General features: G+C 36.0%; 5 protein-coding genes across 10 annotated transcripts; 3 read left to right on the plus strand and 2 right to left on the minus strand.

The window, feature by feature from the left end:
- The first annotated feature begins 26771 nt into the window (after positions 1-26771).
- Positions 26772-34951, plus strand: LOC106069027 (neuronal acetylcholine receptor subunit alpha-7-like). Its single transcript, XM_056026134.1, has 4 exons — positions 26772-26994; positions 27906-28534; positions 32580-32709; positions 34652-34951. Exons 1-4 carry the CDS (start codon positions 26773-26775, stop codon positions 34940-34942), a joined length of 1272 nt encoding a protein of 423 aa, XP_055882109.1. The 5' UTR covers position 26772; the 3' UTR covers positions 34943-34951.
- Positions 34952-36182: 1231 nt separating this feature from the next.
- On the minus strand, positions 36183-44565 carry LOC106069026 (B-cell receptor-associated protein 31-like). The gene is made up of 7 exons (XM_056026135.1): positions 44475-44565; positions 43531-43646; positions 41343-41443; positions 40250-40397; positions 39282-39426; positions 38944-39129; positions 36183-38477 (listed from the first exon to the last, which is right to left on the minus strand). The coding sequence occupies exons 2-7, from the start codon at positions 43620-43622 to the stop codon at positions 38424-38426; spliced, it is 726 nt and encodes a 241-aa protein (XP_055882110.1). The 5' UTR covers positions 43623-43646; positions 44475-44565; the 3' UTR covers positions 36183-38423.
- A 15-nt stretch (positions 44566-44580) lies between these two features.
- LOC106069025 (dynein regulatory complex protein 11-like) lies at positions 44581-65201 on the plus strand. Its single transcript, XM_056026137.1, has 19 exons — positions 44581-44719; positions 46798-46888; positions 48052-48288; positions 48592-48711; positions 48884-49075; positions 49246-49317; positions 50759-50967; positions 52673-52781; positions 54350-54481; positions 54915-54990; positions 55803-55951; positions 56586-56722; positions 58373-58563; positions 59942-60141; positions 60503-60586; positions 62005-62182; positions 62888-63009; positions 63145-63261; positions 64580-65201. Exons 1-19 carry the CDS (start codon positions 44709-44711, stop codon positions 64736-64738), a joined length of 2586 nt encoding a protein of 861 aa, XP_055882112.1. The 5' UTR covers positions 44581-44708; the 3' UTR covers positions 64739-65201.
- Positions 65202-69513: 4312 nt separating this feature from the next.
- On the plus strand, positions 69514-104339 carry LOC106077438 (uncharacterized). 6 transcript variants are annotated; one of them, XM_056027091.1, is made up of 13 exons: positions 69514-69660; positions 78146-78349; positions 80962-81080; positions 81526-81615; positions 81876-82037; positions 82291-82407; positions 82517-82721; positions 86102-86305; positions 87640-87762; positions 90236-90409; positions 93901-94134; positions 95304-95442; positions 97081-98073. In XM_056027091.1, exons 2-13 carry the CDS (start codon positions 78239-78241, stop codon positions 97119-97121), a joined length of 1719 nt encoding a protein of 572 aa, XP_055883066.1. In that variant the 5' UTR covers positions 69514-69660; positions 78146-78238; the 3' UTR covers positions 97122-98073. The 6 variants fall into 6 exon arrangements, with proteins under 6 accessions (XP_055883066.1, XP_055883067.1, XP_055883069.1 ...); XM_056027092.1 differs by lacking the exon at positions 69514-69660 and adding an exon at positions 69718-69874; XM_056027094.1 differs by lacking the exon at positions 69514-69660 and adding an exon at positions 73826-73966.
- Positions 104340-112347: 8008 nt separating this feature from the next.
- On the minus strand, positions 112348-119360 carry LOC106061253 (neuronal acetylcholine receptor subunit alpha-7-like). The gene is made up of 4 exons (XM_056025457.1): positions 119060-119360; positions 114387-115012; positions 113768-113900; positions 112348-112692 (listed from the first exon to the last, which is right to left on the minus strand). The coding sequence occupies exons 1-4, from the start codon at positions 119291-119293 to the stop codon at positions 112420-112422; spliced, it is 1266 nt and encodes a 421-aa protein (XP_055881432.1). The 5' UTR covers positions 119294-119360; the 3' UTR covers positions 112348-112419.
- Between the last annotated feature and the right edge of the window lie 4032 nt (positions 119361-123392).

Here is a 123392-nt window from a genome sequence, read left to right on the forward strand (position 1 = left end):
TTCAAATATTTGTAAGTTATGGTTCAAGGTTTGATGAGTTATTACTACTATAATATTTAGACTTCTGTCCTAAAGTGTCTTTAAGTTTAGTAATTTTTACCAATAGTGTTACTTTAGTCAAAAGGATTATTCATGATTTATCTTCTATTTAGGAAAAGAAGAGCTTGAAGAGCATCAGAGCATTCAGCCGTGTCCATGCCATCCCAGTTTCGAACGTAAATGTGGACCCTAAAATCGGCACACCAAATCGAGCCCCAGATAGAGCCTCAGATTTTCTTCAGCCTAATGACGCTGCTAATTTTGCTGCCAACTCCAAAACTGTGAACTGTGACTTGAGCTCAGATCGACTTGATGTAATTCTGTTTGTTGTTTTCACCACCGCACAGATATTGTTTCTAGTAATTATGTTTGGTTCGATTGACTGGATTTAGCTTAAATGTGGATTGAAATAGTGAAAAATTAGAGCGAGGTGGCGCACCGAACAAGACATTGATGGTAACAGGAAATCTAACGTAACAAGTTTTAAAATAGAGTAATACTACAGAATAGCTAAACAGTTATTGCCAACACTTCGCGGCTAACAACATCGCCATTTGCTGAAGTTCCAAAGAAGTGAAGAGAGGTCTTGTAAGGCAAGCAAACATTATATAGATATTTTACACGTTTTAAAATGTTGATTGATGTTGTTTGCTGAAGTAAAAACAAAGTAAAGTTCCCTTTCTGATCTTGTGATTTATAGAGCAGATGATGTTAAGATCATCTGTTTATTTGGCCAACGGTTAACGAGCAGGGTGTTATGTGGCCAGCACAATGATCAACCGCCTTTACTTTCCCCAACTAACGTCAGGTACCCATTAGAGTTGGGTGGACTCAGAGGCGCCCAAAAAATCCCGGATTTAAAATCAGTCTTCACCGAGATTCGAACCCAGGACCCCAGGTTCGGAAGCATAGCGCTTAACCACTCAGCCACCGCGCCACCGGTTTGATGAGGTGGTGATGGATATAAGCTGCCCGCTACCTATACACTGCTTCCAATGGCATGTGGCTCAAATAGTCTCTGACCAGCCTGTCCAACTCCTGGCATTCACATGTGTCTCAAATAGTCTCTGACCAGCCTGTCCAACTCCTGGCCTTCACGTGTGTCTCAAATAGTCTCTGACCAGCCTGTCCAACTCCTGGCATTCACATGTGGCTCAAATAGTCTCTGACCAGCCTGTCCAACTCCTGGCCTTCACGTGTGTCTCAAATAGTCTCTGACCAGCCTGTCCAACTCCTGGCCTTCACGTGTGTCTCAAATAGTCTCTGACCAGCCTGTCCAACTCCTGGCCTTCACGTGTGTCTCAAATAGTCTCTGACCAGCCTGTCCAACTCCTGGCATTCACATGTGGCTCAAATAGTCTCTGACCAGCCTGTCCAACTCCTGGCCTTCACGTGTGTCTCAAATAGTCTCTGACCAGCCTGTCCAACTCCTGGCCTTCACGTGTGTCTCAAATAGTCTCTGACCAGCCTGTCCAACTCCTGGCCTTCACGTGTGTCTCAAATAGTCTCTGACCTGCCTGTCCAACTCCTGGCCTTCACGTGTGTCTCAAATAGTCTCTGACCAGCCTGTCCAACTCCTGGCATTCACATGTGTCTCAAATAGTCTCTGACCAGCCTGTCCAACTTCTGGCATTCACATGTTTCTCAAATAGTCTCTGACCAGCCTGTCCAACTCCTGGCATTCACGTGTGTCTCAAATAGTGGATGCGGTGAAATTGTTTCCACTAACAGGAGAGTGAGCAGAGGGCGAGTCACTGGTGCCTAAACCAGTAAGCTTCGAGCAGGAGTGTCTCACAGTGCTACACCATGGTAGAGCCTGCGACGCCGCTGATCCCAAACTGTATTTTCACATGCAGCTCCTTTAGAAACATCAGCGGCGTGGAGAAAGAACTGCTATATAGACGAGAGCGTACCGACAGTAGCTAATGCCCAAGGCATTCATCAAATTTTCATGAGATTGTCCGTAGTCGATTCACGACTGAAGGAGGCTATATATGATACTTGATAAGGTAGCTTAGACATTTTACAAAAAAATGATTTAAATTCTGTGAGATTTGTGGTTATATAATTTTCATAGTGATAAAATATTGAAATCTACTTAAGTCTATCAAATTCGGTTCGATGTGTTTTATTGTCATTATAATAATTATTATTATTATTTATTACAATTATAATAATTATTATTCAAACGGTGTGCCAAAAAAGGTTTCCTAGGTGTTTTACACAGCTGGTAGCATGACAGTTCCACGTGAATTGCTTTATGGTCTTAAAACCAAAAAGACACTAAAAACAACCCATACCTTTATCCATTATAAAACCCAGACATGTCGCTGCTTGGATTTACCCTGTTAATGAACGTGAGTCTATGTTTAACTAAATCGATCCTTTGGTAAGCACTTTCATTGGTCAAAGTCAATCACGTGTGTCTGTCGCTATTTACACATTTAACGGGCATTTAAAACCACAAACAAGGTTGAACATGTGGATGTTTAACAAGCAGTACAAAATGTTTGATTGGCGCACATTATTAATCATCATATGTATTTATTATTAGTTACCTGTCTTGCAATAAAATTTAAAAATCTATAACCAGTGCTATATTGTTACGTCTATGGAAATATCTAATTAATAGTTCTTATGTTTTTTAACCTAAATAGTAAGGCATAGCCTATAACACTCAAATCAGAATGATGCGCTTTCTGGTCACGGCCACATTGTTAAATGCAAGCGAATCTTGGACGCTGACTGCAGATCTCGAGAAGAGGATGAGAGAGATGGACAGAGAGAGAGAGAGAGAGAGAATATTAAAGTAGTAATAGTAAAATAAAAATAGTATGAAATGGATTCAAACAATTGAAACGTAAAATTAAGAAAGCAAAGTCTAGTACCTGTACTTTAGACACAAAAACATTTACTGTATTTAGAAAAGAGTTTTTAGAGATATTTTAGAGATATTTCTCTTAAAGTGTCTTCACGAAAGTGCTACTTCTAGCTTTTTATTCATAATCTTATCTTCTTTCTTATATAATACAGACGTTACTTCTAAAAAGAAGATGATTACGTCCTATGCGTCATGCATTTAGTCATGCATGTGCAATGACTTAAACTCTGCCAAGTCACTGGTTTTCCTTGCTAGCTCAGGCAACCCACCCCATGCTCTAATAGCACTAGGGAAGAAAGAGCATTTGAATAGGATGAATATTTGAACATAATGTTAGAATATCTTCGGTAAAAAGATTTTTTCAGGTAGCTCAGAAACTGGATTTGGCGCCACCAACTGGTCCGCGAGTTCCTTCCAGGCATAGGTGTACCCCAGGGTATGATGGGGTGATTCAGAGTCTGAACATGACCATCGGGTGGGTGGGTGTGTGTGTGTGTGAGAGAGAGAGAGAGAGAGAGAGAGAGAGAGAGAAAATAGCGTCATTATATCTTGTCATTGAAATGATCTGACTGGGTGAGCATATTTAAAATACCGAAGATAAATACAAAAAATGACGTCATTGAAAGCGCCGTGAATTAATTAACCAAACAATTTTATGCTAAGTACGTCTGAAACAAGAACTGTTGAAATTGCGGCAAGTTTTAATTCTTCTTTTTTTTTTTCAATAAAAATTTCTATTTCTCTTCCTATTTTGTGGATTTCTATGTTGGCCTATATTTCTGAACCTAAAAGAAAAAGGAAAAAATTCAGTTTAACATTTGTTGATCTTTACTATTCACTCGAACGACTGATCGAAAACCTAACCCTCTCTCCCTAATAACGACTGGCAAGCGTATGTGTAATGTTCATTGTTACTTTAAACATCAAAGACCATATTTTTAAAGCAGAAGTTAACATTTTATATTCTTATTTTTATATACTTATTTCTATATTCTTATTTTTATATACTTATTTCTATATTCTTATTTTTATATACTTATTTCTATATTCTTATTTTTATATACTTATTTTCATTTCTAATCATTGCTAAAATAGGTGCCATAGCATAATTCGGATTCTTTTCGGTTACATATCATTATGGAAAACTGGTACGTGTTTGTTATCTTAATGAATGGGTTCATTAGCGAGGTGTGTGGTTCTGAGAACTCTTCAATGTTTCAAGATTATGAAAGGCTCAAAACTAATATTCTACAACGACCTGTTATTATCTACAAAGTACCCGCAAGAATTGGCAGCTCGACCTCTGACCCGTTTGAAATCTTCGTCAATATGTTTCTCAAGGAGGTGGTCGATATTGATCAGATCGAACAGGTAAATAAAAACATGTAAAATTATTTAATTATTAATTTACACATTTTAGAATTAGGAGAAAAAATGGTTGCTTGGTTATTACAAGAAATATACACTTATGTACACAAGAATCAGTTATACACTGATGTACACAAGAATCAGTTATATACTGATGTACACACGAAACAGTTATACACTGATTGTAACAACATTTTGCTGGTATGATGTGTTGTTATGCCGGGGATTTTACTTGAATTCAATAGTTAACAAAAATGACGATCTAGAATCACAATTGACGATTCTTTGATAAAACAAAACTCTGGAACTTTATTTAAATACAACGTAAGTACAGTTTATGTACAAATTACAAATCAATGAGCATGAAACATATTACAAAGGCTTTTCAAACAGAGCTCTTAGAAACGTGACTGTCTACAAGGACATTATTTTATCGACCCCCTTTACTTTCTTACTACCGCCAATTCTCTGGCGCTAACTCTTTTCAAAAATGTCTTTGTTTAAATTCAAATCAACCAATAGATTTTAAACATACTAATTACGTCCCTTGGTTAAATCCTGACTTGAATGTCAAGTGTCTAAATTTGAGGGGTAAATCCCGAGACTCATGTCGAGGGCTTATATTTCTTTCAAATGTGAAATGTACACACAATTCTATAATGTAATCTGTGACACTGATGTACACAGGAAACAGTTACACACTGATGAACACACGAAACAGTTATACACTGATGTACACACAAAACAGTTATATACTGATGTACACAAGAATCAGTTATACACTGATGTACACAAGAATCAGTTATACACTGATGTACACAAGAATCAGTTATATACTGATGTACACAAGAATCAGTTACAAACTGATGTACACACGAAACAGTTATACACTGATGTACACAAGAATCAGTTATACACTGATGTACACAAGAATCAGTTATACCCTGATGTACACAAGAATCAGTTATACCCTGATGTACACAAGAATCAGTTATATACTAATGTACACAAGAATCAGTTATATACTGATGTACACAAGAATCAGTTATATAATGATGTACACAAGAAACAGTTATATACTGATGTACACAAGAAACAGTTATATACTGATGTACACAAGAAACAGTTATACACTGATGTACACAAGAATCAGTTATACACTGATGTACACAAGAATCAATTATACACTGATGTACATACGAAACAGTTATACACTGATGTATACACGAAACAGTTATACACTGATGTACACAAGAATCAGTTATACACTGATGTACACACGAAACAGTTATATACTGATGTACACAAGAATCAGTTATATACTGATGTACACAAGAATCAGTTATATACTGATGTACACAAGAATCAGTTATACACTGATGTACACACGAATCAGTTATACACTGATGCACACAAGAATCAGTTATATACTGATGTACACAAGAAACAGATATATACTGATGTACACAAGAAACAGTTATATACTGATGTACACAAGAATCAGTTATACACTGATGTACACACGAAACAGTTATACACTGATGTAAACACGAAACAGTTATACACTGATTTACACACGTAAATGTTATACACTGATGTACACACGAAACAGTTATATACTGATGTACACAAGAATCAGTTATACACTGATGTACACACGAAACAGTTATACACTGATGTACACACGAAACAGTTATATACTGATGTACACAAGAATCAGTTATACACTGATGTACACACGAAACAGTTATACACTGATGTACACACGAAACAGTTATACACTGATGTACACACGAAACAGTTATATACTGATGTACACACGAAACATTTATACACTGATGTACACACGAAACAGTTATACACTGATGTACACACGAAACAGTTATACAATGATGTACACAAGAAACAGTTATACACTGATGTACACATGAAACAGTTATACACTGATGTACACAAGAATCAGTTATATACTGATGTACACACGAAACAGTTATACACTGATGTACACACGAAACAGTTATATACTGATGTACACAAGAATAAGTTATACACTGATGTACACCAGAATCAGTTATACACTGATGTACACAAGAATCAGTTATACACTCATGTACACAAGAATCAGTTATACACTGATGTACACAAGAATCAGTTATACACTGATGTACACACAATTCAGTTATACACTGATGTACACACGAATCAGTTATACACTGATGCACACAAGAATCAGTTATACACTGATGTACACAAGAATCAGTTACAAACTGATGTACACACGAAACAGTTATACACTGATGTACACAAGAATCAGTTATACACTGATGTACACAAGAATCAGTTATACCCTGATGTACACAAGAATCAGTTATACCCTGATGTACACAAGAATCAGTTATATACTAATGTACACAAGAATCAGTTATATACTGATGTACACAAGAATCAGTTATATAATGATGTACACAAGAAACAGTTATATACTGATGTACACAAGAAACAGTTATACACTGATGTACACACGAATCGGTTTACATCTTCTGATGGCTCGTTCGGAAAGTCAGAAGTGGGCCTAAATCGAGAAAGCCGACAATGTCCACTGGAAAAAACCCAAAAGAGATACTGGTCAAAAAACATCCCATTAAAAAAACTAACTGCAGGAAGAGCTGCCTGATCTGAAGTTCATAGCACAGTTCATACCAGGACTAAGTTATTTGAACCCTTCAACATGATAATGAGAACAATGTCTATTTCATTCTATTTATCTTATTGTATCATTTAAATTTCAGACGTTAATTCCAAAGAAAATATAATTACGCACCAGACGTTTCATGTATCGATATAGTCATGCATGTTTGTCAATGACTTAAACTCTGCCAAGTTGTTCATTTTCCTGGCTGATTCAGGCAAACCAATTCTGTGTATATTGAGTAATGGCTTCTAAGATAATTTCCCGATCTTACTTATTAAATAAAGAACATATATGCTTGAATCACTTGACTATATTCATCAGATTTTAGCTTACTCGATGGCTAACTCTTTTCTGTTTTTAGTGACATTATGTTATAGCATGTACATTTAATTATATATATTTATGTATTAGTCCCTATACATTCTTCTTGTTTACTTCATTGTCCTGAGACCATTCTGAACAAAATTCTAGAAATTTAAATTTTCACATTCATCCAAATATCAATTTCTTTTAAGTAATCAAATTAAACAAAAAACATTTTTTAAACTTACAATGATTATGATGGTGTACATTAATTTCAGGTGATGACCGTCGTATGTGCCCTACACATGAGGTGGAGACATAAAGGTCTGACCTGGGATCCTGACAGCTATGGGGGACTCAATTCTCTGTTTATAGACGCTAGTGACATGTGGATTCCTGAGGTAACTTTATGGATAGGCAATAAGGAATCAGTGAGTTTCCCATTTCCAGACACTCTGACCATTAACTCTAGTGGACACGTCCACAGTGGAGTCTTAACCTACGTCTCGTTCCGGTGTTCCATAGACGTGGGGAGTTTCCCTTTCGATGAGCAAAGGTGCCACTTTGGATTCATTCATCAAGACACAAAACTGAATCTTGGATGGACAATTTTTCACCTCAAAAATTCAACAAATTTAGAGGTTGGTGATAAAAATGATCCTTACGGAATACATGGCGAGTGGTCGCTGGTCAACTTTACTGTAGGGTGTAAGACTTTCGAGGTATTGGATGATTTCTGTTATTTTGAACTGACGGTCAGACGTCAGAGATTGTACTACGTCATCGTGGTTATCTTCCCCTTGGTGCTGACGTCAGTCATGATCCCCCTTGTTTTTCTCATCAAGTCAGGGGAAAAAATTTCATACATGGTGACCATCTTCACATCCACGGCCATCTTCCTAAGTTACATCAGGTTAGTAGAATCAATAGATCAGTTCAACGTTAGAATAACCATTGGAGAGTTGTAGGCTATCTATGGCGGATAGTTAAAATAGCTATAATTTTAGTTTTTTCTTTGGGTGCAGACAAGGGCGGACTGGGTATCAAAATCGGCCCGGGCATCACCATATAAACCGGCCCACAAATGGCATGTCATATATTTTCGGGGGGGGGGGGTTGAACCCCCGCCGCAATATATATATATATTAGTGTGTGTATATGTAATTAATCTTCATCACATTCTTATCTTTCATTCTTTTAAACGTTTTTTCTACTCTAGAATACTCTCTTCCTATAATTAGTGAAAGGTAGTACACACCGCCAAGGGACAGCTACAGCTAGGAAGTCTGGGGGAGCGCCGTAAGCTCATTCGCCCCGGATCCGAGCATTATTTCCATTATTTTAAGCTTTAAAAAATGCATATTCTGAGGTATCTACAGTGCAATTAGCCTGCTACTCTTCCGCTAAAAAAATCAAAAACTATATCTTCTATTCACTGGAGTACAGCGACTGGTAGAAAATGGTAAAATGCTTTAGTTTTGTATTGGAAAAGGGGGGGGGGAACCACAAAACCATTTTTGGCTACGCTCATGAAATTTGGTGACTCTTTTTTGCTTAAGTTGGCTGCACTGGGGCAGTAAGTAAAGTTTCCCTTTTAGACAATAAGATCTGAGGCCAGTGATGGTTTGAATTCCTCCCCTCTCGACTACGCCCATTTATTTTATCATAGGTGTAAGCCTAATTCTATTCAAAATATATAAAGTTTGATAACGCATCGAAAACTGGATGTATGCTTTCGTAGGCTTACATAATGTATTCTATTTATAGATCTACATGTATGTAGTCTGAAAACTATAAACACTACAATAATGAGTTTCAAACTTTTTGGTATTACTTATAAATTACAGACGTTTCTTCAAAAAAATAAAATAGCTAGGTCCTATGCATTTCACGTGTCAATCTAGTCATGCATGTTGATCTGTGACTTAAAATATGCTAAATCATTGGTTTTCCTGCCTGACAACCCATTCCTTTAAAGTGGTATTACCACAAATACAAAACTAGGGGTCTATCGAGCCGTCATCCTCCTCCACATTGCTCTATGCCTCAGAAACATGGATAGTGTACAGTTAACATGCAAAGAAACTGAATCACTTCCACATGACATGTCTGTGAAAAATACTGAATGTCAAATGGCAAGACAAAATGCCAGATACTGAAATCCTTCAAAGAGCGGGTCTGCAAAGCATCCACACACCCTGATGCAGTCCCAGCTGCGATGGGCAGGACACGTATGCAGAATGGAAGACCACAGCATCCCTAAACGACTTGTATGGCCAACTAAACGAAGGAAAGCGCTCTTAAGGTGGTCAAAGAAAACGCTTCAGGGACACCCTCAAAGCTTCTCTGAAGGCGTTCAGCATAGAACCATCCACCTGGGCGACAGAGGCACATGACAGAGCATCATGACGTCGCGCTGTGAAAACCGGCGCACAGGTTGCTGAGGAAAAGAGAACAAAGCTGGCAGAAGAAAAAACGCCAGAGAAGAAAAGCAAGGCCAATGGCACTAGCTCCAGCTGGAATAACCTGCCTAGTGTGCGGCCGAACATTCCGGGCTCACATAGGTCTCACCAGCCACACGAGGAGACATAAAACCCCAGTGCAAAGCCCTCAGCCCAAAGTGGTCATAATCGAACTACGATGGACGAACTATAGGCCTATATATTCCTTTAAAAGATAAGAGAAAGCAGAACGGTTAAAGAGGTACTTCTAAATGTGAAAAGCTCTTGCTTCGTCCTAGTACATTCTCAAAAACGAGATTTGAATATGAATATATTATTTAAAATATAAATGATTCTAAATCTCCTTTCATTAAATATCGGATGTGACAGCGCTATATAATAGAATATAAAGTATTGTAATTATTGTAATAATTTTCATCATCAATGACTTCATACTATGCATAAGTTTGCCGTTAATCACAGCGGTACAAAATTGATTTAGATCTAGATTTATGTTTTAATTAAATAATATATATTTTTTTGTAAGCCTTAAGTGTAGTATTTTTTAGATCTATGTTATTACAAAGAAACAACAAGAAGATTACTTTTTCTTTTCAAATCTCAGATAGTAGAACTTTATACCCATATTGAGCTATGAATAAGTTGGGTGGTTTGCAATTTCGTGGCTGTGTGCTTGTGTTTTGTTAAAGAGCTAATTGTCTCCCCTTTTGCCGCGTTATATCAATGTTTTCTAACTTAACCTCTTCCATCCCTCTTTCTCGTTAACTTTCATGGAACCATCAAAAGACGGGTGAGGGAAGGAGCAAAACAAAAATAGGCGGGCCATCAAAGGCCCATGCCGACCAGAAATGATTAGGCCAAACACAGTCTCGAAGACATCAAAGTAGTGTTGAAGGCCATGCCGCTCGTGCATAGCAGAAAGTACGGACTAACGTTTTACAAATGATAATACGTACAGTGTATAGTGTAATTCTTAATTAAATTATATTCTTGTTGAATTTCAAACAAAATTAATTGTAATAATAATTAAAAAAAAAAAAACAATAACAAGAAAACGTGTTCGGGCCTTTGTGTCTTGTTGCTGTCACTTTTTTAAAAAGTTGTCTGCATTGATTTTTTTTCTTTGGTCGCTACCAGACCGGCCCATTTGGTACCGGCCCACCGGGCATTTGCCCGTTTGCCCATATAGCCAGTCCGCCCCTGGGTGCAGAGAATGTAGGAATGTTGATAAGCTATGCATTTTTTTTAAAAAAGGTCTATTATTATTTATTGAACGTTTCATAACAATATAAAATCTCATTTCTAAACTGCTTCGCTTAGAGCACAAATTAATTTTTACAAAGCTTATATCAACTCACTCGGTCTGTCTGACTGGTAAAAAAATTTGTTATTTCTCCCACACCCAATCACGGAACTAGTTGAAAGTTTGCTAATGTTTTCTTGTACCTGACAAAACAAAAATCAATATAAAAAATATAATAACAAATAAGTTAATTAATTATTGGTAATGCATTATTTTGTTTGGCATAGAACAATGGAATGTTATTGTTCTTGACAATAAATACTTGATAATAAATGAAAAACTGTCTTGGAATCCACATATTGATGAAACTATAAAAAAAAATCAAACAAAGCATTAGTGTTTATTAAAAGAAATTTCTATAAATCAAACAGGAACATAAAACTAAAATGTTATTTAACCTTGGTTGGGCCAGTAATAGAATATGCATCCTCCGTTTGGGACCCCTCAACTCAAGAAAACATTAGAGCAGTGAGATTCATAACAAACGAATATTCACATTTGACTAGAGTAACACCTTTAGTAAAATCACTAAACTTAGAAAGCCTTCAGGACAGAAGACTCAAAAGTAAAGTAGCAATTATACATAAAACACTGAACCATAATCTTCAAATACAAAAACAAAATTTAATAAAATACTCTGAAAGACACAAAGATAAAGGCACATTCCTCGTCCCATATGCTAGGACAAATTTGTACAAATACTCCTTCTTCCCTAGTGCTATTAGAGCATGGAATGGGTTTCCTGAGCTAGCTAGGAAAACCAGTGACTTGACAGAATTTAAGTCATTGGTTAACATGCATGACTTAATGCATGACGCGTACGACGTAATCTTCTTCTTTTTTGAAGTAACGTCTGTATTATATAAGATAAGAAAGATCAGATAAGACTGATTTGACGGTACAAGCTGAATTAATCCCATTTATTCTTTGTGTAGACAATTAGGTCATCGCTTCATAGTTTGAAGCTAACAATAAATGGCTAGGAAACTTTCTTTTTTCATAAACACATAAACACTTCGCTAGCACATAGGTTAGAGCAGTGACTCCCAAAGTGGTCTATATAGACCCCCAGGGGTCTACGAGACAAAAAGTTTGGGAACCACTGGGTTAGATAATTGGATTGATGCGGCTTGAGGCCTTGAGTTTAAATTCAAGACGTACTCCTTTAAATAAAAAATATATTTAATTTTCAACAGTGAAATTTCAACAAAGTGATCTTGACATTTTATAATATTTCTAAATATTTCCCAATCTTCTATTTTTTTCCCTCTTACGTTTTTTCTTTGTTTTTTTTTAATCATAATCGACCCACACATTTCGCCATACCTCTTTCTCTTCATTATCTATGTTACTGTTTTCTTTAGTTTAACTAGATGTAAACAAAACAAACAAAACATTAAATGTATTTAAAACTTTGGTAATGAATGACTTTGAAACAAAAAAAAAAAAGATTTTTTTGATACTCTTAAACTAGTCTACTATTGAACTATTCTACTCGATACTATTAAACTATTATTATCAATCGTCCTACTATTAAAGTCAATACTATCGAACTATCTACATAGCTCAGTATAATGACATTTTAATATGTATACCTATCACGTTTACTGAAAAACGAAACTCTTTAGAGTTTGATTGTGGAATGGTAAGATACTAGACTTTCAAAATAGAGGTCTTGAGTTCGAGTCCCGATGAATGATTTTTTTCCAATATCTATGATTTTTTAAACGCACGATTTTAAGTACCTTCAAAGACATATTGGGAACTTTTTGTGTAATCGTATTGAAATAAAATGATATTGTAAAATTGTAAAATTTTATCTTTAAATCACTGCATTTCTTCTAGTTTTCTAATGTTTTTTTGTAAAAGTATCTAAAGGATCTGCACAATACATCTCTATGTATTTATCTTTCTCAAAATATGTGTGCATGTATATTGAGTAACGGCTTCTAAGAAAATCTTCCGAACTAACTACTAAAATACAAAAAATATTTAGCGATAAAGAAATACATGAATCACTTGAGTATATGCCTGATTGGCTAACTCATTTCTGATTTTAGCGACGTCATGCCTAAAGGTCTTTCTAGTACTCCGTACCTGGCCATTCTTCTGACAGAAGTGTTTATTGAAGGATTCTGTGCCACTTTGGCTGCTCTCTGGGTTTTATCAAAACATGAGGACAAGAACATTGTGAGTATAGTGAGACTAATGTCAAATTGTACGTAGTGATAAAAGGTTAGTAAAAAAAAAGTAAAAAAATATAAAAACAATGATAAAATATGTTTCCCTTTTTTCAATTCCAAAACGCTAATAATAATACCCTCTAATTTTAGGATTAAATATATTATAATTTGAGAAAAGCGACATAGATTTTTTTTATTTTTTTTTACAATACCTCTATTGTTACTCATTCATGGAGGGTGGAACCTGAGTAGGTGGAGCCTGGACACGAATCTGAAAAACATCCCTAACGATTTTCCTTGAAATTCTACAGTTGATGTATGTTGCTGCTGAGAAAAGAATGACTAGCTCGTTGACCACACTGGAAAAACTCTAGTTTGACCGTTATAATAAAAAAAAATTAAATTTGGCTACAAAAGTAGTCTGGTTATAGATCCAAAATTCGTGCAAATGTATTTATTATTATTTTTTTCCCTTTTGAGCGCAGCAGAATAAATTAGCAATAAGGAATAAAACATCTAAAAATGAAATTTAAAACAAATGGGCAACAAATTAGCGGTAACGAGGCAGAGTTGATACTCTAAGAAATATTTATTTTTCAACAATGATGTTTCCATTTGGCCACCTTGTACAAAGCCTGTCTGGTCAAAGCCTGTCTCAAAGCCTATCTGGTCAAAGTCTATCTATTCAAAGCCTATCTGGTCAAAGCCTATTTCAAAGCCTATCTCAAAGCCTGTCTGGTCAAAGCCTATCTGGTCAAAGCCTGTCTGGTCAAAGCTTAGTTTGTTTACTGATTTCATTACCTCTCCCAAACGTCCTCATTTGTTTATTGGTATATTTTTTTTTTGCTTCCATTTTATTGGTCTTTACATTTCTCCACATCTCTTTCTATTCTTCTTTTCCCACATGCTACTTTATGTAAGTTTCTTGAAGAGTCATAGTTAACTCTTAACAATCAAAATCTAAATAATGAACAGATTACTGTGATTTATTTACATCTTGAAAATACCATTCACTTTTACTTTTTTTGTTGCCATACGTTTGAAATGTAATTTATACACAAAACTTTTCTAGATGATCAAACAAAGGGATTCATCAGAGATTACTTGTCAGACATTCCACGGCCAAGATGTCGTCTCCGACAAAACAATGGAAGTTGAAAAAAGGGTACTGGAAACTCCCGGGAAGAGTCATACAAAATCGTATGATGTCAACCTAGGAATTCGTTTGACTAGATGTCAACTAGATTTCACCTTTTTTTGTTTCTTCATGACTTCTCAACTAGTTTTCTTGGCTTGCTTGCTGTTTGGAACTGATTGGATTGACTGAGAGGACATTGCAAGTAACAAAATAATATTTTGTGTTAGTCTTAATTCAAAGTTCAATTGATTATTTGTGAGCATTACACATTGTAAGCTATATATTGATTGTATCATCAAATGTTTCTGCCTAATGTCATTTAGTACTTATAAGTATTAGGCACTTGGTTAGAAGCACTTTGGCAATAGAAGTGATATTATGCAAATTATATTTTCAGCACAATCTGTAGTCGCTTACGTCAGGATGATACTGTATTGTTTAGTCTGCGTTCAAGTGCACAGTTTACTGGTTTATGATGACACAGTTAACTGGATTATGATGACACAGTTAACTGGTTTATGATGACACAGTTTACTGGTTTATGATCACACATTTTACTGGTTTATGATGACACAGTTTACTGGTTTATGATGACACAGTTTACTGGTTTATGATCACACAATTTGCTGGTTTATGATGACACAGTTTACTGGCTTATGATGACACAGTTTACTGGTTTATGATGACACAGTTTACTGGTTTATGATCACACAGTTTACTGGTTTATGATCACACAGTTTACTGGTTTATGTTGACACAGTTTACTGGTTTATGATCACACAGTTTACTGGTTTATGATCACACAGTTTACTGGTTTATGATGACACAGTTTACTGGTTTATGATCACACAGTTTACTGGTTTATGATGACATAGTTTACTGGTTTATGATCACACAGTTTACTGGTTTATGATCACACAGTTTACTGGTTTATGTTGACACAGTTTACTGGTTTATGATGACACAGTTTACTGGTTTATGATCACACAGTTTACTGGTTTATGATCACACAGTTAACTGGTTTATGATCACACAGTTTGCTGGTTTATGATGACACAGTTTACTGGCTTATGTTTACACTATTTACTGGTTTATGATGAACATAGAATTTGTATTTTTTTTTAAATAATAAATAATTAAAAAAATAAAATTAATGTACAAAATATCTTGATTTTATGTTTATTCTATATTACTTTCTGAAGTTAAAATTCTTTATTTTGTGGATTTTTCATGTTACTCTCTGTCTGTAATTGTCATTCTTCTCTCTGTACCTCTCTCTCTCTCTCTCTCTCTCTGTCTCTCTCAAGACAGACAAAAAAAAGTAGAACTAATAAAGGCCTACAAAACACAGAATACAGAACTAGTCCTTGTAGTAAACTCACTACACTAGAATTTGTTACTGAAGTTCTTTAAATGCACTACTTCAAAGTTCACATAGGACTTCAAATATATTACTTTAGAATTCATTTAGCACTTCAAATATACTACGACAGAATTAATTATTGTACTTTAAGCACACAAGTAGAAGAAAGTTAATGCTAAACTGTATCAGAAATAGTTTGCCAAAACAATAATTAATTTAAAAAAATAAGCAATTAGTTAATTAACAATTGGTGATTAATTTTTTTTTTGGTATCGAACAAGGGAAACAAATTGTACTTGACAGATGGGGTATAAGTTGAATTAGTTCCCTTGAGTTTGAATTCAAGTCATACACCTTTTTTTGTATGATAAAAAGTGATCACGGTAACATTGACACAGATAGCCAATTGTTCCCCCTACCCTTTCCCAACTGGTCCAGACAAGTGATAGGATCATAGCGCATTGAGACAAGTGATAGAATCATAGCGCATTGAAAAAGCTAAAAGCATGAAATTGCGCTAAACAAAAATAGTTGGTGAAATTATTTGTAATCGCACAGAATTATTCATGATAATCTATATCTATTTCAAATCTAATTACTTGACTGATCCAAACTAATTGATACAATTACACTTAACATACGCTTTTTTTTAAAAGCATTTTTTTTCTATATTGTTTAGGATGTCTTTAAGCACCACCAACTAGTCAGGCGAGTTCCGATCAACCGTACACGTACCCCGAGTTAAGATGGGCTCATTTAGAGTTCAAACAGGACCACTGATTGTGTGTTTGTGCGTGCGTGTTGTGTGTGTGTGTTTAAATGGCGCTGAACTTCCGCCAGTATGTCCTGCCATTGAAACACCAAACACAAATACACAAAAATGACATGATGGAGTCTGCCACGAATTAACCAAACAATTTTATGCAAACTACGTCTGAATTAAAAAAAAATATTCAAACTACTCGATGTTTTAATGCCACTTATAAGGCCAAAATATTGAGTGATTTCTATGTAGATTTTTGTTACAGTTTTTTATTAATTACATAAAAAATGAGAAAATACTTAAATTTTTGTATTGCGTAACAATTTCATCCAACGACAAAACCAAAAGAACATTTCACTAATGAGGAACAGCAAGCGCGTGTGCGGTGGATTCATTAACATTTGGCATCGTTTCTTTTTAACAGCAAAGACCAAAGTTGTAACGCTAAAGCTTACCTATTGTATTCATATTTGTATTTACCTATTTCTTTTAGTATCATAGCCAATATAGTTGCTAGAGTGGATAGTAAAACGGCTTCTAATTAAATTACATAACATGGAAAACTGGTACGTGTTAGTTATCTTAATGAATGGGTTCGTTAGCGAGGAAATGGTGTGCGGTTCTGAGAACTTTTCAATGTTTCGAGATTATGAAAGGCTCAAAGGTGATATGCTGCATCGGCCTGTCATTGTCTACAAAGTACCCGCCTTCCTTGGCAGCTCGACCTCTGACCCCTTTGAAATATTCGTCCATATGTTTCTTAAAGAGGTGGTCGATATTGATCAGATTCAACAGGTAAACAAACATTAGTTAATTTAATTAAAGAGTTCAACTTTATTAAATCTTTGGCTGGCGACCCGTTAATAGTTGTACTAGTACTTATATGTGATTGTCCTAGCATATGGCATTAGAAAGATGCATTTGTCTACTTCTAATTTATTCGCTTTTTTTATAGTGTGTTATTATATTGTTGTTCGAATGATCATATATATGGTAAACGTAAAGTTCCCTTTTCAGACCTTGATATCTATAGGACAGTTGATGTTAAGATCTTCTGTTTCAGGGTGTTATATGGTCAGCACAACGATCAACCGCATTTTACTTTCCCCCAACTAAAGTCAGGTACCTATTTGAGTTGGGTGAACTCAGGAGCGCCCTAGAAATCCCGAAACTCAAAATCCCAGCTTAACCTGCATCCAAAGCCTTAACCTGCATCCAAAGCCTTAAACCCCCATGTTCGGAAGTCAAGCGCTTAACCACTCAGCCACCGCGCCCCCACCCTCATGATGCCCTCATCTAAATTGGGTCAGATGAAAAAAAATACTTAAAACGAATTTAAAGCAAGAAAAATGACTAAAATATTTTTTTTTTAAACTAGATAAATTTATAAGAAATCTTTTGCATTCCTATAAATCACTTTCACTATGTTTGTTCAACGTTCTAGACTCCCCCCCCCCTTCCCCCAACCAGACTCTATAACGCTGAACAAATTTTCTTCAATTCATTTTAAAATATCTCCGAATCTGTCTCATTTTATGTTACCACCATTCATTATAGGCTCTATTATATCATTACCACATTTCTTCGTATCGCCTTTTCTTCTTTTTTTCTCTTCAACTGAGTTTTATAGCTTAAAGAGCTTCAGCGAGATCTTAAAAATCAAAGTCTAAACAATGTACAGATTTACTGTGAAAATCAACAATATTCGGGAAGAATGTTTAAACTTTAATCTTCTATGATCTTCTGATAAAACCACGCCATCAAATTTAGCGGCTTTTCAAGTTATCATTAGCAAAACAAATCAAACGGTTTCCACTGTTAGGTATTACAATTGCACATATCTTTAAAAACATTTTTTGTGTAACTTTTGAAGACTATGACCATGTTTATTATTTGTAGTTGATGACTATCGTTTGTGCGTTTGACATGAGGTGGAGACATGGAGGTCTGACCTGGGATCCTGACAGCTATGGGGGACTCAATTCTCTGGTCATGGACGCTAGCGACATGTGGATTCCTCAGATGACTTTGTGGATTGGCAATAAGGAATTAGTGAGTTTCCCATTACCTGACACTATGATCCTCAACTCCAGTGGATACGTCCAATGTGGAGTCTTAACCTACGTCTCGTTCCGGTGTTACATAGACGTCCAGAAGTTCCCCTTCGATAAGCAAAGGTGCCACTTTGGATTTATACACCAAGACACCAAACTGACTCTAGGGCTGACAATTTTTCACCTCACTACTTCGACAGATTTAGGGATTGGCGAGAAAAATGACCCTTACAGTATTCACGGAGAGTGGTCGCTGGTCAACTTTACAGCAGGTTGTAACAACCTCGAGAACAGGGAAGAGTTCAGTTTTTATGAACTGACGGTCAAACGTCAGAGATTGTACTACGTCATCGTGGTTATCTTTCCCTTGGTGCTGACGTCAATCATGATCCCCCTTGTTTTTCTTATCCCGGAGAAGTCAGGGGAAAAAATTTCATACATGGTGACGATCTTTACATCCACGGCCATCTTCCTAAGTTTCATCAGGTTAGTAGAATCAATAGATCAGTTAAACGTATGATTTGAATAACTATATCTATATACATAATTCTCTTCTTCGCTCAAGAGTTTGAACGAGAAGAAGAAGTAAAGGAAAGATCACTCTTTTATTTCTGAATGTTCGAAGTAGTGGTGATGGAATGGTAAAACGCTAGGCTTCTGAACAGAAGGTCTTCAATTCAAATTCCAGACCAAAAAAAATTAACTTCTAGTATTTACAAACAACTGATTCCAACTATATTTTATGAAATTTTTTCATTTTTACTGGGAGGGTGTCATAATGGTTAATTACAGTATTAGCACGATAAAGCTCTCTATTACTCTAATGTCCATTTCTTATCTGCTTGTAAGATGCTATTTTCAGCCAAGTGAGTCCTTACAAATAAACTAAAGAACTTATTGTTAGGCATAGAAATTCTTCGATCACTATAATAATAGTTAACTCACTACTATTCAGTAACGTGATGCCCAAAGGTCTATCCAGTACTCCGTACCTGGCCATTCTTCTAACGGAAGTCTTCATTGAAGGATTCTGTGCCACTTTGGCTGTTCTCTGGGTTCTGACCAAGTATGAGGACAATTGCATGGTATGTATAGGAAGAAACATAGTGAAGTAAAAAGTTTTACGGACTTACTGGTAAATGACTATTGAAAGAAATATAATAAAAACAAAACTATGATCACTTTTTTCCCTTATTTAAAATCCAGGGTTTTTTTTAATAGACATTAACAAATTTTGGGAATAGATATATTGAAATAAGTCAAATACCATAAAACTATTCATTTTTTACAAAGCTAATATCAACTTACTCTGTCTATCTGTCCGTCTGTCTAGACATAATTTGTACACGTTTTTATTTTGACACCCAATCTTGGATCCAGCTGAAATTTATCAGAATAATTTATTTTACCTAACAACACAAGAATTAATAAAAAAAAATGAAACAATTAGTTAATTAATTATTGGTAGTAAATTACTTTGTTTGATATCTCAAAAGAAGGAAAGAAATGGTACTTGACTGAAGTGTTAGTATAAATTGAATTAGTCCCCTTTATATTAGGCTGCCGTCTAAGGCTTAGTGAACACAAACATGAAATAGAAATATAGATAACTTATTCAATCTTCCATGTTCATAGACTCTTCGCTAGCAGAGTGGTTACCGCGTTAGCTTGAGAAGGTTTTAGCCCATAAGTTCGAAGTTCAGGTCGTTCCATTAAAAAAAAATACATTTAAAAAGCGATCACCCAGATACCCCGTTATTTCTCCCCCTTTCCAACTGGTCCAGACAAGTGATAGGATCATAACGTATTGAGGACGCTAAAAGCATTTCGCTAAATAAAAACAATTTGTACAAAAAATACTTCTAATCGCATAGATTTATTATTTAGTCTAGATCTATTACAAATTAAATAACATGACTGATTCAAACTAATTGATACACATTTATATATATATTGTTTTTCTAAACAAAAAGTTGTTGTTTTTTATTTTATTTTATTTTGTATATACATATAGTTCATTTTCATACTCTTTAAATGTATTTTGTATACTCACTAATCTAGATGATCAAACAAAAACTTGAAAGAGGTTCAACAGAGATTACTAGATTGACTGTTTGTGACGAGCAAGGTGTCACTTCCGACAACAAAAAAATGGAAGTTGAAAAAATGGCACAGGAAACTCCAAAACCAAGTTATAACAAATCTAATGATGATGTAAACTTCGGAATTTGTTTGACTCGATGTCAACTGGACTTCACCTTTTTATGTTCCTTCATGACTGGTCAAATTGTCTTTTTAACCTGTTTACTGTTTGGCACAGATTGGATTGACTGAGAAGACATTGTAAATAACACAGTAATATTGTTTAAGTCTTGATTCAAATCTCCATTGATGTTAGTGAGCAATTTACATGAACTCATAACGCAAAATGGTTTTGAGTATTGTAAGTAAATATTCAGAATTATTTGGCACTTTGTTGAACAAAAAATAATATGGAAAATATGAAGCGTTACATGTACATTAAAAATTATCTTAAAATAAAATTTTAAAATGTGTTGTTGTTTTTTTTTTTTTTATTACGAATGTGCACCACTTGTTAGTGTTGGCTGAGATCTAGGACATGGTTTATGATGAACACATGGAAATACACATTTTTTAAAGACTTTTCTTCCGGACAAAAAATATAAACAGAAAATATAAACAAGAGGCACATCTTGATTTTTGTGATGCACTTATTCTTTATTTTATATTTTATTTTCTGTCTGTCTCTCTCTTTGTTTTTTTCACTTTCTTTTGTTTTTTTTTCTTCTCTATTTCTCTCTTTTATACTATCGCATTCACTGTTTCCCCTCCTCAGGTTTCTTTCTTTTTGTTTCTAATTTCTCTCTCTCTCTTTCTCTCTCTCTCTCTCTCTCTCTCTCTCTCTCTCTCTATATATATATATATATATATATATATATATATATATATATATATATATGTATATATATATTTTTCTCCATATGATCACAATATACACTCTGGACTGTGGCCTTAAAAATGCCCGGCTTCGAACCCTGTCCACAGCCCCCCCCCCCCACCGTCCTGCCGGAGGCCTGGTCTAGGATATAACTATCTCCGATTCTGAAGGAACACCCAATACATGTAAAACACAAAAACTACTAGGTGACAATCCAGAGCGCAAACGAAACGACCAGGGAGCCAACCATAATTACTTTCTAGCAATCTTGTCAAATCTCTTCGCTATGAAATGTCTAAAATTGTAAGAAGAATATTATCCCATTGCACACTGACATCAGTCTTAGACTTTCTAGCATGACAACAAGATTGTCATCTAGAATCTAGACCTAAAGAGTGAAAGAGGAAAAGCCGTTTAATTCCCCAAAACACGAAACTATAAAAACATGTGGCCCACTTCCTAAATTAATTAACCTGGGGCGAAGGCCATCCAGGTCTGAACACACGATGACATTGAGTCGTTGTCTCCCCTTTTCAGTCTGCGGAGAGAGAAATAAAAGTACTATATGTCTACAAATGTCAGATAAACCACTCACCAATGAACTGTAAGATAACATTGCACACAAAGCGCAATTGCATTTTTTATTAGCGCTTCTGCTAGAAAGAATATGAGCACCTCGTCGGCGTGGGTTTTAAAAGCTTGTGATTGATTATAAAAGTGAGTTGAAATTATATACAAAAAAAGTCTAGTCAAACAAACGATATCTGTTTGTACCACATATGACTACCAGTCCCACGAATATAACCTATATGGGTATCAGAATGTGAAAAGACATGCTTTTTGACTGAAAATAATTATTTTAATAGGTACAGCGAGACCAATTGTTATAATAGGCCTCAACACCGACCTACGACGTCGCAGCATGTGGGCAGTCTCGTTAGCTCGTTGTCATGTCATACAGACCAGTGCCGTGGCAACGAGCTATTGGTCTTCACTGTGACGTTGCAGATCAGTGTTCAGGCCTTATATGTTGATTCGCCTCGGTACACGACGGCGAGGCTACACTACCAATAGTTGCTCTAGTGAGTGCTGGTGTTGACAGTGTACAGGTACAGCTTACTGCTTGGCAGCCTCGTCGGGCGGAGTTTCTTTTCAGACGACCGAATGCCGAAGGCTATCTTTTTGGGGGGTAGCAGGATAACGGAGGTGCCCCCGGAAACACTTAATTGCCTAACTGGCGTCTGGCAACTAATGAATTCCAATGAGACAGCTGTTGGTCACTTACTAAGGTCGCAGGAAGCACATTTAAGACCGAAAGACAGTTGCTGAATACAGACGTAGGATGTCAAAATAGAACGTACATGTCATAACAGCGTTATTGTCTACGTTTGGGTGTAGTAAAATATGTAGGTCAACGCTAGAACTCAATAGCCACGTAAAATACGTTACGTGCAAGACTGCACTCAGCTTAACCCCTTAAAGACAAACCTTTATATATATATATATATATATATATATATATATATATATATATAGAGAGAGAGAGAGAGAGAGAGAGAGAGACTATATATATATATATATATATATATATATATATATATATATATATATATATATATATATATATATATATATATATATATATATATAGAGAGAGAGAGAGAGAGAGAGAGAGAGAGAGAGAGACATATAATGTTTAATAGAACAAACATATGCATTTAATGCTGCAACTGATACAAGGCCTAGCTTTGTTTGTATAGTAACTAGGGTGTTACCATGACATCAGTAATGGTTTGGGAAGCAAACGAACACTTCGATAAAATGTTCAAACAGCTAACATCTACAACAAGTGTTTGAAGTGTCACTAAAGTGCTTTTAACTCAGAGACAATAAAGAGATAAAGAGTGGTCCTCATACTTTTGTGCATAGCTTATTTGTTATATTTCTGTTATAAAACACCTGACTAATGCTTTGTACTAATGTGTTCATAGTTGATGGTTATTACGTACAGATTATCCCAAAACGAAAGAGAAGCAGAATTCCTTTGAAAGTACATGATTTTTTTTTTCATTTTCAACTAATGTCATAATTATGTCAGATACTAGTAAGGAGTGACCCGTAAAAATTGTGGGTTTTATTCATTAAAAAAATTGAACAGTTTTAGCTGTCCTTATAATTATCTCAATATCCGGAACAATAAATGAATAGATCAATGAACGAATGAACCAATGTGCTAATGAATCAATGTGTGAAGGAATAAATATGTAAATGAACCAATGAACGAATGAAACAACATGCGAATGAATCAATGGGTAAAAGAGGCGGTGTGCGGATGAATCAATATGGTAATTATTCTTAAAGCGAATAAATTAATAAACGAAATAATCAATACGAAAATAAATCATTATCTCTCTCTCTCTCTCTTCTCTCTCTGTATAATGAATCAGTGTGTGAATAGATAGATGAATCTATGTAAAATGAATTAGTCAGAAAACATTAATAATTTAAAATAAGAAGCCTTGTTACTTCTACAAATCCGGTAGGATCAGTCCTTGAGAGACTAGAGTGGTCATTGTTCACAGGTAAAGCAAAGATGGTGTAAAAGTAAAGTTCCCCTTTCAGACCTTGCGATCTATGGGGCAGATGATGTTAAATATGATGTAAATATTTGCATAAGTTCAAACAAGTGCTCACCTTCTCATAGAAATCAGGACAGTTGTGCATGAAATAAAACATCGACTGCTACTAATTGACATGTTCTGTTTACCAAACAATATTGGCGTTAGTGTGGATCAAAGTCTGATGGATAACTGGCTTTTTTTTTTTGGCTAAAGAACATACTTTAAAAATGTATAAATGATTCTTCCATTTAAGACATCTTACCAATTATTTTGACTTCTTCTAAAATAAACCTCTGGCTGTGTTCGTAGTTTTAACAGTTCTAAATGATTCGCCAAAAAAATAAATAAACATTTTAGGCTAATTGTGAAACAAAGTTTAATAGACTATTTAGCAATTTGTAACATTTTATGTCAAGTTTATTATGTGACAAATATATTTCTGTGTTAAATTATGTAAGTATACATGTGATAAAAATTTAAAACTCTATTTTATATTAGTATAATTTGTTTCTTTTATGTTCAATTAAATTGATTTTTTTTCTTTGCGATATTTTATTACACAAAATAAATGAATATTTCTTGCGAATCTTACAAACAAGCGGTCTCTAATTGTGTAAGTCTGTCACATTTATTTCTATCACACAAAGTAACTTTTTAATATTTAATTAGACCTGGAATACCCTTTGTTCGAGTAGCTATTTTAATCGCAAGAAAACGTTGGTATGAATAGAGAGCCCAATGTTAAATGACCATGGTTCTTCATAGTTTTGATTCTCGTGCAGGCTTAGGAGGCTACGATGTTCGATATTCGACGTTCTTTTTTTTTTTTCAAAAGAGGATAAAAAGCTTCCACAAAATACTGCGCAGAGCCTCCACTTCTTCTTCTTCGTTCTCATTGTTATGTTGGAGCGTTCAGATGACTAGACCAATATATGAGATGAACTGCGCAGTGGTTTCCAAATCAGGAAGATCTCCATATAGTTTTCTTTGTATTTAGGGTGTTTTGGGGCCAGTGTCTTATACGGGCCTCTTGGTAAAGAGAGCAGTTTTGGAAGACGTGGTCGGCATTCTCTGGTGATACTCCACATGGGCAGATTTCACTGGTTCCAATTTTGAGCTTCCGGTACATGTGTTGTCGCATTCTGTTGTGTCCGGTGCTGAGTCGAAAGATTAGACGTTGGTCTTGTCGGGATAGCTTATAGTAAGCATAATATTTCTTGTGATTTGGATGAGAGCTCGTCCATTTCTCATTTATTTTATTTACAATTAATTTCTTCAATTTTTCTGGATAGAGTGCAGAGTTTATTTGTGAGTTTGTTCTCCCACTCTTGACGAGTGTGTCAGACTTCTCATTTCCTTCTAGTTGTATATGAGCTGGTATTCATTGAATAACAGTTTTTTTGCTGTTGTTGTTGAGCTTTGTAAGTGCTGTTCTGAGGTTTTTAATATAAGAAGAATCAGAGTTTTGCAAGCTTTGGAGGGTTGTTTTCGCATTGGTTAGAAAGACAATCTGACTGTGTGGGATGATTTGCTAGCATGGTAGCAGCTAGTGCTAGTGAGCCTCCACTAAATCTAGCAATGTATAGTAGCCTAACAAATTATATACTTTACCAAGTTGAAACATCTCTTAAATGTCCTAGTGACATCTCTTACATAAATACACATAGTAACATCTCTTCGTGAATTAGGCCTATAAGTTGTAACATATATATATATATATATATATATATATATAGCCTATATATAAATACACGTGGTAATATCTCATCTAATAATACACCTAGAAATATAAATACATCTAGTAACATATCTTCAAGAAATATAGGTAGTGAAATCTATTGTTTAAATAGTGAAATCTTTTTTATAAATAGTGAAATCTTTTTTATAAATAGTGAAATCTATTGCATTAATAGTGAAATCTATTGTATAAATAGTGAAATCTATTGTTTAAATAGTGAAATCTATTGTATAAATAGTGAAATCTATTGTATAAATAGTGAAATCTATTGTGTAAATAGTGAAATCTATTGTATAAATGCACGTAGTAACGTTCAATAAATACAAATAATAACATCTTTTGTATAAATACATCTAGTTACAAATCATAATGAAATACAGTTAATAACAGCTCATGTATGAATATACGCAGTAACATCTCTTCAAGTAATAGGCTACACGAATTAATCTCATGTATAAATGCCCGTAAACATATCTTCTGTAAATACACCTAGTAACATCTCTTGTAGAAATACACCTAGTAACATCTCTTATATAAATACACCTAGTAACATCTCTTATATAAATACACCTAGTAACATCTCTTATATTAATACACCTAATGACATCTCCTATATAAATACACCTGGTAACATCTCTTATATAAATACACCTGATGACATCTCTTATATAAATACACCTGGTGACATCTCTTATATAAATACACCTGGTAACATCTGTTATATAAATACACCTAGTAACATCTCTTATATAAATACACCTAGTAACATATGTTATATAAATAGGCTACACCTAGTAACATATGTTATATAAATAGGCTACACCTAGTAACAACACTTCCAGCATCACAAGTGTAAACTTTTGTTTTTCCTTTAGTGAAACTCAAGGATGCAGTGTACCCAGACCATGCAGTGCTCATGTGCAGCTGTGGCTCTTTTAATGCTTTTCAGTCTGGTTAGGGTATCACGGTCTCAGATCGAGGCATACGGACGTTTGCGAAACGATCTGCTCAACAGGTCAGTCGCCGTGCACAAGATACCTCCATATCTGGACAATCGCAACAATACAAACTATTTCGATATATTGATAGTTCCTGTTGACATCCTTAGCATTGACGACATCGGACAGGTAACAGCTAAACAATTTATCATATTGAATAAGGTTATAGTTGATTTTGGCCAGGTAACAGCCAAACAATGTATCATATTTAATAAGGTTATAGTTGATCTTGGCCAGGTAACAGCTAAACAATTTATCATTTTTAATAAGGTTATAGTTGATCTTGGCCAGGTAACAGCCAAACAATGTATCATATTTAATAAGGTTATAGTTGATCTTGGCCAGGTAACAGCCAAACAATGTATCATATTTAATAAGGTTATAATTGATATTTACCAGGTAGCACCTAAGCAAAGTAAACCAAAATATGCTTATTATCTATTTAACAGTGTCTCACGTGACTATGCAGACTCAGTTGCGACCTGCATATTTTCCCGCATCTCAAGCTGGCGATCTATTTCATTTTTGTTTCCTTCCTCTATACCTGCCTTCAATAATGGGTTTTCTTTGAGTCTCAAATGTTTGCCTCACAGCCTTTGTGAGAGCTCTCAAACTGTCTCTTTCAGAAATCATCTGCTGCCAGATACTTTCCTCTATACCAGTAAGAGCAAAATGGCGCCTGAGCTGATCTTTATAGAGCTTACGGCAGGGGGGGGGGACTTTTCTGTTACGCCGTCCTCCTTTAACCTCGCCTTTGGTATGAGGCCTTCTCCCATGCGGAATAAGTGTCCGACCCAGCGCAGCTTCTATGTTGTCCACACCGATCTCCAGCAGAAAATAGTTATTTTAATGTGGTCTTGACAGCGTATGCCCATTATGAAGCGACGGCACCTTTGACGGAAGCGTTCGAGGAGACTTAAATGCCTTCGATAGAGCACCCAGGTCTCAGAGCCACACATTAGCATTATTTAATGTAGAAAGTTTTATTTTTTTTTAAATACAATCCTACATGTATAAAGCCATCTTTTATTTCACGGTAGTCCTTGACAGTTACGCTGTATGTACAATTTAACTGGAGTCAACCCGACCTGGCCTGGAACGCATCCAACTATGAAAATCTAAAAGTTGTCCTGATGGATACGAACTCATTATGGAAACCACTTGTATACGCCATTATAGGGATTGGAGATAGTTTGGAAATGGACCTACCTGAGACACTAGATTTAGAATCCCAGGGAAATTTGATGTCAAGAAAGCAGTACCAACTGACTTTCAGGTGCAAGATCGACTTTAAGAAATATCCTTTTGACACCCAACAATGTCTTCTTGGGTTCCATGTCATGGTGAACTCAGGCTTTGGCCTGGACATACGCATGCAGTTGTTTTTGGAACGCTTTACTAAATTGTTCAAAGTCGGCGGTGAGTGGGGGCTTGACACCATTAAAACAATCACCGTCCCTGCGCAGGGTGTCATCGTCCGCGATTATCCGGCCCTTTCGTTCACCTTGAGAAGGAACCACCTGTACTACGTCATCACCATCATCTTCCCGCTTGTGCTGACGTCACTGATGATCCCGTTAGTGTTCCTGATCCCGGCCTCAACAGGGGAGAAAATCTCGTACCTGGTGGCTATCTTCACGTCAACGGCCATCTTTTTGAACTTCATATGGTATGTACACGTTCGTGTTTCTCTTTAACAGAGTTTTGAATATTATATAAGCCCTCTATCAGTTTCTATTATTGTAGTAAGTGAAGCTTATGAAGAATCGTAATTTCATATTTCATTCTAATCAGTGACGTAGCTAGGAATTTGAGGGCACGGGAGGCTTGATCTCTTTAGGGCCCCTGTAATTCGACATTCAACATCATGACACAAATAATGGCATACTATTTAATGTAAAAACATATTTCGGACACTAATTGCCCCCCCCTCAAATGGAGGCATTGGGGGGGGGGGGTCAAATTGGGTTCTCCCTCTACCCGGCCTTGCTACGCCGATGATTCTAATGGCAATATTTGCCCTCTGTGTTCTATACCAGTGTTTTCGGGGAACATAGTTTGGCAAACATTGCTCTATACTTTCAATTGAGCTACTTATAAAAAGAAATATGACAGCACCAAACTCATTTCAGTTTTATTAATGGACTTTACATTTACCGAATATATTGCAAGGTCTAAAAGGGGAACTTTACTTTTTACTGTTCTTTAAGTAGGCGTCCAAAATGCCAACATTTTTTTAGCGTTTTTATCCTATAATGAGACTGTGGTTGAAATCAGTCATTTTATGTTCGGCCCATGCCTTGTCTTCCAGCAATAGTTGAAATAACCGGAAAGAAAAAGAAAATGACTAAGACTATATAAATATATACAGTGATCTTTTGTGACGGAAAACTTGTCTTCGAGTCCGAAGATTAATGAGGAATGCAGTATAACACAAAAAAGACAACATATACCATATTCTCACTGTCAACAAAACAACAAACAATAAAATTAACATTAGATAAGGAAGCTTTAGAAAAAAAATGACAGCCCTACTTATCTTGGAGTCACCTATGACCCGAGACTAACCTGGAAAAACCAAATAGATAAAACACAGAGTAAAGGCATCCAGAGACTATCCCTCTTGAAAAAAATAGCTGGCACAGATTGGGGAGCAAATCACAACATCCTGAAAAAGACCTATACCAGTTATGTAAGACCTGTACTAGAATATGGTGCCACAGCATGGGGCTCAGCAGCCCAAACCAACCTTAGAAAAATAGACAAGGTTCAAAATATTGGTCTAAGGATAATGACAGGAGCAATCAAAACAACACCCATAAGAGCTATGGAGGAAACCGCTGCCCTGATCTCTCTGGATGAAAGAAGAGAAATAAAAATCCTTTCCCAATTCACAAAATTGGAAACCTTGGAGAGGCACCCACTCAGAACAAAAATCCACAAAACTGGCTCAAAAAACCGTCTCAAAAGGACCAATTTCATACAGGAATCTCTAAACCTAAAAAAGAAACACCAACTTGAAAAATTACTCTGGAATCCTCGATACACTATAATGAATCTCCACCCTGGGACGAAAGCCCTCTTCCTACTATAAGGGACCATATTGAAAACATAAAAAGAAAATCTGATTACAGACCAACAGAGCTCAAGGAAATAGTGAACTGTTTTCTACATACCAATTACCCTAGCAATCAGTGGATCAGAGTTTACACGGATGGCTCATCCCATAAAGCCACCACAAATGGAGGAGCTGGAATACTTATCGAATGGCCAGATGGAGGAAAACTAGAAAAATCCTTTGCAACTGGAGAGCTCTCTGACAGTCACAGAGCAGAAAGGGAAGCACTAGCACTAGCTGCTACCATGCTAGCAAATCATCCAAGTTCCCCTCACAGTCAGATTGTCTTTCTAACAGACGCAAAAACAACCCTCCAAAGCCTGCAAAACTCTGATTCCCCTTATATTAAAAACCTCAGAACAGCACTCACAAAGCTCAACCACAACAGCAAAAAAACTGTCATTCAATGGATACCAGCTCACATACAACTCGCCAAGAGTGGGAGAACAAACTCACAAGTAAACTCTGCTCTCTATCCAGAAGAAATGAAGAAATTAATTGTAGATAAAATAAATGAGAAATGGACGAGCTCCCATCCAAATCACAAGAAAGATGATGCTTACTATAAGCTATCCCGACAAGACCAACGTCTAATCTTTCGACTCAGGACCGGACACAACAGAATGCGACAACACATGTTCCGGAAGCTCAAAATTGGAACCAGTGAAATCTGCCCATGTGGAGTATCACCAGAAAATGCCGACCACGTCCTCCAAAACTGCTCTCTCTACCAAGAGGCCCGTATAAGACATTGGCCCCAAATCACCCCAATAGAAAGAAAACTATATGGAGAGCTCCCTGATTTGGAAACCACTGCGCAGTTCATCTCATGTATTGGTCTAGTCATATGAACACTCCAACATAACAATGAGAACGATGAAGAAGAAGAAGTCATTTTATGTTCGGCCCATGCCTTGTCTTCCAGCAATAGTTGAAATAACCGGAAAGAAAAAGAAAATGACTAAGACTATATAAATATATACAGTGATCTTTTGTGACGGAAAACTTGTCTTCGAGTCCGAAGATTAATGAGGAATGCAGTATTTTCTGTGGCTACGCAGTCCCAGATGTGACCTACATATTTGGCCACATCCACTGCAAGCATAATCATTATCCGCCTGTGGTGTCGATTAAGATTTTCTTTTCGCCGTCTGCGTCTGTCAACTTATAGAGCGATTGTTTTTCTCTTAATGAACGGATGTTAGATTAAAAAGCAATGGAACATTATTTACCACTTCCCCTCGAGAAAGAATATTGGTTAAGCGAACCCGGGTACGCTATTCTGCCTCAACGTGGCAATCGGGTGGAAACGATATCTTGAGGAAGTAATTAGGCTAAATGAATAGCAAATCAAAACTCCTGTGGGAGTGTCCAAGGGACTGCGAGCGCTTTCCCATTGCACGGTGCGGAATTGAAAGAGAGCTTCCACGTCCATGTCGATAATCCATGCGCCGTTCCTCAAGGGACCGTTACAATAATGGCGAGTCCTGCACGGTTAGCTTTGTACAACATAGGAAAATGGCGGGGGGTCCCGTGTACTCGGCCTTCGGCCATGCATTCTAGTCCATGAGCCCGGAGTGCCAGATACAACGGAAATAGCAAGGCTTTACATAGTCATTGACTTGGACCTCTTCCAGACAGAACGGTTCAAGCCTAGAGCTCGAAGAGCCTTGTTCAGCTCTTTTGACTATCAAATGGTTAAGCGAATGTAATGATCTACTACACTCCAATGATAGATCTTTGGATCTAGACTAAATAGACAATGTGAAAAATTTCCCTGAACATTAATTAATCAAACTCAATGAATGCGGAAATGCCCGAAGACTTATAGTCCGTTCAAGATAAATAGTTTCTAGTTCTTTTGCTAAATTTATATTTCTTTTTTTTTTTTTTTAACTTTAAAAAAAATGTTACGGTCAAACTATAGTTTTTTTCAGTGTGGCCAACACGCTTGTAATTCTTTTCTCAACGATATATGCCTACATCAACTGTTAAATTTCTAGGAAAATCGTTAGAGCCGTTTTCGAGATTCGAATCCAGGTTTTACCCTCCACACAGGTTTTCACGAAGCTCTGACTGGAATAGAGGTATTGTAAAAAAAAACTCCTATAGACTATGGAAATCAGGGACAGGTAGATCTATTTGTGAGGTGTGAGCACTCACTGAAAGTAGCCTATAGGAGAACTTTTGTAACAAACTACGCGCGACGTGGATAGTCAGCTCTCAATGATCTTGGTATCATAGTGCTAATATTATATGTTACAGCTGGGGCTGCGCAGCCACGGGAAATACCGCAGTCCTCATTGATCTTTGGACTCGAAGACAAGCTTTACATATACATATCCTGTTTAATCTTTAACTCTCCATATGATCTCAATACAAAACGTAACAAAAAAGGGATTTAAATAAACATGTATTCTTTTCTTGTGTCAGCTAAACTGTAGGCCTACAATTCGCTGAGAACACACTAAATTGCTATACACACGTAGTACAACTAAAGTGTTAAATATACAATGGCACGTCTCAAAGTAAATGAGGAAAGATATTCAGAAGCAAGTTTATATATTTAATTTGCATCCCAATTTGTTTGTTACAGTGACGTTATGCCAAGAGGGCTCTACGAGGTCCCATACTTGGCTGTGCTTTTGATCGAAGTCCTGGCCGAAGGTTGGTTTGCCATGTTGGCCTCACTAGTAGTTGTAAATCGATTTCACAGCGAAGAAAAGGTCAGTGTAATAAATTCTAAATTAAACGCCTATATAAACTATATAATGATAGGGGTTGACTCCCGAGTTAAAAAATCAAGGCGGAAAGCAGTATTTCACGTGGCGCTGTGAAGACCTAGTAGTGAACTACATATTTTGCCATATTTAACGCAGACTAAACCATTGTCTGACAGTGACAAACTACTCTCTTCATGGATCATCAGTGATAGATGTCTTTTTGGTCTCAAATGTGTTGTTTGTTTATTTTTTTGCTGCTACCTCACAAACTGTCCTTATTCCCCGGATATCTCTGACTCCATCAGATTCAAATTTGTCTTTTACCTTTACGCGCAGACAATTCCCTGTTAGATTAGCCTTTGCCATGACAATTAATAAAGCCCAAGGTCATACGTTCAAAAAGACACGCCTGTATCTTCCAAAACCTGTTTTCAGTCAAGGTTGTTGCTCTCTCCAGAGTTCCTTCTTTTCATTCACTCACATTCGTTTGCCCAAACCCACCCCATTAGGACAACTGTGTCTTTCAGAAAGTGTTCTTTAAAAGAGCTATCCAGCTGTCACTTTCGGAAGCTGTTTGCTGCCAGGTGTTCTCTCTGCAAGTGAAGGCAAGCTGGCACCTGGGCTATCTATTTAGGCCTTTCCGGTGATGGGGGCAGGATACCTGTTACGCCGTCTCCCTTTAAGCTCACCAAAGAAACATTTGGCTTCTCAAATGTGTTCACCAAAAGAGCAATCTCTTCATCATGGGCCGATGGCAAGACCTATAGAGTATAGTGGCATCATTTTTAGGGCACTATTGAGTCCAACAAACTCTAATGGGTACCTGACTTCAGTTGGGGAAAGTAAAGGCTGTTGGTCGCTGTGCTGGCCACATGACATGCTGCTCGTTAACACCGTTGTTCTAAGAAACAGATGACCTTAACATCATCTGCCCTATAGACTGCATGGTCTGAAAAAGGAACTTTACTATTTACTTGATTAGCATAACCATAAATCAATAAATGTATAGGCTATATATATATAGTTCGTCGTTTGTGGTTCGATGATGACAACTTTTATCATATAAAAGGCTGAGGGCTTTGTGCCTCCTCATGTGGCTGGTGAGACCTGTGTGAGTCCGGAATGTTCGGCTGCACACTGGCCAGGTTATTCCTGGAGCTAGTGGTCATTGGCCTTGCTTTTTTCTTTCTCTGACGCTTTCTTCTGCTAGCACTGTTCTCTTGACTTTCTGCAATTTGTGCGCCAGTTTTCACCGTGCGACTCCATGATGCTCAATCATTTGTTTCCGTCTCCAGGTGGCTGGGTCAATGCTGAAGGCTTTCAGAGAAGCTTTGAGGGTGTTCTTGAAGAGCAGACCTGCCTACCGTTACGCAAAATGTCCCAAAAAATGACCGCCAGCACGCAAATACGAATTTAACCCGTCGCGTTACGCATTTCGTAACCTTTTTTTTTTTTTTGTTCTCCCTCTCTTGACTAGCTAACGAGTGGTCACGGAGGCCAATCTAAGCTGCCCTACAGGGAAAAAACACAACAGAAAAGGTGGGGGGTGAACACATTACGCCAAGAGCTATACGTTGATTGGTTCTAGGTAGCAATGAGATTTAGTCTAGGTCTAGAAATGAAGAACGCGAGAGTGGTAGTGCGACGGGTTGGTACCGTTCAGTTAGCGTTTCAATCCCCTTATTTACTGCCATAGAGCTAAATTTTCATGTTTCCAGATAGTGTGAATAGCTAAATACCTCCCCTCCCCCCCCCTCTCTCTTTTTTCACTTAACTTAAAAATTAATAAGTAATTCATGAGAATATCAAACACTATTTCCTGTTGCCACTCGCCTTTTGTGTCAAGATGCAAAGCATTACATCTTCAAGTTTTGTCATTTGCAAGGGAACAAAAATTTTTTTTCTGACAGAGCATTCACATTTTTTTTGTTCAACACTTCTTTAGGGTTATAAGAGTGTGAAGAGAAATCCTTCCAAGTCAACCAGCTCTGTTAGAAAAGTCCAAGTCTGCCCAGCACCTGACATGGCAAGCACAGCAGCAAGAGACAAAGAGAATCTAGCAGACACAGACAAGAACATGTTTGAAGCTCCTACTGTCTTGACAGCAAGTTCCAGAACTAACTGGTCAACATTCAATGTCAGTTCAACCCAACTGGACCATGTATTTTTTATCCTTTTCTCTGCGGTTCAAATATTTTTTCTTCTTATAATTTTCTGTGTGCTGGACTGGCTTTAAGTTAACTTGTTTAAACAAAAAAAAAAAAATTTTAATACTTCTTTTTTTAAAAAAACAAAGCTTATAATCAGTTTGGATCAGTCATGTAATTAAATTTGTAATAAATCTAGACTAACAATAATAAATCTGTGCAATTAGAAATATTTTTACCAATTGTTTTTGTACTTTTAGCTTTCTCACTACGCTATGATCCTATCCCTTGTCTGGACCAGTTGGGAAAAGGAAAGGGGGTACCTGGATGAATGTTGCCACAAGCGCTTTTTAAATGCGTTAAAAAAAAAAAGCTGTACCACTTGAATTCATATATGTAACCCTGCAGTTTTTGTATTTTCTATAGTCGTTTTACCCCTGCAGCAGTAAATCTTTGTTTTCAAGCACTTTAATTCAAAGTCAAGGGGACTAATTCAATTTATACCACCACATCTGTCAAGTACAATTTCTTTCCCTTGTTCAATAACAACCGAAATATTTAATTACTTTTACTATAAGTTAATTTAACTAATGGGTTACTTTTTTTAAACAGATTCTTGTTTTGTCAGATACAAGAAATAATTGTGCACAATTTCAACTTGATCCTAGATTGGGTGTGGGAGAGATAATGTGTACAAACCTTTTATTTTATTTGTAAAAAAAAATCTAGTGAAATATCCAAAGACTTGTTGACTGCTCCTACCCACATAATGACAATACAACATCCAAGACCTACCTAATAAGCAATATATTCAAGCTTGAGCCAATAATAACTTAATTACATCACAATAAAGCAATAACAAGTTTTCAGATCAACATCTTGCCATCTTAAATTAATTAATTTACATCCATAAATAAAACAAAGTTAATATAATAATCTTCATTTTTAGTTGTTTTTTTTTAGGAAAACTTGAAAAACTTTTCTGTTTAATGTTATTACAAAAAAAAAATATTTTTTTTTTAATAATTTCTGCTTATAACTCTAATTCCTTAAAAAGAAAAAAAGCAATGTTTGAATAACTTATGTGTAAAATGTGTTAAACTGTTTCCCTGACAATGTCATTGATTTTAATATCAAATGTTCTTTAATTCTATTCCATTGTTAAACAAATGCACATATTATGTATTACTGAAGTGTGTGACCTAATGATAGCTTCAATTCATGTACTATGAATGCATTTTAGTGCAACTGTAAAAAAAACTTATTTTGTGAAGTCAAACATCAATGCACTTTGCTTAGGATTAATCAAGACACAATTAAACAGAAAACTTTGTTTCATCTTTTGTTGAAAACTTTATTATTATTCACACAATTGCAGCAGAAATGCAGTTAAATGGAACAAGTTTGTACAACACAGCACTTGGGTGTGTCTATGGTATGTCAACATTATTAGCATGGATATAGGACTTAGCAAGACAAAGAAGTCTCCAAGTTATCAGACACCAAACAGATTTAACAACACTTGACATTCTTCACCCCCCTATTTATACAATTCTGCAGTGAAGCTTTTCCCTTTTGATATGGAGCAAAGTAGGAAGAGACCAAGTAAGAGAAAAAATCCCAATTTTATGTACATGTATCAGACCTGCCTACCAAAAAAAGTCCAAATGCGTAACGCTGATGGTCAAAATGCGTATTTTGGCACCACAATGCGTAACACTTACGCGAACCACTATTTTGTCATATATATATATATATATATATATATATATATATATATATATATATATTATATATAATATTAGATCTAGATGTCATGATTAGATCTACAATCTAAATCAATACGACAATAGAGATGATATATAGACTAGATTTGGATCTATGTCTATATAATGAATATAATCTACTCTAGATCTGGGCTCAAGAGTGTTACCGATGCCGTGAATCCGCTACAAACGTAGGTCTACTCCAAACTTTCGTAAGCCTACCTTCATCCTTGATCTATTCTATACTATGACTAAGAATTTAATCTGGACTAGATCTAGACTAGATGGTAGTAGATGTTATCGACCTAGATCTAGTCAATCTAAATCATACTAATACTGCAACTAAATTGGATCTACATTGTAGAGTAATGTAGAGACTCATGACATAGCGTAATCATCAATCGTAATGTCGTAATGTCTAGCTAGATCTATTCCTGTATAACAAGTTATCTAGATTCTAGATCTAGAATCCAGATCTAGATCTAGACTAGATATCTACAATGTCACCCAATGTGTTTTGATAGCACTTCGATATTTTTTTCTATACAAATGAATACGGGAATCAGGGATTCTACTAATGAACTTACAAAAAAAAAAAAAGTCACGTTGGTGTATCAGCTAACTTACGGTACCAACCCGCCACTCCCTCACTCTCGCGTTCTTCATTTCTAGACTAAATCTAATTGCTTTTAAGAACCAATCAACGTATAGATCTGGACACAATGTGTTCCCCCACCTTTTCTTCCCCCCCCCCCGACCAACAAAACAAAACGGCTTAGCGTGACCTCCGTGACCGCTCGTAAGCTAGTCAAGAGAGGGAGGAAAAAAAGATACGAAAAGCGTAACGCGACGGGTTCAATGCGTATTTGCGTACTGACGGTCATTTTTGGGAGATTTTGCGTAACGAATACGCATTTTGCGTAACGGTAGGCAGGTCTGATGTATGTAAAGAAATGCCATACATCATTTACAACAAGAGAATCATAGAAAAACCTATAAACTAGAGGGCTAGAGTAACTTCATTCTACTACTACTACATCCTCAATGCAATCTGGTCTTATCCCATATCTAGAAAAATAAATACAAAAAAAAAGGGAGGGACAGGAAGTACCTTTCTTTCCTTGTGAAAAACAAATTAACTGCGGACTGAACCTGAAAATCCTAATATTCAAGCTTCCGACATGATATGGGCCTAAGAACCAGTAGTTAACTAGCTAAATGGTTTATGCCATTCAGTTACATGCCTCATCATAATTAAAGCAATCTAAATTTCCATACGGACAATAAAGATTATTATTATTATTATTATTATTAGATTTGATTGTACATAACAAACAGTACAATGAAGACCATGTCTCAATCATTCAACAAGCTTCACAAATATTCGCGGACACATTGACAAAATTATTTTATAAAAAGGTGCTATAATTAAAAACTATTAAATGTACAATGCTAACTTCAGGTAAAATTTTATGAACCAAAAAAAAAATTAAATTAAGAAACATAAATTGTTAGAAATGATCTAATAAATATGATCGTAGTGCACAACTCCAGACACTTCTCCTTCTCACCCTATGATTTAAGAAGGATCAGACAGTTTTGAAAAGTGTGTGTACAAAAATATTAAATGCTTGAGAGTACAGCTCATGACATTTCAATATTGGCCTCATGAACCACGAACAAAAAGTAACTAAATCAAACCTTAATTTTGTGCTGGTAAAAATATTTTTACATGAGTCCAGAATACACAGCACAAGAATTGAAGTCATCACAGATTTACATTTTTATAGCAGACATGAATAAATTACTTCCCTTTCTTTGCCTCCGTTTCTGTACCTTCCAAAATGGCAAGTTTTTTCTGAAAGAAATCAAGAAGCTATTTATTAAAAAAATATGGAACAAGGGTAATTACTGATCAACTGAACTTTTATGTTTCATCACTGGATCAACATCAGTTTCCCCCCTTATAAATGATTACTTTAAACAACTAGTAACTTAAGTGCTTTGTTTGTTTATTTATTTATTTGATTTGGCTTATACTCCAACCCTGTCTGAATCAAAGGAACATATATTAGAAATGTTTACAACTAGGAAACTTATTATGGAAGGTATTAGGGGGCAATTCAGTGGTAAAATTAAATCACCCATATAGGAGCAAATGTTACAATGTACCAGGGCATTATTACTTATTACATCTTGCCATGGACAATATGGTCATGTTTATTATTTGTCATTGATTCTATCCAGTTAAAACAATCCTAAAGCTTATCAACCTCAAATTTGGCATGTTCATCTAAAAAAAAATAATAATAAAACAACCTAACCTCAAGTTTGGCATGTTCATCTAACAGTCTGTCATATTCTTGATTTGTACTCTCTGCCTGCTTCTTCATGGAGGAGAGATCCAGTCTTGTTTTATAGAGTTCCTCCTGAGTCCTCTCCAGGTCCGCTTTCACCTCGTTTAGTTCTTTCTCCACATGACTGAAATCTTTCTCTTCGGTGGCACTATTCTAAATAGCACAAAGCACAAACTTTTTAATGGACAGAAGATAACACTGCATTGCAAAACTTAACTGACCCTTAAGACAATTTAAAAACAAAAAAACTCTCACATCAGTCACATAAAACATTCATAGTACTGTGGAGACTAGCCAATACTCACCAATTTATTTTCGTCTGTAATCACCTTTTCTTCCATAAACATCTTGGCAGCTTGTGTAGCACTCTGTGCCTGCTTCAAACTAGCCTCACTCTCTGCCATCAGGTTGGCTTCCGTGGCTATGAGTGTTACAAGTCTTCTCAGAACTCTGTAAAATATAGTAACATTAAACTTTTTTTTTATTTTTCCATGTAAAAAATTGGCATCCAGAATGCATATTAACATTATTATTCAAGATTTCTTTACCGGTATAATATTCATTTGCAAAATACCAAGTGTAAGAATGACTTCACTGCCAACCTCATTTGCACTGCATAGTGGGCCCCTCGTTAGAAAATATTTGACCAAGGACTGGGCTGCATTATCCCAGACAGATGGAAATTCATCATGAGGATCTGCCCTTTCTAATGAGTGAAACACTATATAGGGATCAGGATCCAAGAAATGCTGGATGTATCATTGGCTTACCCCCTCAGTAAGCTCCTTTACTTTAAGTTTAAAAAAAAAACAACTTCCTCTTGAAATGACAGGATTATTTTAAAAGCCTATGGATCCCACACACACACAAACAAGCTTACACATAAAACATGTATAGAAGACACAAGACACTATATAGCAAAATATACATACTTTAAAAAATCTTGTTTTAAAAATGATGTAAAAAAAACAAACAAAAAAAAACTTAAAATAGTTAATTAACAAAAAGGGTTTGCATTCAGAAAACAAAAAAGTAACAGTTCAATTAAAAATGTCTACCATGAAGCATTTCTTCAAACTCAAAACATGCAACTGTGTGTCATCTACACCCTATATCTAGAATGGCTACAATAAAATACTAGAAAAAAAGCTACTAAAAAAAAAAGTTTATGTATTTTTATAAACACTTAAAAAAGCTGTAACTTTTTATTAAATTGTGTGCAACAGGGGAAAAAACAACAAAGAGACAAAAAGAAAAAAAAAAAAAAACTTACACCCAAAGAAACAATGCAAATCCTGCTATGTACATGTTCCTCTGAGCACGAAACAATTTCATGTGTAAGACATTCTCAGCCTCCGGAAACTTTCTCATCTGCTCAGCTTCCATAGGTGAAGAATATTTCCAAGCCTCACGGATAGATTCTGTCAGAAAATGTACATTGTGCAAAAACAAAAGAAAACCATGCAACAATCTACAGCTTGGGTGCACAACAAAATGTTACTCACAACCATAGAAAGAGAGCAAGGCCAGAAATGTAATAATTTCTCTGAGCCCGGAAAAGTCTCATACGATGCTCAGTGTCCACCGATGTGGGAACCTGGGACGATTCATTCATGACATCCACGTACTTGGTCATTTCACGGAGAGATTCTGACAAAGGGGCGGACATCATACTTACATTGGTTAATTATTAGGGACATTTAAGCCTAAGTCTTTCTTTTATTGCTATAACTGATCTTGACGAAATGCAACAAAAATATAGTTTACTAACAATAATAATAATAAAAAAAGATAGATTTTCTAATTATTGTCACTCAGATTTAAGCCTAAGTCTTTCTTTTATTGCTATAATTGATCTTGACGAAATGCAACAAAAATATAGTTTACTAACAATAATAATAAAAAAAAAGATAGATTTTAGATTTTCTAATTATTGTCACTCAGATATGTAACTGATGTTTTTTTTTCCTATTATTATTGTTGCTTTTGTATTGGTCAGTGCACACTGGTCACATCTATTTTGAAAGGGGGTGGGGGATATCTAGAAGGTGTTCAACTCAAGTCAAGCCAAATCTTGAATTAAAAAAATACATATCTATATACATAGTTTACATCAGTTTATTCTATGAAACAGAGACCCATCAGTTCACCATGTTATGTATATCCCTTAAACTCAACTTGTAGTGCAATAAAAATATCTACATACAAAGACATAAAAATTCAAAGTCAACTTTAGACCCTTTCTACTAGAGAGATAACTTTGAAGTTTTCAAATCATGTTGGTGAAAATTGATAATAATAAAAATAAAATAAATAAATGTACCAGATTGTCAAAATTATTTTGTATCACAAAAATTTTCACTCACCCAGAAACAACATGACTAAAACAGCAATGAAGATTTTGAAATAGATGAATGAGTATGCAGACAGTGCACTGGCAATACGACTACGGAACACTTTCTGCCACCTGGAACAAAAGAGTGAAGCACAATTCAAGTTCAACTAACTTTAAAACTTCCAAACCAAAAGTGTAATAAAATATTTTACTTGGACATAAGGTCTCAGCAAGCCATTCTAGTCACCTGAAGTAGCAAATGCCAGAGACATTGAAACAAAACACACAAATACAACACTATATCTGCAAGTGCTTACTGAGCAAAACAGACAAGTACTTTTATTGTCTAAGCTAGTGGACACTGCAAGTTTAATGTATTACATATGGAAACTGGGTGTTGACTTCATACACACAGCTTGAACACAGTAACAAGGTGTAAAATATAACACAAGGACAACTGGCATTTGCACTCCTCAGACCTTTTACCATTCATCATTGACCTGTGATAGATACTAATGTATGATAAATCAATACAAGGTAAACATTCTACAAAACAAGAAGTAGACACAATGTAAGCATTTCTCAAACTTTTACCAGTGATATTCCCTCTAAACAAAAACAAATTTTGTTCATGCTGTAAGCTCCCACCCGTTGGGGGGTCGAGGAGAGTTTTAAAGATGTGATGAAACAAAGAAATGGGATTCATCAACCTGGAATCTAAAATGTCAATAAAAGGTTGTATAAAAAGGCATAAAGGTGTAACACAGACAAATAGACATAATAGGAGAACTGGGACGAATTCAACAGTTCAGACATCTAGGCTAGAAGCAAGTTAAAGTATGGAAATGTCATCAATAAGCTCTGAGTCAAAATGTTGCATACATTATTAAAAGTCCTACTAATAAGATGAAACAACATTCCTTACATAATATATATAAATATTTGAAATGCTATCATTTTAAATGATTAATATTCAAACCAGGATCTATAACTGTCAATAACTACAATAAAAAAAAAATTGTTTTGACCCTTGAATGTAATAAACATTACTAAAACAGCTATCTATGAAGATTTTTGACAGAAATGTGTATCATATTTAAAACAAGGCACTATTAATACCACTACGGAACACTTTCTGCCACCTGGAACAAAAGAGTGAAGCACAATTCAAGTTCAACTAACTTTAAAACTTCCAAACCAAAAGTGTAATAAAATATATTTCACTTGGACATAAGGTCTCAGCAAGCCATTCTAGTCACCTGAAGTAGCAAATGCCAGAGACATTGAAACAAAACACACAAATACAACACTATATCTGCAAGTGCTTACTGAGCAAAACAGACAAGTACTTTTATTGTCTAAGCTAGTGGACACTGCAAGTTTAATGTATTACATATGGAAACTGGGTGTTGACTTCATACACTCAGCTTGAACATGGTAATGAAATGTAAAATAAACAAAAAAAAAAAACAACACAAGGACAACTGGCATTTGCACTCCTCAGACCTTTTACCATTCATCATTGACCTTTGATACAGACTAGGTATGTATGATAAATCAATCGTAGGTAAAAATTCTTCAAAACAATTAGTAGACTCAAGGTAAGTCACTGTTTCTCAAACTTTTACCGGTGGCACTTGCCCAAACCAAAACTAATTCCATTCAGCCCATACACCAAACCAGCTTTGTTTGTGCTGTAAGCTCCCACAGTGGGGTACAGGAGGGTTTTTAGTTCAAGCGTGCAATGAAAAAAGAAATAAAATTTATCTTACTGGTTTTAGTTCAAGCGTGCAATGAAAAAAGAAATAAAATTTATCTTACTGGCATCTATAATGCACTTTTTCACACAGTAAATAAAGGTTTAAGTATTAAAAAAGGGTGATATGAACCAGTACATTCAATAGGAGACGTGGAAGAAATTCAAACATTGAACATAGGCTTTAGAAGCAAATCAAGCTATTGACATGTCATTTTCAAAAAGCTTTGAGTCAATATTTTTGCACATACCTCTCTCAAAAATGTTGTATAGATTTTTAAAGGTCCTACTTAGAAGAAGAAACAACATCTTACTTAATATATGAAATAAATATTTGAAACACTGACATCTTTTCTGTTCATAGTAAATAAAACCTCACACTCCCCAGCTTGAGTAACGCTGATGTGGGTGATAATACAAACATTTTAACGAACCTAAAAGAAAACAATAAAAAAATACTCACGTTTTTGGAGAAATGATTGGAATCAGTAAGACTGCAATTGCTATGATCTCAGCATAAAGAACAGTAGCTACAAACGTCCATTGGAGTGTCATTGTGAAATAGGAACTTTGTCAAAACTGTCAAAAGGAAAGAAAAAAATTAGTGTACAAGCCTAAATAAAAAAAAAAATTATTAAAACTTGCAAAACTGACATCAGCACAACAGAAATATTCTCTCATAGAATACTAGATCTAGAAAGTAGAATCTAGATTATAAAAACTATTAGTAATTAGACAAATATTTATTTTTTATTAGATTAACAATGAAACATTTAGGTCTACATATTTTAAAATATTTACATTATTATGACGATTAGGTTCTTTGTATCAATTATTTAGATTATTTTAGATTTAGAATCACTAAGAATCTAGATCTAGACTTTCTAGTCACTATAACTTAGTTGTAGACCTATAACAGTATTATAACTATTTATCAATTTATCAGTATAAGTATAACTAGATCTAGATCTATAGTCAAGACAATAGTGTCTATAGTCTAGTTATAATAGTAGACCTAAAAAATTAAAAATAGAAATAGATTTCATTATTAGACTAATATAGAAAGTTACAAATAAAACGAAGAATTGGAATAATAATAATAGAGACAGTTACAGTAGTACTGTCAGAAGTGAGTAAGAGTAGAGACTAGACTAGACAGTGACTGACAGTCTAGTCTAGAGTAGAGTAGAAGGCAGAATCAGAATCTCAGTGAATCTGAGAATGTCACAATCACAATGAATTTGTACGCTGGGAATTACTTTAAATGGTTAGAGTTTAGTTCTAATTATATAGACTAGATTATCTAGATCGAGAAGAATAAGCGCAAAAATGAAAAGACACGTCAGTTTATCATAATTGCATCATGCAAAAACAACTTTTAGCTATTTAAAGTATTTTAGTATTTACTCAAATGTTGATTGTGACGATGACGCACACCTCGAACCAGTAAACCACTGATTAGGAAGTAAACTTCCGGAACTGATCAATCTCGTCTTTTTTTTTTCTCGCGCGATTATGTTACTGTGGAAACAATGGCGTCCAAGTAGCATAGTGGCTTTTAATTTGGCACAATAAATTGGTTATAGATATATTGATCTAGAATCTAGATCTAGATTATATCTCTATGATAAAATATTGAATATGTCTCACAGGTAAATTTATATTTAATATTCTTAACATGTTTAAAACTAAATTTACATTTGTTAGACTTACGCAAGTGATCTTTTTTAACTTTTTAGGCGTAGAAATAGAGTAAATAGACTCATAGAGGTAGTTATATTACATATAGACTATATATTATATAGACTCTAATACTCTATTACTCTATAATTAATCAGTCTATACTAGTCTATAGACTATACTATAGTATAATAGTAGTCTATAGTCATAGTAGGCCTACTATCATTGGTAGACTAGAACTACTAGAAGTGAGGTAATTAGTATAAGTATAAGTCAAGTCACCAGAAGTAGGCTAGTCTTACTATAATTAGTATAATTATATATACCTTATACTTATACGGATGAATCTGTAACTAGATCTAACTCTTTTACTATTACTAATATTTTATTATTATTATTATATTACTATAGACTATAATATAGACCAGATTATCCTTATAGTTAATAAGATATGGATCTGGATTCTGGATAAGATTGGTCATAGGGTAGGCTTAAAGTACTTAAACTGTAGAACTATTTTTAAAATTTAATATTAATAATATTAATATTGCAAAAAATTATTAGGCCTATAATATTACTATATTACAAACAAATGATATATGAATCTAGATACATATATATGATGAAATGTTATTATTGTTATTGTTTTTAGCTATAAATAGGAATAATTGATGTTCCCTTGAAGCCAGAATCAGAAGTGGTCTTTGGACTTTAAATTACAAGCCTCATGACCAGTTGCAGGTCTGAAATTCATGAACACATACATCCGATCACTATACAAGCCAGATTACACTTTTGAGAGATTTACATTAGTAACTAGTACCCCTGTAGAAGTGTGGCTTGAAGTCCAGCCCCCTAATTAAGATTTACTACCAAGTAAACAAACTCAGTTCCCTCATAAGGTGTGACCTCTAGCGAGTGTCAATATGCTAACACTGTGGTCACCTATCAATAAGCTCAATGAATGTTATGGACTAAACAAATAAAAGGGGGTGGGAGTTGTTCATCTCTACCTCTGGAGATATACAACCCACACAGCTAGACAGACTTCTGGTTAGCGTGACATAGTCAAGGAGGATAACATCTTAACATGTTAACTAACCTATGCAAAGGTCAATACAAAATGAAAAAAATGTACCAGCTATTGCTGCTCTGTATGTAACGCGCATTTATAATGAACAAGTTTCATTTCTATTTATATTAACATGCCTTGTCTTTATAATAAAAGATGTTTGGAGCATATTCATATAGGTCCTATTTTTAAGCACATTGTTATGTTTTAAATATAAACATTAATACATTCTATAACAGACATTAATGGAATGAGGTCCATTTTATGCATATTAAATAGATACAAGGTGTACTTTTTACTATTCTGCCAAATATCTGGCGGTGATATTCGACCGGAGCCGAATATGGACGATTAGTGAAAAAAGGCAGACTATTCGTCAGAAACCAGAGCCGGAGCTACTATCCAGTGCACCTCTACTTATATTGGCTTAAAGGTTTCCATGTTTTACATATTTTGGATATTAAATTCCTTCACGCTTCATAGTCTAAGATAATCTACTTCTTGCCCAAGCCTCCAGGACAACAGCTAGGTGATTGAAGCTAAATAGTGGGCAGGATAATGAACTAAGGACCATGAAGATGACAGCTAACACAGTCTAGCATGCATATGGCATGACCAGGCAGCCATCTGGAACCACCTGGAAATAGGACCTCTTCATTCAATGTCTTAAATTTTGACCTGCAGTAGATTTTAGCCTGGTTGCATGATATGCATATTAATTGAACTGTCATCACAATTTAATTGGTCTCCAGTTTGAACCTGTGCACTGCCATTTAGGAGGTTTGGGCTAGGACTTGATGAGCTTCATTTCTAAAGGACTGTCCAATGTGTCAAAAACAAAACAGATAATGAAATACTGAAACTTTCAAAGACATTAAATACTTTCATATGTTATTTTCAACTTAAGCCACAATTTATTTAAGTATCTTAAACTGAAAATTATTTGCTATAATTGAAGACTGTTTTTTTTTTTCACAGCTACTATAATAAACAATGGCAAGAAGCTCAGGCTGCTTTGGTGGACCTAATTCAACAAGAGAATCCTCCAGAGCCACCAAAACCAGAGAGGGTTAGTAAATATAACTCTATATCAAATTAAGGTATATTTAGCATATCTTTGCTGCTTGTACATGAGTTATGATCGTAAACTTCTGATAGCTATATTGGCTATAATAAATTATTTTTTTTAAAGCATAATTTGAAGTTAAGCTATTAATTTAAGGACACCATTAGCAAAATTTAAAAACAAAAAGAGAGAATATTAACTATAGGTGGTACATAAAGGAGGGACTAAAAGTCCCAATTTTTGGATGGTTTATACACATTTAGAATAAATTGATTCTTGTCAAACTTCACATCTTGCAAATTTAACATCCAGACAACAAATAGAGAAAATAAAATAAACTTGTATCTCTTTTTTTGGCTATAAATGTTTATATTTAATCCAACATATTTGTGGAATGATGTTTAATTATGTGTATGTTACTAGTATGTAGAATTTTTTCCCTTGGCCAAGAGAGCTCATATTATATTGTTGTGTGTAATCTGTGTTGTGTGAGAGTGTGTTATTAAAGTGTCTGATGTTACATAATGTATCTAGCATCTAGTGTTGGCATGTGCTTATTGAGTTCAGTGTTCTTTAGTGTAATATTTAGCTTATAAGTATATCATTATTTAAGCCAACAGGTGGTAGCTGAGTGTGGTTTGTAGTAAACAGACAAGTTTCCTCTTCCTCCTCTACTACTTTGACCTTCTTTATCAGGTTTTACCAACTGTCTTGACATTTAGACCCCAACTTTTTCAATACTGTCTGCCAGGTCATCTTTGGCCAAGTTCTTGTCAAGCAAATTCAACAGATTCTCGAAGCCTTCCTAACTTTTGAGCTTCGACTAATCTAATTGCTCAAAAACCTTCTCTCTTATCCTTGATTCACTGCTTTGTGGTAACGAAAAGGCTACAGCTATCGCTCTTGTCTCTTTCTTTAGGTTCCATTATTTCATTCCACACAAGCAGTTCTTTCTTATATTGCTGTTAAGGCATTTCTTTCAAAAAGGATGGGATCTCAATTCTTGTAGCCATTATTACTTCAAATAGGATTAATAAAGTAAATACTTTCACTCACACACTCTGCTACCTCTTCTGCTTATAGGTTTTTAAATATTTCCTTTTTATTATAAATTTTTAGCTTTTCAATCTAGGCTTATTTCTAATAGATGCAAATTTTTCTTTTAGGATCGCTTGGCAGCATTTCAGCTTCTGGCCACTATGTACATAAAGTATATTCAAATATTTCGCAAGTTGGAACAATCTTATGATCAGCTGGTTCATCCTCAGAAGCGTCGGGTTGTGCGGCATTGCCTGGACGGTGTTATGGGCCGGATAGTGGAGTTGAAACATGAAATGATGAACTTGGAATTCTCTGAGTATCATTATTTTGATGATGTACTCTCTGACTTGAAATTAACACCAGTAAGGCATTAAACTCTAAAACTACTTAAATTAGATGTTTGTGTGAATAATAAACCCATTCATTTCAAAACCATGGCAGTATACACATTAACCTTTATCTGAACTTTTTCACTCATTACTTCTAAATATCTCTGTAGAGTAAATTGTTCAGTAATGAAAATATTACTGTGTGTTTTTACTTTTTAAGCATACTTTTTGTTTTATATTATAACATTATGATGACATAATAACATGATTTGAAAACATTTTTCCTTAATTTATTTTTCTTTTCTCCTTCTATTTTAAAATATTTTTTTCTTTCAGAATGATGTTGAGATTCCTATTCCAAAATATTTTATAAATGAAAGGCTTAAAAATTTAAAAGAGAGAGAAAAACTATTAGGTCAGGTATTAGCCAGGATTGGACCCCCAGATCAAGACAGAGTAAGCCCAACAACAAATATTTTCAATATTATTTTTCAAATTAAGAATTTCAAGTTCAGTAAGAAATAATATACTTCAACTTTTAGACAAACAAAAACAAACGCTAAACTTATTTTAAATGTAGAGCATTTGCTATTTTCTGTGTTTATAGAAGTTAAATCTGTTTATTTAGGATAAGGAAGAGATGCGGATGCCTTGGGAGCAGGCTATCAGAATAATACAAATTCATGAGAGAGCTAGACAGGGTCGCCTCCGTGCAAAGTTCATGCGGGAAATAAGGCAGCAGGAAAACAGGGAGAAACAAGCTCAATCCCAGGGTGCACCAACTCTTGACCCTGATGTTGCAGCAACAAGAATTCAGAAGGTTCGGATATTTTAGGCCTTGTAAAATGAATGAGATGATATTTTAGGCCTTGTAAAATGAATGAGATGATATTTTTCTTTTACAAAAAATTTGTTGCATGGATTAGCAATATCTTAGAAATAATGCAATTTTATTTTCTCATTGTTAAAAATAAAATGTTCTTCTTTAAGGTTTGGAAAGGCTTTGCTCAGCGTAGAAGAACAAAGAAAGAAAGAGAAGATGAGATGATTTTCATTGGCATGGTAAGCTGGAGCAGTTAAGTAATTGAAAATGTAGTTATCAGAAATTTATTGATCTGAGACAAAAAGTATATTCATTGTGTACAAGGTATATAGAATATTGTTAAAAAATTAGCATGAATTTATTAAACACTTAACATATAGTTAGCTACATTGAAAACATTCTGAATTACATAAAGTAATTTTTTTTTGGCTTACGTTTTATTTATTTTTATAGAACTAGCTTTTTCAAATATTTCTTAGTTAACTTTTCATTTCAAAATAACCCACACTTTCCAATCATCAGTCACAAATATGAAACACATAAATATTTTTTAAAAATCTTTACAATCTTTATAAGTGTTATAAGCATTTAACTCTAAATTGTCTAGTGAATAGATGAGCCCATTCATTTTTGACCAGTAGTTATAAGAGGATTTCATATGGCCATTCTACTTTTATTTTCTGTCATTCACAGACATTCATATCACATAAACATTGCAAGCTCAGCAGAGTCAGCCTAAAAGTCTTAAAATTTGAAATTAAAGTTAAAACCATCACTTGGATTCAAACTCAAAACCTTCGGTTCAAAGGCAAATGCTTATACCATTCTTTCACCATGCCATGTTAATGAAATTAATATTGAAGATAGGTAAATTCTAGCTTGCAGGGGATGAGAAAAAATATTGAGCATTAAATAGAATTCACATCTACACATATAAGGAAGGTTTAAGTAATTATTATTATTATTATTATAGCTTTTATATAGCGCTACCTTCATGCTTATAGCATGCTCAGAGCGCTTTTTGGTCCAATCTCATTTGTGGACCAGTGGGGGGAAGGGGGTATCTAGGAGTTGGTTTTCCGTGCTACCTTTAGGCGCTCAGTAAACACAACTCTGCCCGAGTCGGGTGTCGAACCTCGAGCCCCCTTCTAGGTAGCCAAGCCAAGCCAAGTTCAAGCGCACTTAGCCTCTCGACCATTAAATTATTAGTCTGGCTCAAAGATGTTTCTTGTAGTGAGAGAATCAAATTCTAATTTTAATCTGTAGCTTACTTGACCTACTATCAATCTCAAAGGTAGAGGATTGTTCTTAATCTTAGAAGCTTTTTTTTTAATGTGTTTTCTTTTTCTTTTACCCTTTTTTACCTCCTACTTTAAAGCACGTGGAGATTTACTTACAGAATTGTATTCACTCTTTCTTATCCACTATAATTTAAGTATTTGAATTCATGTTGCACAATAGCATCAATTAACTACTTATGTTAGTTTCCTTTCTTTATTACTGTTGCATCATTGAGTCAAGAACTGGTACATAAAAAATATAAAAAGTATACACTTATAGATGATTTTCTCCTATACACTTATAGATGATTTTCTCCTCAATAAAAATTTTTTCTTTTGAATCTCAAAGAAATAATCTCTTCATTTTTAATATTTGTTATTTGTTGACTATTTGTTTCAGGCCCCACCTCCTTTGCCAACCAACGTGAAAAATCTGCCACAAACATTTGCTTTCAAAACAGAGGAGCAGCGTCGCAAGACCCAAGATGTCCATGAACATGAGTTTCAGCAGGCGTTGGTCCACATTAGAGAAAACCTAATACAGAATGAAGGGCCAGATATGAAAGAAAATATGATGGACCAGATCCGACAGTGGTTCATAGAATGCAGGTTTCTGCCACATAAGTTTTTTTAAATTAACTTCCTTGATGTTAGAGTTCTTACTATTTAACTACCATAAGCAGTGCTTTAAAAAGATAGGTAAAAAAAAAGATGTGCAGGGAAAAGAATTCATCTCTAACTCCAGTGTACGCTGGAATAAAGACTTTCAGAAAAAGTTACTTGCCATTTGTTGAGGAAAGTATAGCTATAGCCATTGGGCTGGCCACATGAGATCATACTAAATCTTAACTACAAAATCAGGTGATCTTATCTTCAACTGTGGTCTACTAGATGTCAGCGGAAACTTATTTTTGTTTATAAGCACTCCACAACCTATAAAATGCTTCCAGGCCCTTGATTCTCACGTAGTCTCACACAATTAGACCAACGAGGTACCAAGCCTGGTAGAACTGCTAACACTTACAGTAGAAGTAGCAAAGCTGATTCGAGTAACTGGCATCTAATCCAAAAGCTTCAAGCTGGATTGGTTTCATAGCTTGATTATATACCTACTTAGGAGAAGGAAAACTCTGAATTTAATCCTCTGTTGTTGTTTGTTTGTTTGTTTAAAATGTTTTACATGTTTTGGATGTTCCTTCAGAGTTGAAGATAGTTTACTTCCTAGTCCAAACCTCCCGCAGGATGACGGGAGCAGGCAGGATTTAAACCCTCGACCATCGATAAATCCGAATGACAGTCCAGTGCGCAAATCGCGTGACCAGGCAGCCATCCTGTTGCCTTACAACTACAACCTTACAAAAGGCTTCTCAAGCTAGTGATCCTATGAGCACTTTGTAACATACAGCTACTTTTATGGCAGATGTTATGACACAGCTGATCTCAAAATATCATTTATTTACATTTCCTTTGGACCCAACAGTTGCATGGAGAGGGAGAACTGCTGTATCACAGCTAATCCCCATTGTCATTTTTTGACTAAAAGCTGCCAATAATCTTAAACTTTACTGAAGTTAGCCATATATACAAATATTCATGAACAGAATTTAATATTTTTAAAAAGTTGTTATTGTGGCATTCTGTTTGAGAGCTGATAGTGAATAGCAGTACATGGGTTCATAAATGAATGACATTGAATGAAATTCTATCCAAGGCAAAAGACAGACAGGAATGGAGAAATACCATCAACAGATCTTGTGTAGTGCCCCAACAGCTCAACAGATTAAGGGATAGGTGAAAGATTCATAAAAGTTACATATTGAAATGGAAGCAGTGATAACTTAACATTAAATATTTCATTCTTTCTAACTGAATTCACATAAAAACAACAATAAATCCCTATTTGAAAGAAAGTAATATTAAAGTATTACAGCACAGACTGAATGAGAGTTGAACTGGTAGAATATGACTGCAAACAACTGGCAAGTCATTTGAATTTAGACACTGATCTTATTATAAGCACTCATCTCCCTTTTATAGTAATTATGGAGACTAATCTAGAGGTCACAGTGACATTAACTTTTTTTTTTGTTCACATATGGATAAGTCAAGAATGTTTATTGAATTATCTCTAGTACTCAAATAGCATATTTTTGTTTTCCAAACATTGGAAACGTTACCACACTTATCAGAGTGGGAGTGCGCAGTCAAGCAAAGCTGTTATATATATAAATATTGATATAGAATATATAATACAAATTTGTTTCTATGTTATATAGCATAGCCTTGTTTTTTAGATTTCTTTTTTTTTTATTAGAGATGCTACAGGAAAATTTCCTGACTACCCAGATGCTGATGATGGGGGATCAGCCATGATATTCAAAGAAAAAGATCCAATAGAGCTACAAAAAGAAATGGCTGAAAAGGTAAAAAATATATTTAAAAAAAAACATCTATATTCTTAATTTGCTTAATAGTAAGCCTTTTGAAAAAAAGAGATAGAATTATTGCTTTTGAGGGGGATTGTATAATTCAATTGAAGTGTTTAGACCTACATATTTTTTAAACTGCCATCAGCTTTTTTATTCTAGCAATATGCTGATGATGAGTGACAGCTTGGTGGGACAGACAGATAATTGCTTCGATAATTAATTTTTAGTATTACAGAAATTCAATAATATATTAAATCTGACATCTATTTACTAACTATGAAGTTTAAAACAAGTAAATGTTCCTTCTTCACTTTTTAAATATATATTTTTAATCAAACCATTTTTGTAACAAAAAAAAGTAAAGTATGTGGTATACATAATCAATTTTTGCTTTCAACTGTCGTTTTCAGTAAATTAAAACAATATTACGGGTAATTGAAGAAATTTCTTTCCTGTTCTTTTTATTTCTTAAATTTATCAATTAAGATTCTAAATTGTTCAGTTATAATTTCATTTCAATATATAAGAAATAAATGGGGCCTGGTGGCTGAGTATTAAAGCAATTGGCTTCTAAACTAAGAGGTCTAGGATTGGAATATCAGTGATGACTGAGACTTCAAACTTTTGGACTTTTTGGATGTCACTGAGCCCACTCAACTTTATTTGGTACCTGACATTAGTTGGGAAAAACAGAGTTTGTTTGTGAATGTTCTGGCCACATGATACTCTTTTTAACCATTGGCCATTGAAACAGATGAACTTTACATCACCTGCCCCATAGATGTAAAAAAGATCTGAATGGGGGCACTTTTTTTTTAATTTCTGGTTTTGAAACTTGTTATTGTTGATTTCATGATTGTTTGGCTTAAAGTAAGTTTTTTAAACAGTTATCAGTTATTTGATATAGCAGTATAGTTAACTTTAGAAGGAATAAAAATAAGTTTATTGACATATAAGATTAAATAGAATTTAGATTCTGCATAATTAGTTTTTAATATTCATACAAGTTATTGTTTGTTAGATACTAGTTTATCTTTGCTGTTATTTTGTGATTTTTTTTTATAAAGCTATCAAATGTGTTATCTTTTTTTTTTTTTAATTTTGTTTTTTGCTTCTAAAGGGACATGTAAGTTTATCATTTTAACATTTTTGTGAAGCAAAATGTAATCAAGTTGTCAAATGTCCCACATATAGATTTATGATTGTTAAACACCCAAAAGTTGTTAAATCTAGGGGACTCATAATTCTAAAGCTTAATGAATTGTTTATATTGAATGTTAATTTCCATTTAGACTTTGCAAAATTTCTATTTCTTGCTGTTGAAAAAAAAAATTCACAGGTTTCTTAAATAAATAAAGTCATATTAGATCCACTCATTTAAATCATATCTTAATGTAAACATTAATAAAATTGTTATATTTAAATAGGTTTTGTGGAGACAGGATTATCTGCTCTTCTTGTTTGCAACACTTTATATGTTTAGTGATAAGTATTCCTCTGAAGCATAATACTTTTTTGAAAGTCATGACCTCATTATAAAAATGATTTTGATTTATTTTTAGGAAGAAGGTGGAGGTGGTAAAGGAAAGAAAGGCAAAAAGGGCAAAAAAGGAAAGAAAGGCAAAAAAGGCAAAAAGGGCAAAAAAGGAAAGAAGGGCAAAAAAGGCAAAAAGGGCAAGAAAGGAGACGATGAGGTAACTTTTTTCACTTGTTTATTTTTTAATTTTTTTTAATAATTACTTCACTCATCACACCACTATGGTTAATTGTATAGATCTTGTGGCTATGTTTTGATCAACCTGTTTAACTTGCCAATGAATATAAATATTAAATTTCTTTCATTAGAAATATATTCAGTAATTGTACTCACTATTTATTTGTTAAATACTTAATGAACTCAAGAATTCTATTTATTTAAAAAGAACCCTTTCTATTCAAGATTTCCAAGCCTCTGAGTGTATTAATTCACTTGATAAAAATGTTTCACTGCTGTTTTAGTTTAAATTATTATTTGATACTAATGGATAGTGTTAAACTTTTTTGATTTCATGATTGTTTTGCTATAAGCATGAAAGTAGCGCTATATAAAAGCTATAATTTATTTATTTATACATTTTTGTTTTGTAGGATGAAGAAGAAGGTTGGAAAATGGCTCCATCCAGTTTTGTTCCAGCAGTGAATGAAGCATCTGAAACATATAAAAGTATGCCCATTTTCTCTTAACATTGTACTTATGTTTCTCTTTACAGTCTCAGATTTACATGTATAAACACCAGATCAAAAGTCACTTGATTAACGCACATTGAATATGCACCAAAATTTTGTGCAAAACAACATATCTCGAATTTTCAGTTTGCATTGAAAGCTTGAATTTTTCTATTATAAGATAGGTTTTTATTTTTACTAATTTTGTCAAAACATGTGGTTGAGTGGTTAAGGATTTGGCTTCCGAACTTGGAGTCCTGGAATCAAATCATGGTGAAAACAGGGATTTTGAATTTCAGGATTTTTAGGTCAGATTTGAGTCCACCCAACTCTAATGGGTACCTGACTTAAGTTGGGGAAAGTAAAGGCGGTTGGTCGTTGTGCTGGCCATATCACATCCTACTCATTAACCATTGGCCAAAGAAACAGATGACCGTAACATCATCCCCCCCATAGAATGCAAGGTCTGAAACGGAAACTTTACTTTTTTTTATATGGTGGGCCAGATTAAACCTTTCTGTAGGCTGGAGTTGGCCCATGGTCCATAGTTGGCCATCAGTGTACTAAACTTTATTTTTTTATGATAGGCCTTTAGATTTAGACTTAGAAGAAGGTGTTCCTGAACATTAATGTATTAAACCCTTGAAGAATAGGGCCTACATGCCGAAATACCCAAGATTAATATTTTCTAGTTCCTTTTCCTTAAAGCAAACAAATATTACCTTGTTAGTTTAATTTGCCCAAACACGCATGAATGTTTTAACATTAAGGATCATCAGTGTAATAATTAATAATGTTATTGTTTCTCAGCTGTCTGGGCAACTAGAGATGAATGCGACAACTTTGTTCAGAAGCACGACTCAGAACTGATCAAAGAGGAGAAGAGAAAAGAGGTTGAGACAGAGATTAGAGTTCAGGTGGATGAACTCATGAGGACTGAGCTTGCTAATTTGAAGGCTGTAAGTTTTGTCAGAGTTATATTTATTAGTTTTGCCTTTTCAGTTCTTAAAAAAAATGCTTACTTTTCTAGGTTTGTCCAAAATGCTTTATTCATAATGCAATAAATGGACAAGATTAAAGTAGGTCATGCTGGTCGCGTAGTTTGCGCGCTGAACTGTCGTTTGGACTTATCAATAGTCCCGGGCACAAACCTTGCCCGCTTCCATCCCCATCCATCCTGCAGGAGGTTTGGACTAGGAAGTAAATTATCTTCATCTCTGAATGAACATCCAAAACATGCAAAGCATTTAACAAACAAACAAACATGAAATAAAAATTCTTGTTTGTATTTTTTACTTGTTAATTATACTTTATACTTCAAACATAAAATTTTGGACAAAGCTTCATGCTGGATATCATTGAAGACCCATATTTTAAAAATAATTTCCTTTTTTTTTTTTTCGCTCCATATCATTCTGTTTGGTTGATTAGAGCTAGTACACTCTTTGGAGAGTGAGATGTGATTTGCTTAGCTGGTATAGACAGTATTTAAATTTGTTGAGAAGAAAAAGTAATGTTAAGACAATTTCATGACAAAAAAATGTAGATGACTTGGTTCATGATCATTACTTCTATATTGTTTTTTTTTTCCAGGCTGTTGACAGAGACAAGAAGGGAAAGAAAGGGAAAAAGTCTGGTAAAAAGAAAAAGAAAAAAGGTAAAAAATCTGGGAAAAAGGGCAAAAAAGGAAAGAAAGGCAAAAAGAAGGAAAAAGACTTAACACCTGACAGGTTAGAAAAGTAACTTCCTTCATTCACCTTGTTATTTCTTATTGCATCACATTAGTGACATAACATGAAGCTACAATAAGAAACATTGAGATACTAGTAAAACTTAGTTTAACTATAAGTCCTTGGTTTTAAATACCATACAGCATTGTCTTGATAATTTGAAAATACCAACGCTTATATATATATATATATATAAGCGTGGTCGAGAGGCCAGTTGCGCTTGAACTTGGCTTGGCTTGGCTACCTAGAAGGGGGCTCGAGGTTCGACACCCGACTCGGGCAGAATTGTGTTTACTGAGTGCCTAAAGGCAGCACGGAAAACCAACTCCTAGATACCCTCTCCCTCCCACTGGTCCACAAATGAGATTGGACCAAAAGCGCTCTGAGCATGCTATAAGCATGAAAGTAGTGCTATATAAAGTTATAATAATAATGATAATAATAATATATAGGCTTGTCTTCGAGTCCGAATATTAGTGAGAAATAAAGTATTTCCCATGGCTGCGCAGCCCCAGCTGTGACCTACATATTTTGCCACATCCAGGGCCAGCATAACCATTGTCCCCTCGACAGCAGATTTTCTTTTGGTCTCAAATGTGTATCCCGCTGCCTTCGTGAGTGACCTCCAGCTGTCATGTTCCAACGCCGCATGCAGCCAGTTGCTCTCTTCTATGTCAGCCAAGGAAAGTTGATGCCTAAGCTGATCTTTGAAGCGTTTCCGTGGGGCGCCTCTAGCTGTTACTTCGACCACCTTTTAGCTCACCAAAAAAGACTGCCTTTGGCATACGTTCATCTCCCATATGAGATACGTGCCCTGCCCATAACAATGTATCATTTGTTAGAGTTATGGACAAGTTTTACTTATGTGCATTAGTTTGTTAGCAGAATCATAAAAATTACTATTGTCTCCATAATTACATGCATAACATAGGCAAGTTCATAGGTGCCTCTATTCTTCTAATTTAACACACTGAAGAAACACAGTGTAGAATATATTTTCTTTGAGTTTAATGCTTTCAAATTCAGTTCAATAAAACTAGTAATCCAGTGATGAATAAATTTACATAAAATATATATCACTTGTACAAATAGAATAATAACTTGACTGACATATAGTATTATTCTTGAAACAAATAAATCACATTGATGACATTGAAGAAACTGACAATCAATAACTGTCCATCACAGAAATATTGACCACTGCTTTGTTTTGCTTATAAAGCTTTCTTAAGGGACTTTTCTGTATTGTTACTTATTCTTAGTCCTCTAATACCTTCTATCCTAACCTTCTTTCTTTAAGTATTTCTAAATTATGTTGTTTACATCTATTCTGAAGGCCTTGAAGACTTTTCAGTCAAACAATAAACACATTTTTTCTTACCTATACGTGATGTATCCTAATAACCTTGTCAGCTCTTGTATGCCAAGCTAGCAGCATTGTGTACGGTCTGGTGTGACAACCATAAATAACCAGGGGACATCACATTTGAATCAATGAGTCTGGCTGTCATTTCATAAGAACTCTAAGTCTTCTGCAACTATAATGATGTCATTAAATGTTTTTGACTCCATCCTATCAGATGATTACAGTGATGGATGACTCATCTTGTCCTTATAGTTTTTTATTACAATACTTTTTTATATTGGCAGGACCATGGATGACCTTTATGAGGAGTTGGTCACTCAAGGAATCATTGTCAGATGCCCCAGTGTTAAACTTAGTGACTATGAGGGTGAATACAGTTACTTAGGCACCACACTCAGACAGGCAAATATTGAGCCAATGCCATCACTGTCAGATGTCAGGAGGCTCTTAACAGAGTTTGGAATTCTCCCATTAGGTAAGCCTTATTTTCATATCTCAGTTGCTTTAAGGTCTTTTTTTTTAAAGCTTGGTTAAATATTCATTTGAAATTCTCTTGTATATGTAACAGCACATTCTCAATGGTCAACTTTTCAGTTATATATGTTAGGGCCAAACAAGAATTGTGGTCATATCATGAACTGGCCAGCCATTTCATCAAATGGTAGAGGGGTATAGTCAGTACCCGATGTAAAGCAAAGTCAAGTAAAGTTCCCTTTCAGACCTTGTGTTCTATAGGGCAGATGATGTAAAGGTCATCTGTTTCTGTGGCCAATGGTTAACGAGGGTGTCATGTGGCAAACAATGACCAACTGCCTTTACTTTTCCCCAACTAATATATATATATATATTAGGTACCCATTAGAGCTGGGTGGACTCAGAGGCGCCCAAAGATATCGAAATTAAAAATCCCAGTCTTCACCAGGATTTGAACACTGGACCCCGGTTCAGAAGCCAAGCGCTTTACCACTCAGCCACTGCACCTCCAGTACCCAATGTACTTGAAATTAATAGTCTTTATTCTACTTTGACTGGCCACTTCACCAAATGCCAGGATAACCCTGGCCAATATCCAATGAGCTGATGCAAGGCTGTACAGCTGTAGATTTCTGTGTAACATTGGTTGGAATAAATTGTTGCAAAAATTTTCAGTTTGATGCTTTTTTTTAAGAGAATTTCCTGACTCTTGACACCTCTGTGACTTTTGTATTATTATGACTGTGAGTATTATTAATCATCTCAAGCAAAGCAGAAAGTTTTGGGGCTAAATGTTTTAGACACATTATACATGTTCAGATATTGTGTCTTTTTGTCTTTTTAAAAATGATATTTGTGTTAGTGTTAAAACTTTGTTTGGTTGATGTAGTACAAAGTACTACTGACTTTGGCCAATCATCCCTGGCCATTTCTTGAACTGGCTGCCAAATGGTGAATTGGCCGGCCATCTTAAGGGCATCTTTGAGTCAACCCAGTTCTAATTGATACCTGACATTAGTTCGAGAAAAGTAAAGGCGGTTAGTCATTGTGCTGGCTACATGACAACCTCATAAACCTTGGGCTACAGAAACAGATGACCTTTACATCATCTGCTCTATAGACCACATGGTTTGAAAGAGAACTTTTAGGAAGCAGACTACTGGACTTTTCATTTCTAATCATTAAATAACAATCTATTAAGACAATGTTACTCATAATTGATAACATGAAATTTTGTTGTGACATTGTATTGTAAATAAGGTTTATTTTCCTAATTCTCATATTTTACCTAATTATATAACTACAAAGTCTGGCCATAATAAAGTTAGTTATAATTGATCTATTCAATAACAACAATTGAAATGCATTATCTTTTTTAGGTTCAATTGCTGTTCACCAAAATGCTCCACTAACCAAATCGATCATGCTGGCTGGACCCCGAGGGACTGGGAAAAAAATGCTTGTCCATGCCCTGTGCACTGAATTAGGAGCCAACCTGTTTGACCTTTCACCTGCAAATCTTGTGGGCAAATATCCTGGCAAAGATGGTCTTAAGATGCTTATGCATCTCATTTTCAAAGTAAGATAACAAACTCTAAAATTGTATTGGTTGAAAATATTGTCTCTAGAAAGAATCATTGATAGAATATTTGCCATCCTTGCAAACAATTATGTTAGAAGATTGTACAGATACAGTTTAAGAAATGTATTTATTCCAAATCAATTGGGAAATTAAAAAAAAAATAACATATAGGATGCTCCTTTAAGATTATTTGTCTTTTACCTGTAAATGAGCTTTGTTATTTAGGCCTACTGTATAATTTTGCAAGCCATCATCATTTTTTTTTTAAATCCACAATCCCTAGAAAAATTGTGCCCCATACCCTTGAGCAGACATTTTTTTTCTTAACCTTTAATTTTAATTTGTTTGTATCTGCCAGGTTGGAAAAGCCTTACAGCCGTCTGTGTTTTTTATTGGAGACTGTGAAAAAATGTTTAAGAAGAAAATTCCTAAAACTGACCCTGTAAGTGAATGGCACATTAAAATACGAGTCTGTGAAGTTCTTTAGATATCAAGCATTCAGAAGTTCTATTCAATTATTATAACTTTTTCTTTCTTATTTACTCTCTGTAGTTAGCAATATATTGCATATACTGAACAAAAATAAAACTAAATGTTTTGTTACTTTTTTTTTGTTGGAATTATCAAATATAGTTGCAGTGACTTATTTTACAATTTGGTTGTGATATAATCCAATACACTAGCCAAGCTCAAACATCGTCTGGTTAACTTAAACTAAATAATTCTCAAAACTTCCTTGTCTTACAAAAACAAGCTTTATTCACTATAGGCAAAATATGTCCTTCATGCCTTCTGTTAGTGATCTATGAAAAGGTCATCATGTGTTTAAATGGCTGATAGTTCCACAATGATCAACTGCTTTACTTTTCCCCAACTAATTCAGGTACCCTCTAGAGTTGGGTAGAGCCTGAGGTGCCCTAAAGATGCAAAATTCAAAATCCTATTCGTCAAGGAAATTTCCAACCCAAGACGCCTTTGTTTAGAATCCATCCACTTTATCACTCAGCCATCATGCCCCAATGGAAAGGGTACTTTACTTTTACTTTTGTCTCCTATTCAGTAGTAAACTTCTATCTAATCTCTAACCCTAAATCCTTAGACATCAATTTCTGTCTTCAATATTCCACTTTGGTTCTAGATTAATACACAATACGTAATCTATTATTGTACTAGAAATTTGCTCGGACAATTTTCCCCTAAAATAATCAAGCAGCTATGTTCTATAATTCAAAGCACTAGCAAGCTCAACAGCTGCTTGATCACTAAACATAAATAATTTCTAAAGATCAGTTGATAAAATCAATATCCAAGAGTGAGTCTCAACCATAAATTAATTCTTTAATTGTTCTCAAATACATGGTTTATTGTGTACATGGAAAATATGTCCTTGTTATCTGTTAACAAGCAACCCTCTACTTGTCTGCAATATCACACTTTGGTTCTAAATTAATACCCAATCCATTGATGTATCTTAATTGTAATAGCAATATACCGTAATTATTTGTGATTGACATTTACACTGGTTGTTGTTTTTCTTCATTTTCATATTTACTGATCTTTCAATCTTATCTCAGATTTATTTAAAGCTTCAAAAACACAATAAATTGGCATAATATAATTTGAGACAAAAACTAAAATTTAGAATTAATTATCTGATATTATTTAATTAATGTGTTTATATTCAGTCTATATACATTTAGAATATCTATTATGTTTCCCTACTTTTGAAACCTTCTTGTATTTTGGTCACTTTGAAAAAAATGCTTTGCTTCCTGAATTATCCCCCCTTCAGAACACGTCTGCTCCATAAACAAACTTTTGTTGTAAAAAATGTGTAAAGATGTTGATCTCCTCCTATAGACTGACCCAAAGAGACTAAAGAAGGAACTTCCCAAAGCACTCAAGTCAATCAAGGCTGAGGACAGATTGCTTTTAGTTGGCACCACCAGGTGTCCATTTGAAGCAGACATGAAACCACTAATGAGCTGTTATCAGAGGGTCATTTTGATACCTAGGCCAGACTATGCCTCTAGACATTGTAAGTCAATGTGCTACTATAACTGTTATGAGCACATGATAGAATTAAAATAATAACCTGCTGCCCATGATGTAAGCATTAAAGATTTTAGCATTCATTTTATAACAGGTTGTTTAACTGGATATTGGCCAGTAGGTGCATATTTATTTTCCAGTCTCCTTATAAATTAAGCTATATGACATATCTTGCCAGAACACTAGCCTACTTCTGTGCTAGTTCTGTTTTCATCTCATATGAAGCTCATCTCAGTTTAACTTTTATATAACTGAAGTCTGGTACTGAGAACGTTTTAAGAATGCTTCAGTGCAGCATGGGTATAAAGCAGTGTTCCCCAAACGTTTTCCTTAACAGAACACTTTGCACTTTCTGAGTATTTAGCGGAACACTTTGCTTATTTTTTTCAAGAGATTAATCTATGTGGTGGTTTACTAGTTAAATTATTTAAGTGGTTCATAGAATGCCTATTCAGCCCTCACTGAACATTAGCATTCCGCAGAACACAGTTTGGGAAAACACTGGTATAAAGAATAAACAAGGACATGATTGTTTTACTTTTTATAATTCTGTTTCTACTAATAAATTGGAGTGGATATATAATATAATAAAGATTATAATAATAATATTTTCTTTTTAAACTAGATCTTTTTCAAAGATGTAAAATGCTGCAGAGAGACACACTCATTGATTGTCTGTTGTTTTTTTCAGTACTATGGAGAAAACTAATATTGAAATTTGGAGGTCAGTTGTCTAATAGCCTAGACGTCAGCTCCCTGTCCAAGGTGACTGATGGTTTCTCACCTGGTCACATGGTCACTGCTATACAACAGGTAATGTTAAGTCATTTAAGATTATACTAATTGAATCTAAAAAATATTGTTTTATTGTTAGATTTATTTTACATTTTGTATTATCAAGTTGATATTACACAGAAATTTTTATTATGGATCTCTTTCATTATTCAGGTTTTAACAGAGAGACGTATTCAACAGTTAGCCAAAAGACCCTTGCAGGCCATTGAGTTTCTGGCACCACTTGCCAGACAGGATCCCATCTATAAGGAAGAAGAAGAGGCATTTAAGGTATCAGACTGTTGAAATGAACATATCTCACTCTACCTTATCTTATCTCTCTAGATTTTAAATCATACCTATAAATGTGTTCAAACAGAAGAATGTTTCCTGGATGAGGGTTAATATATGACTTAAACTCTTATATTGTCTGCATCAAATTTATATTTTTATAGCCAACAAAAACTTACATTCATTTTTTCTTTGTGTTGACTTGAGTAAAAAATGTTTTCCCTCATATGGCAGTTGGAGGAAGAGTTTAATATATTTTAGAATATGATTTTTTATCTCTAGATTTTTTATTCAGAAGGCTGAAAGAAATGCTCTTGTAAATAGGAGAATCTCAATGTAGCTTAGTGTTTAGGACATTGTTATATTTGTAGTCTCAAATCCATTATATAGAACTCCATTGTAACATGGTTACAAATAATAACTACTTACTTCATTCATGGTAAACCAGTCACACAAACTAAAAACTCAAAATATCTAGGTGTAATAATAAATGAAAAGTTATCACGGAATCCCCATATTGATGAAATTATTAAAAAATCAAGCAAAACATTAAGGTTCATTAAAAGAAAGTGTAACAAATCAAACAAAAACAATAAATTAAAATGCTAGTTAGCTTTTGTGTGGCCAATATTAGAAAATGCATAAAGAAACTAGAACAAATACAAAATAGAGCAGTTAGATTTATAGCAAATAAATATTCTAATTTGGCTAGAGTAACACCATTAATAAAATCACTAAACTTAGAGACAGGACAGAAGAATAAAAAGTAAAGTAGCTATAATACATAAAACACTAAACCATAATTTATAATAGAAAAACAAAACCTAATGAAATACTCAGTAAGACACAAAGATAAAGGCACATTTTTTATTCCATACACTAGAACAAACTTGTACAAGTGCTTCTTCTTCCCTAGTACCAGTAGAGAATGGAATGGGTTGCCTGAATCAGCTAGGAAAACCAACTTAGTAGAGTTTAAGTTATTGATTAACTTGCATGACTAGATTGACACATGCAATGTGTAGGACATAATTATCTTCTTTTTGAAGTACCATCTGCGACATATGGTTATTAAGCTTTCAAAACCTGCAGCAGAAGCTTGTAATCAGTCCTTTTAATGATGTTGCAAATCATGGTCTGGGAGTCACTTGATTCTATGAATGCTTTGGTTGTTTTGTTTTTAAATTCTATGTACCTAAGTAGCTCTTAACCAAAAACAATCTTTTTGAATGCTAAAGAAAACTATTTTTTTGTTTACCTATGAACACATCATGGCATATATTCAAGTTTCCCTTTATTTTGTTTATTTGTGTTTCAGAGTTGGTATAGCAAGACACCCATGGGTAAGAAACGTGCAAAAGCTGCTCAGGCAGATGAGGAAGATGCAAGTGGAGGAAAAGATAAGAAGGGAAAGAAAGGTGGAAAGAAAGGAAAGAAAGGTGGCAAAAAAGGAAAGAAAGGCAAAAAGAAAAAGTAAAAAGAATAATATTTCTGTTAGTTCAATTTTTCCATCCCATTCAAACTGTTTCACTGAGTCCTGTGATAGAACAATAAATATCCAAATTATAACTTTTTATGACTTTGTAAAGGATTTGAAATATAAGTTAAGAAATCATGAACTAAAAAAAAAATCACTGAAGATAATTGTAACATTCTTGTTAATGTTCATAATGAACATTTTGAATTTCAGAAAAATGTTAATTTATTTTACTTCAATTAGTTTAGTTTTTAACAAATGTTGACTCTGTAAGTTGCATGAGTTTCGTTCTTCTGTAACTATGTCTTGGCAGTTTTGGCTCCTTTGTATAATGAACAAAACTTTGGTGTGAACAAAATATGAACTGTGATATATTTGTATTGTATATATTAATTATTTTGTAAGATTAAAATAAAAAATTGTATATTTATCTATGAAATAAATGTTATGAAATACACTTTTATGCCAGTATTTTTTTTTACTTTAAGTTTTATTTTTTTTTTAAACTTTTAATTAAACTTGTTCTTCATAAAATTTGGAAAATATTCCAAAGTATGGTATACATTCTAGTTATCATAAAAATCCCCCTCTTATGAAAAACTTTATTTTTATAAGATAAGATATTTTTTTATTGATCCAATCAAATGGAAATTCAGTTTGACTACAATTGACCTCAGCGTAACTACTGTACAATAACAATATAGATGCAAATACGAACAACATTCACACACGAAAACACATACACACTCATAACCCGCGCTTTATAAATTAGACTTCTAAGTACTTCTCGATGGCGACAAATGATCTTGTAACACTCTGACCGAAAGTGGGGTGAAGGAGTTTTTAAATCTTTCTATTTTAGTTCTAATGGAACGCCCTAAAAAGTTTGTGTTAATACCAAGAAATGTTTCTAGGAAAATCGTTAGAGCCATTTTTGAGATCAGCTGCCGCACAACCTACACGAAGGAGTCACTTAAATAGAGGTATTGTAAAAAAAATAATTCAACCGCAACACTTGAAATAAAAAATACTAAAACACCATGGTCGTGTCTGTACAATGGTCCCGAGTTCAAACCCTGCTCGCATCCAGCCTCTTGCCTACCAGCAGAAGGTTTAGACTAGGACGTAATAACCTTCATTTCTGTTGAAAAATGTAATCCAACAAAACGATTGTCAGCCCCTTTCTCTCCACTGTATTAGTTAGGCCTCTATTTATCCCTTCACTCGCAAGTTTATTTAATTACGAAAACCCAGTCAGCACTGCTTAAGTGCCCTTGCCTATGGGCACTACTAGCCACGCACGGACTTTACCATGTATCTGTTTGTAGTCTGTCACTCTCGTTCGTCACACAAGAAAATGTACTGACATATATGATTTTCCTCTGTGTGTGAAGCCAAAGTTCTCTCTTTAAAAAAAAAATAATAATAAATCCGGATATAAAAATATGAATATAAACATTTACTTTTATGTATAAAATCATGTTTAAACAAAAAGAAACATTCAGTGGAATCATACTACCCACATTAATTTAGTATGAAAATGATCCCCTAAAAATTCAACATAGTCCGCACAAGACCCTAGGTGCAAGCTATTGTAATTTTTTTTTAAAGTGTAGGTTTCCAAAAGTCTAGAGCTATTTATAGCTTTCTCCTGATTTGGGCTGAAATCAATATCGTCTGCTTTGCACACGTGCCATTTATTTGTATCTATGTTAAGGCGTTAATTCAAATAGTTTAGACACAAGCAGTTTTAAACTCGTTCTCTCCTAATTAACGATACCATCGTAAATTTAATCCCATTAAATTACCTTTTGGTTTTATAAACTTTAACTTGTGTTATATAAAAGGAACATGCATTCTCGCCTAATTGTATACCAAAAGTAGTATTTTGATCATAACAGGGTAGAATGCAAAAAAAAAAAGAACAATTTTGTCAGAACGAGGAAAATAATGACGGAGATAAAGAGTTCAACGTTTACAGCCATTTCTTTTTTTTTTTTTTAATATTGTTCTTTTTTTTTTTTTGGGGGGGGGGGGGAGGGGGGTGAAGTCAACATTAAGATGATAACCATTGAAAATGATACATTAAATTTAACTTTTTAAAAGAAAAAAAATGAACACTTTTTAAAGCAGAGTTCTTTAAAAATGTTTATTTATGGAACGTGAAGGATCTTGTATAGAAAGCAATACTAGAAGCGCCCCTTCCCTTTTATAAAGAGCTAAGTAAGGGCGACTCCTCTGGGTAATGTACATTTGGCGACAGCCAGCGGGGACGTTCCACAATGTGTACTACATCATGTTGTCAAGCTAGATTGGAAACAGATGGAAAGATCATTTATATTTACTCTCTCTTGCGCTCTACTGTACATATATCTATATAATATATATATACAATGCTTTTTTGAAACAAAATAGGTGCCGGTACTCAGTGATGGATTGCCAAACTTTTATCTACTAATAAATTAATAATAAACATTAAAATGCAAGAAAAGTAAAAATTGTTTCCCCACATTGAAAAAGGTGCCGGTACGCCGTACCGGTGCGTACCGTCACAAGAAAAGCACTGTATATATATATATATATATATATATGTTCGTTCGTCCGTAAGTCCGTTCGTCCGTCCGTCTGTCTGTCTGTCTCTCTGTCTGTCTGTCTGTCTATCTATCTATCTATCTATAAGTGGGAAAAGAAATAAGGGTATATCTGGGTGATCGCTTTTAAAATGCATTATAAAAATGGTGAACGACCGGAATTCGAACTCAAGGGCTAAAGCCTCCTCAAGCTAACATACTAACCACTATACCAGAGAAGTGCCTTTAAAAATACAAGGTTTTATAATTATCTATTGTTAGTTTAAACGTTTCTCTCTACAAAGTATAAAGGTGACTAATTAAACTTATACCGCCTTATCAGTCAAAGCACTATTTCTTTCCCTTGTTTGAAATACCAAACAGAAATAACGTGTACAAACTTTTAACCAGACAGACAGAGTGAGTTGATATAAGCTTAGTTAAAAACATTTTAAATGACTATTGACCATACTGCAATCTCAACCGAAAGGGTGGTGACAATGGAGGTGAGATTTTTTTAGGAAGGGTTTACTGAAACTACATTCACTTTAGTTTCCCTTCCCTATCCTGCAAGTGCTTGAGACTCTGAACTCAGACTTTTATATAAATAACTAGTTTTGCGCCGGGTATTTTCGTTCTGTCTCCGTCCGGCGTTATAAAATAAAATGGCATTTACCTTATGACCTAAATTTAGTGAACTCTCTTGTGGTAGGGCAACTTTACATCTCCTAAGATACCGCTATTATCTAAGAAACGTTCATGCCAAGTTTTATTAAGACTAGTCAAACGGTTTCGATTTCTAGAAAGGACATACACACATGCATACATGCATACTCCTTACATGCTACTTTATATATTAGATAAGAAGGATTGATTTATAGGTCAAAGTTACAAAGTAGCTTTATAAAGGCAGTTATATAACCAACACTGTACTCAAATTCATCACAAACTATTCGAGTTACTTCTTGAATGTTATATGGGGCTCGTAGAAACTGGTAGAATGTATCATGTCAAGTGCCGGATATATAATTGATAAGTCCTTAAGCTGTTTTAAAGATTTGGGGTCCGTTGGCGCTAGGGCCGGTCTTAGGGCACTGCAACCTATGCGCCCGCAGTGGGCTCCGCACTTTCATAGGCCCCGCGCAAACACTAGTTGTATATTATTAAATTAAACCAGTATAATTTATAACAGTGTTTTCAAGGCCTCTTCGTCCCATAGGCTAGGACAAATGTGTACAAATGTTTCTTCTTCCCTAGTGCTATTAGAGCATGAAATGGGTTGACTCATGAGCTAGCCAGGAAAAACAGTGACGCGTAGGACGTAATCATCTTTTTTTTTTTTTTTGAAGTAACGTCTGTATTATATAAGAAGAAGAAGAAATTGCAAAGTATACGAAAAAAAAAAGTCATGAAAATCTCCTGAAATTATGACATTATCCTGAAAACTCATAAAAAATGACCGTAAAAAATAAATAAAATTATCATTTTGGGGTGTCATTAAATATGGAAAAAGCCGATCTCTTAAAAAAAGCAAATCTACAAGGCAGATGTGAATGTTTATAGGCTTTTTGTTGGAAAACTACCTTCTATTGTAGATGGCTCGTAATTTAATTTGACCGTGATTTTACACTTAGTAAAATATGAATAAAATGCAATGACGAATTAATTTTATTACGAAAATTCTTAATTTTCACTTATTATCCTTATCCCTACCCAGACTAGGCCCCGCGCTAGCCGTTTCGCATAGGGCCCCCCAATCTGTAGGACCGGCCCTGTCCTTTGCTAGGTAATTTTTTCGTTTGCTCTTTCTCCAAAATGATTGAAAATTCCCTGTAACTATTTTTTGGGAGGCCACCAATTAAGCGGGGGGGGGGGGGGGGGGGATCCTAAGCTATAGGCAAATACAGCACATATAAAGTTGTAGCCCTTGAAAAGAGAACGACTGGCAGAGAAATCCCGAAAGTGTTAAACCAATTTAGACTCCCTGGTTAACTTCCGAGATCTGACGTTTGACAGTAACACATGCGGGTTATCACATCACACTCTTACACGTATCACTGTACACTGTACACAAACACACACTTTCTCTCTCTCACACACACACACACACACAAACGCTGACAGTCACGTAGTACTTGTAAATAACACACACAGCAGTAAACTGTTCGAAAAGTTGTACCACGTTTTTTTACCAATCTTTCATACTCTCTCTCTCTGTCTCCTCTCTCTCTCTCTCTCTCTCTTGTATGCTATGATATGCCACCATAAGCCTATATGGTACATAGGCAGGTTGTGTTAAAAATGGTTCCCGTGGATTTCATCATATTATGGAAGCTGTTTACGTTTATGCAGGTATTTATCTCACTTCACAATGTTTACACCTTAATATCGAGTCGTTGAATAATCTCACGTGTTACACCTTTATTGCCGTGGGCGGGAAGTCTACGTCTTCGGCCAGTGGCCATTACATTTGGCCAGGTAGAGATGGGAAGATCAACATGCCAGGCTGGAGCTTGAAAATTATAGACGACAGAAAGAACTATTCACAGCCTGAAAGGACGAAACGGTAATATTTTTTTTTTCTAAAAATCTTCTTATGACCGTGTAATGTGAGGACTTCCTGTCATTCATGCTGTTGCTATGGTGATAACGCTCTCTTTATTTTAATAAGGATCAAGTGTTTGCATACTCAGTTGTCTTAAGGCTGTTTGAAAAAAATAAAGTTCAAAGATTAATCCAGGCGACAGATCTCGCGCTGTTGGTAGTTCAATAGTATTGATTTTATTAAAAATTGCAATTAGAAGCTCAAGCGCAGGTGTAAAGACATTTGTTGTACAAATCAGCGTAGGCCTACATACGTGAGGGGAATAAGCAACACACGCGAATTTCTAGGCCAGAGGTTTATAGGTTTCCTATAGGTCATAAGGGCATTTCTAGATCTAGTGCCTACACAGTGGAACTTCTAGGCCTCCTGCCCACAAAGAGGCACTTCTAGGCTATTGCTAGCCCAGATGCCTATTAATGCCTATAGGTAATATATACACATGGGCATTCCTGGATGAGGTGCTTACACATGGGCAGAGTCATTATATGTTATATATTTATACTATAAGAGTTTAGGACTCAGAAATTCATTCATCCGAATGATGTTTAAATTTAAAGGAAAATCCCCCTGTACTGTAGGTCTATTCTTCTTGTTTAAAAATATATTTACTTGTCTTAGAAATGTATATAAAGTTTGTCTTAAATAAATGAAATATTTTTTTTTAGAAATCAATTCCTACTTTTTGAAGCTGATGATGGTCTATGATTTCTCATTTCTGCTGATTCTTCTTGATTGCAAGGAGTCTTACCAATAGAGCTTTGCATACTCATTAATCTAGATCTAGTCTATTATTTTACGTTTCTATATTTCAAAAATTCTTGGAGTTAATTGTGTTAATGAGTAATGAAATAAACGTAGACACTGAACTACAAAATGTCTATGTACCCGTCGTCATCATGTTCCCTTTGCGTTCCTCATGGAACAAAGGGCCTCAGTAAAAACACGCCACTCTCCACGTTCCTTATACTCAGAAGGTATAAAAAAACAACTATCTACTTGGTCTATGGTCTGAGAATCCGGTTCTATGTCTCTATTTTGTTTGTTGTTTACTTTAAGTACTTTTGTTTTGAGTTGTGACACTCTCTTACAAATACTTTCATGTACCTTTGCTAAATAAAACGAAACATTCGAGTCGAGTGCGGTAAGTCCCGCTCAGGTGACGAAATGTGTAATACAATTGTTTTCATTAACGTCATTGGAGCAATTTCATTGATAGAACGGCCGAAGCTAAATGTAATATTAAGATCAAATACTTTTGAACGATTATAACGTCCAAACAAGAATTTTCACTGTGAGGCCAATCAATGTTTTTTTTTTATTTCTTTTATTTTTTTGCCCAAAGATATACATATAATCTGTCCAATTTCTAAGAATATCGTTAGAACAATGTTGGAAAAACAAGAACTGTTTAATTTAATGTTTATATAGCGATTGCAAGGAGTTTGCACTACAGTAGCAGGTCAGTTAGAGACTCCACAACTAAAATAGATAACTTAATAAAGGCCTTACCAACATTGAATAATGTTTAATAGGATGGAGAAACTATTGTTGTTCTGTCATCGATCTGATTTCTACAAATAGTAATTGAGTCAGCGAAATTCTTGACTGTAATCGATATGTTATCTACATGATCAAGCCTATAATGAATTTAGTGTTACTTTTTAAAAACCTTTATCAACTCTCTTGGTCTGTGTGGTACAATGTTTGTACACGTTATTTCTCCCACACCCATTCTCGGACCAAGTTGAAACTTGACACATTTATGTGTTGTACTTAACAAAACACGAATCTATAAAAACAAGTTATTTTATTTGTTAATAATTAATTTTGTTTTTTATCGAAAAAGGGAAATAAATGCTACTTATTGAGAGACTCGGCTGTAGGACTATATGTGGAGCTATTTCCCTTATTACTTTTTGCACTCGTTTTTGTTTCTCACGCTTCCCATTCTCAGATAAAATTGAAATTTCGGATCATTATTCATAGATGCAATAGATGATAATACATGAAGAAAAAAAAACACTTATTATTTAATTACTAGTAATTTATTGTGGTATTGAGATATATAGCAGTGATTTTTTTCGGGCTTTGTTTTTGCTTGTTTGCGGGTCACGACATCTCACTTAGCGTAAGTGCGCATCTCTATATTTAGAATATTACCCCGAAAATATTTTGTCATTATTGTACATACTAGTAGATAGGGTCGGCTTAGGCCAATGCGACCGCAGTGGGCCCCGCACTTTCATAGGCCCCGCGCTAATTCTAGGTGCAAATAATGAGATTAAACCTTATAACTTATATTAATAACATGGTTTCCGCAGCCTCCTGATTTTCCAGGGCCTCATGGAAAATTCCAAAATTATTAAAATCACCTACAAACTCATAAAAATCTCCTAAAAAATAGACAAAATTGTCATTTTGGGGTAAGCGCGATAAAAAAACAAAAAATAACATTGCAAAAACGAGTGTATTTTCTATTACAAAATTTTAAAATTATCCTTATCCCTACCAAGACTGGGCCCCGCGCTATCCGTTTCGCATAGGGCCTCGCAATAGTTAGGACCGGCCCTGCTAGTTTAATTTACACACTAGTAGTTTACAAACTAGTAGGTTTCAGAACAAAAGTGATGCTGAAAAAAAAATCCCTACACATTTCTCTACTGTCTAAGCCAGTGGTTCTCAAGCTTTACAAGTCGAATGCAACATCAGTGTGGTACTAAAAGTAATAAATAAATGCATATTACACAAACCAAAATTACAAAGTCATAAAGATACAATTTCATGTATTTGTAACTTGTACAGAAATACATATTACACAAACTATAATTACTATCTGGTTTGTGATTAAACGTCAGTCTTTAGCATAACGGATATTTGCATTTAGAGTACAATTGTATAAGTTTACCAAAAGTACAGTTGCTTAAACTTATGAATGAAAATAATGAATGAAAATAATGTAACAGTTGGGGGGACCGCCGCTTATGTCATAGTAATGAAAAGATCAACAAGGGTTGAGAACCGCTGGTCTAAGTTTTATGTCGTCTCTCCAAGTAGATTGCTATTAGCTCAGATGACATAACCTAGTTCAGTGAAGTTCAAACTACGGCCTCAGGACAACTCCGGCACAATGTAAGGTTCAGTCAGGACCTCACATCATTTATTATAATATTAAACATTACACCCACAATGTAACTTGATCTTTTGTATTACATTAGATTTCTGCAAAGGATTGCCAATTTTCACATTTTTAATCTTTCATGCTCAGGGAATGCTTGCAAAAGTTTGCATCTTCATCTATCTGTGAGCAAACATTTTTTTTTTCAATAATGAAGCAGAAAAACAGTTTTGTCATAAATAGATTGCGTCCAAACTTGAGCCAATTTTTGAAAACTATTAGCAAAACGCTCTCAGATTCAGGTATCACATTAGTTTAATTTAATTTAAAAAGAAAAAAAAAGTTTTCCGTCAAAATAAACATAATGTATCATTTAAAGACATTGCCTCAATTCTTTTATTTGCACTAAATAAAATGACCATACCAGCTCTTCTAACTCAGATAAGTACGGGTATCAGCTACTCTATATAAGTTGAACTCACGCCTGATTGTAAACAATGCAAGACAGAGTCCCTAAACGAAAAGAGAAATAGACCCGTTTTTTTTTTAAATTCATGCTTAACTCCATTGAAAGCTGTGACTAGTGTCAGAAGTTATATATGCATTTATAAAAATAAAAGGCCAAACTGCGTATGTGATTGTACACTTTGCTTAAGAACATGCCAAGACAAAATCGTGTCATCAATCTTCTAAAGAGAGTCAACTTGTTTATGTAGTTTAATCTCTAATACATTGGGAAGGTCCATTGGAGTCATAACAAAGCGTCTGGTGCAAGTAGAGGAGAAGCTTATGTACTAAGCCATTCAAATTGCTTCTAAGCTGTCTCCAGCCATTACAAGCGAGTCCTGTGTAATGGATTCCATTATAAAAGACTGAGAGCATGTTTGCGTAGGCTTACAAACCAGCTTACAACACACCAATTATACACACACTAAATGGTGAGCGCTCCACTGCAACACGTGACGTATAATTAAACACCAGATCTGTAGTTTCGTACATGAATTTGAGTCGACTGTGATGGAGAGTGTGTAGTTAAACAGGCCGTAAGTTATGCACAAGTGTCCATTTGTCGTTATTTATACTTTCACTATATAGCAGAGTTTGTGAGTGTACCTACAGGTGTGATATACTAGAGATAGCGATAGCAATGTTCAGCTTGCTTTGTTGATGTGGCAGTTTTGAGTTTTTAAACTACCAGATGAAAATAACATATGTGGTTAAAAGTGACGTTTTTACTAAAAAGGTTAATTGAAAAAATAGTATTTTAAATGTTCTAAGCGGCCCTCATAAGGAAAGGACGCTTTTTGGTTGAGTGCTGTCTGTTAATTCATCGATCTGTCACTTTTATATCTTAAAAACTTCAAGCGCTATTTAGAATAACATCACCTGTATGTTGTTAATGGTCATTGACTTGTATTACTAAACTGGTGGTAGACAATTAAACCGTAGGCGTGTTATATATTAACTTATAAAATTTGAAATAACGAATAACTTTTTTTGTGAACAAAACTAAATATAACTTTTATTACAATATAAACAAAATAAACTTAGAATGAAATTAAATCAATATAGTAGACTTAAGTAATAATATTTTAAAAATTTCTGAACAAATCCTAATTTACTACAATAACACGTCTTTTCGGCCTCACGTTCTGGAGTCGTCTCTCCATTCTAAGACCGCTGACGACAATGCCACCTATCTTGCATCATTCTCAACCAATCGCTAACTTCTTCTCAACGTCACCATAGAAACACACACATGATAACACAGTATCATAGTAGTCCAGGTTCCATGTCTACTTTTGGTCTTTTAAAAAAAAATATTGTCAGCAAACAATTTTTTTTTTTTTACAATTTTTTTTTAAAGCAAGATTAATTAAAAACCTAATTATACTGCTTTACAGTGAACAAATGAGCCTGATGGAGATTTGAAAAATCAAAATGTAAGATTTCTTTCATTGTCAAAAACAACATTTTGATATGTCAATATGAAACGTAATGTCAGAGTATAAAAGACCACCAGGACCACCTACAATACCATATGATTATACTATTTCCTTTATTATCTTGTTTTATTTGTTTTCCTAGTAACACAGATATAACTCCCAAAGATAGCCTTCATTTATTATAGCTATATCAATTTCTTAAAATCTTCACCAGCCTTCTTTAGATTGAGTTATACTTCTTCAAAAATCTGTCCACTGTATTTAGATTTATTTGCTATCTTCTCTTCACGTTTTGTTGTCAAAATGTTGCATTTCGAGATATTCAAATTTTGTATTTCCAACTATTGTGACAAATTCTTAATGATAAGCGCAAGCTTTTCAAACGTTTTTAAAACTCAAAATGATTTATATACCTGTGTTTTGACGTTTTCTTTACAGCACAGAACAGTATACCAATCTCCTTTCTCTCTGTGTGATAATGCGTTGAGACTTCGACATAACCTTCGACCTGGAACTATGTGCAGGGTCTTATTGATATTTCGATTAATTTATTATTTCTCCATATTTTCAAATAGGCAAAGACAATTGTTGATACGTCCGCATCTTAAGTGAACACAGACATGTGTGTTTAGTTCTCATGAGAAAAATAGAAAGAGAATTACATTTTTAAATACTTTATTATTATAGTTAGTCCAACGGTTACGGTACATGGGGGGATGTCGGATTACCGAAAACGACGGACTACCAAAGATTACCTTTAAATTAAAGAATTTGCCGTCGGATACCAAAGTTTTGCTGTAAATCAAACAATTAAACGTTGGATTACCAAAGGTTAGCTGTAAATCAAAGAATTTAACTTTGATATGTCAAGAAAATTTTATTTCGATTTACAAGAATATGAAATACACAATAGGCGAAAAAAAAAACTGATCTACTAGTACTGTGACAAGTCAAAAACTCGCTGTCAGAGTCACTCAAATTTATCACAGCATTAATTATTATTTATCTTTATTTATTTATTTTATTTTAATTATTTCCCCATCCTACCCCTGAATTCTCCACCCGCCCCACCTTTTTCTCTCCAGGCTAGATCTTAGTCCACCACCTTGGAGAAAACTAGGCCAATCCTTTCATTTATCTGCCCTTGATCGGGGAAAGATAATCACACTATCTCTTTTGTCTTATCCGCCGGATGTCTGACTGACGGTCGTGGTTGACACCACCTTGTGTGGAATGCGAGTCAGTCTTTCTTTTCTTCCCCCCTCTCCCCCACGACTCTCTTTGATCTAGGAGATCGCGAGGACCAACACGCCAATTGATCTTTCCAATGTGCGACTCCCACCTCGAGTCAAATTCACCCACGTGTAAGATAATGCTGAGCCTAGGACATTTCCTGTTTCCGCCCGCATTTTCCAGGCCTATATAAAGTAGATCCAAATAGAATCAGACCCTCTTATTTCTCTATCGCTGTCAATCGAGTCTGGACTACTTCATACATTTTACTCCTAGAGGAATACCTGGTGGTAAGCCGAACTTAATCACAAGTTCCATCTTAATTACTTTTGTGCTATTTCCACTGGATATTATCCTGTGTAGTTTATTATTTCATTTATATTTAATTAGTGCATTGTGTATTTCTCACTGTCGTAAGTAGAAAACATGAACATGGCTAATGTATATTTTATGTATTGCATTAATCTATTAATGCTACGTTGTTCAATTGATCGTTGGTGCAACCATGTATATATTTGTACATCTTATTTTATTTCCTTTATCTCGGTTGACCGCCTTGATAATTTTACTAGCGCAATAATACTGCGTCTAGAAAAGAGTTATGGGTTATCTACCCTGTATTGAATTATCTCCCCTGTAGTCATTTTACTCTAACGAGAGTTGAGCCCCTTGAACGGACACCCTCTCCATTCAAGCGCTCTATTGTTCTCGGCCGACGGTCGTATGTAAACAAACCGTCATGGTCGCTGACCACCGCCCATTCCCCCCCCCCTTTTCTCTTACATCTAGTGTTGTTTATTTGAGATTATTATCTCCCCTTCTATGTACATTTTTATGTTATTATTTTCCCTTTTATGTACTTTTCTATATTGCTACTATCTGCCATCTATTTTCCAAATCCCATTTGTCATCATCTCCCCTTTGTGCTCTAAAGCAATTTTACCAATCTGACGAATGCACCTCAGTCGAGGGCATCGATAAGATGCATGAGAGACATGTCCTAACTTGTCTTTATTTATCCGCAGCCTCCCTCAGGTGTCTGCCTATTTACCTGCCTATTTATCTATTGGATTAATCACCTAATTGCCATTTGCTGTTCAGTGTCTACGCGACACTACTCAACTATACTAGTTGGCGCTATCGGCCTTGCCCGCCTATTCGACAGCCCACCTGTCAACTTGTTAGGTGCGACTACCCTATAGACCCAGATCCGTGTGAGACGTCATAGCTACGCCAAACCCTCTGCAACTCACTGGACAAAACCTGTCAACTACGCTGCCCACGGCAGATCAGCTCTGCCCGCAGTAACCTTGTGCCCACGGTAGCCGGCCACCCGCCCTACTGTGCCCACTACAGATATTAGAACTTGGGATTGAGACTCCACAAGAACTATATCACCGGTGTCCCTCTATCCGCTAGAGCGCCACCTCCAGCTGCAGAACCTCAAGCCAGGACACAGCCAGCTGCGACATCAACAGGACAACCAGCTAAGTCAGAGGACAAAGTGACATACTCTCTTATTAAGTGCAAGAGTGATGATTAAATCTAATATTATTTAGAGATAGATGCAAACCCTCCCCCTTTTTATTCTTATATGTATATTTATGTAAATAAATATTCTTCATTTTCAACTTTTGTATCTATCTTTCATTGCTTGTCTCGTTGCGTGTCTGCTCCCGATTCATATGCTGATAGGTTGGTGTGTGATAGCTTTAAAAAATAATCATCCCCTAGACATTAAACGCGCCAAACACACGTCACATTTCACCACCTGTCACAAGTACAAAGCTTTAACCTTTAGCTTTAACCTACTGTACTAAATGTCAAATATAATGTCTTATACCTACATCCTAAAAATTACCGAGAGCGTCGGATTATGAAGTGTCGGACTATCAAGACTCAAGTTGTAAACTAATTTCATGGATCTTTTCTTCCCAGCTCTGTTGACTGACCCATCACGTGCGAAGTGATGGTCTCTGGCTTACAATTGGTCTGTCTCTTTTGGTCAGTCTGCTGGGGCCTACGTGAACAATGGTGCAACTTCCAGGACACCGACTGCCACTTTACCTTAATAGTGGACTATGGGATGACCATGATGGACGGGAAGAAACTCGTCAAAGCAATAGATGGACAGTTATTTCAGTAAGAAATATTGTTAGTATTGTTCTTTTCTTTAAGGAACGACCGACAACCGTACAAACAAAATCATAACACAATCACAATAAAATGTGATCTTATTTTGAAAAAAAAATTTGAAAAAAAAATGTATCGTAGCCATGTTGTAACAACATAATAAAACTTAGAAATTCACATGTTAACTTTAAAGTAGGGCCTAAGAGGAATAGGCTCTGGTATTTTGTTCCAATTAAGAGGGCTAAGATAGTTCTTCCTTCTAGTCATAATGGCCACCAAATATATGGCACTGTTTGAATCAATGCGCTGTTTTTCTGATGTTTTGTATTTTGTTTCCTAATAGTCAGCTTCATAATTCAGAACTCCTTTATAAACCGGACTATTTATTTTACGGATTCTATTCAATGGATGCATTCAACTGATGGCATTTAACGTCTGTCTCCCTACAACTGTGTACAAAGAGGATTGCATCATTGCTAGATGAAAATCTCTGTTCCCTAAGAGCAACGTTTAGTTTAAAAAAGACGCGATATTGACCTACTATTCGGACCGGTTAGAGCTGGTTAGAGTTAGGGGAGGGGGGCATCACTGCGATAAGTTCAGACCCGAAGATTTATGTTTCGTTTTTAAGGCGGAAATTATTCTGATCATTCACGTACTTTGAATTATTAATTAAATAAAGTTTTGTTTTGAGAGCGATGAAGCGCTGTTTTTGTGGTCATCGGTTGACGAGAGTGTCTTGTGGATTGCATACAGATCAACCGCCGTTACTTTCTTCAAATATAGTACATTAGCTGCTGATATAACAAACAAATTTAATCTCCTCTGATTGCAGCTATGACGTAGAGGTGACATTCAATTCCACGCCAGTCTCTTCGGATGATGTCATCACCGCCGACGGCTACTTCGAGCCCCGACTGGTCATGGCCTTCAACGGCAGTATACCTGGCCCGGCCCTGCACGTCCGAGGAGGACAGAGAGTTCACCTTCATGTCCACAACAGGATGATGCATGTAAGTGGGATTGAGTGATGCCACTGGTCAGTTAGTCGTACTGGTCAGTTAGTTACACTGGTCAGTTAGTGACACTGGTCAGTTAGTGGAACCGGTTGATTAGTGGCACAAGTAGGTTAGCGGCGCTGGTCAGTTAGTCTCAATGTCTGTTAGTGGTACTGATCGATTAGTGACACTGATGCTCTTGCGACACTAGTAGGTTAGCGGTACTGGTCAACTAGTGACATTGGTCAGTTAGCGGCACTGGTCCGTTATCAGCGCTGTTCAGTTAGCTGCACTGGTCGGTTAGCGACACAGGTCAGTTAGCGGCGCTGGTCCATTAACGGTGCAGGTCAGTTTACGGTAATGTTGGATAGTGATACTGTTCGGTTAGTGGCACTGGTCGGTTAGTGGCACTGTTCGGTTAATTGCACTGGTCGCGTGTAGGGAAAAAAATCTCAGGTATACGTTTAAAAAAAGGAGGGAAATAACTAACAAGGGTAAATTTATCGGCAGCATACGAAAACATCAAATATCAACAACCCACAAACAGTAACACACAATAGAAATGATTGAACAAGTATAATAACAGTGGCGTAGCTATGGTACTAGGATGTTGTGGAAGAATTTTGAAAGAATTTGAGGTGGGCCACCAAAAAGTGTTCGATTTTTTTTTACATTACTTTAAATATTAAATATTACGCCATTATCTCATGCCATGATGTCGAATGTCAAAATGCAGGGGCCCCTAAAGAGGTCAAGCCCCCCCCCCCCCGGGGTTCCCAAAATGATGGCTAATTCCTAGCTACGCCAATGAATAATAATAATAACAATACTAATACTTTTCTTTTGGAGGTTCTATAGCTCTGTTAACAAGCGCATTGTAGTATTCATGTCTGTTTAGCGTATTGACAGGCATAGTATGTAGTTGAAAAGTAAACTGATGTAGATGAGTTATTATAGGCAGGTCTTGATATTTTTTATTTAGCACATTCTAGTCGGTCCCTTTCATTTCTCACGAGATTCACGACGGCAATGTATCCACGTATTACCAAAATAAGAAGACAGAAAAGCAGTCAACAACTTCAATAACCCATGATGCATGGTCGTCTCGCGGACCCCCTGGGTGTCCGCGTACCACAGTTTGAGAACCATTGTTTCATCATAACCACAAAACCCACTATCGTCTTTAAAGAATTCCAAAAAACAAATTTTTGATTTTATGTCCATATTGTATTGTATCGCTGGCAGAGGAAGGCAGAAGTTAGCAGATGACCCTTGAAAGAGACCGCTGTAGAGCTCTCATAAGCGTCGCAAGACACACATTTGAGCCCCCTTGCCAAAGACAAGCGAAGTCGACGAAAAAAAATCTAAATAGACCCCCGGTGGACAAAGACTTATGAGTGGATTAGAATTATCCTCAATCTTCGAAATCGAAGATAATGCCTTATATACTCATACATATTTTCTCAAAAATTAGCTTTATTAGTGACATAATCACGAAGCGAAGGAAACCATAATACTTATTTTAAGCAAGTTCTGTAGGTCCCTATGCTAGTGTCTGTAGTGGCTAATTTACGTCTTTAGTGGTAATTAATGTTCCTATTTTTAATTTCTGTCCCACTCAAGGAAACAACGTCCGTGCATATACATGGTCAGCATCAGACTGGCTCGCCTTTCAGCGATGGAGTTCCCTTTGTGACACAATGTCCAATACTTCCTGGACAACAGTTTGACCAGACATTTATGTAAGCATTGACAGCGTCTTCTTAAAACTATTGACATCGACTTTTAAACTTACACTTTTGTTTGAAAAAAAAAGACCTATATTTAATTCATTTTACACTAGTTCTCTTCTACATCAGCTTTTAAGTTTTTTATTCCATTCATTTTAAGGAAAAAGAATATATTTGAAAAGGGGGGTTTAAAGGAATTGTAGATCTTTACCATTGTTAATCATCTACTGATTGTATCCCAAACACTACGTTCGCTTTCAAGTGATAAATGAGTCCAGGCATGCAATTGATGGACACTAACCATTCTCTTGCAAGCCACGATTTTAATACCAGTTCCAGAGGAGCCCCAAATATCAACATGTAATGAGACTTCTAATTAACAATGTAATTCTTGCTTGTGTAACTAAACACTCCCGTCATAGTAAATGTAGTTACACTTCAGTTGTTCTCTTTCCAGTGCTAATCCAGAGGGATCATTTTTCTACCATTCTCACAGTGGTCCTCAAATGACCAACGGGCTGTATGGACCATTTATAGTTCATCCAAGGTGAAATACATTTTGTAACATATCCTGTAACATATTTTGTAAGGTACAATACATGTAATATTCTGTGTTTTAAATTTTTCGCATACCTTTTCTAACATAAAATTTTTAACATAAATGTATTATACATTTTGTAGCATGCGTTTTGTTTAATACATTACAAAAGGTAATTTTTATAGTCTATGTTATTGTCTATGCCATACAATTCATATGTACAAATGACCAGGTCAGATCATATTGTTTTGAGACCACCGCATTCTCAGGTCTAGATCGAAAGATGTGGTGGATAAAGAATTCATTCTGATGTTCCACGACTGGAATCACGAATGGGACTCCACCATGATGGCGGCTAAAATGAGATGGGGGTTCTACACCAAGGGAAAGAAGCACCCGACATCAAAAACTCTAGCAAACATTCATTATAGGTGAGCTAAAGTAATCTGGTAGGTGATGCCAAATCTGTTTTATGGGGTGTTTGATTTTTTTATATATGTTAGGGTTCCTTCAGAAATAAGGGGGCAATGCTGGCTGAGTGATAAAGCGCTTGGCTTCCGAACTGGGGGGATCTCGGGTTCAAATCCTAGTGAAGACTGGAATTTTGAATTTCGTATGTCATAAAAAAGATTAATTTTGATGTAAAGTAACATTTAACCAATTCTTTAATTTTTTATTTTGCAGTGGTTTCATTTTCCAATCTGGTCTAATAAATGGCAAAGGTCGTTTCTTTGACAACTCCGGCAGCCATAATGGTGCTCCACTTTCTTTGTTGACCGTGACGACAGGCAAAAAATATAGGTCACTAACAAAACATTAATTAATTATTTCAATATTTGCCTTACTTATTTTCTTCACATACATATATGAACAGAATGCGACAAACTATTAAGTTACTCTGTTTAATCAGGTTTAGACTGTTTCACCCTGGTGATGTGTATCCCTTCCGAGTGTCCATTGACGGCCACAACCTTCTGGTGGTATCCTCTGACGGTGCCGACCTGATGCCGTTCGAAGTTGAGTCTGTTATCGTGCACCCTGGGGAACGCATCGACGTGATAGTCACGTGCAACCAAACGACGGATAATTATTGGATCAGAGGACAGACGTTGGAGGTAAGGGGGGATAATAGGCATAAATTTGTTTCCTGTCTTAGTGGTGAAATGTGCTTGCATATTATATTATATTATATTAAACAAAATTAGACTAGAGTAGATTAAACAATTAGATTAAACAAAACTCATAGACATAAATAAATATAGACTGGCCGATTAAAGAGTTTTATGAAACGAAAATTTGCAACTTGCAATTTTGTGTACTTTATTATAAAGCATTTATGAGCAGTATAGAAGTTAAGTATTCATATATATTTCAGCCACACACCTACATATATATATATATTGTAAATAAGGAGGCAGTGTAGTTTTGTTTAATCTCTAAGAATGAAGATCATTCAATTTATCATAATTCGGAAATCCGAATACAAAAGATATACATGTTTTCAAGTTACATGAAGTTACTTCCTTCGGCCAGTTTATATTTATTTATGTCTATGACAAAACTACACTGTCTCCTTATTTACAATATATATAGGTGTGTGGCTGAAATAGATATGAATACTTAACTTTTATACTGCTCATAAACAGTGGCGTAGCTAGAGTATATGATGCCTGGTGCGGTACCTCATCTTGATGCCCCCCCCCCAAAAAAAAAAAAAAAAAACTAACTAATTAATAACGTTGTAAAACCTTACTTTTTTGTTCAAAATAATATGTATTCATTAATCAAATATTGTTAATTCTTTCATGACCTTAATGACCTTTCATGACCGCAGCATTATCATAGCTTTGACCCCTGCAGTCCATTATGTCTAAGCCATCCGAACGCAATTTCTCTAGAATCATCTCAATGATTCCAGCAGCATGCTTGTCCTTTGTGTCGATGAAGTCAACAAAAGACTCACGAACCTGCACCCCGTCATTATCCATGACAACATACCGTAAAATTTGGGAAGTTTGATCCAGCTTGGAGATGTCAGGTGTACTGTCAAAAATAATAGAGAAATATTTGGCTTGTTTTACTTGCTGTATGATTTGTTTTTAGCGTGATCCCCCAATATTGTAATAAATTCATTTTGTATTTGTGGAGACATTGTGGAGACATGTATGTATTCGGTCTGGAACAAAGCTTAGTTCGAAGCACATGCTCCCTCAAAAGTGGATCGTACTTTGATAGTAATTTTACTAACTCTCCAGGTTCAAATTGTCTCGATGCTTCTTAAGACAAGAAATTTAAAAAACGCACCTCACTGCGGTCAAAGAAACTGCTTTATGCGGATGACATTGTCCTCTGGTCAACCGGCAAGAAAGTCGACCAAATACAGGCGGCATTACAAGCAAACCTCCAGACCATCTCCTCGTATTGCGACAAATGACTGATTCAGATAAATGTTGCCAAAACGACCTGGTCCCTGTTCAGCATAGGGATCGACATTCTTAAGACTCCATTCGAGCTTCAACTTGGTGGGCTGCGATTCCAACGTGAAAACACGCCAAAATATCTAGGGGTGACGCTGGATAGAAAACTGTCAATGCTCCAGCATGTCCAGCACGTTGAAAGAAAAGCCTAGGAGAAGTGAGCGTTACTCAGAGAGCTGGCCAGCACAAAGTGGGGTGCCAAAGCTTACACGCTACGCACATTGTACTTAGGGGCAGTCAGATCACAAATTGAGTACAGCTATACAGTTCAAGTATATGCTAGTAAAACTGCCCTCGAATCACTCGACCGAGTACAATCACAGGCACTAAGATTCATTTGTGGCACCTTTCGGACAAGCCCAACAAACGCTGCTGAAATCTTAACAAACGTGGCCCCTTTACATTTAAGGAGGGAGAGGGCGGTACTTACAGCCTATGAGCGCTATAAAAAGGGCGACTCTAGACTACCCACCTCAATATTAGTGCGACAGTGGAGAGAGAGGAACCGCATAAAAATGCGATCGTTCCTCCTCATTGCGGCCAATTTGTCAAAATCAGCTGGACTCTCCACTGACAGAATCCCAATTAGAAGAATTAGTACTTGCCCTCCGTGGAGGAGAATGCCGGGCCGACAAATAAGCATGTCCCTTATAGGGCAAGAGGGAGCCACCAAGAGGCGATTAACACCTGCCATACTCCAAAACTTGGCATCAGCTACACTAAAGTCCTACCCATCAGATGCCATTTTCTGTTATACCGATGGGTCGTTAATGAGGGACCCCGATAGATCTGGGTATGGGGCCCTTATAGTCTACCCAGACCGGACAGAACCAGAGATGAAGATTTCTCCGTCTGAGTTTAAAAGGGTTTTGAGGCGCCAGCCAGACTAGTCAGTCTTGAGCACTGATCATCATTTTGTTTACGTTACAGTATTAAAATTAACTAGTTAGTTAAAAAAAAAACTCGTAGAAAACAAAGATTAGCTTATTTAAAAATATAGACATTACTATAGAATTATTTCCAAAATTAAACTATAAAGAATCATAAAGAAATGAATAAACTAAGACAATTGTTCAGAGTTACGCGTTTAGAAATATATTTGTAAACTCAATATCTAGATTAAACCAGTGAACTAAACAATGAAGTAAAAAAAGGTTGGCCTATCTTCTTCTTTTTATTACAGAGCATTGATCAGTGTAGTAACAACATGTACCGTGTGTCCGAAATAAATCTAGTAAATTAGATACAAACTGTTCTATAGCTTACATTGTATGGAAGAAATAGTCTAGGAGATGAAACAAAATAGCGACATGACTAGTTTACAAATCGTTAGTTCATGTTTAAAATACAGTAGTTTATGTTTATTCGAAAATAGGAAATTAATACACGCTGGGGGAATTTTGGTGCCCCTCTCCACTTGGTGCCCTGTGCGGCCCGCACCACCCGCACATTGGTAGCTACGCCACTGCTCATAAATGCTGTATAATAAAGTACACAAAATAGCAAGTCAAAAATTTTCGTTTCATAAAACTCTTTAATGTCTCTAGCTTCAAATCTAAAGGAACATCAAAACATGTCAAACATTTTTTTTTTAAACCAAATTCGAAAAAGGGAGAGAATTAGAAACTTACATCAGTCAAGTGACGTGACCAAAAAATATTTTCTCTTGTTGTTTTACATTTTAAAAAATTTTGTTCGGTCAAATAAATATGCAAACATTTTTTGCCAGGTTTACTGTTTAAATTTTTTTTTTTATTAATTTCTTAACTTTCACGTTTTAGTGCTGGCTTACAAATGTTAAATTATTTAAACACTAATTCCGTTTAAAATGAACTTAAAGTGTTTAAAACGTAGGTCTATATTTATTTATGTCCAAGACTATGCCATATCTGGCTATTCTTTTTTTTTTTACATTTGCGTATTTTTTAGTCTTGCTGTTTGTTTGTTTTCTATTTTGACAGAAGTGATATTTTTTTTTATATACAAACCACCAGTAAACTTAAAATTATTGTTTCTAGGTGGAACACAGTCATGTGGCTGAGGCTATATTAAATTACGAAGGTGCCCCTAATGACACAGAGCCAACGACCAAGAGGTCCGAGTGTACACAAGAGCTATCTTGTCGTGTGTTCAACTGTCCATTTTTGTACTATCCACTTGGAAGTTTCACAGAGTGTATCAACTTTGACCAAGTTCGATCTGTTAAGTCACAAAGACTTGAGGTTAGTTTATCTCCGTAAATGTAAGTCATTAAGACTTGAGGTTAGTTTATCTCCATAAATGTAAGTCACTAAGACTTGAGGTTAGTTTATCTCCATAAATGTAAGTCACTAAGACTTGAGGTTGGTTTATCTCCATAAATGTAAGTCACTAAGACTTGAGGTTAGTTTATCTCCATAAATGTAAGTCACTAAGACTTGAGGTTAGTTTATCTCCGTAAATGTAAGTCATTAAGACTTGAGGTTAGTTTATCTCCGTAAATGTAAGTCACTAAGACTTGAGGTTAGTTTATCTCCATAAATGTAAGTCACTAAGACTTGAGGTTGTTTTATCTCCATAAATGTAAGTCACTAAGACTTGAGGTTAGTTTATCTCCATAAATGTAAGTCACTAAGACTTGAGGTTAGTTTATCTCCGTAAATGTAAGTCATTAAGACTTGAGGTTAGTTTATCTCCGTAAATGTAAGTCACTAAGACTTGAGGTTAGTTTATCTCCATAAATGTAAGTCACTAAGACTTGAGGTTAGTTTATCTCCATAAATGTAAGTCACTAAGACTTGAGGTTAGTTTATCTCCATAAATGTAAGTCACTAAGACTTGAGGTTAGTTTATCTCCATAAATGTAAGTCACTAAGACTTGAGGTTAGTTTATCTCCGTAAATAATAATAATAATAATCTTTATTGTCCGTATGGAAATTTGTCTTACAATTTGTGCATTACACCAAACAAAAAACATTATAACTATAAGAAACCAAAGTGTACATTCACACCAGATTCACTCATAATTTACATGTGACAAAGTTTATACCAGATTGTTCTTATTTAATGGTTTGATTGCCAGGGGAACAAAAGAGTGTTTGTGTCAGTTTGTCTTTGCTATCGGTGTCTTGTATCTCTTTTGTGATGGTAAAATCACAAAATCCTGACACAAAGTCACTAAGACTAAGAGGTTAGTTCATGTGCATGTATGCTCAAATATTAATATATTATATTTGACCATTGCAACTGTGACATATCGAGACTACCTTTTCAAGATTTTCTTCACACTTAATTCTCTATTGGGAAGATGGGTACTATGTCTACTTTTTGTCCAGATAAGACTTTTCGTACTTGTTTAAAACGTTAGCCTTGCCGAGCTGTATAGAAAATACGAAAAACATGCATATATGTAACCCTGCCGGACCAAGTAAAACCGAGCTGTAGGTTTAAAACGTAACTCTTGCCTTTATGTTTGATATAGATATATTTCTAGTTTAACTGCCTGATTAATTGATTAAACAATAGTTTTCATCGATACTACAAAAAGAACTTACTATTGAATCATGTCCAATACAGCCTACAAATGGAAAACCTATTGTGGAATATTTTATGAATTTCGCCTTCCCTGGACATGACGAGACCCCGGGCTCTGTCAACGGCAGATCATTTGTAGACTTTCCAATGGCTCCACTGGTTCAGGTAATAACATGAGTAGCTTATATTCAAATAAAAAGAATATCATCGCATGCATTTTTATTGGCTAATTATGAAATAAAAATAAAGAATTTAAACTGGAGGACTCTATATTCTATATCAAGTAAACGTAAAGACGGCAACTCACTGTTTACTTTGTTTGACATGTTTTGGATGCTCGTCCAGAAGAGAAAATTATAGGATCTATATCCTAGCTTAAAACTCTCTCTGGACGGTGTTGAAGGTCGTCGAGTGTGACCATAGAGACAACTGTCCATAGCGCCCCACCACTCGGCCATACTATGAATGCTTTTCATTTGAATGTCAGTTAAAAATATACAACTTAAAAAATAATTTACATTGATTGTGCTATGTATGTTTATGTTGACACTATAAGTACAGTAAAGTTCCCCTTTCAGAACTTGTGTGGTCTATCGGGCAGATGTTTCTGTGTCCTGCGGTTAACAAGGGTGTCATGTGGCCAGCACAACGACCAACCGCCTTTACTTTTTCACCCAACGTCAGGTACCCATTAGAGCTGGGTGGACTCAGAGGCGCCCGAAGATCCCGAAATTAAAAATCCCAGTCTTCACCAGGATTCGAAACCCAGTCCTCGGTCCGGAAGCCAAGCGCTTTACCGCTCAGCTACCGCGCCTCATATGTTGACAATGTAATCGGCATTAAAAGTATATTAGTGAATAGCAGGTTCAAAACAGCTAGTCTGAACAAAAACTGAATTGCACATTTCCTGAATGTAATTAGCTTGTCAAGACAGAGATTGGCAGAGATTTATCTCCACAGTTATATCTGCTGAAATTGAATGGAAAGTATGGTCTACTTCCACCAATACAAAAGAAAATCCCACTATTAGATATACATTTAAATTGTGGTACTTTTTGTGCTGTGCATCAACATACAATAACCAAGACAAAAGAAAATCCCACTATTGGATATACATGTAAATTGTGGTACCATCTAGTATACACATTAACAAAAGATACCTGTTTGAGGGCTGAAACCGAATGGAGAATAACTCTACATTTCGTAGTTAAATGTTCATGTCTGGAAGTCTGTTGCTATTTCGACGGTTGAATTAGTCTAAGTAACCTTCTTGCGTTCAGATATGCCACTACATATTTCCTTGAGGTTTGAAATATTTGTTTATGAGCTGTTTATGGCATGTAATTTTTAGGAAACATTTTAAATAATAAATTCTCTATTTGTACTCGAGTCCTCTCCCCTTCTCTTTTCACGTGGGTAATCAGGTATATAAAGCAATTATTCCCAAAAGTTATTGAATATTTATTTCTTTTTAGAGGAGAGCTTCTTGATGACCTTGAGATGTTGCTGTCACTTATTAGTATATCTGTCTTTGTCTGTGTGTGTCTTTGTCTGTGATTGTAACTTTGTCTGTGCGTATATGTGTCTCTATTTGTCTCTATAACTTGAGAAGGGAGGTAACTGATTGGTAAAGCGCTTGGCTTCCGAAGCGACGGGTTTCGGGTTTCAATCTCGATGAAGACTGACATTTGGGACTATGGGATTCTTAGAACGCTTCTTTGTACAACGATAGCTTATGGGCAACTGGCATTAGTTGGGAAAGAAAAGACGGTTGGTCATTTTGCAGGCCACATGCCACCCTCGTTAACTGTTGGCCTTAGAAACAGATGACCTTGACATCATGTGTCCAATAGATCGCAAGGTCTGACTTTACTGTCTCTCTGTGTCTGTGTCTATGCTGTGTCTTTGTATGTGTCTCTCTGTGTCTCTCTGTGTCTGTGTCTCTCTGTGTCTGTGTCTATGCTGTGTCTTTGTATGTGTCTCTCTGTGTCTGTGTCTCTCTGTGTCTGTGTCTCTCTGTGTCTGTGTCTCTCTGTGTCTGTGTCTCTCTGTGTATGTGTCTCTCTGTGTATGTGTCTCTCTGTGTATGTGTCTCTCTGTGTCTGTGTCTCTCTGTGTCTGTGTCTCTCTGTGTCTCTCTGTGTCTGTGTCTCTCTGTGTCTGTGTCTATGCTTGTCTTTGTATATGTCTCTCTGTGTCTGTATCTATGCTTTGTCTTTGTATGTGTCTCTCTGTGTCTGTGTCTATGCTGTGTCTTTGTATGTGTCTCTCTGTGTCTGTGTCTCTCTGTGTCTGTGTCTCTCTGTGTCTGTGTCTCTCTGTGTCTGTGTCTCTCTGTGTCTGTGTCTCTCTGTGTCTGTATCTATGCTTGTCTTTGTATATGTCTCTCTGTGTCTGTATCTATGCTGTGTTTTTGTATGTGTCTCTCTGTGTCTGTGTCTATGCTGTGTCTTTGTATGTGTCTCTCTGTGTCTGTGTCTATGCTGTGTCTTTGTATTTGTCTCTCTATGTATGTGTCTCTCAGTGTCTGTATCTATGCTGTGTCTTTTTATGTGTTTCTCTGTGTCTGTGTCTATGCTGTGTCTTTCACTGTGTATATGTGTTTTCACTATTGACGTCTAACGTTGTTTCTCTAAAGCCTCACGATCCAAGATCAAGCTGTTCGCGAGAAGATTGTGGCAACAACAAGATCTGCCACTGCCCTTACTCTGTCTCCTTCTCGGAGGGAGACCTGGTGCAGCTGGTGTTTGTCAACATGGGCGCTGGGCGAGGCTGGGACCACCCCATTCATCTCCATGGCCATTCATTTCAAGTAAGTCATTAACCTATTAAATCAATACTTATGTTGAAACCGAAATGTTACGGACAAACTGGTAAACTCTGAACCACTGCAAAGAAGCTATGGTTATATACGATATTCAATCATCAAGCGCGACTGTCTTATGAAATCATTTTTGAGTGACCTTACTGACGCTTGGGAGGCGCGGTGGCTGAGCGGTTAAGTGCTTGGCTTCCGAACCAGGTGTCTTGGGTTCGAATTCTGGTGAAAACTGGGATTTTAATTTCGGGATCTTTGGGCGCCTCTGAGTCCACCCAGTTCTAACGGGTACCTGACATTAGTTGGGGAAAAGTAAAGGCGGTTGGTCGTCGTGCTTGGTCACATGACACCCTTGTTAACTGTAAGTCACAGAAACGGATGACGTTGACATCACCTGCCCTACAGACCACAAGGTCTGAAAGGAAAACGTTACTGAAGCATGAAGTAACGTTGGTGTAAACACCCGGCATCGTCCCCCTCACTTCAGCGTTCCACATGATCACATCACATCGAACAGACTTAAAATTTACAATTCAATCTTAAACAATGCATCTTTTAAACAGGTACGAAGATAAACTCCCAACTCGATTTTGTTATTATAAGATTAGTGAATAGAGAATAAAGTTGCACTTATATTTCAAACCGGGGACCGGGTTCGAATCCTGGTGAAGATTGGGATTTTTAATTTCGGGATCTTCGGGCGCCTTTGAGTCCACCCAGATCTAATGGGTACCTGATATTAGTTAGGGAAAAGTAAAGGCGGTTGGTCGTTGTGCTGGCCACAAGACATCCTTCTTAACCGTAGGCCACAGAAACAGATGACCTTTACATCATCTGCCCTATAGACCACAAGGTCTGAAAGGGGGACTTTTTTTTATATATTACAAACTAGTGTAGTTATTACCAGGGGCGGAGTGGATATCAAAATCGGCCCGGGCACTTCTATACAATCCGGCCCAAAAACTATATAATATGATGGGCATCCAATTCTATGTCTATCTGTCCTCAAAATCATTGTTAAGTATGATTATGTATCGATAACTGTACACATACTTAATATCTTTAAAAGAAATATAGGCCATTTGTTGCTTTTTAATCGCTAAACGTGTCAGCCCTAAAGGGACGGAGCTTACTAGTAGCACTGTCTACAGCTGTAAGCTATTTCATTATTTCGGAAAATGTGTTCGATTAAATTAGTGTTACACTGTAGAGTCTGTGAAAGATTTCTTTAAACACGACGTTCAAAGGGTCACTTTTAGAAGAGAATATTACAAAAACTTTAATTTAATACGTGTCATAGTGGCATCCATGCGGCCCTTTCGGTGGCCTACCGTCCCATTTAGGTACCGGCCCACCGGGCTTTTGCCCGAATGCCCATATAGCCAGTCCGCCCCTGGTTATTACTGGCCGCCCCCTAGTCTTAAAGCGATTTTGGTTCACCTCATAGATCACGTCTTCATGTGAATGTAGAGCATGGTAGAGTAGAGCCCTAGTCAGGAAACCATTTCCCGCCAAGGCTCTACGGGAGGACTAATCCTTCCAGTCTTGTTACCAATTGGAGTTCATCTCAGGAAACAATTTCCCGCCAAGGCTCTACGGGAGGACTAATCCTTCCAGTCTTGTTACCAATTGGAGTTCATCTCAGGAAACAATTTCCCGCCAAGGCTCTACGGGAGGACTAATCCTTCCAGTCTTGTTACCAATTGGAGTTCATCTCAGGAAACCATTTCCCGCCAAGGCTCTACGGGACGACTAATCCTTCCAGTCTTGTTACCAATTGGAGTTCATCTCAGGAAACCATTTCCCGCCAAGGCTCTACGGGAGGACTAATCCTTCCAGTCTTGTTACCAATTGGAGTTCATCTCAGGAAACCATTTCCCGCCAAGGCTCTACGGGAGGACTAATCCTTCCAGTCTTGTTACCAGTTGGAGTTCATCTCAGGAAACCATTTCCGTTCGCATACAAAACAGAAAAATGTAGAACTGGCTAGGATGTTCAAGAAGTCATTTGTCATTTGATTAGCAATAGATTACGTTGGCAAATAGTTAATCCAAAGTAGCGTAATAACGTTTTCTTTATTTTAAAAGTCTTTATTACACAATTCTAATAACTCTCTCTGACAGATTGTCTGTCTCTCTGTCTGGTACAAATTTTGAACACGTTATTTCTCCCTTATTCATTCTCGGATCTGGTTGAAACTTCACTCCAATTATTTATTCCCCTGACAAAACATGAACCGATCAATACATTTACAAATTATTCAATTAATTACTGGTAATTAATTATTTTGTTTGATATTCGAGGTAAGCTTGGACTTAATGACAGAATAAACTGATTTATGGACTCCGAAATAAGGGAAAGGGAAAATAATCCTTCAGTATTAAGAGGTATTGCTAAATATGTGGGGTTTCGTCCCATTAGATAATCAACCACGTTATTTCTCTCACACCCATTCTCGAAACTAGTTAAAACGTTACACAATTATTTATTGTACCTAACTAAACATGAATCAAATAAAAATTTACGAATTTGTCAATAGATTATTGGAAATTAATTATTTTGTTAGATGTTGAAAAACGGAAATAAAGCTGTAAATGTGGGTTACTTCCCCTTCGATAAGCTTGCCATCACGAAGGTAACATGTTTGAACACTGCTCTTTTTTTTTTTTTTTTATTCGCAAGGTTCAGGCCAAACTCCGACTCGCGGCGCTTCTGCTGAGGGCTGGAAGAGGAAACCGTGTCTTATGTTCTTTCTCGCTGATCTCCGTCTCGACAGGTCTGGGAAGTCACAAGTTCTTGACCTGTCTGATGACATACGAGCATTGCGCACAACTCAGGGTTTCTGTCCAGGTTCGGAGCTTCTCAAGCCCTCACTCAAATGGAATTTAATAATGATGATGAGGATGAGGATGATGATGATGATGATGATGATGATAATGGTGATGATGATGATGGTGGTGGTGATGATGATGATGGTGATGGTGGTGGTATGATGATGATGATGGTGATGATGATGATGGTGATGGTGATGATGATGGCGATGATGATGATGATGATAATGATGATGATAATGATGATGGTGATGATGATGGTGGTGGTGGTGATGGTGATGATAATGGTGATGATGATGATGGTTATGATAATGATGATGATGATGGGGTTGATGATGATGATGATTGTGATGATGATGATGATGATTATGATGATGATGATGATATGATGATGGTGATGATGATGATGATGCTGATGCTGATGATGCTCTCTGAAAGTCCTGGTCATGCACAAAATACTGTTTATTGCCAAAGAAATGACCGAAACTTTTGAAAAAAAATGTATTATAAAGAAGTATTGTCAACCTATTTTTCTAAAACAATCTCCATGTTTTCAAACTGAAAGATAATACAAGTCATTTATAGATCTAGATACATTGAAACAAGACATCGTATGGCTTTACATAAAGTTTTTACTGGTCCTTTGTTTTCCAGGTGGTCAAAATAGGTTTCCCTGTTTACAATCAATCTTCAGGGGAGTTTTTAAACGAGAACGCTGATATCAACTGTGGCCAGGGAGAAAAAGGCGCTGAAAGTTTCTGTAATGATGCTAAATGGGCCAACAGGAGCTGGAGTTTGGACGGCATACCGGACATGGAACTTGACCACCCACCTGTAAAAGACACTGTTGTCGTCCCTTCAGGTGGATATGTTGTAACAAGGATAAAAGTAAGATTTGTTTGGAACTTTTTTATTTACCTGTTACATAGTCATCATTTGCATACATTTTAAAAGCCATAGCTATTTATATATATGGTAAAAAAAAAAAAAAAAAGAATCAATATTTTCCTTTAATCATCCTGTGTTATGACATGATTAGAATTTAGTATTTGTTTCGGGAATAAGGGGAAAGTTTTACTTAGCGACAAGTGACGTGACAGATCTTTAAAAAACAAGAACGCTCTAAGTGACGCTACAAAGAAGACGCTTCGTGTAGAGCAGTAGAATAGATATACGGATTTACGGACATAGCTGACATCGGACGATTCCCTTCGTGATTATTAAATATATTTTTAGAACAACATCAGGGTCGACTACATATTTTGATTGTTTCGGCTTTTCGCCGGTGTAGTTTGAATTCAGTGTAACTTCCAGTCAGACGTAGATCTACACTAGTCATATTTCAAAGAATCAACACCGCGCGGAAGCCTTAACACCTGTTTGCTTATCGACAACCTTAAAACATGTGTTGATGCTCAGTCGTCGGGGCTGTAGCTCCAAACAGCTGGTCCACCCATTTTAGACGTATTTAATATTAATGCAAAGTTTGAATTAAACTTGAATCATCTTCTTTGTCAACAAAACTGATAGTGGCTGATCCTAACAGTGAAAACACAGCTTTTAACGTCGCTGCAGACATAGGTCAAACAAAAGGAAAACATTGATAATGTAAATAAAATACAACTTACCACACACACACACACACACACACACACACATATATATATATATATATATATATATATATATATATATATATATATATATATATATATATATATATATATATATATATATATGTCTTTATGTCACTCTTCTCTTATTCGTCAGTTTATTGTCTAAATTGCTACAGACTTCATCGTAGTTACATCAAAATCTATTCAACCTGTATATCCAGATTGTAAATATAGGCTTACTCATGATTACATCAGAAGCACACATCAAACACCACATAACAGCGTGCACGAGTTTAATGCAACTAATTTAGTAAATTAATGTTTGGGGGGAGGTGGTGAAAACAATTTTCACTCGAAGAAATTTTCATCCAATTTTCATATATTCGTAACAACGAGCAAGGTTTACTATTGGTATTTACAATGTTCAATATGAAACTACAGGCCAACAACCCAGGACTTTGGGTCATTCACTGCCACATCAACCTGCACATGAATGACGGCATGCTGGCTCTGCTGAACGAATCCTTCACCAAGTGGCCAGCGCCACCTAGCGGTTTCCCTAGATGTCACAACTTCATTGGTAAGTCTATCCCATGGTGGCCACTTTGGATGTTACACTTCATTGTTAAGTCTATCCTGTGGTGGTTTCCCTAGATGTTACACTTCATTGTTAAGTCTATCCTGTTGTGGTTTCCCTAGATGTTGCAACTTTATTGTTAAGTCTATCCTGTTGTGGTTTCCCTAGATGTTACAACTTTATTGTTAAGTCTATCCTGTGGTAGTTTCCCTAGATGTTACAACTTTATTGGTAAGTCTATCCTGTGGTAGTTTCCCTAGATGTTACACTTCATTGTTAAGTCTATCCTGTTGTGGTTTCCCTAGATGTCACAACTTCATTGTTAAGTCTATCCTGTTGTGGTTTCCCTAGATGTCACAACTTCATTGTTAAGTCTATCCTGTTGTGGTTTCCCTAGATGTCACAACTTTATTGGTAAGTCTATCCTGTGGTAGTTTCCCTAGATGTTACAACTTTATTGTTAAGTCTATCCTGTGGTAGTTTCCCTAGATGTTACACTTCATTGTTAAGTCTTTCCTGTGGTGGTTTCCCTAGATGTCACAACTTTATTGTTAAGTCTATCCTGTTGTGGTTTCACTAGATGTTACACTTTATTGTTAAGTCTTTCCTGTTGTGGTTTCCCTAGATGTTACAACTTTATTGTTAAGTCTATCCTGTTGTGGTTTCACTAGATGTTACACTTTTTTGTTAAGTCTTTCCTGTTGTGGTTTCCCTAGATGTCACAACTTTATTGTTAAGTCTATCCTGTTGTGGTTTCACTAGATGTTACACTTTATTGTTAAGTCTATCCTGTGGTGGTTTCCCTAGATGTTACAACTTTATTGGTAAGTCTATCCTGTTGTGGTTTCCCTAGATGCCAAAACTTTATTGGTAAATTTATCAATTGTGAAATGTTAGGGGCCGAGCAACCATGACCTGTCCTTTAATCACGCCTCGCTTTTATGTATCTTACATTGACGGAATACGTCTGCTGTTGTGATAATATATTTCAATGCATATTCCCATTAAATAATCGAGACTCAGAAATAAAAAAAAAATTAATGAAGAATTCTAAGAATTGAAATTTCGAACAATCAAATACCTGAATCCAATAAGAATAGCTTCACAAATCTAAATTCCAATATAGAATCATATTACCTGTCTGATTAGTGAAACTAGTGATATTAGTTATGCATAATATATATGTATCTATCAGTCTGCATCTCTTTTATAATTTTACAATGTATAGGCCTATGTTACCAGCAAAGTAAGAAAATCCTCCATTCATTCTATGGAGTTTCCATTTTGCCGGTAACAAATATACGAAAAAATTCCCCAACAGAATTTTTAGGTTTTGATTTTTTTTTAAGAGTTTAATCTTAAGTCTGTAATAGCAAGACGTCGTTCCCCCCCCCCTTACCCCCCAAAAAACGTCAAAAGTTGAAGAGTTGATTAAGCCCATTTGCTTTTTTTTTCTTCTCAGTGGCGGCTACGCCTATCTGGTGTACAAATTCATTGTTGTGCTGGCTACCAAATTGTCAGCACTCATAAACTTCGTTTAGGCTCTGTGTAATTGCTATTTATTTACGTGGTAATATTGTTGGTGTAATGTATGGGCAAATATGTTCAGACAGTATCGAGGTTCCCTTGATCTCTTCACAGATGTTACAATGGCTTCTGATCAGCAATGGCTAGTGATGTGATTGACATTGGAACTTGTTGTGATCACTTAGCAGTGGATGATGAAATTTCTTGCTGTTAAATGATGACGCAATCTAAGGCACACATTTTAGCCAATCAGCGAATTTTCGCATTTAGTTTACGACATAGACTTATCGTTAATAAAGTATTATGCCTACATTATTCGTCTGCTGGTCCTGAGCTCAAGTAGTGAATGCTGCGTTACAAGGCTGCGTATTGATTTTGAAAGGGAATGAACTCTGCATTCATTTGCATTGAATATTTCAGTTATCTTATCTTGTTAAAAGAACGTTTATGACATTATTCTTACGATATTGAGATAAGATAGTTCTAATATCTAAGACAATAATGTAGAAGATCTATCTGCGTGATTGAATTATGTGTTATGTATAAAGTATATGTCTTATAATTTACAGGTGTCTTAATATGCTATCTTGTCTTCTAATTTACTGCTAAGTAAATACATTATCTTGTCCTTCAATTGATTGTTGTAACTTGTATTAATATCATATCTTATAATGTATTGTGTAGGGTACCCCGTCAAAATAGCGCGGACAAAATAACGCCGACAAAATAGTGCGAACAATATAGCGCAGAAAAAAAGTATATTTTAGTCATTTTGAAAGAAATACTTTAGATATCGTAAAATATGAATAGAACCAATATTTCTTTTTTTTTGGTTTTAATGTTATCATAATTTTTCAGTCATTTTGCAGGAAACACTTTAGATACCAGTATCTTCAAACACAAATAAATAATTTTGCTGGTAAAGTGATTTCCTCCAAAGTTTGACGTGTCGGTAGTGAAACCTGTTCGCGTTTTCCTTTACGTTCATAGTTCTCTGTGAAGCAGTAAATGTTGGCATCTTTGTTATTGCTTCATCAGACAGTGTTGGCATCATAGTTATTGCTTAATCATACAATGTTGGCATCATAGTTATTGCTTCATCAGACAGTGTTGGCATCTTTGTTATTGCTTGATCAGACAGTGTTGGCATCATAGTTATTGCTTCATCAGACAGTGTTGGCATCGTAGTTATTGCTTCATCAGACAGTGTTGGCATCATAGTTATTGCTTCATCAGACAGTGTTGGCATCGTAGTTATTGCTTGATCAGACAGTGTTGGCATCATAGTTATTGCTTGATCAGACAGTGTTGGCATCATAGTTATTGCTTCATCAGACAATGTTGGCATCATAGTTATTGCTTCATCAGACAGTGTTGGCATCATAGTTATTGCTTCATCAGACAGTGTTGGCATCGTAGTTATTGCTTCATCAGACAGTGTTGGCATCGTAGTTATTGCTTCATCAGACAGTGTTGGCATCTTTGTTATTGCTTCATCAGACAGTGTTGGCATCATAGTTATTGCTTCATCAGACAGTGTTGGCATCATAGTTATTGCTTCATCAGACAGTGTTGGCATCGTAGTTATTGCTTCATCAGACAGTGTTGGCATCGTAGTTATTGCTTCATCAGACAGTGTTGGCATCTTTGTTATTGCTTCATCAGACAGTGTTGGCATCATAGTTATTGCTTCATCAGACAGTGTTGGCATCGTAGTTATTGCTTCATCAGACAGTGTTGGCATCTTTGTTATTGCTTCATCAGACAGTGTTGGCATCGTAGTTATTGCTTCATCAGACAGTGTTGGCATCTTTGTTATTGCTTCATCAGACAGTGTTGGCATCATAGTTATTGCTTGATCAGACAGTGTTGGCATCATAGTTATTGCTTCATCAGACAGTGTTGGCATCATAGTTATTGCTTCATCAGACAATGTTGGCATCGTAGTTATTGCTTCATCAGACAGTGTTGGCATCATAGTTATTGCTTCATCAGACAGTGTTGGCATCATAGTTATTGCTTCATCAGACAGTGTTGGCATCGTAGTTATTGCTTCATCAGACAGTGTCGGCATCTTTGTTATTGCTTCATCAGACAGTGTTGGCATCGTAGTTATTGCTTCATCAGACAGTGTTGGCATCGTAGTTATTGCTTCATCAGACAGTGTTGGCATCTTTGTTATTGCTTCATCAGACAGTGTTGGCATCATAGTTATTGCTTCATCAGACAGTGTTGGCATCGTAGTTATTGCTTCATCAGACAGTGTTGGCATCTTTGTTATTGCTTCATCAGACAGTGTTGGCATCGTAGTTATTGCTTCATCAGACAGTGTTGGCATCTTTGTTATTGCTTCATCAGACAGTGTTGGCATCATAGTTATTGCTTGATCAGACAGTGTTGGCATCATAGTTATTGCTTCATCAGACAGTGTTGGCATCATAGTTATTGCTTCATCAGACAATGTTGGCATCGTAGTTATTGCTTCATCAGACAGTGTTGGCATCATAGTTATTGCTTCATCAGACAGTGTTGGCATCATAGTTATTGCTTCATCAGACAGTGTTGGCATCGTAGTTATTGCTTCATCAGACAGTGTCGGCATCTTTGTTATTGCTTCATCAGACAGTGTTGGCATCATAGTTATTGTTTCATCAGACAGTGTTGGCATCATAGTTATTGCTTCATCAGACAATGTTGGCATCTTTGTTATTGCTTCATCAGACAGTGTTGGCATCATAGTTTTTGTTTCATCAGACAATGTTGGCATCATAGTTATTGCTTGATCAGACAATGTTGGCATCATAGTTATTGCTTCATCAGACAGTGTCGGCATCTTTGTTATTGCTTCATCAGACAGTGTTGGCATCATAGTTATTGCTTCATCAGACAGTGTCGGCATCGTAGTTATTGCTTCATCAGACAGTGTTGGCATCATAGTTATTGCTTCATCAGACAGTGTTGGCATCGTAGTTATTGCTTCATCAGACAATGTTGGCATCATAGTTATTGCTTGATCAGACAATGTTGGCATCATAGTTATTGTTTCATCAGACAATGTTGGCATCGTAGTTATTGCTTCATCAGACAGTGTTGGCATCATAGTTATTGTTTCATCAGACAATGTTGGCATCATAGTTATTGCTTGATCAGACAATGTTGGCATCATAGTTATTGCTTCATCAGACAGTGTTGGCATCATAGTTATTGTTTCATCAGACAATGTTGGCATCATAGTTATTGCTTGATCAGACAATTTTGGCATCATAGTTATTGCTTGATCAGACAGTGTTGGCATCATAGTTATTGCTTCATCAGACAGTGTTGGCATCATAGTTATTGCTTGATCAGACAATGTTGGCATCATAGTTATTGCTTGATCAGACAATGTTTGCATCATAGTTATTGCTTGATCAGACAATGTTGGCATCATAGTTATTGCTTGATCAGACAGTGTTGGCATCATAGTTATTGCTTAATCAGACAATGTTGGCATCATAGTTATTGCTTGATCAGACAATGTTGGCATCATAGTTATTGCTTGATCAGACAGTGTTGGCATCATAATTATTGCTTGATCAGACAATGTTGGCATCATAGTTATTGCTTCATCAGACAATGTTTTCATCATAGTTATTGCTTCATCAGACAATGTTGGCATCATAGTTATTGCTTGATCAGACAATGTTGGCATCATAGTTATTGCTTCATCAGACAATGTTGGCATCAAAGTTATTGCTTGATCAGACAGGTTACTGCTGCACTGCAGGACGGTGCGTCTTGGTCTCTCAACAATGGCCACAAATCGTTTACGAATCTAGTATTTGACTTTTTCCACCACTATATTCTCAGCACTTGAACTATGGTTGTGTTGGGATAATTCTGCTATGGTACCATCAAGATGTTTCTTAAGTCTACCTCTGCAATTTTTTCAAGACAACGCCATGATGTGGAGCCATCAGATTTGTGTCTATCTTCTCTGTACCTGTAGCCTACGTATGCTGCTATTTCTTTGCCTTTTTGTGATAAAACTGTTTCCATGACGTAGACTACTTCAAAGGTTCTCTATAGAGTGAGAGGTTTCGGGGAAGGTATTCGGTCAGAGCAAGCAGTCCTAGAAGCGGAGATAATATTATGTACAAATATACTGTATACACTATTATTAAGTGTACAATGATACATTGATACCGATACATTGATGCCGATGTTAAATCAAAAATTAAAAAATGGGTAATCAAAGATGAAAAAGGGGAATGATATCAAATTTAAAGTACTCTCGTTCTCTGCAAATATGACATACTTTCAGATCTATTAATATTGAAAAAATAGAGATATCAACAAAAATGATGACCAGGACATTAAATCACTAATAATCCGGTACTTTTATACACATCATGTATAAGTCCGCACTATTTTGTCGGGAAATTTCGCGCTATTTTGTCGGCGCCATTTTGTCCGCGCTATTTTGTCCGCGCTATTTTGACGGGTCACCATTGTGTAGATATCTTGTTTTATTATATACTTTCAATGTCATATATTTTGTTATAGTTTAGTTTTTTCTGTCTTAAAACAATCTAGTTAAAGATGTGCGATCTTCGAATTTACTGGTCTTCAATAAATTAAAATTTATACCAAGTACATCGAACAATTTTGTTTTGTTAATGTTGTTTGTTTTTTTTTGTTGATGTTATTTCTTTTTAAGCTGTTTATGTTGTTGATGTTTTTTCTGTTGATGTTTATGTTGTTGATGTTGCTGTTATCGATGTTGATGTTGTTGTTGATGCTGTTGCTTAACTACGAACGATTTTACTTTCTGACTAGTTCCTGTATCTTATTTGGAATTTTGCAACAAAGATTGGATTTGCTAGATACGAAGACTGAGGACTGTCACAACAAACTGGTGTCATTAACAAGGTTCATTCAGTTTCCACAGGGCCGGCCTTAAGTATAGACAAACTAGGCAGCCCGCTAAAGCCTCAGACTTGTGGCGACCTCGATTAGAGCTCAAAGAATTTTTTAGAGAAGAAATAGCGAAACGTGGATCGAATCTCAAACATAGCAGAGTTATATGGCTCTATGTCTGCTAGCCTCGTTCTCAATCATAGCAGAGTTATATGGCTCTATGTCTGCTAGCCTCTTTCTCAAACATAGCAGAGTTCTATGGCTCTACGTCTGCTAGCCTCGTTCTCAAACATAGCAGAGTTCTATGGCTCTACGTCTGCTAGCCTCGTTCTCAATCATAGCAGAGTTCTATGGCTCTATGTCTGCTAGCCTCGTTCTCAAACATAGCAGAGTTCTATGGCTCTACGTCTGCCAGCCTCGTTCTTAAACATAGCAGAGTTCTATGGCTCTACGTCTGCCAGCCTCGTTCTCAAACATAGCAGAGTTCTATGGCTCTACGTCTGCTAGCCTCGTTCTCAATCATAGCAGAGTTCTATGGCTCTATGTCTACTAGCCTCGTTCTCAAACATAGCAGAGTTCTATGGCTCTATGTCTACTAGCCTCGTTCTCAAACATAGCAGAGTTCTATGGCTCTATGTCTACTAGCCTCGTTCTCAAACATAGCAGAGTTCTATGGCTCTATGTCTGCTAGTCTCGTTCTCAAACATAGCAGAGTTCTATGGCTCTATGTCTGCTAGCCTCGTTCTTAAACATAGCAGAGTTCTATGGCTCTATGTCTGTTAGCCTCGTTCTCAAACATAGCAGAGTTCTATGGCTCTATGTCTTCTAGCCTCGTTCTCAAACATAGCAGAGTTCTATGGCTCTACGTCTACTAGCCTCGTTCTCAAACATAGCAGAGTTCTATGGCTCTATGTCTACTAGCCTCGTTCTCAATCATAGCAGAGTTCCATGGCTCTATGTCTACTAGCCTCGTTCTCAATCATAGCAGAGTTCTATGGCTCTATGTCTACTAGCCTCGTTCTCAAACATAGCAGAGTTCCATGGCTCTATGTCTGCTAGCCTCGTTCTCAATCATAGCAGAGTTCTATGGCTCTATGTCTACTAGCCTAGCTATGCTTCAAGGTTTATTCACAAATGTTTAGATCTACTTGTTAGACTACAAAAGTTAGAAGACCATTGTTTCTTCCGTAGCTTGGTCTGCATAGTCGTGTGAATCACTGCACGCATCCTTAATCTTTGAAATCGAAGACATTTGCCATTATCATTACGTAAACCTTGTTCCACCTACCCCCTCACCTCTCCGTTTTTTCCCTCCACTGGTCCACCTAAGTGATTGGACTCTCGACAGTAGCGCACATAAGCATGAAAGTTGCGCTAAACGAAAACAATTAATTCAAACATTTCTAATCGCGCACAATTATAATTATTAGTCTAGATCATAGACATAAATAAATATAGACTGGAAAAAGGAAATAACTCCATCTAACTTGAAAACATGTATATCTACTGTTGTCGGATTTTCGAATTCTGAAAAGTTGCATTATCTTCAGTCTTAGAGATTACACAAAACTACACTGCTGTATAACAAATTACAGCAAATTGGATGTCACAAATTTTCGTTTCATAAAACTCTTTTATCGGCCAGTCTATATTAATTTATGTCTATGGTCTAGATCTATTAAAAATTAATTGCATAATTGATTCAAAATAATTGATGCAATTTCACTCAATAAAAGCTTTTTTAAAAGTATTTTTATTTATTGTACTTTTTTTTTTATTTCGCAACGCAGCAAAAAAAAAAAAAATAATAATTAGATTTTTGCTTGTTATTTGGTCGTCTGCCCCTGTTTTGTATTAGCTTGTAACAACGAATTCATTTTTTTTTTCAAGCTAAAATTTCACACATATTTGTATAGCAGGTTCACGAAGTTGATAGAGCGTCCCATTATGACAGCAACGTATTTGGTTTAAGCCTCGTAATGGCCAATTTTTTATTTCTTTTTTTTTTTTTGTAAAAATACGAATGTTTTGGTGGGTTGTTTTTTTTTTTGTAGTACGCATAAACATAAAGTAGGAATCGCTTTTTTTTTATTTTAATATTTTTTTTCTTTTTCCTCAGAATCCAGCAGGTTTTGAAAGTTCAGAGTTAGTTTGCTGTTCTGATGACTTCGTGCGAATTTTTTAGTGCCTGAACGAATCTTCTATTGTGATGTGTGCTGATGTGAGGCCCAAACATTTAAATTGCAATATGTTTTACTGGATATTGCCCTTAGACACTGTATGCTAGAAACTAGATCTACATTATTGGACAGCGCAATGGAGGATGTTCTTAATATCACGTGACGGATTGGTTTCGTCCCATGATCCTAAAACAAGATGGCTACAGGAAGTTGTGAAATGATTCCTTTATGCCATTCTTTGTCCCAACTATCTACAGTTTCCTTGTTCTTGAAATAAATAAAGCGTAAATTGAATGCATTGGTATTAATTACTTTGGGCCAGTCTTGTAATTAAATGTGTAATAGATCTAGAATCTAGACTAACAATAATAAATCTGTGCGATTACAAATATTTTTACCAATGGACCTCATTCATCCAAATGAACGGTCATGAGGTATCTGTGTCAATGAGATATCTGTGTCTATGAGGTATCTGTGTCTATGAGGTATCTGTGCCAATGAGGTATCTGTGCCAATGAGGTATCTGTGTCAATGAGGTATCTGTGTCAATGAGATATCTGTGTCAATGAGGTATCTGTGTCAATGAGGTATCTGTCTCTATGAGGTATCTGTGCCAATGAGGTATCTGTGCCAATGAGGTATCTGTGCCAATGAGGTATCTGTGTCAATGAGGTATCTGTGTCAATGAGGTATCTGTGCCAATGAGGTATCTGTGCCAATGAGGTATCTGTGCCAATGAGGTATCTGTGCCAATGAGATATCTGTGTCAATGAGGTATCTGTGTCAATGAGGTATCTGTGTCAATGAGGTATCTGTGTCAATGAGGTATCTGTGTCAATGAGGTATCTGTACCAATGAGGTATCTGTGTCAATGAGGTATCTGTGCCAATGAGGTATCTGTACCAATGAGGTATCTGTGCCAATGAGGTATCTGTGCCAATGAGATATCTGTGCCAATGAGATATCTGTGTCAATGAGGTATCTGTGTCAATGAGGTATCTGTGTCAATGAGATATCTGTGTCAATGAGGTATCTGTGTCAATGAAGTATCTGTGTCAATGAAGTATCTGTACCAATGAGGTATCTGTGCCAATGGGGTATCTGTGCCAATGAGGTATCTGTGTCAATGAGGTATCTGTGTCAATGAGATATCTGTGCCAATGAGGTATCTGTGTCAATGAGGTATTTGTGCCGATGAGGTATCTGTGTCAATGAGGTATCTGTGCCAATGAGGTATCTGTGTCAATGAGGTATCTGTGTCAATGAGATATCTGCGTCAATGAGGTATCTGTACCAATGAGGTATCTGTGCCAATGATAACATGATCGCCACAACACTCCTACACAGTTCCAGCTTGTATATATCCAATACAAATACCATATCACAATGATAGCGGTCGTAACAGCTTATCCATGTATCGCTGGTGTTATAATCACTCCACGTTCTGTAACCAGCCACTCAAACCAAACAGACCCAGAAGAAACATCACGACCGAAACCGAAACATGCCAAAAAGATTGTATCCAGTACTTGAGATGTTATTCTACTTGCTGTGTGCGAAGATATTTCTGATGCAAGTGATTCCGATTCTTGATGCACCTTTTTGCTCAGCTTTATAAATTTACTTTCATCTTGAGCGATTTCATGTGTTGCATTTGATTTTTTGGTCTGTGGAAGATATGAAAGGATAATCAGATCAATTCTAACATCGTATCTTACAATATCTATTTTTGTCAATGTTGTAGATTTCAGTATGCATTGTTTTCATTATAAAGTTGAGTCGAACACAAGATCATCTAATAATGATTGAATATCTAACGAAGCTAGTTTAAATAAACAAAACAATTAGAGTGATGAAAAACTAGAGGATGTAAAAAATGTTAAGCTATATTTAGAACAAAACATTTAAAAGTTACCTTTTGTTCCTGTACGAATCTATGAAGCACCAGAAGTGAAGCCAATATGGCACATAAACCTTCCACCAAAACTTCAAATAATAATATGGCAAGGTAAGGGATTGTTGATAAGCCTCTGGGCATCACTTCACTATAAAAGATGTATCATAATTTGAGAAACAATTCTAGGATATTTTTTCACTTTGTAAAACAAAATTATCTCTATTTCACAACAAAAGTAATACAGTTAAAATCTTGAAAATAAGTCAGAAGTCCTAATAGAATATGAGTCTAATATATTTCCAAGAAAACCCATGTTCGTATTTTAGTTGTAAATATTGTAGTTATAGTGTTCATTGGGCTCGTAAAGAAATGAAAGAAAACAGCATTAAAGAAGCAAAACAGCTCGAATGAAAGAAAACAGCAAGAAAGAAAAAACAGCAAAAAAGAGTCCTGAAGATCTCATTGTATGACCGTACAATCTAAACTTGCGTTTTTTTAACAGTGGTCAGAAGATCACCATGGGACTCAATCGCCAATGTAATCCTGCTTCGGATTCCCACGTTTGTAATAGGGGAAGGGGGAACAACCTTAAGCTAGGCCAATATATGGAAGAGACACTAATCGTGTCAAAAGACAGAGAGGAATGGAGAGAGTTAGACGGTAGACAGATCATGTGTGGGGCCCCAACGGTCCAACATACTAAGGCACAGATGACAACGAATTTATATGCTCTTCACAAAGCACAAAAAAGACTCGTAAGAAATATCCAGACCACCCACAGAGAAATAATTTTCCTGAGATAAAAATGTTTATATACGAAACTAGAAATGACTCTTATCTTATCTTACGGTATCTTATAATTTTAGACGTTCCTTTGAAAGAGAAAATAATGTGAATTTAATTTCAACAATATTTCAAATCTATTTAGGATGCATACATATTTCACTAACAATGAGCTTTGCATTCACAATATTCCCATATTTTATATTTAGCTATAATTTAAACCTTGTGGTAAATGTCCAACTTACCTGATCAACGTTATAAAAATTGCAGTCGAAGTCAAAATGGCTACCAAGTAGGACATCTTTTCACCTGTCTCAGCAGGTATCAGAAACACAAGCGGCACCAAAAGAGAGGTGAGAACCATCGGGAAAATCAGGACAATGACGTAATACACTGACCTCCTCTTGACCGTAAGATCCACTCGTGGAAAATCTCCATATTTTACATTTTTGTGCATGCTGAAAGAGTGATTCACCGTCTGCCACTCACCTGTTAGGTCAAAGATTCCATTGCTCTCAAATATATCACCTTTTATTCCCATAGGTGGATGAGGTAGGTTCATCGGATAGAGCCCAAATCCACATGTCTGAGTGTCAAAAGGATACTTGGTGAAGTCAACATGACACCTAAAGGACAAGTAATGGTGGCTAATCAAATGCAGCAGACCGTCAAAATCCAAAGTCAAAACATCTGCTAGTTGTAAGTAAAGAGAATCTTTGGCACCAAGAGAAACCACCAAGCGAGGTATCCAGACTGAAGAGGAGTCGATGTTAGTGAAATTCAAACCGCCAAAATCTTCTGGGTTCCACTGCAAGTTCGAGTCTCTCCACGATACACTCAGCAATATGATACAATTCATGATCTGGTGACAATATTATTTTATTAACGTTTTGAAAAGGTGGCAATTGGTAAATGTTACTGTTTGTCAATATATCAGTTTAATTATAAATTAAGACATTAATCTTTTAGTGGCCCCCGAAAGGAGAATAGACGCTATTAGTTTTGTGTGGTTTGTCTGTCCGTCTGTCCGTCCGTCCCTTTAATTCTCTTAAACTGGAAAAAAAAATGGAAACCTGATATCATGATATTTTAGACCATTCAAAGTTCTGATGCAACGGCTACTTTTTTTCTTTTCTGAAAACGAAAAATTTTATTTAAAAAATCAACTATGCAAGCAGTTTTTTTCATAGGAATACACCATTTTTTAAACTATTCACTATTAATAGTAACAAACAAGAGAGGCTATTCAGTAAGGGAGATTACTATTTTCCATATTTTCAACACATTTATGCTAACGGTTTTATATTTTTTGACAATTGTTTTTAAAATTGTCTAGTTAAGTTTAATAAGTTCTTCCATACTAACTAAACTTTCTTTGTAAACGTGTTCTTTGTATAGTTCATCGGACACAAATATTTCATTATTTTACAATTTAAAAAGTGTCTACTTTGCATTAATTGTCATAGATTTCCTTTGAACTGCTTTAATAATACGTGCATAATTTAATATCTATTAATGTCACACCTATCTGAACGAGATCACACTTACCTGTCCGACTTCGTCAATGTTTAGAATATCCATAATATAGACATGGATATCTAAACGTGTCTTGATATAAAAGCCCGAAAAATTTGGTGGTACTTTGTCAAGCACTGTGCTCCTGTTGAGTATCTCTCGGCGTAGTCGGGAGTAATCATTTAGATCTTGTTCACTTGAAATAGGTTGAATGAAGAGCGCTATGAATATTACATATGCAATGTATAGTATCATATTTGTTTTAGACTTCATTTGATTTATTTTAAACTTTCTTGTGATTCGATGTTGGTGAAAAAGATTCATTGGTTGAACTGGGTTTTTACGATACTTGGTCAATTAGCGTTCTTATAATGCCATAAAGTCACTCTGGTTGCTATGGCTGCATGGTCGTCTCGGGCAAAATGATATTTTAAATGAATCTCTAACAGAAATCACTCTAGGAATTCACTGCGATACTGAACATAATTAACATTTGAACTCGTGGACCATTGTGTTTACTTTGGGGCAATGTGATATGCTAAGATAATCAGCCATTAACAAATTATTTTAAATGGAAAGGAAATGTTTGGACACCCTTGACCCAAACAGTAGCTTTACGCAGAAGTTTACAAACAAAAGATAGGCCTACTCAAGTCGGACCTGGACTTTGGCCTTGAGCAGATCGGGGATGCAGACGTTATTATTAAGTTTCGCCAAAGCAGCACAATGTGTCTAGGTAGAATTGTGAGCATTCCTAGAGATGTGTGGAGCCATTTTTTTAAAGACTTATCACCTGGTTTATTTCTATTGATTTGTAAAGAGACAATTTTCGGCTTTCAATCAATCGCCTGTTCATAACTTTTACAAATGACTGCTTGGATATATCTCATGAACTATCATTTGTGAGGCATTTACAATATAGTCCAAACTAGTAGCGAGATAAAAATATAACAGTCAGTCTATCTATCTATCTATCTATCTATCTATCTATCTATACTAAAATATTTACATTCTTGTTTTGTTTTACACATTTTTAAAGTTCTTTCAGAATTGACGGGAGAGAATGACAGCGGACAAAGTCTGATCTCGAGATAGTTGTGATTTAAATCAAACGAGCTGTTTCTTAATTGCAATGAGTTATTTTTTATATTTTTTAGTTGTTGTTGTTTTGTTGTTGTTGTTGTTGTTTTGTTGTTGTTGTTGTTTTGTTGTTGTTGTTGTTTTCGTTATAGAGTGAATGTCAAGGCAGATAGAAAAAAAATCGTTTTTTATGCGTTTAGTACGCTCCTTTACAAATGAAGATTATCACATCCTAACCCAGACATCCTAGCTCAGACATCCTATTCCAGACATCCTATCGCAGACATTTAAACCCAGACATCCTACCTCCGACATTCTAGCCCAAGCATCCTAGCCCAGATATCCTAACCCAGACATTCTTTAGGACGGCATAGGATGACAGCGGGCAGAGTTCAAACTCTTAACCCTCGTGAAGATAGCTCGGAGCGCTGACCACACGACCAATCAGTCATCCCAATAGTAATAGTCTATCGACGTTAGAATTAACGTACTTTACGCATCCATCATACAGCCATGACACTCTACCGTTGTCAGCGATACACGTGAACAAATATACCCATGTCTCCTGCACATCCCTGGCCCCACCCATTCCCTGACGTATTGCATCCGGGTCACTGATTAACATAGTTGTAAGTAATAGCAAACATACACCTTTTAAAACAGTTTTTTAAATACGACGACCGAACAAAAATCGATTACTAAATGTAAAGTACCTACTAAACGCAAATCTCATGTAGTCTAACGTCTGCTAGATTAGGTCTTCAAGTACAGCGCTTCTTAATCTTATTTCTCCTCCCTTATTCTTTATAATCTTCAATTAACCCTCATCTCCATTGTTACAACTTTACACACTGTACAGTATCTTTTTGAGCGGTGGTTGTGTGGTAAAACGCTTGGCTACCTAACTGGAGGAAACCGGATCCAAATCCTGGTAAAGACTGGGATTTTCAATTTCGCGATCTTTAGGGCGCCTCTGAGTCCATCCTGCTCTAAGTTTAGGAAAAGTAAAGGTGGTTGGTCGTTATACTGACCACGTGACACCCTCATTGACTATGGACCACAGATACAAATAACCTTTATATAATCTGCCCTATAGGAGAACTTACTTGCTGTGTTTCTTTCGGTTTTATATTTGTTTTGTGGTTTTAGTTCTTGTATTATAGGTACACTTTACAATATAAACGAGAAATATTCCACTCTGCTTCACTTTTAATAAAGAATGGTCCACAGTCAAGTCTCTGTTACTAAACTATGGTGTGTCGCTAAACAAAATAAGTTCCTTACAACACACATTAATGTTCAACTTTTGTGTACTCGTTTTCTATGTGTGCATTTGTGGTTTTTACCTAAAGCTCAAGATGTTGCGGCATTGTATGGACCAGTCACCAGTGTTTCCCAAACCTTTTCATTAACTGAACACTTGGCACATTCTGAGTATTTAGCGGAACACTGCTTATTTTTTTAGAAACATTAATTCACGTGGTGGCCTACTAGTTAGTTACCACAGTAGTTCGTGGAACACATATTCAGGACTCACGGAACACTATGTTTCCGCGGAACACAGTTTGGGAAACACTGATATAGGCTAAGGGTGAAATGCGTTAACCTGGATGAGCCATCAAGTACATCGACAACTGTTGCTACTGGCCGAAAATTATACAAGTGAAGGTTGCATGCGACTTATGGATGGTGTATTAGAAAACTATAGCACGCACCAGGACAAGACTTAATGACCAGTCCTGGATTTACCTATAGGCCCCCAAAAATGATGGGAATACGGCCTTATGTTGATTACAAAGGGCCCAATATCTCAAATAGCTTAGGACATTATCAAGTCTAAATCCGGCCCTGTTAATGATTATTATCAATTAACTTTATTATTATGGACATTCTATTTCAATCAGTACCTACTGTCTCCTCGGCCCTCTACTGTTCACTTGCCCACTTTTACACAAACACACACAACCCAATCCAACAACAAATGACAAGCATATATATATATATATAATGACACCTCACTTTCAAGGGAAGTTGATAACCGTCTGGCCAGGGCTAGTAGCGCTTTGGGACGCCCTCAGGCGAGAGTTTGGCGGAATAAATCGCTCCGCCTGCCTACAAAAATCAATGTCTACGAGGCGGTGGTTCTCTCAACCCTTCTATCTGGCTCTGAGACATGGACACTATACAGAAAACAACTAAGACTTCTTGACCGCTTTCACCAAAGATGCTTGCGCTCCATCATGGACATACGGTGGCAAGACCGCCGGTATGGACAGTATAGAGGGATCTCTTATGATCCGGCAGTTACGCTGTGTAGGGCACGTATCCCGTATGGGAGACGAACGTATGCTAAAGGCAGTCTTTTTTGGTGAGCTAAAAGGTGGTCGACGTAACAGAGGCGCCACACGGAAACGCTTCAAAGACCAGATTAGGCGTCAACTTTCCTTGGCTGACATAGAAGAGAGCACCTGGTTGCATGCGGCCTCAGAACGAGACAGCTGGAGGTCACTCACGAAGGCCGCGGGATACACATTTGAGATCAAAAGAAAATCCGCTGCCGAGGACAAACGCAGACGGTGAAAAGAAAATCGAAATCGAACACCGGTGGGCCATGGTTATGCCTGCTCTGGATGTGGCAAAATATGTAAGTCACAGCTGCTGCTGCGCAGCCACGAGAAATACTGCACTTCTCACTAATCTTCGGACTCGAAGACAAGCCTTATATATATATATAAAGAAAAGAAGAAAGAAAACATCAAGAAAACAAAGCAAGAAACAGAAAGTAAAAAAAAAATATCTATACCTATTACTTTCTTACTTACGATTTTCTTTTTATTCTTCAAAATGTTTGTAGATAATTAGGTCAGATTAGCGTTTTCCAAAGTGCCATGATAGTAATAAATATTTCAGTTGTTTTTTTTTTTGTTTTTTTCGATTTCACAAGAAAGACAAGTGACGCTTAAAATGGAAATTTGAATACGCAACCTTAAGGAAAAATGATTATTAGCACTCTAATAATATCATATAAAATCATTTTTAAAAAATCAGAAACCAAATATTTTTATTTGATTAGAAAGAAAAAAAAAGGCTATTAAGGTTTTATAATCCAATTGTTGGTGCATCTGACAGCCAGTCCGTGGCGCCGAAGAGCGCCCCGAGCAAAACCACTTCCATGAAAGTGAAGAGGAAGAAAAAGAGCTTGTCCCATTGGTTGGAGGTAAGACAGAAGTTATTTGGCGCCAACTTTGATTTCATTGTCGTGTTTTCGAGTTCTGATTGTAGATCTTGACTGAGACGTTGCTGTTCCGAGACTGTAACCAGTGGTGTCACTTTACCTCTTTTTCTGGAAGATCTACACTCGCATCCGTTTGTCTGGAGAAGTACCAGTCAAATAAATTACTGCGCCATAAAGCTTGGATATACAACATTTTAAAATAGGAAAGCATAAAAAATACTTTAAATAAAATCAAAGCACATATTATGTTTAGTTGTATAAATTAGCTTGGATTATTCATGTACTTAAATTATTATAGATCTAGATTCTAGACTAACAACCATCAAACTGCGCGATTTATATCTTTAACCAATTGTTTTGTTTAGCGCTATTTCATGCTTTAAGCTTTCTCAATACGCTATGACCATATCACTTCTCTGGATCAGTGGGGGGGGGGGGGGGGGAGAAAGGGATATTTGGGTGGATTTTTACCGTAATTGGATTTTAAAATCATTTCCATAAAATAAGGGAGGGGAACGACCTGAATTCGATATCGTGTTAACTACTCCTCGGGACGACGTGCTAACCACTATGCTAGTAAGGTACTTATGAGTATAACTACAGGTGATTGTATAGGTTATATCAATTTAGATCTGCAACCTATAAAGGGGATCAATTCAGTTTATACCAACACTTCAGTGAAGTACAATTTCTTTCCCTTGCTTGAGATACCAAACAAAATAATTATTTACTAATATTTAATTAACTATTGGTTAATTTTTCATGGTGCATGTACAAGAAATAACTATGCAAAGTTTCAGCTTGATCTGAGACAGTAAAGTAAAGTTCCCTTTTCAGACCGTGTGGTCTATAGGGCAGATGATGTAAAGGACATCTGTTTTTGCGGCCTACTGCTAACGAGGGTGTCATGTGACCAGCACAACGACCAACCGTCTTTACTTTTCACCAATTAATGTCAGATACCCATTAAAGCTGGGTGGACTCAAAGGCGCCCAAGGACCCCCCAATTAAAAATCCCGGTCTTCACCAGGATTCGACCTCCGGTTCGGAAGCCAAGCGCTTTACCACTCAGCCACCGCGCCTCCGATCCGAGGTAAGGTGTCGGAGAAATAACGTGTACAAACTTTTTACTAGACACACAGACAGACAGACAGAGTTAATATAAGCTTTGTAAAAAAAAAAAATGGCTTACTCTTCACAAAAGAAAGTTACCTGTTTTTTCTCTTTGTGGTACATGTTGACGACAAATAAAGTTGCCAGATTGGCCAGGAGACCTTGCACAAAAACACCAATTAGTAGGAGAATTAAATAGGGCGTACTAGACAAGTTGCGTGGCATGACGTTACTGAAAGAACAAATAAAATTACAATTTAGAATTCAATATAATACATTTATTTTCTTTACGTCTATTTTTCAGAGACAGAAGAGTTAAGTTAAACAGACTTTTACTACAGAAGAGTTAATTTAAAGCAGATTTTAACCACATATGATCTACTAGTCGACCGGCGGCGTAGCACACGCCGCTATTTTGCAGGGCCGGCCTTAGGCGCCTGCAAACTATGCGACCGCAGTGGGCCCCGCTCTAATTCAAGGTGTAGAAATTATTAAATTAAACCATAGACACATAGACTAAACTATATACCACAATGACTGAGCTTCCAACCACTCTGAGTCGGAAACTCACGGACTAAACAATCTTCCCTGCTAAAGTCGACATTAATTGAGCTGACGACCAGCTCACATTTCATCGCGATTTTCGAGTTCATTATACGAGTCCTATTTAATGTCTAAATTTACAAAGAGCTTAAAACAAAAATAAACATCCACTCACCCGACAAAGCTTGAGAATATCGTCAGAGAGGTAAAGAGCGTGACGAAAAAGGAAATTTTTTCGCCACCTCCTGGAGGTATGAGGAACACAAGTGACATCATCGCCGACGTCAGAATCAACGGGGCGATGATCATCAAAATGTAATATTCAGGGCGACGCTGCACCTTGATGCTGTAAATAGGAAACGACTGGTTGTTTGCGTCGCCCCGCGATTTCCCATCGTAGGAGATCAGTCTCCATTCCCCGTTGGTGATGTAAGGAGCAAGGTCCAAGTTGTATTTCTTGATAAAGTAAGTTATATTGACAGTGTCCCAAAAGTCCACGAAAGCCATGAATCCGAGTCTGCATATTTGAATGTCGAAGGGATATTTCCGGAAGTCAATGCCGCACCGGAAGGTGACGTAAGTTTCAAAATGAAACTTAACATCTCCTGTGGAAGTGACGTACGCCCATTCAGGAAAGTCTAGATGTAACCGTTCCCCGAAACCCACAACAATAACGATATATGGCGTCCATAGAAACTGGGTCTCAATGTTTACTTTTGTAATGTTGTTATAGATGGAAGGATCCCAGGCAAGATACTGTTGAGGCCACTCTACCTTCATAGACATGCAGATAGTCATCAACTGAAATGTAGGAATGCACATGATTTAAACACTAGTTCCACCTCGTGCATCTGTTGCACCAAGGTAAAGTTTAAAATTGCACTCCCTTGCGTTAAGGATCAGTACCAGGTGACCAAGCTTCGCGAATAGACATCCCTTAACGTGGTAGACAACTTCACATATCTGGGAAGCATAGTATCGAATGCCGTATTGCTTTAATGGGAGGTGGATTTGTTATCATTTGTGATATATATATATATATATATATATATAAGAATTATATACAAGAATTGCTCGCTTAAGAGTATAGGATTGATTTCAAAACCTATTTTTTCCTGCCTCAACATTTCACTTACTAGTTGTTAAAAGAAAGATAATAAGTAATTATGAGAATTTCACGAGTGTACTTTGTTAGTTTCTTCTTCTTTCTAATTGTCCCAAGTGTTGAGTCTATGACTCTTGGAACTCTAGGCCTATGGAAGCTTGTCCTAAGTGTTGAGTCTAAGACTCTTGAAACTCTAGGCCTATGGAAGCTTGTCCTAAGTGTTGAGTCTAAGACTCTTGAAACTCTAGGCCTATGGAAGCTTGTCCTAAGTGTTGAGTCTAAGACTCTTGAAACTCTAGGCGTATGGAAGCTTGTCCTAAGTGTTGAGTCTAAGACTCTTGGAACTCTAGGCCTATGTAAGCTTGTCCTAAGTGTTGAGTCTAAGACTCTTGAAACTCTAGGCCTATGGAAGCTTGTCCTAAGTGTTGAGTCTAAGACTCTTGAAACTCTAGGCCTATGGAAGCTTGTCCTAAGTGTTGAGTCTAAGACTCTTGAAACTCTAGGCCTATGGAAGCTTGTCCTAAGTGTTGAGTCTAAGACTCTTGGAACTCTAGGCCTATGGAAGCTTGTCCTAAGTGTTGAGTCTAAGACTCTTGAAACTCTAGGCCTATGTAAGCTTGTCCTAAGTGTTGAGTCTAAGACTCTTGAAACTCTAGGCCTATGGAAGCTTGTCCTAAGTGTTGAGTCTAAGACTCTTGAAACTCTAGGCCTATGTAAGCTTGTCCTAAGTGTTGAGTCTAAGACTCTTGAAACTCTAGGCCTATGTAAGCTTGTCCTAAGTGTTGAGTCTAAGACTCTTGAAACTCTAGGCCTATGTAAGCTTGCCCTAAGAGTGGAGTCTAAGACTCTTGAAACTCTAGGCCTATGTAAGCTTGCCCTAAGAGTGGAGTCTAAGACTCTTGGAACTCTAGGCCTATGTAAGCTTGTCCTAAGTGTTGAGTCTAAGACTCTTGAAACTCTAGGCCTATGTAAGCTTGCCCTAAGAGTGGAGTCTAAGACTCTTGGAACTCTAGGCCTATGTAAGCTTGCCCTAAGAGTGGAGTCTAAGACTCTTGAAACTCTAGGCCTATGTAAGCTTGCCCTAAGAGTGGACTCTAAGACTCTTGGAACTCTAGGCCTATGTAAGCTTGTCCTAAGTGTTGAGTCTAAGACTCTTGAAACTCTAGGCCTATGTAAGCTTGCCCTAAGAGTGGAGTCTAAGACTCTTGGAACTCTAGGCCTATGTAAGCTTGTCCTAAGTGTTGAGTCTAAGACTCTTGAAACTCTAGGCCTATGTAAGCTTGCCCTAAGAGTGGAGTCTAAGACTCTTGAAACTCTAGGCCTATGACAGCTTGCCTTAAGTGTTGAGTCAAAGATTCTTGAAACTCTAGGCCTATGTAAGCTTGCCTCCATCTGCCTGTCTGAACAAACTTCTGTCTGGGAAAAATCCAAGCAGATGTCAATTATTACATCCCTATTACCTATTATCCCAAGGCGCTCGGATCAGTAGCGAGGCCGATGGCCGAGAACATCAGGGAAACTCCCCCATAGTTCTTCTCTGTACCTCATCAGCAGCGCAGGTGTCTGCCATAAAAACGGTCCTTTATGGATAGGGACATGATAGTAGGGGCTTTTTCTATCCCCACCAGTTTTTGGATTCTCCAATGGGTGTTCTTTTTCGCTTCAGTATTGGCCTACTAGTCTCCTCTAACGACTTTGTTAGTTTCAGTATTTATAAGAGAGTGTGTGTTGAGACTAGGTAAAAGTGAAACATTTAGATGGATATATTGTGTGTTCCGGATTTAGAAAGAATGAAAATAAGCTACGAACTTTTTAAACCTTGTTTTATTTTTAGTTTTGTTGTATTTGCATAAAATATACATGTTTAGTAACTTAGTGCTTTTTTAAACAAATGTGCACGCATTTTGGAAAAGCTATTTGGTGATTACAATATATTCTAATATATATTCTGGTAATTTTACATTTAGCGACATCTATATTATAAAGTAGAATGTGAGGGGTATGTATGTATGTATGTATGTATGTATGTTACTTATAGACATCAAAACCGCTTGACCAATCATGATAAAACTAGGCAGGAATGTTCCTTGGGTACCAACTTAGACCGTAGTGTATGTATTGTAGCCCTAAAACAAACTTAAGACCCTCAAAAAAAAATAAAGTTGTCCGACTCTATTACAGCTATAGTATTTTATGGATCTAGGCCATGTCTACAATGTTGACATGAGAAAAGATAGAAAGGATTTAGACCTAGATCTAATTTTAAGAAATACACTTTGCGCAGATAGTTTTTTACTTTGACACATGAAAAGACAAAAGAAGATCCATTGATTTCATTATATAATAAAATTAACCTTCAATTTTGTGTTTCAAAAGCATTTTTTACATTAATTAGTTCCTTATATCTGTGATTACAGATTTCCTGACGAACATTCTTTCATTAGACAATTCCGTAATGAATCGCGTACTAAATATTAATTCGTTTAATTGTTTACTTTATAATCCCATCCCTAGATCTAAAACTCTAATTCAACTCTAAGATGATAAAACTTCTCTTCGAACAGATAGTTTTATACTTTAACACATAAACATATTAATTAAAGTCCATTCATTTCATATTTTGATCAAATAAACATTCAAATTTGGTTTTCTAAAGCTACATTCGTTTACGAAAGCTGCGAAGCCGAGTTGAGATAGGCCTAGATCTATATTCATTCATGAATCGCGTACTAAACATTATTTCGTTTAATTATTCACCTTATAATCCCATTCATTTAACAAAGCTATCGCTCTTTTCGTTTTTAATAGATAAGAATGTATCGACTTCCTTCGAGTAAACCCATTTTCTCAAAACTAATTTTATTTTCGTAGCGAAACAGAAATAACGTGAAAGGATCATTAGCTACGTTTAACATACATCTAAATCTAATCCACTAGATTATCCAAAAGCATTTTTTACATAAATTAGTTCCTGATATCTACAGATTTCCTGGCGAACATTCTTTCATTAGACATTACCAAATGGTTACACATTAACACATCTCTCTTCTGAGGTCTGAGTCTATTCCTAGGCCTAGGTCTAAAACTCTTACTGAACTCTAAGATGATAAAACTTCTTTTCGCAAAGATAGTTTTATGCTTTAACACATAAACATACTAATTATTGTCCATTCATTTCATATTTTAATCAAATTAACATTCAAATTTGTTTTTCTAAAGCATTTTTAATACATTCGTTCGCTGTTCGCTAAAGCTGCGTAGCCGTGTTGAGATAGGCCTATATAAATTCATTCATGAAAAAAGGTCACGCATGCGCAGCACAGAACTCTAGATTAGTGTAGATTTAGATCTACGTCTACTTTATACTTTAATACTTTATACACATGAACATACAAAATTTAGTCTATTCATCTCAAATTTTAATCAAATATATGTAGGCCTACAAGCAAATGTTTTAATTTGAAAAAAAAAATGGATTTAATTAAGCCTATTAGCTATTTTGATTTGATAGCTTCATTCACACTATTTTTACATTGACACATTCGCTTTACTTATTACAGTATTATTTCGTTTAATTGTTTACAAAACACTCTCAGTGACTACATCGACAGTAATGCGCAAATAAAGACCCGCGGGTCGCGGGTAACATATGTCTAGTCTTTTATAAAAACAACATTTATTTGATCAAAGTCCATTACATCCCTTACCAGTCTTATATTAGTCTATTCTGTGACGCCACTTACCTGTCTGACTTGGTCTATGTCCATAACATCAAACAGTAACAGATTGTAGGTCATGTTGAAATTTCTCGCCGAATCGACAATTTCCGGAGGGACTCGGTTAACGACGGCGACTCTCGAAAGGATGTCTTTCCGCAAACTGGCGTAAGCGTCAATGTTCGAACCATTGTAGCTGTATGCTGTGTTCATGAAGATCAACTCACTTGTGAAATAGATCGTCGACACCCATCCTAGCATTTTGTATGCCCTGTGTCTTTATGTTAAACCTAACTACCAATAGAACAACATGCAAAACATCAGTGTTGAAAATTTTGGTTTGACACTTTCGTTGTACAATATTGGCTTTATCGACAGGTCGGGGAAGCCTCATTGTTTTGAACTGAATGGAGACATTAATGCTTTGTGCACAGCTTCAAGGTATTTGTCCAGGACTTGGGGGAGGAGAAAGTTTGAGCCCCCAAAACCCTCACTCACATGAAGTTTGATCCGCGGCTTCATTTCACGTTGTTTTTTTTTTTTTTTTCTAACTACTTTAGGATCGGATAAAATAAAAGGTGGCGTATTATTCAGACAGAGCAAACATCCAGACAAGGACAGGCTAGTTCAATCAAATTAAAATAAGGTCCATCAATGGTTCTAAATTCTACATATTAAAATGCGTACAGCAGTTTTAAGCCAGTCAAGATCAATAAAGCTAATCATTCTTCAGTCATGAAAGGTAAAAAAAAAAAAATTAATGCAATTTGCCTCTTTCCAATCATAGAGATATACAGAATAGTCACAACATCCTTATTGATGTAGTTCAAACAATAGGTAAACATGTTTCAGAAGCAATTAACGACACATCTAACACTAAATGTACGCAATGCACTGGACATTATTTTTACAAGTAAAACTAAAAAAGATTTAAATTAAGGCAATCTCTTCAATTCCGAAAGTTAAGGATGAGTCCAGTGTGTTGGCTACGCAAACCCAGTTCCGACATGCACATTTTTCCACTCCTGATGCAGACCAAACATCCGCCGAGGTCTATTTCAGTTTTCTTAACGTCTTCTGTGCCTGTCCTCTACCACAAGGCCTTTTTTTCTGGGCCTCAAATGTGTGTCCCGCGGCCTTAGTGATACAGATTTAAATACAATCACACAAGTAATCAGTAGATAATTGCATTTAAAATTTGAGCTTTGTCGATATTTTTACACAAAAATTTATAGAGTACTCTCCTCTTTGCATTGTTTCAGAATTTCAAGAAAGATGTTTACATGATTTAAACAATAACATTTAGAAACGGAGATTTAAAAAAAAAAAGTCTTTTGTGGAGGCTGTATAAGGTAACTATTAGGTCATGGAATAGTTTGTCTAAGCCAAGCAGGAAAACCAATGACTTGGCAAAATTTAAGTCCTTGGTTAACATGCATGGCTAGATTGACCTAGGAACACGCATAGGACGTAATCATTTTCTTTTTTTGAAGTAACGTCTGTATTTTATAAGAGAAGATAAGAAAGAAAAACGTCTGAAAATAAAAAGATAAAGATAGGAAAAATAGTTTGTAAGAAATAGCTCAACTTAACAATGTCAAGGGCGATATATTGAAAGGTCACTGTTGCCAACTAAATATTATTAATTACTTTGTCCTGCAAGCGAAAGAACTTAAAAAATTTATTTTTTAGTGCTAAAATGTTTAACTATATATTTCTTGTAAAACATATATCTTATCAATAGTTCCTATTTTCCGGTGCACTATATTCACCAAAAGATATTTATAGTTATTCGCCATAGGTGAAAATTTCCTATAAAAAAACTTTAACAAATCTATTTTTTAAATAACAATCGGAATCCAAGTTATGCGCATGCGTAGAACATGAAAACAACAGCATGCATAAATTGATTCATTAGCTTGGTTTTAAACCTAGTCAGATAAAGCGAATTGTTCTCAATCAAAGTGCCTTAAGTTATGATCGCATATGGGTCTCATTAGCGCTTCGGGAGATGCCATATGTCTCATTATTGCATGGAACATCTCCCGTTAGCTTAGTATATTTTCCATATAAAACAAAATTAACTTATTACGAGAAATCGATTATATAATTGGTTAATTATTTGATGGAATCAAGTGCGTCATTGAGAAAGAATAATTTTGTAACGTTTCAACTTAATCCGAGATTAGGCAGAGGGAGAAGGAATGTGTTAGAAGATTTTGACCAGATTGAGTTAATATAAGCTTAGTCAAAAGTCTGATGTGAAAGTTCAAGAGGAGAAGACTACCTGTGACGTGAAACGGAAAAGATTTGTATATGTTTTCGTAGGTTCCATCCATATAGTTCTATCTTTAGATTTCCATTTGTCTTGTATCTACATATTTCTAATTTCAAGTTCAATATGCGTACATTTCAAAATACAGGTTATAATTTGTTTTATTTTAACAGAAGTAGGATCAAGATTATTCCACGTTGAACATCAATAATTTTATATGCAAAAAAGTTACCCTTGCGATCTATGGGGCAGGCCATCTGTTTCTGCGGCCCACGGTTAACGAGGGTGTTATGTAGTCAGCACAACGACCAACTGCCTTTTGTTTTCCCAACTAATGTCAGGTACCCATTTGAGTTGGGTGGACTCAGAGGCGCCCTAAAGATCCGAAAGTAAAAATCCAAGTCTTCACCAGGATTCAAACCCAGGATCCCCGTTTTTTTGGAAGCTACCGCGCCTCTCTAACTCTTTTTAGTTGTACCTAAATGCTTGGTGCTACAAACTAACGACCGAGTATTAAAAATTACTATGCTTTTTTTTTAAATTAAAAGTCTCAATTTAGTTAGCTTTAATATCGATTCCTTGCTTAATAATAAATTGGTTTAAATTGTATATTTATGAACTTTATTTCACCAAATCATGTTTTGGAGAGTTCCAGTTTAAGACAAAAACAACGTTTCATTGGGAGTTACCTTGTTTGTGGTCCAATGTATTTAAGAATACCAAACCGCGTACTTGTTAATTAATTTGTTCTACTTATCATACTTTTGTGGGGCGTGGTGGCTAAGTTGATTCCGAACCTGACGTCATGGGTTCGAATCTCGGTGTAGACTGTGATTTTGAGCTTCAGGATTTTTAGGGCCCAGTGAATCCACCCAATTTTAATGGGTACCTCACTTAAGTTGGGAAAAGTAAAGGCTGTTGATAGTTGTGCAGGTCACATGACACCCTGCTCGTTAGCTTTTAGTGAAAGAAAGAGATGATCTAAACTTCATCGCAAGGTCTGAAATTTCTGAAAGTAAACTCAGAATGATTAATGTAACTTTTGGAAAACTAATAGGAAACATTAGTTTAAAAAGAATTGTGTGTAAAATGCTTGCAACTATGGCTGTATGGTTTTCGTTTGGCTTACAGACAAAAGGTAATATGAAAATAGGTAATAGACTCAATGGTGTATAAAAAAATGGCTGGCTTATCTAGTGGTATGCGCTTTGGGCTTTCATCATAATCGTCCACAGCTAGAACGAGACCAATCGTTATAAAAGGCCTGCATTCTGATCTGCCACGTCGCAACCTGTGGATAGTTTAGACCAATGACTTGTTACCAAGTCACAGGCTGGGATGTAGCAGGTCAGTGAAGCTTTCTATAACGAGTGATCTCGGTTCGAACCAGCTTTCGTCCATCCTGCAGGAGCCCTGAGCTTTTCTGAAGGAACCACTGAAACCTGAAAAAAACAAAACAAATAACGAAGTAAAAAAAAAACATTTATTGTCTCAACCTGTGGGTCGCGACCCCTTGAGGGGTTCATTGACGATTTGTCAGGGGTGGCCTAAGACCATCGAAAATATGGATTGTATTTTGTGTATTCTTCTATTGCTGTGTTTGTATGCGGGGGGGGGGGGATCGCGGCAGAGTGGGGGATAGTAAAAAGGGGTCGCCGAGCTTAAAAGGTTGAGAACCGCTGGCCTAGACTTTCTCCTTCCTTAGAGCATCATGTCAATGTCTTTTTTTTTTATCTATTTTTCTGTTCTCATCAACTAATAGTAAGTGTGCAATGATTTAATAAAGATCGACGACACCGATTCCTACTGGTTAAATTGTGGAATCGATATAAATCCACTGTTAATAATGGAGTCGCTGAAATCGCTTCTAGATAAGCGATTTGGCGACGGGTTTCAGAGCATTGGTTATTGATCTCCAGAGTGGGGAGGAAGGGGAGAGGAGGGACGGTAGCGCCATTAAACAAATTCAGCATGGACATTGATGTTGAATGCCTTTTTTTTTTTTGTTTAATGTTCACCAAACCATGATGTGCATCATTAAATATAAAGTGTTCAATCCACAGGTCTTGGTAAATATGTACTTCA

Source organism: Biomphalaria glabrata, chromosome 4 (assembly GCF_947242115.1).
Source record: "Biomphalaria glabrata chromosome 4, xgBioGlab47.1, whole genome shotgun sequence".
Classification (NCBI taxonomy): Eukaryota; Metazoa; Mollusca; class Gastropoda; family Planorbidae; genus Biomphalaria; species Biomphalaria glabrata.

Coding starts and splice junctions, on each gene's coding strand:
- LOC106061253 (XM_056025457.1), bottom strand. CDS start 119,293: ATGCTAGGATGGGTGTCGACGATCTATTTCACAAGTGAGTTGATCTTC. Junction 115,013..119,059: donor ACATAGACCAAGTCAGACAG/GTAAGTGGCGTC, acceptor CCTACATTTCAG/TTGATGACTATCTGCATGTC. Junction 113,901..114,386: donor ATATTCTCAAGCTTTGTCGG/GTGAGTGGATGT, acceptor TTGTTCTTTCAG/TAACGTCATGCCACGCAACT.
- LOC106069025 (XM_056026137.1), top strand. Junction 48,712..48,883: donor GACCCCCAGATCAAGACAGA/GTAAGCCCAACA, acceptor CTGTTTATTTAG/GATAAGGAAGAGATGCGGAT. Junction 63,262..64,579: donor AAGAAGAAGAGGCATTTAAG/GTATCAGACTGT, acceptor TTTGTGTTTCAG/AGTTGGTATAGCAAGACACC.
- LOC106069027 (XM_056026134.1), top strand. CDS start 26,773: ATGCAGTGCTCATGTGCAGCTGTGGCTCTTTTAATGCTTTTCAGTCTG. Junction 26,995..27,905: donor GCATTGACGACATCGGACAG/GTAACAGCTAAA, acceptor ATTTCACGGTAG/TCCTTGACAGTTACGCTGTA. Junction 32,710..34,651: donor GATTTCACAGCGAAGAAAAG/GTCAGTGTAATA, acceptor ACACTTCTTTAG/GGTTATAAGAGTGTGAAGAG.
- LOC106069026 (XM_056026135.1), bottom strand. CDS start 43,622: ATGACACTCCAATGGACGTTTGTAGCTACTGTTCTTTATGCTGAGATC. Junction 40,398..41,342: donor TTTAGTCATGTTGTTTCTGG/GTGAGTGAAAAT, acceptor ATTTTCTGACAG/AATCTATCCGTGAGGCTTGG. Junction 38,478..38,943: donor ATGAACATGCCAAACTTGAG/GTTAGGTTGTTT, acceptor GATTTCTTTCAG/AAAAAACTTGCCATTTTGGA.
- LOC106077438 (XM_056027088.1), top strand. CDS start 78,294: ATGACCATGATGGACGGGAAGAAACTCGTCAAAGCAATAGATGGACAG. Junction 79,354..80,961: donor TCCACAACAGGATGATGCAT/GTAAGTGGGATT, acceptor GTCCCACTCAAG/GAAACAACGTCCGTGCATAT. Junction 82,722..86,101: donor TCAGAGGACAGACGTTGGAG/GTAAGGGGGGAT, acceptor TATTGTTTCTAG/GTGGAACACAGTCATGTGGC.